Source organism: Ctenocephalides felis, unplaced genomic scaffold (assembly GCF_003426905.1).
Source record: "Ctenocephalides felis isolate EL2017-DRISC unplaced genomic scaffold, ASM342690v1 CF-g0.4_SCAFFOLD_00845, whole genome shotgun sequence".
NCBI lineage: Eukaryota > Metazoa > Arthropoda > Insecta > Siphonaptera > Pulicidae > Ctenocephalides > Ctenocephalides felis.
In genome coordinates, this window is record NW_020536999.1 from 34024082 (window position 1) to 34168260 (window position 144179).

The 144179-nt window shown below is 29.2% G+C and overlaps 1 protein-coding gene across 1 annotated transcript; it reads right to left on the minus strand.

Annotated features, from left to right (window-relative positions):
• Window positions 1–1968: 1968 nt before the first annotated feature.
• Window positions 1969–120676, minus strand: LOC113382689 (zwei Ig domain protein zig-8-like). Its single transcript, XM_026620922.1, has 6 exons — window positions 120623–120676; window positions 97483–97560; window positions 91661–91793; window positions 6792–6911; window positions 6501–6698; window positions 1969–2111 (listed from the first exon to the last, which is right to left on the minus strand). Exons 1-6 carry the CDS (start codon window positions 120674–120676, stop codon window positions 1969–1971), a joined length of 726 nt encoding a protein of 241 aa, XP_026476707.1.
• Window positions 120677–144179: the final 23503 nt, after the last annotated feature.

A 144179-nucleotide genomic window follows, 5' to 3' on the forward strand; every position in this document is an offset into this window, starting at 1 on the left:
TGACCCTTTGATCAATACCAGATTTAAGTTCTGAATTTAAATAACATAAATAAAAAATAATATAACCTAGAAAAGTTTTATAAATACAAATTATATAGTATATAATTATACAAATGAGATCTTTCAGAGCACCGTGTTTGAGAAAAATATGCCAAAAAGTGCATTTTCATATTAACATTTTGAAAAAGTTTATATTTTGAGTTTCTAGTAACACTTGCTATCCGTTTAATAACGTTTTTGTGTAATAACGTTTAATGACATCCTATTAAACGTAATTGAACATCATCTGTCAAAAACGTTTGACATTTGACGTATTAGCCATCGTCTATTGCTTTATTTAAATTACGCTTCTACAAAAGTTTTCAAATTAAAAATGTAAAGTTTCTACGCGATTTTGAAATAATATCTCACCTTTCCGACAACCTACTGATTAGCACGAATTTATCAAGACTAAGACTGGCCAAATCGGTTTAGACGTTTTCGAGTTTTAGCGGATCATTTTATCGAGAGCTTCATTTTTATATATAAGATATGTCTTAATAAAAAAAGTTTTTGAAAAAAATATGTGCAAAATCGAAAAGAATGTGTTTATTTGTTTCACATTTAATTAAATAATTGCAGCAGCTCAAAATATAATCTGAAATATTCATATTTATACAATTAAAGCAAATTAGAACATGAGCAAAAAATTAAATAAAAAGTCCAAAAAGTTTGTCATTTATCTATTTTATAGCCATGAAATTATCATAGACATTTTCTATACCCTTAGATTAATTTCTTATACATATTTATTTATAAAATAAACTAACTATATACAAGTGATTATATCTAAAGAATCTTTATATACTGTTATGCGACTAACAATATATGGTTGAAATAATATATGCTTACGATTTAAAAACACTTGTAAACATTCCATGTGGTCATGTCTTTCATTCTTGTCATTCTTTTATACGATTAATACAAATAGTACATTTTTTAAATATAATTTTTAGGTGGATCACATTTCACGTATGTAAACATTTTTTGAATATATAGTTTATTTACAATGATTTAAATTATTTTTTAAATATAATCATTATTTTGCTATTTTATTTTAATATTTACAATAATTGGTACACAGTTAATTCACTTTTTTACTATAAAACTGATTACAGAAGATTTGTATATATGAGCATGTCAAATATAAACAAGTATAAAATATGAAGAAATTGCCAAAAAGGTGTAATGATTAAACACAGTATATTAAGCAATAGAAATGAATATATGAAAAAATATAAAAGCCAAATGACTATTATTATAAACATATTAGAAATTGATGATTCAATTTATTTTCAACTCGCAATGTAAAATTTATATTAAGAATATTGTTTAAGCCGTTATTTTTGCTAATGATCAAATAAAATCCACTCTTCCGTTTAGTCAATCGACTTCAGCATTCAAAACTTTTTATTGGCTACTTATTGCATATGACTTTCTTATTCTATCAAATGTTTATATATAGTTCAGATAGTATTCTTTACATAATACTTAATTCCATCAAACTATTTTTCCAAATCCATCAAAATTTTACAATTAATAATACTCCTGTGCTTTTGTACACACAAATATATACTCATGAAAATAAATCATTGTGCTTCTAACATGAAAATTATGAGAGAAGACAATATTGTTCATTTCCCACTTGAAGTATTGTTGCTCCCAAATGATTTACGAGATACAGATTGTACAAAATTGCAACAAAACAATTATATTTGTGCAATGCAAGTGTGAAAATTTATTTTTCTCTCAGAACAGAAATGGTGTATTGCATTTGCTTCGATTTCATATAGAAATTATCTTCCACACATTGCATTCGAAACAAAAATACAATTCAATGATAAATAATCACTGTAATTCGTGTTTATTTTAACTGAAACTATTTCACTAGCACTTTTCTGAATTGTTTCGCACCTTTTTCGATTTTACTCATCTCCAATTGGTACTGGTGGAGCTGCCGAAATGCGAACAGAGCAACGCCAGTGCACAGTGCAGGGATAAAGACAGCGACAATGCGAGCGTCGGCGAAGCGGCACTCTTATTGCCATGCTGCATCGCTGCAGGATGTTCTCCTAAAACATAGTCATATATTAATTACGTTCATTCATCTGAAAGGAGCTTTATTTTACTCTAACCATAACTTTTTTTGTGCAAGACTGATATTTAACTACTCTATATAATGAATGTCAACATCTAACCAAAAGTGTGTTCGTTGCTAAATAAATTGAAGTTTATTTGTAAAAAATAATGATTTAATGAAAGATTAGATTGCTTGAGGACAGTTGGGGTACGCTCATGGCCTTAAATTGGGTAAGAGCGCTGGCCATACATGTCCTTGCGGTGTGAAATAATGTGGCCGGAAAGAATCTGATTTGGCATAATATGTGCGCCTTATTGAACCCATTTCTCACCATTGAGTTGCTGCAAATTAGATTGCACAAATGTCTGTGACATGTGAACATAACGAGCATTTGATACTTTAACAGCCGTTCCATTCTCTTCAAAGAAGTATGGTTTGAAAATGACATGACGTTAACATGCATTTACACCTCTTTCGAAACAATGGAAACTTAAATTTAATTAATTAGCCCTTCTATACGTCTTCTATACAAATCATAGAAGTAAAATCTGAATGGCATTAAAACAAATATTCCTTGCATACTGATATTATAATTTATTTTTCTAAATTATAAAGTAAAGTAACATCAATTACAAGAAGCATTCGCTTTAATTATTTTACGAAATTTGAGAATTTGTTACGTGATAAATTGAAAGATAAAATATTTAATTACTGAGCACAAAAATGAATTACTGAACAATAATACTAAATTATGATGATAATTATTACATAGAGTATAAGAAAATATTTGTCAGAATAAATTGATGAAAGTAATATTGTATAAATAATTTTTTCAAACAGACTAATTTCATTTTTCTCTAACAGCGTTGAAAATTGAATTTGTAGTCTTGAGTATGTATAGACATTGTTCCTGCGAATATTACAAGAAGTTATATATATATATATATATATATATATATATATATATATATATATATATACAGGGCCGGTCCTGCCTTGCATGCAATGCAAGCAAAAAATGCGGGCGCATGCCTTAGGGGGCGCCAAAACGAGTTTTGAAAATTAAATTTATAATATATTATTTATATTTTTATTATTTATATAAAATTTAGAATACTTTATAAATTATAATAAACAATCTAACTTAAGAAGGGACACACGGAGACACAATTAAAAAGCATATTTATTTTGCAATGTGATCAGTAGAAACAACTAATCAATTAATAACTCTGCAAAATAGTAAATAACAGCTCTGTTTATTGATTAATCCACTTATTCTATTTGTGCTTTATTCCAAGGTAACGTGGAATTAAAAAAGAAATTATCTAGTGTTCAATCCCATAAGCGCAAACCTGCAAAAGATTAAATTTTGACGCATTATTGACGAAAAATTGCAGGCTGATTTAAGCTCGAATCACACGGAGCTTGTTTTGCTGCTTTATGGCTCTGCTTGCCAGGTACCTGGCTGTAGAGGGTTCAAAATGACGTCATAGCGATCTCGGTTACTTGCCAGCATGCTGGATTTCAACATTAGAACGTGCGCTATTTTTCGTGCTGGATTTGCCCGCACGGACCAATCGGGAAGCAGTAGTTTGTCACATGGATCATCACGTGACGGCACTGCTGTCAAACTTGAAAAAAGAGTGCGACATATTTTGGAAATAGTTATGAAATCAATGTCGATTGATCGGTCTCGGGCAAAAACATATAGTTTTTTCAAATTTTATTTCATTTAGATAATTTAAAATAATATAAACGTAAATGATATTCAAAAACATTTTCTATTTCATTCAAGTATAAACATTTTTTTTTTTTTTTTTATATATAGAAACATTTTGATTTTAATTTATTTTAATTATTTCATTTATTGGAGAAATATTATTGAAAAATATATTTCTAAAATTAACAAAAAAAATTTTTAAATCATTTAATATTTAAAATTAAAATATATATTTATAAATTTTACTAAAACAATAATTAAATTTTTACAATATAATTTATTATTTGTATTCATAATAATAAAAATGATTTTATTTATTTTTAATAATAACATTTCAATAATTTTAATTCAGATTTATGAAAATTTAAATAAATTATATAACTTTCCAATTTTTTTAATTATTACATTAATTATCTCTTTACTATATTAATTTTATTGAATTGTTTTTATTAAAATTAATATTATTTCCTATGGTCTATATTAAACAGAAAAGGTAAAATAAAAGTATTGTTCTTAATCATTTGTGTAGAATTTCGAGGTTATATCGCACGGCATCGCTTAAAATCTAGTTTTTGTACAGATGCGTTGTTCATTTTTACCACTTTTAAGGTTATGTCGCACGCAACCGTTTCACTTACTAACCAACGCTCAAAAACAAGTCTCGTGTGATGCGTACGGCTTGAAAAATAGCATGATTTATAGCGCCGTCATCGGCGAAAAAATCGAGCGTGAAATCCAGCGTCAGAAAACAAGCCTCGTGTGATTCGGGCTTTAGTTGAAACAGAACTTGTTGAAAATATGAACAAATTGGGAGCCAGTGCTTAGAAAATAGAAAATAGCATGTTTATTCCGAGAAATCGAATTGTAACTCTTGTTTTTATTGCAAATGTTTTCATTCTGATGAACTAAATTGAATGTTGAAGATATGCGTGCTTAGGGTTATGGAAATGAAACAAAATTTACTGTGGAACGAAAATCTTGAAGCATTTTTAATATTGAGTGGTGTCTATACCCTAAATTTAATAATTTAACTATGCAGAAATAATACATACCAAATATAATTAGTTATTTTTTCAATATAGTTCAATTTGGACAATACTTTTAAAATACATTAAAAATTTAACTTTAAAACAACAAACTGATTCTCTGAATATGACGAGAAAGCAAGAATAAATACAATTCGGCTCTTACGATATCAATAAGGAGAAGTTTACGACGCAATTTTGGATATTGTAAATGATGAAAAATTAAATTAAATTAAATTTTAAAAAATCCAACATGAAATACGAGTGTTATGAGTTCTAGTTTTTTTTAGCTCTCTTAGCATGATTTGCTCAATAGAATAAATTGCACAATAAATAAGTGAAATGTTTTAAAACAAATATTAATATTGCACATACGTTGAAAATAATTGAAAATTTAAAAATATTTGATTGCAATCAACCCGCGAATCGCCTCGATTTTCTAAATAAATTTAAAATCAATGTATTTTATATGCTTTTGGATTATATCTAATTTTTCCGCACTAAATCCAGAATAATTAAAAATTAATTTTCAAAAAATATGTAAATATTTATATAATTTAAATGATAAACTGTTAACACAGGAAGCGCTAAGGACCCCAGGACCAGCCCTGTATATATATATATATATATATATATATATATATATATATGATTTAGTAATTAATTTTGATGTTGAAATATATGAGTGAGTTCTTGAGGGCGATACATCAAACAAAGAAATGCCAAAGATTTATAAAATAATCTTTATTTCCAAACGTTTCGACATTCAATTTAATGTCATCATCAGTGGATATTACGTTGGTTGGTTACATATAGAGAAGTGTACACAGCACTAGAGATTGGCACTAACATTTATAGGCAATAACATTTATAATAACAGATATATGCCTCGGGACTCGCAAAGTACAGAAGTCTTGACAGAAATTACATAATTCTACTTACATTTTTGTTCAATAAAACTATCATTTTTCTGTTTACATCATACAAAAAATGATAAAAAATGCATAGTGTTGACAAGTTAGTTGTATAAATGTTAATGCCAATCTCTAGTGCTGTGTACACTTCTCTATATGTAACCAACCAACGTAATATCCACTGATGATGACATTAAATTGAATGTCGAATCGTTTGGAAATAAAGATTATTTTATAAATCTTTGGCTTTTCTTTGTTTGATGTATCGCCCTCAAGAACTCACTCATATATATATATATATATATATATATATATATATATATATATATATAAAGCGAGAAGTTTTTCTTCAGATGGTGAAATAATATAATAAAATTGTTCTTGGGCATCCATCCAGTAATTAAAAACAGTTTTATTGAACGAAAATGTTTTTATTATGAAAACATACGTTTCAGATCTTGATTTGACCTGTCTTCAGTGCATACAAATAAATTGAAAAAAAACACACAAAAACACACGATTGCACAAAAAAATTATGAAACACAAATTGATAAACGCCGAGTTATAACAAATTTTAAATAATTGTAAAATTAAAATATGAATAAAAATAAATAATATATTTTGTTATAAAAAAACTTATTTCAAACGAAAAATGTTGTACGTTTGAAGTTTGTGTAACAAGTAAAAATATATATTTATGTGTGTATACAAATATAGCATACCGTTAATGACGTGTACATTAACGCTGGCTGGCGCAGCTATTGTCGGTATACAGCTATAGTTTCCTGAATCAGACGCTTGCGCCCTGGAAATAACGAGTCTCGATGTCAAGCCGTCCGTCCATTCAGTGGTAACGCTTACCCGAGCGGTAGTATCAAGATCGTTCGGATGTGGAACAGTTTCTTCTATTATATTAGGACCTAATCAAGCAGAAAATTCAATAAATCAAATAAATTATATGCTAACTTAAAATACAAGTTTCAATGAATACTATAAATAATCGATGACATTACCTCTGTACCAGTACATTGTTCCTAAATCATGAGGACCTTGGCTTATGACACATGTGAGTGTAACTGCACTGCCCGTTTTAACGTATAAATCCGTTGGACCGAGAATTCTAGCTTTTGCTTCTGAAAATATAATAATCATGTTTATCAATTTTGAACGAAATACTTGATTCGCACGGTTGCAATAAATATCAATTTTTTTTTTTAAACGAGTAAAATACCTTTTTGATATTATGAAAGCTAAAAACCTTAAAATTATTTAAAAAAAAATCAACTCAATATCTATTTTTTTGAAGAAGTTATAGATATATATATATCTCTATACGTATGATCCTCTGAAAGCGTTTTTTTATCGTTCCGCGAGCTATTGTATGCTAGCTGCCTCTTTTTCATTATAATACCTCATGCACATGACCTTTTTAATGAGTCAGCATCTTTGAACACCACGGTGTATTTTGTACATTAAATTAAATGGTGTATTTAGTACATTATATTAAAAACTTTAAATACGTTTTTTTTCAAATTGACTTTTTTCAATGCGGTGCCACAAATTAAAAAAAAAACTACAAGTCGGATCGACTTGCATTTTTTTTTAATTTGTTCACCACTGAAATACCTAGTCCCCCTGAAACCTTCTCGAAAACAACGGCCTTTTTGGACACTTTTTTTTAATAGCTGCCATTTTTTTTCTTCTTGCTTTTTTTTTCATTTTGGTAGGGGGAATGGATTCAAACTTCCTCTTCAACGTAGTTTCGTTTTTTTTTTTGTTTCAGGCGATGCGCAACGGATTTATCTATGGCACCGCAAACGAGATCGATTTTGCGATGCCCACTTTGGCTCCCCCTGGTTAAAATGTGACGGTGACAAAAAAAGAATAAAAAATTTCTTAATATTCTATGATTTTGTAATTTTTGTTTAAAAAAAACCGCATGTCTTTATGATAAATACATTTCGAGAAAAACAAAAACAAATACCTTGCATGTTTTGTAACAAAAAAAAGCACAACCCCCTTAAAACAACATTTTTAATATATTTTGGTACCAATAAACAACAACTATTATCTATGTCTGTATCACAGAGCACGACAGAAAACTTTTTATTTAAATGTCGACTTTTACCCAATTTTTAAAAGCCCATTTTTATCAAGGTACTTGAAATCTCAATGAGAGTGAAACCTAAAAACACGTTTAAAATACACATAAGATTATTTTTCTGCTCGCAGTAACCAATTTATATTTTCCATTTTAATAACTTCAAAGATTCATAGAAACTACGAAAAATGTAGATATAATTTCTAATCAATAAACTTGCATTTTTAACTTTTTTATTATTAATAAAAAATATCCACATTCAGTGGCGTCGGAACCGTGTGGGCTGTGTGGGCTTGAGCCCACCCATGAATTTTGATGAGGGGGCTCAGCCCACCCATCAATTTCAAAAAATTATATGGGCTAATATCTCTAAAAAAAAATGAGACCACTAGCTGTCTATCTAAAAAAAGAGTGCGCGTAAGGATCACACGCGATTGAAGTAAAACTTTTAATATTGTATGAGTAGGCAATTAAGATAAAAATAAAAAAACATCATATTTGAATTTTAAAAATCATCTTTTAATAATCATATAACATCAATAATAATAAGATCTCCTGAGCATCGGCACAGCTGTCCTACTGATATTAAAGTTTGAATATGATGTGAAGCTTTCTTCCTAATTTTGTTACCTATCTTACCGGGAAATTCAAACCATAAATGTAGAAGTTCATCATTATCGCCACGTTCTATGTACACTAATTTTCCCACACAACCATTAGCTAAGCCATCACTTACATCAATATTAGTTGTTATTATGTAAAATTATTCAGAACTAAAATTATTTCATACGGCAAAGCCCCGGTATCAATAACCGATTTTTTTGAAACTGCTGACGAATGTATGATTGTTGATCTGTCGCATGGCAACCTACATAAATATCCGTGGCAGTAGATATTATTTTGTCTTCAACGAGATTCAATATAAATTTATTATATTCCATGGCACATTTATTCTCTAAGAAAAGTCTTATTCCATGAGGACATAATACAGCAACCTCTTCTTTTGTAAAAAAAACGTGATTCAATTAATGCAAGTTCATATAGGGTTTAGCGCTCGACTTACGCATGACATGACGGGAGTGGATACTCGCGACATCAGCGCTTACGGCGTCGTAGTGTTCAACTACACGTTGGCATTTTCGTTGCATTTGTACGGATTTACACCCGTGTCGCGCCTAAAAATTTTTACACCCATATCGCGCCTAAAGAAGTTTTACTTCAAAAAAAAAAAAAAAAACGAGCCCACCCATCAAAAATTTGGTTCCGACGCCACTGTCCACATTCAATATTAAAATATGAAATTATAATGTCAAGTTTTTCTATAAAATACTTTAGATGTGGCTTTATTTATATATATAAAGCCACGTAAATGGCTACTCTTGTGAATAAAGGAAGGGAATTAATATTACTGCATTGACAATTTAAATTAATATATTATAACAAACAAAACATTATCTGATTAGATTAACTGAAGAAAACAAACACAAAATTTGTTTTACTATTTTCAAGGAACAGGGTAAAATATTCTTCTGATTCAGACATTTTTCATTAAATCAACATTTGTACTACGATGTAACTTTAAAATGTTTATGTACGCAAACAACGTTGAGTCAGTACGCATACAACGACAGATCTCTATTCACATATGCGACGACTAATCACAATCGACTCGTATAGGAATGATATCATCGAGAGCAAATGACGAATCATTGGCACTCGACTCTGCCGTAACGCACTTCCGTTGCATTTGTACGGATTTACACCATAGTCGCGCCTAAAAAAGTTTTACTTCAAAATTTGTTGCGCCCCCCCCCCCCCCTTTAATTTTTTCAACAGTTTAATTTAGTATTTACTAAACAGATATTATCAGACTATAAATTAATTTGCAATATTATGTGAAAATATGCATAAAATACAATTATTTTTTGTTTTTTTTTATATCAATTCAAATTTTTTGGTTTATTTTCAAAAATAGTATTCTGGAAAGTGCGTTCCGCACGCCTCTTGTAACGGTTCCGCGCCCCACAAGTTGGAAACCAATGCTATATATAAACAAAGACAAATTATATTATAACGCGCAAATTTAAAACCAGAACATGAATTGCAAATTCCTGGAAGGCTATTAGAAGTGCTGACATCTACAAGACTTGAAATCCGTTATCCCCATTCTTATCGAGGTTGATTTCCTCGTTATGAACAAACCCTCCAAAAGGTGCCTCTGTGAGTATCATCGAAGCTTTAGCATCGTACACGAATTCGAGGCATTCGAAATCGTTCATACATTCGCACTTTCGGCCTAAGCGAAGAGACAAGATAAATCGTAAAATGCTCCTAAATGATTAATTATAACGCATTGCGCCCAGGGTTCGGAAGGTTCTACATAGTTAATTAATGGCATTGTTCAGGCTTTTCAACACTCAACTGGCGGCAAAGCTTTATTGATTCCCGAATTAAAAATATACACCAAGTAATTTGTATAACTAGATATTTCAATGGAAGAGTACTCGTGTTCAATTTATATCTAACACCGATGCATATATATCGCTGAAGTTTTGCATACGCAAATTATATTTAAATGATTGTGTATTTTTGTAACGACTATTGTAAGCGTAAGTATAAAAAATGGTTAAGAGGTTAGGGGTACTTGGAGGTACAAAAAATGAGAACTTTCAGTAGTGTTTTTTGTTATTAAACGATTTTCTTTTACAAAAATTTTAATAAGGCATCATTATACAATGTTTTGACTTGACGTAACAAAAAATTCAGAAAAAATTTTTCCCAAAGTTAAAGTAAAAAACGGTCTTGGCGGTGACCGTCATAACTCCTTAGAGATTCATCTAAAATCAATCAAATAAAAAAATAGTTTTATAAATATATAAATGATCGAAGGTTTTTTTTTTTTCAAATATTAACAAAATGGTAGCATCAGAAATAAAATTTCTAGATTTTTGGGTAAAAAATCAACAGTTAATTGGTCTTAAAAAATTGAAATTTTTGAAATAATAAAACTCTTTCGATCAGGCCCGAGATTATTATGTATTCTAAAAGCTTATAAACTTCAATAAAATTTACTAAGCGGTTTTCGAGTTACAGTGGTCACCGGTTCAAAAAACATAGTTTTGAGAAAATCGCGTTTAAAGTTTTACATTGGATTTACGTACAGAAATTCGAATTATTGAATTACTTAAACCGAGTCATCTATTTCTGGGCCATATAATAGTTTATCAGTTATTGTGGAAGTTTCCAAAATTTCCATTTGCTGTTGCCTACGAAGCATTCTGGCCTCCTGAGTGTTCTCGTTGGCGCGCTGATCTGCCACTTTCAAACGTGCAGCATCCAATTTTTCGGCATACCAATGGGAATTATACCCACAATTAGGTCCTAGGATATCCATAATCAATAATAATGATTATATATACGTATTCAGCAATTTGTTTTAGGCATATTTTTTACACTAGTTGGTTGAAGCTTTTAATTTTTTCTGATTATGGATTCAATCTTGAACTACACATCTTGAAAGTAAATTATCATTTCCGAGATCGTCGTAAATCGGTTTAAAAGCTTTTAAAACATCAGGAGGTGAGGGAGAATAATCTTGAGTATAAGTATCCAGCTCTCCACTTGCGTCAGCGCGCTGGTAAAAGTCCAATAACTCAAAAAGTAATCATCGGATCAACTTGAAATTTTCACAAAACATTTTCAAGATATTACTCTTAATGAAAATGTAAAAAATATAAATCGATTTTTCAAAAATTCCAAGTACCCCTAACCCCTTAAGTAAATTGACATATTCAATTCGAATAAAAAAAAATATTGCAACATGCTATATAGCTTAATGTTTAATGCATTTATAATTTAAAATATAAGTATAAAGAATGTAATGAGCATTATATTGAATAAATTAAAAAAAATACACAATGCGATATTGAATATAGAACTTATTCATTTTACGTACAATTCATGTGCTTGTTCATGCTGTATTTAAGGTTTTCAATAGGGAAACATGACACGGTGGCCTTATTTAAAATTTGGATAGTTTTAGTAACGTATTTTCGATTGCATAACACGAAGAAAGCTATAATCACATTCCCTTCACCCCTATATTTTTCGCATAATCACCCCTTTATTTTTTTTGTTTTTTTTATTATATTTTTAACAGCAATCAGAACCTTACGTCCTATGAGCTGTTGGACTGAAACTTCTCCTAACTTCGTATTTTTAAATGGTAACCAAATGGTTAATCCATCCATATTTGATGATTTTTGTTATTAGAATTAATCTAATAGGGCTGACTTTTTATTGGTGCAGCAATGCCGCGCAAGGGCTATTTTCACTTGGAAACATATTGCTATCTATATTTCCAAGTGAAAATCGTTGTCACTTCTGCCTGACAACATGCTGCTCGATGTGGGTATCGAACCCGCGGCCTCTGAAACAAGTCCCGTCGCTCTTAACCTACGGGCGAGCCCTACTTATTCATGAATGGCCTTTTCAAAAATTTGTATCTTACAATCAGTATGTTCTTAACTTATATGTCATTCTGTCGGCACTATATGATCTTTTTTTTTTTTTTGATTTCAATAATTATTACAACTGCTAATTTATTAACATCAAGTAATATTGATAAATAATAATATAAATTTAAATAAATAAAAGAGCATAAATAAAATTTACATGAAAATAATATCCGTAATATGTTTTAATGTAAAATATAAGCAAATATAATAAAAATAAAATTAATAAATAATATAAATAAAATTTCTGAATAATAAAATAATACTAGAAAAATAATAAAATATAACAAAATAACAATAATAGAAATAGTAAGATAAATAATAATAATAATAATAATAATAATAATAATAATAATAATAATAATAACAATAATAATAATAATAATAATAATAATTTACAAATTTATAAGATCATTTGGAATTTTTCGTTTTAGCCTTGTTGGGCGCGCTTCTGAGTATACTTTGTGTGCCAAGTAATTTGGGTGCTCGTCTATTCTTTTTTTGTATTTGTTTGTGTTTTGTTGAATTTCTTCATTTACTGTCATTATGTTGCTGTCCTGGTGAATCAGCCAGTTTGGAACGTACCTAGGTGCGTTCAGGCACTATATGAATGTAATGGATTTTATAATGAGTCGCATTTTCTCTTAAAAGATATGTAATTATAGTTCTTATTCAATTAAAAGACTATTTCGTTGGCAGTCAACGATCCGAAGACGAGTAAAAACAATTGATACTGATTATAATATCATTAAATAAATATCATTAAAAAAACAAAATAGCATATAATTTTGTCCATATTTTCTCTATATGCTGTAGTATGTAATAAAAGAAATATTACTTCAGTCGTTTCTTTCAGTTTCATCCAAAATTACAATATACAATAGCTCTAATATATTGAAGCCAGTTACGAAAAAGTAACGATTTTGGTTTGATTATTTGAATACTTTTTGCTAAAATAAGACAAAATCACAATAAGCAAATGCATATGAAATCATAACAATTATCCTTAAAACGCTCGTTGGCACCGGGACAACAACTCGCCAAGAAATGCCGCAGGGCGCACAATGTGCAGAAGCAAGTGGTAGCGTCGCCCAGTAAGCACGTACGTGCCGAGCAGAATTAATCGGCATGCCATTGCAGAGCGCAACTATGCGGCAACTATCGCGGCGGTTTCCGCGGCGGTTTTGTGTATTGTTAGCTAGAACGTCGTCCGACGCGTTATGACGTTCTTGTGTACAAACAGTTGTGCGTTATGAACGAACCGACCGACCCCGAGAATACGATTTGAATTATTGCGCTAACTGTTAACAATAATTCCTCGAGTGCCCGTTGCCGTTCTGCATGCTAACATACAGTGCTATGCAGCGATGCCACGCGCACCCACCGTGGGAGTGACCGACCGTTCGCGACCAAAGATAGTGCGACGCGGAATTAGAATGCCAAGCGCCTGACTAGATTTATGAACGGGCTCGGATCATGTAAATTACTACAGGGGCAAATGTTATTGAATTTTTTGTTATACCTAAATTTAGAATCTGTTTGGCTACATATATTGACTATGCTTATGTGCATGGCATCATGCATTCAAGCAAATTGCTGGAACTCGTTATTTATAATTTTTGAAGGCTTTAATTTTTCTTTTGAAAATATTGACAACTAGCTGTAAGTGGAATTCTGTCTTAAGGGAATTAGGGCATCGTGCCTTAAGGCAAATTGCTGGAACTTCCCGTACCGCAATTCAAAATTTTAGTAATTAAAAATAATCAATAATAATAATCAATAAAAGTTGATCAGTGATTTGAAACTTTTAATAGAATTTCGAACCATATTAAACCATTCTATCTTAAATCATTTATTTTGAAATATTTTGGAAATTCTGAATTTTTTTCAAAGCAATCGTACTGCTTTAACTGCATAAAGACGAAATATAAAAGCGCGTAAGCGCCGCGTCGCCGTCTAACGCTTTAACATTGGTACGGAACCCATAGGCATGTAAACAAAATTTATACTAAAATCTCTATAAAATCTCTATAAAATATCTGGTAATTTAATGTGCTTATGTCTAATGCTCATTTTTGACCGACAAATGGCTCGTTTTTTTACTTTTTCTTCCATATCTCCAAAGTCGTTGGACCTGCCTTTGAACTTTGAACAGTTCTTCATTTAGTCAATACACATAAAATGTTTTTTGAATTATTCAAATCGGACGCTCCGTTCTCTTAAAAACTGAGTTACCGTTTTCGGCATTTTTTGCCTCGTATCTTCGGAACGGCTGGACCTGCCTTTGCCAAAAGCTAATCAGCACGTCTTCTTATCAATACGAGTCGATTGTTTTTTGAATTATTTGAATCGGTTGATTTGTGTTCCCGAAATCGTCGACAAAAATTTGTATCCGAACATACATACATACACGCACACACACACATACATCCAATTTTTCTAAGGTATGCCAAATGTTTAGAAGGTTTTGAAACGTAAAGATCTATAAAAATTTTCATTTTCGATTTTTTGCGATTACTATAACTTGCCCTACGGGAAGTTAAAAATAGATTTTTTTGTAAATTTTGAAATTTTTTTGACATGTTGAATTTTTTTCAAAGCTATCGCGCAGCGTACCTGTTTTAGAGACAAAATATCAAACATTTGTAAAAACAAAAACATTTTGAATCTAGGTAAAGAACCCATATAAAAGTAAACTAAATTTGTATTTATCATTAAAATTTCTATAAATGAATGATTATTTTCGATCGTCTAATGGCACTAATTTATACATTTTTGTTGGATCTACGAAACCTCTGGATCTGCTTTCCCAAAAATTTAATCAGTTTTTCATTCTGTCAAAGTTAAATGCTTTTCGAATCCTTCAAATCGGACGCTTTAACCTCTCAAAAACTGAATCACCATTTTTGCGCTTTTTGCCCCGAAACTTCAAAAGAACTGGACCTGTCTTTGTCAAAAAACTAATCAGCATGTTTCCCCATCAATAGAAATCGAATGTTTTTCGAATAATTCAAATCGATTGATTTGTGCTTCCGAAATCGACGAAAATTTGTATGCGTACATATATACATATATACATACTACACACCTACACATACACATAGATCAACTTCTTAAAAGGTGTACCAAAATGTTCAGAAGGCTTTAAAACGTAGTTATGCAAAAATTTTCATGTTCGATTTTTTGTGATTACTATAACTTATCCTATGGGATGATAAAATAGACTGGCTGATCACCCTTTCAATTATACTCGATTTGTTTCAATTCTTTGCAAAAAGTTGTTAGAATAAAAAACATATGATTGCACAATATTCGAATGATAATTTTCAAATATGTGACATACACAATATAACACAATATAGTGTTATATAATCGTCGTTATGATACGAAGACTATAAAAATATTTCCAGTTGAATCGGGACATTTTATGTCCCGTATATAGAATTGAGACAATGTATTATATAGGTAATATTTGTAGTTGGTATTGCAATACAATGTTACAAATGCGATTAGATTTGCAAGATTGTGTTTGAGCACGGCAGCAGACCAGAATTTCAAGAACAGAATTGTGTCAGACCAGACTGTTATTAGTGTCACCTAGTATTATCATTGTGAAAATATTACCTGAATTATATATATATATATATATATATATATATATATATATACGTGTGTGACTAACGACTAAACATCCAAATTAAGTTAAAAGCTATAGCATTGATTTTGCTAATATATTTCATAAAATATTATGAACAAACTTATTAATACTATTATTTAATATACAATATTTTCCTGTTATAAAACTATAATAAATGTAGATGCTCACAAAAAAACATATTTTTAAGACATGTAAATACACTCATTCTCCCATTTTGACCTTTATTACGAAATTGTAATTTTATTCATTATCAAATATACACACTCTCAAATATTCTATAGCATATATACTTGTATTAGTAAATTCGTTTACAGAAAGCCCTATTCGTGCGCGAAAAAATTATATTTCAATTATTTATACATTAAGATCTCGACGTCATGAAAAACACGTGATACTGTTTAAATGAAACACAATTGCTTTGAGAACTTTTCCGAGTAAGGAAATGGAAGCACGTTAACAAAATAATCGCAAAGAAATAATTTATTATTGCGTTTTATTAGCATGCGCCACGTTGGCTATTGTGCGATATAATGTAACGGGAAATTTATATAGAAAAGGAGATTTTATACGGTTGCGCTGATATTTGTATACATGCATTAGAAATCAGAATTTAAAATTATTACAATATTATGTATAAGAAAAATGTAACATATCTATTTGTTGAGACAAGCTCGATTTTGGGATTTATATACATTGACTGTTAAGAAATCTTTTGATATATCATAATAACTTTAATATTTACTATTTATTATTTTAAGTAGTCACCGAACGTATGCACATGTTATATTTGAAATTTAATGATCAGTATACATTGATTCCCGATAAAACTGGTGATTTCCTTGTTATACTGCTAGTGAATTGCATTTTATATGAATATCATAACTTTGTTAAATTCTATAATAGCATATATATATATATATATATATATATATATATATGTATATATATATATATATATATATATATGTATATGTATGTATATAACATAAAATTTATTTTAAGAACATTCAACAACTAACAACGCTTATCACCGCGCAACCACATTCTACCTTTTCACATATAAGTCAAAACAATTAATACCTATTTTTGTTATTAAAGATAGACTGCAATTTTAGCTAAAAAAATAAAAAAAGATAAATATCGACGATGCAATTATTCTTAAGAATATATATTTATATGCATTACCTTTTGAACATATGTTTCTGTTTGTTTACTATTTAGTGCAACTACAAGATTCATTCGTCAATATCACAAAAACACCGAAATTTTGTCCGTGCATTAAAACGGCGCAATTTCCCTAATGAGAAAGTAACAGCATTTTAATTTCGGTCAATGGGAGTGGGTGTAAGCTCTTTTTTTAGAAAAAACTGCCGCTATAAGTAGCACGTAGCGACGTAGCAGGCGTAGCAATGTGGTTGCGACAGACATTCGTGTTGTTCCAAAAATTCAAGGTTCAAAAGCATACCCACAAAGTGTACTGTAAGATATTTAACACGTAGGCGTGCTTTGTTATTCACAACAATATAAATACAAATGATTGAAATGAAAAAGTGTAATTATAGACGCAGAATATTCCACGGTTTACTACTTTATATCTATGGTGATTCAAAAGAGAACAAATATATTATTCCACAGATACCAAAAATAATGTGTTGAAGAAGTACAAGAAGAGTCTCCTAACATTTCATCATAATATGCGAAAAAAGCTTGTTCGCATAGCAACGTAGGGTGATATCAAACACCAAGTGTCGTTCTGAAAATTTGATTAGAATACACAGAGATAAAATGTGTTTATCAAAAATAATGGAGCAGGTAATGTTCTGCTATAGGAACCAGAAAAAGTAATAAGACTAAAATACGTTCTTCAATGATAACAAAGGTCAGAGTCAGTTATTTTAGAACATTCGGGGAGCTCCCGTGTGATTCCATTAAAATGAAACATTAACTGAGTTTCTAGTTAAGTTTATAAATCACACAGTGTAAAATAATTATGTACTTATAGTATAGTATAAATGAATATTGAATACATTTACTTTACTGCCATAATTTATATAAACATAATAATAGTTTTTGAAATATTTAAACTTGGTTATAAGTAAGGTGAGGAACAGTTAGGCTTACAGAAAAAAGATAAATATATACAAATGCATATAATAACAAAAATTGTTTTGTAATGTAACTGGCAGCACTTGTTTGCATCCCACAAAATTATTTGGTGATGATGAAAATTGGTATTCTGTTTAATGACAAGCTAATAATAAAAGTCAAATGTGAAAAATTTCCGTTTGCTATATTATACGATACATTTTAAATAAACTGCTTTTAATGAATGCTGCATGTTTTTTAACAATATTTTTATGTACAAATAAATTTGTGTAAATAATGAGCTACAAGTGTCAAAATGGCAATTTTTGAGAGAATAAAGCATCCGATTCGAATGATTCAAAAAACAATTAGCTTGTGAAGATACGATCATTTTTAGGAGAAAGCAAAAAAAAATTTTTTTCCATTTCAAAACTTAAACATTTTATTTTAATTTCCAAAAAATAATGTCGAAAATGATTCGGATTTTAATTTTAATTAACTTCCCGTAGGGCAAGTTATAGTAATCGCAAAAAAATCGAAAATGAAATTTTTTATATATCTTTCAAAAACTTCTGAAGATTTTGGCATACCTTATAAAAATGGATGTATGTGTGTGTGCTAATACAAATTTTTGTTGACGATTTTGGGAACACGGATGAAGCTATTTGAATAATTCAAAAAACATTCTATTCGTATTGATAAGGAGACGTGTTTTTTGGCGGAGGCAGGTCTAGCCATTCTGAAAATATGGGGCAAAAAGTGCCAAAAACGGTGACTCAGTTTTTAAGAGAACGGAGCGTTCGATTTGAATATTCGAAAAAACGTTTAACTTGTATTAACAAGATGAAGAACTGATCAAATTTTCATAAAGGCAGGTCTAGCGGTTTCGGAGATCTAGTAAAAAAAGTAAAAAAAAAATCCATTTGGCGGTCAAAAATGATCATTAGACATATGCACATCAAATTATCAGATATTTTATAGAGATTTTAATAATAAGTATAAATTTTGTTTACATTTCTATGGGTTCCGTACCAATGTTTATCCGTTAGACGGCGACGCAGACGATTTTTTTTTTGGGACAGGAAGTTCCAGCAATTTGTCTTAAGGCATGATGTCATGCGCCCCACTAGTTTCAGCTTAAATTCACAAGCTCTCATATGAACTTCAAATAAATAATTTTAACTTTGCAATTCAGTTTATATAATTCTTTGCAATACGAGCTAAGTTCGTTCATCTAACTCCGCTTGATCAAGTTTTGTTTATTACTTCTAATGTAAACATATATATGTCTTCCAATTTATAAAATCTTATATTTAGCCTATAAAATACGTATAATAAAAGTTACAGTTTTGATAATAATCTTCTTGAATATCACGGTACAAGAAGTTCCAGCAATTTGCCTCAAGGCCCGATGTCATACACCACTAGTTTATCCATATATTAGAACAAACACATCAAATCTCACTTTTTTCGCCGTGGGTGATAAACAACATCCGATTTATTTCCCATATGAGTTTGTGTACCTTTGCAATCTAGCTTATTTTTCCGCACTGGCGCGGCATCGATAAATGTTCCATCACGGAGCGGCACCGGGTCAGCTATTGGATTTCAGGGAACCAGGAGTTTCAATATTTAATCAGCAAGGCAGGCGATTCTGGCCGGAACGAATTGAAACCGCTCATTCGATTCGCAAAAGTAGTTAAAGAGAGAGGTAGAGGAGACGGGGAGTAGGTTAACAAGCATTCGGAAAGCAGTTGTTGAAGTCTTGAAGATTTTTATAAAAGTTTTAGTTGGATAATGTGTAAATAATTGAAAGTTTTAAATCAATGGAAATGCTTTTTCAGTGAACTGCATGAAAGTTTTTCAGAGCATATTTTTTCAACTAGAAAGATCTATGCAAATTGTTATTGAAAATTATTGCCATTTACTTACACAGTAAAAAGCGATGAAATGTGCTAATTTATATACATATATTTTTTTATCATAAACATGAATGATGTTTTCAATAATTCGCCTATAACTATACACATACAACTATATTTTTAGTAAACTGCAAAATTATCAACTGCATATTTTTTCAACAAAAAATATCAATTCAAATAGTCATTGGAAATATTGGCATTAACTCACTTTGTAAAAAGCGAGCAATAGCGTTACAGATATATTTTTTGTACTAGTACCTGAACAAATTGTGAACAAAAGTATTAATATTTTTTGCAATTTACGTACAACTATAAACATATTATGTTAAGAGTTTTTAACTATCCGAAGGAGAAATTTATGTTTTCATAAAAAAATCCGACGTTTTATGTTTTCTCGACGTTTCAAGCCATTCTGAATCGAATGAGCCCAGATTTGGAAAAAGTAACAAGTGTTTAATTTTGAAAATTTGTCAAAGTTTGCAAAAATTGGTATCGTTTTTTTGGCATTTACCAAAATTAGACGTTTCATCGTCGTTTGCTCAAAAACGCCTAAACCGATTTCAGAAATTTTAAAGCCATTCGATGTATCTCAATGAGCACTATAGTTTGTCAGTTTTGTGAGACGATCTGCCGAGCCGTTTCTTTGTAATTTGCTCATTCTACCGAATCGATTTTAAAAGATCAAAAACAGTTCAAAAGATATTAGTTGGGACTAATACTGATTAGTTTTAGGTGAAAATCTACCGAGCCGTTTTCTTGTAATTAACTGTTGAAAAAAAAATTAAGCCGATTTTTATGAAACTTTCTTTGGCAATGTGTATCATGGTCTTATATAACTTACTGAAATATTACGGCCTTACGACAAGTAGTTTAATTTTAAAAATTCATCAAAGTTTGAGAAAATGAGTAGTTTTGTTGACGTTTGTTAAAATTAAAATTAGATGATTTACTAGGTATAACGATTTGTATTAATGATAATAATAAATAAATGTATTTTAGTATCGTAATATATTATATTTTACATTTTATGGCAGTCTTCAATAAGAATTTACTATAAAAACCCACGAAAGTTTATTTGATTTTGTTTTTGACTGTAACACTTTTTTTTAGTTACTATATTTGTTACAACTGCTAAATAATTAACATCTAGTAACACTTTCAGATAAAATAAACATAAACATTTGTCCACTTTGAGATTTTTAGCAATACTTTTCTAGAATTTTTATTTTATCTAATACATTATATTTAAAGTTGCAGTCGATTGGTACATTCAAATAAAAAAAAAGTAGAGCACTAATTCTTAAAAATTTGCTGTTGTCTCAATCTTGCTCGAATCACAAATCTATATGATTACATAAATATTTTTATAAATATTATTATAAAATGATATTTGTAGCAAATTGTTTGCCATTATTAATATTTATTTCAATTTATGTTTTCAATTTCATTACCTTTAATTTTTAACAAATGTTGGGAGAACCAATTTTTAAAAATTAACTGACGAAGATTCTAATTAGTACTTGTATATATATTCATTACCTAATTTTCAGCTATTAGTATGTATGATACATGAAAGTTAAAAAGCTTTTACAGTAATGCTTATCTAAATTCAGTAAAGGATTCAAATTACTGTGCGCATGCAAGTTTCCCATTATTCAATTACAACGACAGATTTTCTTGCCAAAACGCAAATGATTAATATCAACTCAAAACAATAAATCTAGTGATTGCGATTCGTTCTACAGCGCTAATTTATAATCAACGTTTATTCGTACCTAGTTTAATACAACGATATGCGACATCAAACGCAAATTTTATGATAATGCTTTGCGATCCGCAGAATATAATAATGCGTGGTGGCGTAATGCATGCCATGTTATTCGACATAAAGCATCCTAGGTAATGCATATCATCAGAACACGTATATATAATTCAGGGGTGCTCAACATATCTACTTTGCACTATAGGATATTACAATTTATGAATAATATAATAATACAAGTACATTAATTGAATAACTACTCGCTAAATTCATGATGATTGCAACCACGAAAAGTTATTTAGAGACTTTTGTACATTTCAAGATCTTGAAAATATCAAACTATCATTATTCTTATTTTATAAAAAGTAAATAAACAAAACTTGATCAATCGGATTTAAAGTAAAGAACATTATTTAATATTTCTAAGTACCTATCATATAAACTGAATTGCAAAGTTAAAATTATACATTTTAAGTATATAAGTAATGTTTAGAACTAGAATATTAGAATTAGAATTAAAATCCAAAATATTTTCCAATATTCATCTATTTTTTCTGAGGTATGGAAACATCTGAAACGTGAAGATATGCAACAAATTTAATTTTCGACTATCGGTCCATTACTATAACTTACTCTAACGGAAGTTAATTGTTTTTTACCATATTTTTGTTTCTTTATAGCACATAGGTTTTGTACTGACTTCATAATGTCGTGATGGCAACCCAAAAGTTTGTTCTATTTTCATGTGATAAGTTTATTATTATAATTTCTGCAATATTTATATTTTTTATTAAAACAGCAATGTAGTATATAGGCAATTTTTCATCTATATTTTTAAGTAAAACCCTTTAACCCTACCACTTGACATCAGACTGTTCGAAGACGGGTTAGCCTTGTTTACAAAATAATATACAAATGCAAACAGTGAGAATTTATTAAATTATTTCGAAAGCAATTTAGAAATACGGTTTGTTATATTGTGCTAATAAATTTATTAGCAACTAACAGTTAAAAACATTGTAGCCAAAATCAGAAAGATATTCATTCTTCGATCAACCCAATTATTTTCAAGTAAGAAACTCATGCAACTTGCCTTATAGTAAAATGCTTCTAGCACTTTGTATATTGAATTTTATACTTTTGAGATCTACTGAAGTAAAAACCTACCAACACACAGATAGATTGCATCCCTGCTGCTATCGCCAATTTAATGTTAGTGGTTCAGTGATACTCCAGGAGTTTGATGGCCGTTATCGAAAAGCACTTTTACACGATGAGAGGTCATTACACCAAGCACGTGACCGGAATCCATACCACCAGCAAGGTACCAGGAGCTACATGTTGAACTATCATCGTTTGTAATATTTTTGAAATATCCAAAATTATTCCGACAAATGTAAGAAATGAATAGATATAGCTTTTCGAGGGGAATGGTCTTTAGCGTGTCTTTTATTTTATGTGGTGAATGCGAAATGTTGAACTTGGAGAATATTATTCCGCTATATAAAATTTCATGCACACTTCAACACGAAAAAGTTTAATATTTTAAATTTTTATAAAATAAAAGTGATTAAATTTAAATGATATTCTTAAAATTTTAATCAATAACAAATATTTTTGATCAGATAATAAATATGACAAAATTTTGAAACAAACTTGATTCCAACATGATTCCAACTGAATATAGCTTGATTCTAAATTGATTATGAATTTATTCCAAGTAGAAGTTGAGTAGAATCTGACTTGATTTCAACTTGATAACTAAAATCTTACTAAAAATCTTCAAATCCTAATCCGTAAAGCAATTTACATAATGGCAGTTGTTAGTGGCAAAATGTGAAATCTCCAAGATGACTGTATTTGGAATGAAAGTTCTATTGTATATTTACGTTGGAATTTACAAGGGGTTTACAAGAATGCTCTTTTTTATACGTAAAATTGTGGAATTTATAATTGTCAGCCGTAATAAAGATATAATATAGTGACTTATATAATATAGTGACATGTTGGAAAAACAACCCAATATTTGTTTTTTTTCATTTGTTATAAATAGTATTAACAACATTTTAATGATAATAATATAAACTTAACTACTTTATTATAAATAATTTTTTATAAACAATAACTAAGTTATTCCAATCTTCATCAGGAAAATTAATGACTTCAATCAAGTGGCGATTTTCTCTTCAATCTACCACGATAGTTTTCTGTTAGTTATATTTATAATTATGGATTTTACAATGTTTAGTAGTACCTGAAAATATGCCTATGCAATAAATAAATAAATTTACATCGGCGAGGGTCACGCCAGATGACGGATTGAAAACGGATTTTGATTTTTGGAAGATTACAATAACTTAATCAAACATTTAGCGAATAATTTTATGACTCATATTTATATCATTTAATTGTACGATAAATAAAAAAGTAAGCAACACCAAACAATAAAATAAACAACAATAAAAAATATTTGTCAACCGTAAAATTATGTAAAATGTGGAACTTAATTCCGGCTTGATTAAAAATTCATTCTAATTGAATTCCTCCTCGGTTAAATTTGCGAATAAGATCAAGAATTAGTCGAATAATTTTATGACTTATTTTTATATTATTAATAATAAAGTAAGTTCATAAAACATCAATCGAAATCATTTTGTAACCGTAAAATTATGTCTTTTACATCTCCTTTATATCCTATATACATACGTGATACATAATACGTGGTAATATAAGCGTCATCCCAAATTAGCACAAGTGATTGCAACGCGATTAGAGGAAACCAATGTCTCCGGCAATTAGACAGAGTGCTTGTCCGGTAGCAAGCACATAGCGTTTCCTCTCGGATACCACCCACTTGCATACTGCGGATATCGTCAAGGGCTGCCCGGAGCAATGGGAATGCAAGCTCGAATATCGAAATAAAAACATATTTATAATTTTCAAATATTTGTCAGTTTTTATAATTTAATGACTTCTTTAATCCCAAAAAAATGAAAAATAAGTAGTAAGAAAAAACTAGTGGGGCGCATGGCATCGTGCCTTAAGGCAAATTGCTGGAACTTCCCGTACCGTAACGAAATGTTCGAGGAATACTGAATGTTTTCAAATAGATTATTATAAATATTGTAACATTGTCTAATTTTATAAGAATTATATAAACTGAATTGCAAAGTTGAAATTATTTGTTTAAACTATATTAGAAGTATAGTCAGAATTAAAAATAAAATCTGAATTATTTTCGATATACAAAAAAAAATTTTTCTGAAAAAAAAATTTGAAAAAAAAAGTTGAAACAAATTTTTTTTTCCAAATTCAATTGTTTTGTTAAGCCAAGCAGTAAGTTCTTTGAATCATCTAAATCGGACGCTTAATTCTCTTAAAAACTGCCAATTTTTGCACATTTAGCCTTGTATTTTCAAAATGGCTAGGCTTGCCTTTGTTAAAAACTAATCACCTCTTCTCCCAATCATTACAAATTGAATGTTTTTTAGATCATTCAAATAGGATGCTCCGTTCTCTCAAAAACTCGATTTCTATTTTCTGCACTCTTTGCTCTTTATCTCCTTACTGCTGGACCTGCCTTTGTCAAAAACTAATCAGCACATCTCCCTATCAGAAGGAATCGAATGTTTTTTGAATTATTCCAATTGGTTGATCGATGTTCTCGCAATCGTTGACGAAAATTTGTATCCGCACACACACACATACACACATACATCCATCCATTTTTTGTGAGGTATGCCAAAATGTTCAGAAACCTTTAAAACGCCGAGAAATGTAAAAATTTTCAATTTCGATTTTCGGCCCATTACAATAACTTACCCTACGGGAAGTTAATAAAAATCAAATAGGCTGGCGAAATAAAAATTCTCGCTCAACTTCTAAGAAAGGAATGAGCCTGTTAATGCATTGTTATTTTTCAAAGCAATTTTCTTACTTGCCCACAATCTCTAATCATAGAATACAAAAGTAAGTAGTAAGATTATTAACATTACATTTTATTATACAGTACGGAGTAATAAAAGTTCATGACAAACTTTAAGAAAAGAAAAAAAGTGGAATAAGTAGTAAATAAAAATATTAACATTGAATAGTCGGGTGTAATAGAAGTTGCAATATTATAATGATCGAATTTTTAATAATAAATCAGCCTGTTATTAGATTTGTTCTAGAATTTATAAAATCATAGACGACAAAATTAAAATCGATTAATTATTAAAATACAATAGTATTTAAGCATGAATTATTTTATTTGGATTATTCAATGTGTTATATATTTGTTCTAAAACTTTTAACATAAGAGATATGTTGATTATTTTCTATACGCATGTTTCTCAGTGTAATAAAAAATAATTTTTCAATAAAAATAAATATACCGTATTAATTATGAAAATTAAACGAAACTGTTAATGAATAGGTACTCAAAGATAGTTAATTTTAAAATCGAAGTGTCTTTGAGCAGATTATATAATTTCAGAAATCTTATCACAGAGAAGAGTAAAAAGAGTAAGCATTAATTTTAGGTGAATAAGAATAATATAAAATAAAAATAAATTAAATCAATTTATTGCTGTAATCTACAAAACAACTTAATGGGTTATTTAAATAATTTTAACTACCATAATTCATTATTCAAAAAATCCTAATTAATATAATTACATCTTCAATACGATTTACTAAAACAGTTTAAGGTAAAAAAGGCCAGGAAACGAGAGAAATTATAAGATTTTATTTATCATGCTAAAGAATTACTATATAGATTTGTCTATTTTTTGCTATTTGACCCCCAATTTTGACCTTAGATTCGTGTTCAGTGGTAAAAACTACATTAAAAAACATATGCCGCATACCCTATATAGACAACATTTTTTTGTTGTGGATCTGTGTTATTTTTAATAGAAGAATAGTATTACTCATAACATAAATTGACATTGTACCGATCTTATGATTCGTTTCCATATTAATTAAATATATTTACATAATAACAATTTTATTATTGTATTTCAAGCTACTCACAATAAAAATAATTCTATTTATTTATATATAACAAAAGTGTGTTTGTATCGAAACTACATCCAAGTTTCATCTGTGGTTGAGCAAGGCATTACGCTGCAATCTAGAAGCACTTTAGATGATGTGACCCAGATTTTATCCAATGACACAATTGCAGATATCCACCGCAATTACTTAAATCCAATAAAACTTACATTGCATTATTATAGTGGTTACTTTCCATAAAATGCCCACAAATGAAATTTAAAAAGACACACAATGTGCTGCTTTAGATATAAAGTAAATATGCATTTATATATAATAAGAATAAAACATCGTTCTAAATCACTTTCTTTCTACGATTTTTATAATGCGAAGTTTTTCGATCACATATTTAAAATTAACATAACACAACATATTAAAACAGTATTAACAATTAAATTTAACAAATGAAATTAACAATCCCATATAAAATTTATATTATATATTGTATAATATTGAATATAAATTCATTCAGTTGTTTATTCAATTACACTTAAATTTTTACAAGAGGATAAAATGTACATATAATAAATAAATATGCATATGCATATTAATTTCAATTTTACTAAACCTTCGATATATTTTATTTAAATTAACGCAGCTCAATGATATAAAGTACTTTGAATGGATTGATTATAAAAAGATCACAACTATTCTAAATATCTTTTAGAAAAATCTCTTTAAAATAATAGTGAAATATAGGTATGTCTGTTTTATAACTTATTACTCATAGCGCTGTATGAACCCTCATTAATAGATTAAATATATATTTTTCCACACAGTGAACTTCAAAGACTGTTTGCTCGAGGTCATTTTCTTCTTGCTTCTACCATTAGGCCAAGTGGCAAAAAATCTGTGTGGCACGTTTTAATGGATATATTAATTTTTAATGCACAACTTTGAAGTTAGATTTTTTTACACAGAGCGAATGGTGTGAGGTACATGATAAATTCTGGTATTTCATTACGAAAACGTGTACTGAAACAAATTTAATATGAAATAATACGTGAAGAGAAATGAGTAATTGCGAACATAAATTGTGAGAAAAAATACGATTTACATTCGAATATGTAATACTTAGTAATTTTTTAGTCAATATTTTATGACGTTTGGATTGATTGAGTTATTAAAACAATTATGCCATCATTAATTATTCTTCAAAGTTACATTATTTCTAAAAAATATCGAATTTAATTTAGTTTGAATAAACTTATAAAGCGACTTAATTAATATAATATGTTAAGTGAAATAAGTGCACGATTACGTTGATAATTCAACATTTTTGATTATAAGCGAAACGATTTAAGGTCGTAAAATTTATTACAATTTAGTAGTTATCAATAGTTATATTATGTGGGTACAGCAATTGGTGATAACTATTCATTATTTGATTCGTAGTGCATTCAAAATATTGATCTTATAACAGAAATATATTTAAAACGCATTATGTTATGATATCAATTGAGCAAAAATCTAATGTGTGTTAACAAATTTTTGCCAACAATTTCGGGAACATATATCAACCGGTTTCAATAATTCAATTAACATTGGATTTGTATTAAGGGGAGACGTGCTGATTAGTTTTTAGCAAAGACAAGTCCAACCGTTTCGATGATACGAGGCAAAAACAGTGAAAGATGGTAATTCACTGAAAGAAAGGAGTGTACGTTTTGAATGATTTAGTAAACAATTCAATTTATATTGACGAATGAAAAACTGATAAATTATTTGGAAAGTCAGTTTCGGAGATAGAATAAAAAAGTTAAAAAAAAGTGATTTTACTGTAAAAAATGATCAATAGAAATATTCCAAATAAATTATCAGATTTTATCGGATTTATTATCAATTTTGTTCAAAAAATTTAAACTTTGGTACGAAATGTTCCAGCAATTGGCCTTATGGCACGATGCCATGCATCACTAGTTTTTTGATGCATCGCCCTGAAAATTTTAACTCTTTCTGCCTTTCTTTATATATATATATATATGGTGTTGATGTATATTTTGATGAGTTATTTAGAATCGGACAGTAACACCAAGAAAAAAAACTAAAGTAGTTTTGAAATACTTTATTTATCCCTACGTTTCGGTCTTCATCGAGACCGTCATTCAGTGGAAAACTTAAAGATTTTATATGATGCAGGAGGAAAATAATATAAAGTTATAGAACTTATATATAAATACTTACAGAAATTAATTATACAAAAATACACTACACTATTACACTGTGATAAACCAAGCTATTAACAACTGGAATATTTAAACTAATTATTTTCTAACAATTTTTGGTTACATTCTAGTGTGTACAGATTGACTAACGTCTAAATACTGTATGAATTGTGTTTACAAATTTCACAATCCATTCAGTATTTCTTTGCTAGTCAATATTCCAGTTGTTAATAGCTTGGTTTATCACAGTCTAATAGTGTAGTCTAATTAATTTCTGTAAGTATTTATATATAAGTTCTATAACTTTATATTATTTTCCTCCTACATCATATAAAATCTTTAAGTTTTCCACTGAATGACGGTCTCGATGAAGACCGAAACGTATGGATAAATAAAGTATTTCAAAACTACTTTAGTTTTTATTTTTACTTGGTGTAACTGCCCGATTCTAAATAACTCATCAATATATATATATATATATATATATATATATATATATATATATATATATATGTATATATATACATGTATATATATGTATGTATATATATATAGTATATATAATTTTCTGTACGACTTAATTTTAAACGTAGATGTTCCCACGTACAAAAACCGTCCGCAAAGAGTCTTCTCAAAAATGGTATAAAATTCCCTCAATGAAACAATTCAATCATGGTCAATGACGCGGCAGTTTTGTTCTTCAGCCAGCCACCGGGCTGCCACCGCCGGCCCATGTCCTTTGAGACTCCGCGCCCGTTGCCTCTCGCCCATTCCGTAGGGTCCCCGCGAATGGGCGAATAGAGAGCTACGGGAGCTACGGGAGCTACGGCAGCTACGCCGCTACACTCTACGTGGATTTATTGCATTCGCTTCGTTATCGGCGATGCTCACACGGGACCGTAAGGTGTGTATGTGACTTGCACAACGCAACGCAGACCGTCTTTTATCGTTCAATAAGCAGTTTCTCAAAATTATTTATGGCCATCGGAATTTAAGTTGATGAAAATGGAATATTAAATTGTAATATATCGCTGGAATGTATAAACAAATATTCGATAATAGTTATTTATTGATGTTCATAATGTTTATAATTAATTAATATTTGAACATATAACTTTCTTAAAGTTTTTGTCGTAATTCATGTGTTATATAATTGTAATATTTTAGAAACAACAATAAAGATAGCATAGTAAATGAAATAAACTTAACACAATAATGTTATCTAATAAATATATGACTACATTGAATATATTTTAAAACTAGTTGGTTTGGTATTTAGCCTTGAGGCAAGTTACATGAACTTCCCGATATGTGTAAATAATCGACTTAAACAATAAAAAATAAATTAATTTATGAGTGATTATAAGTATTCCGTGTGGATTTAAAATTTACTTTTTTTGAAATAAAGTATTTTTGAAGAAAAGTGTATTTTGAATTATTTTGGAAATTCTGAACTTTTTTTCAAAGCTGCTTTAACTGTGGATTTATTACACATCATTGCAAACGAACGAACAAACACGTTAACTCGGAGTATTTTCTAAAAACAAATTTTCAAAAATCAATAATTTTAATTAATCAATAATTATAATTGAACCAGTTTCCGTAGGACTTCAATGGTTTACTATGTTCAAGACCAAGTACACTATCATTATACTAACTAAATCATCTAATTTTATTTTTAACAAACGTCAAAAAACCTCATTTTCTCAAACGTTGATAAATTTTTAAAATTAAATTACTTGTACTTATAAGACCATGATATATATCTCCAAAAAAAGTTCCGTAAAAATCGGCCTAAATTTTTTTTTCAACAGTTAATTACAAGAAAACGGCTCGGTAGATTTTCACCTAAAACTAATCAGTATCATTCCCAACTAATATCTTTTGAACAGTTTTTGATTTTTTAAAATCAGTTCGGTAATGAGCTTAAATGTGGACGAAAGGTTTAACACTTTTTTCCAAATTACAAAGAAACGGCTCGGCCGATCGTCGCACAACGATTGTCGTCGAGATACGATAATCCTCATCGGGATACATCAAATGCTTTTTAAATATCTGAAATCGGTTCAGGAGTTTTTGAGCAAACGTCGATTCACGGCAAATAATCTGTTCACATACACGCAAACACACATACACACACACATACTTTTCCAAATTTGGTCTCATTCGATTCAGAATGGCTTAAAACGTCGAGAAAACATAAAATTAGCAATTCGGATTTTTTTATGAAAACAAACTTCTCCTTCGGGAAGTTAATAAATATATGTTTCAAATTAGATTTAACAATATAAATAACATATTAAATATGGAAGGATTCTCGGATCGATTCTTGGCAGTGAATTTAAACATAAAATTTGAATTAAAATTAAAAATGATTCTATGTCAGATTCTATTCGAATGAATAGAATTTGAATCATTGATTTGAAATTGCATACAAATAGCAGTGCAAAGTAAAATTTAGAAATAATTAATTCAGAATTAAATAGAAGATAAATTTGGAAGAAGAGAAAAATAAAGAAATTAGTTGCAAAAAATAAAAAAAGGAAAGTAAAGTAAATATACATCAGATAAAAATTACAAAAACCAATTATTGAGTTCTACTTCCATACACGGAAAATTAGCTATTAACACTACACAACTTAAATTTCGAATAATTTTTTATTCAATAATTTAATCGATATTTACAATTATTCTAATCTAAGAGAATTTAGATCAACAATTAAGATTTTCATTACCTATTTATTTTGTTGATTACAAAAGTGAATAATTCAGTACTTTATATATTTTTTTATAAATTTGAGTTGAATAGATGCGTAATGTTTAAATATAATACCTACAATTAAATGAACAAGCCATCAAAATTGCTTATAGAATATCGATCATTATTTTCACAATAAATAATTCCGAAACTAAACAATATATATAAATTAATAAATAAGTAATAATAAAAAATGACAAAATATAGTCTTATCAACACGCTTAAAAAATTATTCATCAAATCAGTCATGCGATATGAGTATTATATTAAAAATTAGAATGAATTCTATAAAGATTAACCCTTTCGACTCGGATGCCGCCGCTCCGGCGGCATAGTCATTTTACCGTTGCGCTCGGATGCCGCCGCTTCGGCGGCATGATATGTTTTACCGTTAAGCTCGGATGCCGCCGCACCGGCGGCAAATCGTGTCGGCGACGACTCGTCGCAAACTAAACTTACATTTAATTTTTTTTTATTTTTTTTAAATTAATTTACTATTACATTCATTTATTGATTGATTTATTAATTTTATAAATAAATATATAACAAAATTAATTTATTAGTTCATGATCCCCATAATTCTAACAAAGATCTGTGAAGAAATGATTTTTTAAACAATATAGCATGGTTTTGAGTGCAATTTTTTTTTAATTTTCAAAATTTTCTATTTTATTATCATAATAACTATATTTAAAAGCAATATAACCACATTTTGAAAAAATCCGATACAAAAAAAAATTCCGAGTTGAGAGATAAGTATAGCACTATAATATTCCGAGCGCAGCGTACCGACTGGCAGTCCGACTCCCGAGTCGAAAGTGTTAATTTATTATTTGGTTTGGTTTCCAGCGATCAAAGTCAGATAACAAAAAAAGAACAAGATAACTTTCAAAATTACACTCATGAATACGTTCGCATAAAGTTCTAGGTTACAAACAATGCTGCTTAATATATAAAGGAGATTTCGTACAGCTACTAGTAAAAATAAATGAGCAAAGTATAAAAGTTTTAGAAATCGTTCTGCCATAACAAACGCAATTTCCCTTCTCCATAATACTGAACGACAAGGAGAGGCAAAGGCTGTGGTCAAGCCACAAACCTGGCTGAAGACCAAACTTGTTAATGTATACGTATAGCCGATATAACATGTAGCGCACGGGCGGTCAACTAGTCCGCTAGTGCTTGTTAATGGGACAATCAAGCTTTCAAGCTTCCATGGAGAATGATTCATTTTAAATAGGATATGACGACATATTCACTTAATAATAATATCATTTAAGTTTTACAACATGGTATTTACTACAATATATTGATATTGAGTTTGTTTTAATGCAATATCAGTATCACCACCGATACTTTTAATTATATTAAATTAATTGTTTTTTATGTACCGTGTTACATATGTTTGTTTTCTGAACATTAAAACCAAAATACAAAACTAGGTGTGAGAAGCATTTTGCCTTAAAGCAAGTTTCATAAACTTCCCCAAATATGTAATAATAGACTCAATCAACCGAAACTGAGATTTTTCTATTTAGATAAAATTATTAATTGTATATTTTGCAATTTTCACTACCATTAAAAACTAGTTGGGTTCGCCCGTATGTAAGCCGTTAAGAGCGATGGGACTTGTTTCAGAGGTCCCGGGATCGATACCCACTTTGAGCAGCCTGTTGTCAGGCAGCAGTGACAACGATTTTCACTTGGAAATATAGATAGCAATATGTTTCCAAGTGAAAATAGCCCTTGCCCGGCATTGCTGCACCAATAAAATGTCAGCCCTATTATTTTAATTCTAATAACAAAAATCATCAAATATGGATGGATTAACCATTGGGTTACCATCTAAAAATACGAAGTAAGCAGAAGTTCCAGCCCAACAGCTCATAGGACGTAAGGTTTGGATTACGGTTAAAAATATAAAAAAATAAAATAAAAATAGATAAAAACTAGTCAATACGGTTTCCAATTATTATTTCTTACACATTTACGTCACATTAAAAAATTATATAATTATATTAATTATAGGACATTATAGGGCATAAACACGTACTTGGATATCCTAAAAACGCAGGCTATTATTCGAATTTTCAACGAAATTATATAAATCAACCAATTTCTGTAGGCCTATAGTGCATAAAATTAATTGCATTGCTAAATTTAGTTAAATACATAGAATCATTTTTTAAGGTGCTCAATAAATTATTTTGTGGAATATTAAGCATGTGCTATAAGAAAATACTGCCCCGATTAAGTAAATCATGTATTTAGTTTCTGATGTTATTTAATCCTTGAAATTAATGGTAATATATTTGTTACACAACTAGAGAAATTTCGTAGAATGTTCGTTAGAAAGCAGAAACACTGGTAAAAAAATCTATTTAGGCAATTATTAATTAATGTCTGTAGAAAGATACCCAGTATATATGAACTAAGATAGCAATTCTTAGTATTATTTCAGAGAGAATCTAGTTTAAATACACTTAAACTTAGTAGTTGTTAGTAATAAAAGTTATGATCAAGTCGGAATCAAGATAGAATCGAGTTTTTACAATAGGTTTTGAAAGTTTGTTAAATATTTAAAAACACTTAATTTCATTCATAATACTTTAATTTATTTTAGTAAATACATCATGATTTGCGCTTGATCATATCTTTTATTTAGCATGCACAGCAGACAGATTTTTTTGATTTCATATTTATGAGTCAGTGAAACAGCATACAAATCTTCTCTTAGTACTACATTAATGTTTGATAATTAAAAGGTAATATTTTGAATTTTGCTCATAAAACTTGTTCAAAAAAACTTTTCGGAAGTGATATAGTTTAATAACGGTTATCTCCTTCTGCCTTATACTCATAGTAGTGCTGGATGTATTAAGTTAACGGCCAACTAACGGTCCATCACTACTGTATAGTCGATTATATTCAGCGTATAATAATGTTAACGTGAATTGTAATTACACCATTAGAGGTCCGAACTGCCCGACAAGTCATTCATGTTGCACTGCTTAATATCGTTGAGGTACGCAACTTGGAATTAATTGGCGTTCTCCATGATATTTACATGAATACTAACATCATTCGATGGCGCAGAGTTAGTTTGCCTTTTGATTATTCAGACGTAGGAATAGCAATTTATGCTATAGGTCAAACAAGTTACTAAGTGGAAATGATAATTAATTTGAACTAATTGTCGTGGCGCCAAGATAAACAAAAGTGTAAATATATACATAGTTTGTTTTATCTACTCCGAACTAAATACAATAACAAAACAAGAGCTAAAATGCTTATAACAAATGTACCCCTCACTACCACCATATTCCATAAAACTAGACCTTAAATAAAACTTGCATACAACCACTTGTAATCCACTGTAGTACCAGCTTATAGAGCAATTAGAAGGAGCTTACTATAATAAAATAATATTCAAAATTCCCTATTCATTATTTCACTAAATATGCACAAAGCATTTAAAAAAGCGAAATATATGTAAAATGTTCTTAACCAAATTTGGTCGTGCCACGGAAAGAATGCAATTGGGGTTTTAATATAAATGCAAATGAAAATACTTTTCATTATCGCTACAACCATTTTCGCTTATTCACAGAGCTAACAAATATATACAATTGTACTGGCTGAAATATGCAGATGAGATTAGTACACCGGCAGCATAGATTTTGCGACGTTACGAGTATATCTCAGTTGCGAACATATTTAAACTCCATGATTTTAATTATTCGTGTCTACAGTCAACGAAACCGCAATTACACGCACATAGTACAATACACAGGATAATATATATCAAATTCGAAATGCCAAAAGTTGATTGAAATTTGGAAATCAAGTTTAAAAATTTGTATTTGTTTAGATCAAAGTTTATGATGCCACAATAAAAAGGTAATATTTAAAATATTTCAAATAAAAAGAGGAAATGAATTAATGTAACTTATTTTATTATTGTAACTTAAAATTAAAAGTATTTTGAAAACATCTGGCCGCCTGATATTTTAACCCTTTCCTCTCGCAAAATGCGAGATTTATATGTATTTTGCCGCCGGAACGCCGGCATCCGAGTCGAAAGAATTAATTATATTCATCAAATCCATCGAGAAATTATTTAATATTTAGACGTCTTAACCATATTTATTATTACTTTTGCTAAAAAAATATGACGATTTCTTGTTTATTGGTTTTTAGATTTTTGAATAGCCTTGCTAAAAATCAATATTTTTAGCTGCATATAAATTTTCATTCGGTTCAAGTACAATCCCTGAATGAAGTCCTACCACTATTGCAATTTCATACAACGATGTACTTAAATAACAAAATGCTTGAAAAAATTCTTTTTATTATTTTATGTAATTTAATCAATATAAAATATTATAATTAAACCGGATTATAACCTGACTTAACAATAATTTTGTTGAAAAAGTAAATTTAACTAATTTTCAGTCATTATTTTTTGGATTTTTCTTACATGAATAATAGATTTTAATATAGATTTAGGGAAAAAGAATAAATCAACAATCAACAATCTTAACTGCTAATAATTTAACTTCATTTAACTTAACATTATTTTTATTGAAATAGTAAATTTAACCAATTTTTAGTCATTATTAAACATAACTGAAGGCAAAAAAATGAAAACAACACAATAACCTTTTTTATTATTCTTTAGATTTTTTTTACATGTAAAATAATTTTTATTATAGATTTAGGAAAAAAAGATTACATTCAACAATCTTACCTACTGATAAATATTAATTTGATTGGAATACAGTTTTTGAATAAAGTATTGCACTTACTTTGTTTTTGATGAATTTTACTTCTGAATGTATAATTCTGATAAAAGTACATATATAGGTAACATTGACTTTTTTATATGTAAAATTCTACCTGCAGTTATTTTATTATATAAAATAACATATATAAAATACAGAATTGGAGAAGTATAATTAGTAAAATATACAGCCGTTTAATATTTTTCAACAAAAAATGGTAAACTTGTTAACAATTTTCGCAATAAAAGTACGCATTTCAACAAATAAGAATTAATTAAAAGTTATAATAATTTCGTCAAAAAAATTGCATAGACAATAATTATATTTATATCATTCTGCTCCATTAGCCGCTATGGGTCGATCAGGATATTTTTTAATAAACTATTGACCAAAAATATTGCATTATCAGATAGGTTGATCTCATAAGGATCAAATTGAATTTTTCAGATAATCTATTTAATTAATTTTCGAAACAATCAGTATGTCAACCTTCTACGATTTTCGCGTATTTCAATTTTGTTCGTGGCATTTAAAAGGACGTTAACTTTTATCTTTCAAACCGAATTAATTTCCTGCCTCGTCGCAATGCGAAAATAGTTGAAGCAATATAATGAAAATAACAAAAATGGAAATCGATTCGTTCACGCTCGTCGATGAATTTTTCGGCAAACGCCATCAATCAGAACAGCACATCTTTAATTTGCAATCAGAGAGATTGATACGGAACGACTTTTGGAAAAGAAAAATATAATTTTGTGAAAAACATGAAACTTTGGCGAAAGCGCACACAATCAAATATACACTACATTAATCCATATTAATTAAAATACAAATATAAATTAAATTAAAACTTAAACCATAGTTAAAAAATATTACTTGAACACAGCTTGTTAGAATTTTAGTAATCATGAAATAATCGTTATAAATAATTTTAAACTTCTTTTTCCTAGTAATTAAATTTCATAGTTCTGATAAAATAAACGTCGTAATATTTGAAACGCATAGACTGGCAAAACAAACATATAAAATTTGTTATGCATCGTCACCAAATCAAATGGCACATAAACACTCTTTTACGAGCCCTGTCGAACAATTTCATTTATTTTATTTCTCAGCAAAAGCGGTTTTTATATTTCTGTTCTAGATTTTATACAACGCTACAACGACAAAAACTTGAAAAGCTAATATTTGAGACAAAGCAAATAAATTTTAATGGAAATTTTCCAAATAAAAAATAAGACAGTTGATAAGAGTCTTCAAAAAGTCACCAAATTATTTGTTATCATAGTCTATTAGTGTATAGATGTAATTTGAATACAAAATATTGATTTATAAAAACAAATTTTATTTTAAACATCAGTTTCATGTCCATGAATAGGTAATAGACCTTAGTAACAAATATATATTTTTTTTTTTGTATTTATTTTTCATAGCAAGCTCTACAAAGTACATTCAGCTACATATGTTACAGTTATATATTAATTGTCTGCGTGAGAAGAATCGCTATCCTGCGATAGCGCCTTCATAGATATCATATTATATTTTGTAGTAGATCATTGCATATTCTTTTTAGTAACAAATATAATGTAAATTTTTATTAACCCAATAGTTACCATTATCTCAAAAAAATGAGTTGCTTTCTGAACCAATACGATTTTGATAATTTCAATGAATTCTATGTATACCTAGGCATACATATGAAAATGGTAAGCTAAAGAATTATTTTCTAGTGATCAAATTAAATAAAGCTGTCTGAATAAAGTGACTGAGAAATATACTCGTCATGGAAAAGTTGCAGAATTTTGTATATTGACGCGTGAACTCGTCATGCATATAATTCTTTGGACGTATTCTCATATTTCAAGATATCCAAAATATATTGAGGCTATGGGCGTTATCTTAAAATAACATTTCACCTCGATTTTGATGACACAAAATTTTGGGCCAGAAAAAATTAGAGTGTGCAAAGTTAACTGGATGATTATTTTAATTATTATTTGTTCATTTTCATAACTGTGAACAAAGTTAAAAAAATTATTAACTTACTGTTACTATTGTTAACTAACTGTAACTTTCTTTAGTATTCAAACATTTAACATCTCTTAGTTTATAAACGAATTAAGCTCTGATATATGAAAAAGATGAAACCATAAGATGATATAAAAATTCATGTATAAAATTCATGTATACATATTGTTCAATCATGAAGTGCATGTCATTTTAACAAAATAATCAGCTTTCTAATTAAAATACAAATTTCAATTTATCCACTTTTCCTCGGCAATTTTATTCCTTGAAGCGATTTGTTTGCTTCGCGTTTCGCCCGATGCATAGAGCTCTGTCACGTCTTTATGCAAATTGGGCGAGCGCATCCTCGATTAAACACAAAAGAGTTTAGCTTTGCTTCGTATTTGCATTCAAGATAAAAATTTTAATGTTATTATCAAGAATTTTTATAAAAAATCTAAAAAGGACTGTGCGCAAATTGCATCTACGTGCACATAAATAAATATTAAGTAAAAAATAGAACACTGTGAAATTTTATCTACAAAATAGGCAAAGTGAAAAGATTGTTACGAGTTAAATTAGATATTATTTTATATCATAATTTATAAAACTTTATAATTGAACTTACAACTTGAGTCAGTTTGTACTCAAGTGTAAAACACATGTAAAATTTAATAATAAAATATCGAAGCCGTTTCAAAACATGTTTCACTCGCACTATTTCTCGCGAATATAAAATATTATATAGCACTTATACTCATTTCGCATTCAATTGCAAAATTACTCTATATAAAGCTACGAACATATTTACATTCAGATAAGTAAAATTTTATGAACAGTATTAAATTGAGATTCTAAAGTGAGATGCTGTACATATCTTTAGAAGATGAGAAATAATATGTAAAATTTACACATATTTAGAAAACGATATATTATTTGATGCGATAGTTCATATTTTATATATCTTAGTAAATATATAGATATAATAATAATAAAAATATATTCAATTACAGTGCCAATTAAAAATATGATTATATCAAATGATTCCCTTGCAAGTTATTCGCAATTGGTGCATTATACCTCTGCCATTACGAAAACAATAGCTTTACTTGATCAAACCTCTGAATCGTTCAATTAGTAATTAATTCTATTGTGGAGCGATTAAAATAATTTACAGAAATCGATGAAGCAAATTGCTTTGCACTTAATCGCACACTCACCATAATTTACAGCACAAAGCATGCATTCATTGAAAAAAACAAGAATAGATTCAAATACATTTTTGTGATAATTAGTGAATTCTGACTATTTTATATATCATTAGTAAGTAGAATATTTCTGTAACCTCAAATTTATATATGATATAGTTAGTAGTATTTTACTTGGATTTAAATTCTCCATTACTACATTCTAACTTAATTGACGCCAAGAATAATTATAAATAAAACTAGATCTTTCCGGAAATGCCACTTACCCCTAGTTTTGTTCTGTACTGAACATATTTATTATTAAAAATGTCCTATATAAGATTGCATGATCTATGTGTTCCGAGTATTTGATACCAAAACATTCGGAATATTTGAGGAATTCCATATTAACATATACATTAAAATTAAAGTCAGTTGTCAGGACAAAAAGACAGATGAGAAATCAATATACAATTCCGTTTCGAATGCTGCGTAATGCGAAGTCGTTCGTGAGGTTCAGGGCTGATATATTTGAAATTGTTCGAATAAATTATTTCAAACTACAGTTATAATAATAATGGGACAAGTTTTGGTCATTTAGGAGTAATTTACCTTAAATAAATTTCATTAATTGGCGATAAACATAGATATTTCTACTATATTTTCATATTATACGTATTCTTTTACCTTATAATTAATAATTAGCTTAAAATAATACTTTAAACTAGTGGTGTGTATGGCATCGTGCTTTAAGGCAAATTGCTCGAACTTCCCGTACCGTTACGAAATGTTCGAGGAATATTAAATAGATAATTATAAATAAATACTGTAACATGATCTGATATTTATAAGAATTATATGAACAGAGTTGCAGAGTTGAAAATATTTGTTTAAAGTATATTAGAACTTAAGTCAAAATTACAATTAGGATCAGAATTATTTTCGATAATTTTTTTTTCAAAAGCAATTATTTTGTTAAAACAAGCAGAAAGTTCATTGAATCATTCAAATCAGACGCTTAGTCCTCTCGAAAACTGCCATTTTTTGCAAATTTAGCTCTGTATCTCCGAAACTGCTGAAATGTTTTTTGGATCATTCAAACCTTATGCTCCAATCTCTCAAAAACTCGATTTCTATTTTCTGCACTCTCTGCTCCATATCTCCAAAACGGCTGGACCTGCCTTTGTCAAAAACTAATCAGCACATCTCCCTATCAATAGGAATCAAATGTTTTTTAAACCATTCAAATCGGTTGATCCGTGCACCGGAAAACGTGGACGAAATATCGTATCCATTCATGCATACACACACACATCCATTTTTTCTGAGGTATGCCAAAATGTTCAGAAACCTTCAAAACGTAGAGAAATGTAAAAATTTTCAATTTCGATTTTTGGACAATTACAATAACTTAATAATAATGTTAATAATAATAATGATTTTAAATTTAATAATAATAATGATTTTAAATTTGATAATTAATTACCGAGAATTTATTTCCTGTGAATGCATATTACAAATAAAAATTTGCCTTATCATAATTTTTCATTTAATTTTATGTATGCTCTCATATACACAAAAATATAAACAATAATATAACTCAAAGTAGAATCAATCATAAAATTTTAGTGAACGTATATATTAATTATTAGTTAATTTTCAAATAATTTATTTTGATTTTCATTTTCTATAATTATTAAAGGTGTGACTTCATATGTTATTTGATAATTTTTTTAACAGTATTGAGACTATTAAGTTTTGAAAAATTCAATTATGTAACTAATATAGACAAATTTAAAATTATTTAGCAGTGAAATAATATTATAATTTGTGTAATTTCCTTTACACAACAAATTTCCTTACTCATAATTTAAATTTTAGTTTAAAGTTTTTTTTTCAAATATTTTATTTTCCTAATTTCCTAACCCTGCAGACAAATGATTTCCGTTCGGACAACTTCAACGTAATGACACTATAAGAAAAAATTCTTCATTTTCGATTTGATCAAATATCGACAATGATTGATGAGCTTTTAATATATTATACGCATTATCAAAAGTGTAACGAATAACCTTCAATAAAAACTAACTGTGCGAAGAATAAAAAGTTCAATGTACCTATAACTTGTTAACCTCATGTACTTAATTCCAAATATTTCAACATGAGTTTTAGTGAAATATTAATTGAAAACTAAGTCAGTCTCCTTATTACTTCTCGACAAATGAAATAGGTGCTGAACAAAGTTTGCAAACTACTTAGCCGCGGTATATTGAATGACCCGTCTTACATATTGGGACTACGACTATAAATTTACATTTCGCAGGAAACTTTGTCTAATTTAGGGATGAAAATTTATCGAAAATAATGGTAATTCAGATATTGAAACAAAAAATAATTTTTTTAAATGTTGAAAATAAATTTAAATCATATAATATGGAAATAAAACTATATACACAATATTATAATGTCATTATCATCGCTGCCAATATTTATCCAACTAAAAAAATTTAGTATAATTTTTTTTAACTTTCCGTAGGCAATTTGCTGGAACTTTCCGTACCGTAACAAAATGTTCAAGGAATATTAAATGGTTTCAAATAGATTATTATAAATAAATACTGTAACATTGTTTGATATTTATGGGAATTATATAAACGGAATTGCAAACTTGTAATTATTTGTTTAAACTATATTAAAACTTTAGTCAGAATTAAAAATAAAATCTGATCTATTTTTGATGTACAACATAATTTTTTTTTTGAAAAAAAAAATTGAAAAAAAAAATATTTTGAAACAAAACATTTTTTTTCAAAATCAATTATTTTCTTAAAACAAGCAGAAATTTCTTTGAATCATTTAAATTGGACGCTTAGTTCTCTCAAAAACTGCAATTTTCTAACATTTAGCTCTGTATCTTTGAAATGGCTGAGCCTACCTTTGCCAAAAACTAATAACCACTTCTCCCAATCATAACTAATTGGATGTTTTTTAGATCATTCAAATCAGATACTCCGTTCTCTCAAAAACTTGATTTTTATTTTCTGTACTCTTTGCTCCGTAACTGCTAGACTTGCCTTTGCCAAAAACTAATTAGCACATCTCCCTGTCAATAGGTATCGAATGTTTTTTAAACCATTCAAATCGGTTGATCCGTGCGCCCGAAAACGTTACCGAAAAGTTGTATCGATACATACATACACACACACACACACACATCCATTTTTTCTGAGGTTTGCCAAAATGTTCAGAAACCTTCAAAACGTTGAGAAATGTGAAAATTTTCAATTTCGATTTATGGACTTTTTTTGAGAAATATTTTTTTATCCTTTATTTTCAATCTACAATTCGAACAAATATACTTTATCTTTCTCCCTTTTGACTCTATCTAAAAATTAGTATACGCTGGCACAACCGTACCCAGCTTTTCCTCTACAAAGAATAGAATATTGTACGTTTATTTTTTTAATTATTATGTAAAAATAACATTTATACATAAATATCAATAATTTATAAAAATATTTTATTTACTATTCAAAAATTGTGAAGCCAATTAGATTATCTGATGCAATTCCATGAAAATGTTTAGTCCAATAAAAAAATTAACAGTATAAATTAAGAAAAATAATAATTATACAGAAAAATACAGATATAATTAGCAATTAGTATAATTTTACAATAATTTTTGTTCAACCCTAACCGAGTCGGTACTATCGTCTAGTTGTAAACAACGATAATATCTTAAAAAGCTTCTCCTCGCAACTTACGACCAAAAGCAAGGAACTTATTCGGAAATATGATGACGTGTTTAACTCCATTATGTATCCACGTCGAATCCATTATTCATGTCTGAGCGAACGATATAGAATAAAATCTATTATTACTGCAGAGCTTTTCTTTGTACAGAATAGTAGTTTGTTTGCGCTCTGATTTCGAGTTAAGACCATAACCGGTTGTAATAAAAGGGTGCTCAATATAGAAGATATTATGCACTTCAGACATAGTAATTCAGGGTTTTATTACTTAATTTTTAGTTGTTCAAACTAATAATTTATTCGCCTTTTTGTAAGATGTTTGCAAGCTGTTTCTAGTGTTAATCTATATATGCGTCAAAGCTTTTGTTCAAAATCCCTTTGTGGTTATTAATATTACACTAATAATTTATTCGCCTTTTTGTAAGATGTTTGCAAGTTGTTTCTAGTGTTAATCTATATATGCGTCAAAGCTTTTGTTCAAAATCCCTTTGTGGTTATTAATATTACACTAATAATTTATTCGCCTTTTTGTAAGATGTTTGCAAGTTGTTTCTAGTGTTAATCTATATATGTGTCAAAGCTTTTGTTCAAAATCCCTTTGTGGTTATTAATATTACATTACACAATAACATAATAATTACACATTCTCAAAAAACTTTAAACAATTTGTATCAAAATTATCAGAAGATATTGAAAATTGAAGAATTTACGGCTCCTAGTAATAATCATATTGCAACAAAAACTGTTTGACCTACAAAATTTTTTTGGTTACTTTGATTTGACAATTTGTGATAATCGCCATTTATTTTATACCAAAATAAATTTACCATATCACATACTAACAAAATGTTTTTGAACTATTTCTATTAAAAAAGAAGAGTGTTGATAAAATAAGAAAATATCTATAGAAAATATATTTATAAAATGTATTTATTAATATTTTGTAAATATATTTGATATATATATATATATATATATATATATATATATATATATATATGGATATATATAAATCATTTAGAGAATTGAAAATATGCTAATTGCGCCGACAAAACCGGCTAATGCGATTTCCAAATTAATAGAAATAAAGTGTAATTAAATCTTCGTAAGTTTATTATAAATATGTATGCGCCATACAAAGTTTCAGTCGAGTTAATTTATTCCTTTTAAGATGTAAAATACTCTTGGTTGAGTTGAGAAACAGGAGGTATAAAAAACCAGTTAGACAGAATATAGTTAAGACTTTAGAAACCAAACACATGCATCTGGTACTTTCCTTAACGACGTGATACATTTGAGTACTAAGTTTCATGCAATTATAAAAGAGCACAACTTTGTTTATCGCCGGCGTTGTGTAACAGAAAAGTTTTACTAAATACCTTTTATTAAGAAACTACACTGACGGATATTGAAGGAAGAACTAGACTTGTAAACAGAACTTGCAAGAAACAAAACTATAACATAATTTATTTAAAAACAAATTTAAAACTATGTATTTTATGTCGGTTGAGCTTTCTTGATGTACGACTTAATACATTTATCATTGAATGCACACAATACATATACACAGGAACACAGTTTATAAATATTCGCCACATAACGGTGGTGTACGGATGTCGTCCATAGATGACATGTTGTATTTGCCTTCACTTAAAGATTTATCACTATGAGTTAAACTACTGACAATCCTAGTCTTCGATGGTAATTGTTAGTTTATACGTACTGCATATGTTTTATACTCTTGCACAAAAAATCTTCATATATTTGTCAAAATTATGTTATTGTTACACCTTGTCTGTCACCTTCTAGTCTTTATTTTCAGATGTCCTGATGGAATTAAAATTTATTTCAATTTCGTTTACATCTCTACATTATGTTATGTAGGGCAGAACTAGTTTATAATGATAAAAAAAATTGATAATTACATAAACAAAAACTCTTAAAGCTTTATGAATTTTTCATACTAATGATTACAGTTATACATATATATAAGTTTGAAGCAATCATTGATTTTATTCAAAAGGGCAATGTAATAGGAATCAATTTTTTGTCAGGAAAAAAACGTTTGTACGGTGGTTACTAAGTCTGTTCGTCAATTTAATCAAAGACAGAATGACAAATCAAGCTTCTACGCGTTTCTGGGATTTGTAAGGTACTGAAAAGTTTGCAAAAAAATCCGTCAGAAAAATCAATCAGATGTAATATATAATGTGATTTATCAGTAACACTAGAATAATCACTAGATCGTTTGAAACCACAACTTGAAGTTTCTACAAAATTATGAATTGATCTAATAAACTAGAAAAAAGGTAAATATACTTAAGAAAAATATATTTTCTGGTGCTTGTACAATTTAAAAAATCATAATAAACATTTTATGAAAAGTTCAATATAAAACGTATATTATTTTACTTAATATATTCTCTTAGTTCAAACTCCATAATCATTATCCTAATATTTCAAAATTTATTTATTATACAAAACAATTTAATTATATACGTGGCTATTATTAAAAGTCGTTCATTCTCCCAATTAGCGCAGTTTAGATTTCGGATTATAATCTAATCGCAGGTCAAAACAACAAGCTAAACAATTACTTAACTGTGCAAAATTTCTCGTAATAAACTTCCTGAACTGATGTTTGAATTATGGTCTCTGAAGCTGCGACGTGCATTAATTATTTCGCAACTTTAGCCTCGTTTTAATTCCATCCATGACCTACTAACTTTCAGCCAAAAATTTAATTAAACAGAGTAAAACACCTTGCAAATCAATATGTCAGATGACTTTTGAAATGAAAAGAAGCTGACAGAAATATTAAAAATGTAAAAGGAAAGTTCTTAAAGTTTACTGTAATTTTTATCAAAATACACTTTATGGTCAAATAATATATTTTATCACTACTGTATTATTCATATATATGGTAAATAAATACTGATAAAATCATATCACGAAACTCGAGTAATTATGTTTTCAAAATTAAAAATTTCTAATATTAATTTCTAGCAAATGTATACTTGTATATTTCACATTTTATATTATGAATCATTCATTATTGTTAATTTCGAATTGATTATTTTTATATATTGTTCTGAAATAATCAACGAAACAAAAAGAAACTAGTTGGTTTGGTATTTAGCCTTGAGGCAAGTTACATGAACTTCCCGAAATGTGTAAATAATCGACTTAATCAAAAAAAAAAATGTGTAAATAATATACTTCAATAATCCTACTTTAAAAAAAAACGATAATAATTTTAGCAAACCTTGACGAATTTTTAAAATTAAACTACTTGTCGTTAGGCCGTAATATTACAGTAAGTTCTATAAGACCATGATGTATATCGCCAAAAAAAATTTCATGAAAATCGGCTTAAATATTTTTTTCAACAGTTAATTACAAGAAAACGGCTCGGTAGATTTTCACCTAAAATTAATCAGTATCATTCCCAACTAATATCTTTCGAACAGTTTTCGATATTTTAAAATCGGTTCGGTAGGATGAGCTTAAATGTCGACGAAAATTTAACACTTTTTTTCAACAGTTAATTACAAGAAAACGGCTCGGTAGATTTTCACCTAAAATTAATCAGTATCATTCCCAACTAATATCTTTCGAACAGTTTTTGATTTTTTAAAATCGGTTCGGTAGGATGAGCTTAAATGTCGACGAAAATTTAACACTTTTTTTCAACAGTTAATTACAAGAAAACGGCTCGGTAGATTTTCACCTAAAATTAATCAGTATCATTCCCAACTAATATCTTTCGAACAGTTTTTGTTTTTTTAAAATCGGTTCGGTAGGATGAGCTTAAATGTCGACGAAAATTTAACACTTTTTTTCAACAGTTAATTACAAGAAAACGGCTCGGTAGATTTTCACCTAAAATTAATCAGTATCATTCCCAACTAATATCTTTCGAACAGTTTTTAATTTTTTAAAATCGGTTCGGTAGGATGAGCTTAAATGTCGACGAAAATTTAACACTTTTTTTCAACAGTTAATTACAAGAAAACGGCTCGGTAGATTTTCACCTAAAATTAATCAGTATCATTCCCAACTAATATCTTTCGAACAGTTTTTGATTTTTTAAAATCGTTCGGTAGGATGAGCTTAAATGTGGACGAAAAGTTTTTTTCAAATTACAAAGAAACGGCTTGGCAGATCGTTGCACAAAACTGACAAACGATAGTCCTCACCGAAATACATCAAATGGCTTTTAAATTTCTAAAATCGGTTCAGGCGTTTTTGAGAAAACGTCGATCAAAAGTCTAATTTTGACAAATGCCAAAAAGACCATACTGATTTTTGCAAACTTCGACGAATTTGAACCAGTTGTCGTAGGGCCGTAATATTTTAGTATGATCTAGAAGACTATGGTATCTATCGTCAAAAAAATAATCATAAAAATCGTCGAAATTTTTTTTTTTAAAACTTTATTACAAGAAAACGGCCCGGCCGATCTCTACCAAAAACTAATCAGCACGATTCCCAACCAATATCTTTCGAACGGTTTTTGAATTTTCAAAATCGATTCAGAATTGCGGGCTAAAACGTAGACGAAAAATTTTTCACTTTTCTGCCATTTATGAAGAAACGGCTTGGCCGATCGTCGCACAAAACTGACAAACAATAGTCCTCGTCGAGATACATCAAATGGCTTTTAAATTTTTGAAATCGACCCAGCCGTTTTCGAGAAAACGTCGATTTACGGCAAAAAATCTGTTCACATACACACACACACACACACACACACACATACTTTTTCCAAATTTGGTCTCATTCGATTCAGAATGGCTTGAAACGTCGAGAAAACATAAAATTAGCGAATCGGGTTTTTTGATGAAAACATAAACTTCTCCTTCGGGAAGTTAAAAAGAATATTAATTCATGAAATAATTTTCATTCTACACCAATTTTGTGTTAATTGATGTTCTGTGCTTATAGTTAGTTAAGTATCTAGAATCATAAAAATTGTTCGAACATTATTTATATAATTTTGTTTGAAACAATTAAAACTACTTGTATAAAACATTACCCATATTTCGTAAAATTTATTTTCACTTTCGGCAGAGTTAATAAGATAATAGTTTATTCTGTTTACTGAGCTTTTAGACCCGAATACGAGTATAAACTTGAATCCAGTTTTGTCTTATCCTTTAGAATCTCCCTCCATTATCCTATGAATTACATGCGAATATACGACAAATATTACTAGACTTACATATATTAAACATAATTCAAATATATTACTCGAGTTTCGTTTCTATTCATGAAGATTTATTTCGATAGACGACAAAATTTCATGACTATGACAAAACTTTTAATTTAGCATTCGCTACAATGACAAAAATGGGAGTACACAAAAGCTTGTGCCCAATTAATTTACTAGAAATGCATGCCAGAAAACTTTGAATAATTTAATTAAAAAAAAAGATAATTTTTCTTTTATAACTATACAATGACAAAGGGTTAGATATTTCAATACTATGCCGTTTCAAATTTAGTATTTAGTGATTATATTATAAAAAAATGCTAGGTAAATAGAAATTTACTTGTATGTTATCAAATATTGCACAAATTTTTTATATAACAAAGAGGCTAAGATTCAATACTCATACTTCACAATTTAATAATATATATTGTTATATTCTTCATTTATGGTTTCTTGAATTTATAGTTTCTTACATCAAATCCTATGGGAACTGTGTCTCACCTTCGAACTTCAATGATAAAATGTCTCAATATAGAAACAGAAAAAATCTTTGCAAAACTTGAAATCACATTTTCTTTGAATGGCATTCTGAATAGCCGAAACAAAAGCAAAATAAAAATAAAAACACCACAGAGCATAAAAACGTCGTGAAATATCGCGGCGGGTGGTTTAGAAATTTCAATAACAATATTTTTATTATATTTTTCTCAAATGGCGACAGCTCATACAACTTGAAAGAGGATTTTGGAGATTTAGTGAAGTTAAATCTGTTGCTAGAATTATTTAATAATATCTATATTTGAAGACCATAAATATCACCCATATAATTAAAAAGTAGAATATAATACAATTTCTTAATGTGAAAATAATCGAAATGTAAATTCAGTTATACAGGCTGACAATATGTTTGTCAAAGCGACGTGTTTTTGCTAAATAATACATTTTGCTAATATTTATTCATCCGTCAAATATTGATAAATTGATTTTTTTCTATAAGTATCGACTCAAACGAGTTATTAATCATTTTAGTTCGATTTATTGTGTAAATCTTTTGCGAGCAATAATAAAAATTATTTTATTTTAAGGCTATAATACTAATATTAATACTAATTCTCAATTGTATATTGATACTAAATTAAAATTCAGTAATGAAGTTTAATAATATTTGACATTCAAACCAATCCTGTTAATATCTCTTGTTGATATTAATATTCAAATTATATTAACTATTAATGTGTTGACTTATATTTCTAGGATATTTATTTCGCGAGCATTAATAAATATTATATCTATTTATAAATGAAAAATGCCACCTGCACAATATATTTAATGTATAATGTAAACCTAGTATAATATAAATTATTACGTTGGTGGACAGTAAAAGTTTCAGCAAGGTACAGAAATTAACAGTTACTTTATTTTTAAATTGGTTATGATATCCGATTAACGTTTACAAACGTAGGCAAATTATCATATTTTAATTGTTATGTACGATAAATGCTATAGCATCCACATTAAGCATTACACTTTTATGTTATGCAATTTGTTGGCCCAAGCTGATTAGTGACTACGGAAAAAAATAAGATAATACGAAAATACCTAAAAAGTCAGTTAGTCATTATCTTATAATTATAAAAACGTAAGGTCTCATAAAATTCAATTCAAAAGAATTGACTATAAAATTTGCATGCTAAAGAATCCGCGAACGTGTTAAATAATAAGGACTTTTATTCATTAATAAGTTGACAAGTACCTTAACTAATTAATCATTAATAATTTGACTACAATACCTCATGTATATCATTGTACTAATTATCAAGTTGTAAATGAAAAATAATATATTTGAACAAATTTGACTCATCAATTTGACCTTGGACAGGGGTTTCAGACGACGACAATTCGTACGCACGGCATTAGTAAGAAAAAATTGTAACGGATAACACATAATGCTATTTTTGATTTCCATATTTTTGTATTTTAAATTATAATACACTAATAATGGGACAAACCTAGTCTCGAAACGTTTGTAAAATTTATAATATTTAATAAATCAGTGCAAAAAAGTGATGTTTGTTCATATTTCTAAATTAATATCTAACCACTCAGAATACATTTGTTAAATTTGACTTGGTTCAAAATACTTAGTCTTTGAGAATCAAAATAGTCGCTGATTTCCCTGGTTGATTTCAACAGTTTGAACTGAAAGTCGATAGATTCGGTCGTTTTTTAACCTTGTTAGGCGCGGTTTACTATCTCATCTCCCGAGAGGTATTTTCTGATCCACTTAAAGTTGCCGGCATCTCCGCTAGACGAGCGGTGGCTATGTATCGAAGAGGGCCAACGATTGCCGGACGGATATATAACCGATGTAAGCGCTTTCTATAGTGTTGTAAAATGGACCTAATAGAATAGTTAGTTATACATAAGAGATTATAACTGACTAATCATATTAACAAAACTAGTTGTGCATTGCATCGAGTCTTCAGGCAAAAGTCTGGAACTACCGATTTATAACTAACTTCTACATACAACGTGAAACCATAGTCGCAAATGATAAATTCGTAATTGACTATAAAAATGTAGAACATCTCGAAAATCTATAAAAATGTAAATATTTAAGAATATTAAAAATTTATTTCTATTTCTATATAAAATTTAGAAATCCATGGAAAAAAATCATTCAATTCAATCTTTTTATTTGCTATTTCCCTAAAGCATTGTATCTGATATATTGTATATATCCTGAAGTATTTGTTTACAATGTGAACGGCTCAATAGTTTTTTTTTATATTTTAACATATAGCATAAGCACGTCAATCTCCAAATTCATAAGCGTTATTAATAATATGAAAAATATATTTATAATTGTTATATTAATAATAATATGATAAATTATACATACATTTGTACATATTTAGGTAATAATTTCTAAACGCAAACTTCTTCAGGTATCAACAATAACTCTTCTATTATTAATAATTAGAGTATTATTAATAACTCTTCTAAATTTGAAAGTCAAGTTTTAAGAATGAACAGAATATGTTCAAAATTATGCTTAATTGTATAAAAAATTGCAACAAAAGTATAGTTATATATTTGAATGTTAATGTAAATAAAATATCTAAATAATCACACATTGGTGAGATTTTGGAAATAGGTTACTTGAATCCCACAATCTGAAACATGTTACTCTCATCTCACCCAAAACATGTAACTATTACAATATAAATTTATTAGTATGATATAATATATCGCAAATTGTAGTCGCATTTTTGTAATCAATTCATATGATTAAGGAAGAAGATTCTAAAAAATAACTGGATTCAAATCCATGTTATTATTATCATTGTATTTGGCTCTAAACACTTAGTATACCAGAATAGACTAATGTCTAATTAAATCTTGCTGAATAACAACAAATTTAACAAAAAATGGCTAATATTTTATTGAAGTTTTCTTTATCGTTCTAAATAAAATTTTATATCTAATGTTAATATTCTAAATGTAATATGATTTTTTTAATTTATTTAACACCAAAAAAAATTGGTAGAATTTCTTATAAACAGAGCAGATCGATTGAAGCAGGATTAAAGTAGAATTCAAACTAATATAATTCATACATTTTATTTGTCTTTTTTATAGTAGTATCTATTATTCGCAAAGTTTGGTAATATGTATGAAAGTGTGTATTCATAAAATCTCAGGTTCCAACCCGCACGCAGATATTTCATTGAAAATGTAAATGATAATATGGTGTACAAAAAATTAATAATAATATTATTAGTAATATCATAATTATTATATAGATTGAAAATTTAAAATATACGAAATAAAAATAAGTTTCCGCATAAAAATAAAACGTAGCTATCATCACAACAGTTCATACAACTTTTAAGCTTGAGTTGCTGACCCAAAAAAACTAAAATATTTTATTAAAAAATACAATCTCGTTATATTTTTAATATCATAATTACAATAATTTTTCTCAAGAAAATAGTTAAGTTTCTATTATTTTCATTATAATATTGTTAATAATATTTATAACGAATGGAAACACAACCATTTTTTTTTCAACATGTCACTATATTACTGCTGACAATATAAATACCACAAATTTACTAAGTGTTCTTAACTAGAAAGTTGTAAATATAGTAGTAAATACAAAAAAAAGAAAATATATCTAATGTCGAATTTAAATCCATTCAGCCCCACTATATCCTCAGCCTAATATCAAATTCTTCCAGATTCCTCACCCATACACCTTGTAAGCTAACAAACAACAATCTTGAAGTGTCTGCCCATCCTGTAGTTCGAGGGCGTTAGATTCTGAAGTACCCCGCGGTCTAGGGCTAGGGCTCCGTGCCAAATAAGTGGGGCACAAGTTAAGAAAGCAAACGTCCGGACAAGGCATCAGATTGGGTCATTCGAAACGCTTCGAGTAACTTCATCCGTTCGCGATGATAGACCAAACATTTTGTGCTGGTTCAGATTCAATTTGTACTTTTTCTTTTCCTTATTGAGAAAATGAAATAGTTGGGGTTGATTTTTTAATCAAATCAAGGGGGGAATCGATATCTGTAAAGAAGCGTAAATAAGCGGATACGTAAATGGGAAGGAGATTTGCATATTATGGAAATATTATGAGAATTTGCTTTTTTATTGTATATTTTATCAGTTTGTCAAATTAAATTATATTGTATTTTATACAAAAGTTAAGAAATTATATAGCTATATTCACAATAAAAATGCAAGCAATTCGTAAATAGTTGCGGAATGAAAATTAATTTCTATGAACACGTTTTATACAATTCTGCAAGAATTTGCAATTTAAGTTGCAGTAGATCTTTTGTTCTTTGCTATTATATAGTTATGTTTGTATTATTACAAATAGTGAGAGTATTTTTGTTCTATCGATTATCTTGATGCAACTTTATTGAAATATTAAACTAGTTGGTATTGGTATTTAGCCTTGAGGCAAGTTACATGAACTTCCCGATATGTGTAAATAATTGACTTAATCAATAAAAAATAAACTAATTTATGAGTGATTATAAGTATTCCGAGTGAATTTATTACACATCATTGCAAACGAACGAACGAACACGTTAACTCGGAGTATTTTCTAAAAGCAACTTTTCAAAAATCAATAATTTTAATTATACAATAATTATAATTGAACCAGTTTCCGTAGGATTTTAATGTTTTACCATGTTCAAGACCAAGTACACTATCGTTATACCAACTAAATCATCTAATTTTATTTTTAACAAACGTCAAAAAAACTACTCATTTTCTCAAACTTTTATGAATTTTTAAAATTAAACTAACTAATTAAAAAGGCCATAATAATTCAGTAAGTTCTATAAGACCATGATATATATCGCCAAAAAAAGTTTCACAAAAATCGGCCTAAATTTTTTTCTCAACAATTAATTACAACAAAATAGCTCGGTAGATTTTCACCTAAAACTAATCAGTATCACTCCTAAATGATATCTTTCGAACAGTTTTTGATTTTTTTAAATCGATTCGGTAGTATGAGCTTAAATGTGGACGAAAAGTTTAACACTTTTTTCCAAATTACAAAGAAACGGCACGGCCGATCGTCGCACAAAACTGAGAAACGATAATCCTCATCAAATGCTTTTAGAATATTTGAAATCGGTTCAGGCGTTTTCGAGTAAACGTCGATTTATGGCAAAAAATCTGTTTACATACACGCACACACACACATACTTTTTCCAAATTTGGTCTCATTCGATTCAGAATGGCTTGAAACGTCGAGAAAACATAAAATTAGCAATTCGGTTTTGTTGATGAAAACATAAACTTCTCCTTCGGGAAGTTAATAAAAAACTGACTAATTTTGATTACAATCATTTATGAAGAAAATTTGTAAAATTATTTTGCACTATTATTATAGAAATTTAATTTAAATTTTTAAAAATTTATTGGAGACTGGAGTTATAATAATGAATGGATCAATTTATTTATCGCCACTAGATTCAAATTTATTAATATTACACAATATTCAACAGGGTCTTATTTGTCTTACGCCTATGGGGTAAAAAGAAACAGCCCTTTCAAAGGGTTTTACAAAATAATAGCTACAATATTCAAACAATGCAAAAAATAAATTTCATAATATTGATCTGGTATTTTGTCAGAAATAATCATCAGTAGAGTGTAATACCTTATTCATAATTTAATTGTATTTATTTAACTTAATTTTAGTAAAATTGCATCTTTTGACAGAATGCATATTCTTAGTTACTTATTTTTAATATTTAGAGCTTTGCTAGAGCAAAGGTTCAGTTGATCTTTTGTACCCCACCTATGTCTAAGCTTTTATAAAGGTTACATAAAAACATATTAAAATTTTTAAACATATTAAATTATTAAAATTAGTTAAAATTATATTAAGGGCTTGTAAACTAACCATCACGGAACCAGAAAAACCAAATTCCTAGTACATCATTTTTTAATATACAATATCTTACAATACATTTGCGATTCATGAGTTTAATATATGAGCACCACGATTCTATCCCACATTATTATTTTAAACACGATCCATTACTCAAGACAAAATAATATAGTGTTAAAACCGCGGTAATTTTTCAAACTATCCCACTCTCGTATCAGTAGCAGTTCGAAGATCTAATATATTTAGGGCAGACCCGGCTTATATATTGATGTGGACTTGAGGCGTTACAAGGAAAGGTGTAAGGGTCAAACTAACTCGCCAGAGAAGTAGGTAATTCGAAGATTGATGTACCTACCATTAGAGGGGAAATATTTAGGTTACTCTCTGGCCACAAGACAAGCAAAAGGATACTCTCATGTGGAGGATAAAACACACTGTAATAGTGAAATCGATAATGAATGAGAATTATATGCCCATTGATTCAGAAAGATATATATTGGGCCTCTTGAATTTACATAAAATGTGTCAAGACAAGGCCCAAATCCAAATTTAGTGCTACTCAAAAAAATCTTCAATGTCAAGAATTGTAGAATATTTCTCTATTTATTTAAAACCTAAAAGCTTCAGCAGATCTTCTCTAGTTTAATTAGCATTAGTTATTATTATAGCAAAATAATATTTATCATTTTTTGTTTTTTTATGTTTTTTATATGGAAATTTCATTCTTTATTGGAATTTATATCCAAATTGAATGATACATCTTGCTGACTTTTATGTATTTGTTTGTATATATGTGGGGCACAAAGATCTAATTTAGCTTTATGAGCAATTATATTGTGACAAACCAATTATATGATAACAAATTATACACACAAAACAAACAACTAGCTGACAATGTTCAATAAAACTCTCAGCCGTAGAAATATGTTTTTTTGCTGTTTTTCAAAAATTTGTTACTTTGTATCCCATAGGCTAGTTAAAAAGAGACAGCCATTGGTCAATCACATACAATGTCTTACCTTTTAATTTTGAAAGCATTTTGCGAAATGTTAGCTTAGGGGGCGTCCATTAATCACGTGAGGTTTTTAGGGAGAGGGGGGTTTGACAAAATATCACGAAATATCACGTGAGAAAGGGGGGGTATGGTAAGATATCACGTGTATTAATTTTTTAACTGATTTTTTTAAAAAAATTCAAACATTTTCAAAAAAAGAATCAAAAATTTTTGTTTTTTCACGTAACTAAAAATACATGTAATGTTTGGTGGGGGAGGGGGAATAATTTTGAATATCACCACGTATCACCAAGGGGGAGGGGGAGTTAAAAAATCCTTAAAAACTCGCTTACGTGATTAATGGACGCCCCCTTACGAAACTTCATGGGTACAAATTTTACAGGGATAACACTGTACACAACCTTGACCTAGTATTTTGTCAAAATTAATCATCTGCACATTTGTCAATATTAACCATTTGTACAGAATAAGTATTTATTTTATTTATCTCTTGTAAAATTTCTTTTGTTAACTTAATTTTCTGTTTTGTTCACTAATTTATTTCTTAAAAATTAGTAAATTTTATTTGCAAAAATATCATACATTATCTAAAAATATGACATAATCGCCATAATGCAAATTTAAAATTGCGTATTAATACTCAATTATGTTAATTCTTGTTTTGATAGAAGCCAATCAAAATTTACACAAATAGTTTTTACGTCAGAGCTGATATTAATTCCCCACAAAAAACTTATATTCTAAAAAAAGTAATTAGGTATTCTTTTAATTTAATTAAAAGTAGAATATTTTATGCAATAATTTAAATTTATATAAATTACTCCAAAGAAATATTATTGCATTCTGTGTTTTGTTTTGCACAAAGTAGCACAGAAACGCTAAAATAAATAATTTCTTACATAATAGCACATCGTATCGAGTCAAAACAATTAAATCCGCTGGCATTGTCATTTAGTTTTATTTCATAATACAGAACTTCAGTTCATTAAAACTTTCTTTAAATCATACTTCGAAATATATTATATATTCAGATATTGGAAAAGTTAGTTAGTAATCAGATTCTATCATTTCGAAAACTTCTACATCGAATAAAACATCACAGAACATTCGATTTCGATTTCTCTTCCGCGTATGTAATTTAAAATCAAAAAGCATTGGCGTAAAAATAATGACTAAATTGGATTTACAATGATGAAGAATTATGTAAGATTAACATCTAGGAAATTAGATAGGAAGTCAAAATTACCTCGGGCACATTTAGTTGTGAAAAGTTGCGATCCAAGTTCGCTCGGGGAAAACTAATTTTAATAAAGTTATCATCATAATACAAGTCACAATGGACCGAAAATGCATGAGTTCAACTGCAGAAAATGTCTGAGGAAATAATTTGCCGTTTTATTTAAGTGGTTTCTAAGACAAGTGTCACATAAATGTTCTATTTGTATAAGTAAAGCTCGTAAGGAGAAGCGAATACTTGACAAAACCATTATAAATTATACAATATACCAAATAAACAAACACCGCACAGTTTCACACGAGTGTTTTCATTTATATTTTTCAGATCAGATATTGGTGTTATAGAGTTTATGCAGAATAATTAGAATATTAACTTATAATTAAAAAAAAGATTCTGATGATAATCCTGATCGCTAATTTAAATTCTGGGATTCTTCTGGGATTTTGATGAAACTTTGCATGATGATAGAGTTAATAGTAAGTTGACCATATTTTTATACTTAGCAAAAATTACTGACGTTTAGTAAAAACTTTATCATTCGATCCTTGTAAAAAATTCTGTTCACTTTTGTTCATAATTGACTTATAGGTAAAAATTAGCACTCGTGCCAAGCCATCAAAAAATCATTTTTATAAGTTTTCCTAATTTTTGTAAACTTGAAAATTATAGTTGAAATGCTATTTTAATCCGTCTTTGAAATGTTGCATTCAGAAATTTTCTTTTTCACAATGTATTGTTTCATGTAAGCAAACTCATTGTTTTTATCATTTTAAGATATATGATGGAAAGTTGTAATTTTATGATCAAGAAATTGCAATTACTATATTTCATGATTATACTTTTTAAAAACCCGGAATAATCTGGAAGATCTGAATCCGAGAAAAATATTGTTTTTAGACAAACCCGGGACTCGAGGCAAAAATCTCGGTAAAACCGAAACGTATGATTTTCTTAGTTAATAGTCAAAATTGTATGGACTCATATATCACAGGAATTTAAATTATATAGGCTTGTGAGACATGATTTAATTTTAAAACATAGGGCTACTTGTTAGACGTATATGTACTTACAAACACAAAAATATACAAAGTTGTATTATATCTCTTTTTTGGTAAGAGAAAACTACACAATAAACAATATTGAATGTTTATTTTTCAAGTAGTATACCTACTTTTCTTTAGAATATATCAATTTATCTTATCTACAACTACATAATGTTATTCTCCCCTGTCTTCATCTTTTTCTTGTGCTCGAAAGAAGAATGAACGTGGTCCTTTCATGTAAGATAACTGTTTAAATAGACCGCCAACATCGTACTATGTCAGGATATATCCATGGATTAAGTTATAATTTTATTGCGTCGTTATAACGGAGCAAGAATTTAACAATGGACTCGCATTCGCAATTCTCAGAAACGTCTCTTTATGAAAGTTAAATGCTGTAATTTTTGGATAATGAATATGACTATGGTAATAACATCTAGACAATTTGTTCAACGAGCTTTTATGGAGTTTCGAGATAATACATAAAAAGCGCAATAAAAATATAATATTTTGAAAACAATACACGAATGATTGTATGATTTCGCATATGCTGATGTTGCATAAATAATATCGATTTATAATTCTGATTTAAGTTAGACGAATTATAGATTTAAGTTAGACGATTTGAAAAAAATGTCAAAAATTTGTATAAACCGTAAGTGGGTATATCAATACCTTCTAATTTCTTCTAAACTTTTTTATTTAATTGAATTTGTATCTTATATATATATATATATATATATATATATATATATATATATACATATTGATATTGCACAACGATCAGAACGAATTATCAAATAAGGGGGCGTCCATTAATTACATGAGCAAGTTTTTAAAGATTTTTGCCACCCCCCCTCCCCCTTGGTAATATATGGTAATATTCAAAATTATCCCCCCTCCCCCACCAAACATCACGTGCACTTTTATTTGAGTGAAAAAACTAATTTTTTTTTATTTATTTTTTTGAAAATGTTTGAATTTAAAGAAAAAATCAGTTATAAAATAAATACGTGATATGTTACTATACCCCTCCCCCCCCACATGATATTTCATGATTTTTTGTCAAACCCCCCCCTCTCCCTAAAAATCTCACGTGATTAATGGACGACCCCTAAGATGTTTACTATACTTTTATAAAGATTACTTATTGTAAAATGCATGGCAATGGTTTAATGTATCTGATTGTGATGTTTTTTTTTATAATGCACATATTCTCAATTGGTCACGGCAATGCCTCATACTAATTTTAAATCATATCTAGATGGCGGAAGCTGTATATAAGGAACCTTGAGGATGCAAGAACAAAGCTCTTGTCACTGAGCTACGGGAAGTCCTATTGTAGTGCATATGTAATAAAGGAACAAAGTTTGTATTAAAATGGAATATCAACCAGAATTAAAGAGTGCTATAAGCTGTTGAGCTAGTTTAACATAAAATAGTTGTCAAATCTCTTAGTGATAAATTTTATTATTGCAATTTCTGTAATATGGCAATTTTTATATTCATGCAGTTGTGTCGCATGAAGGTTATTTTCACTGGGAAACATATTGCTATCTATATTTTCAAGTGAAAACCTATGTCATTACTGCTTGACATCAAGTTCCTCAAAGTGAGATCGATCCCGGAACCTCTGATTCATGTCTAGTCGCTCTAGCCCACGAGTGAGCCCGTAATGATAGAATACAGCTTGTAAATTTATCTAAATTTTTGTTTATTTTCTATAATATTAATGGTATTCTACATGTTTTCCATTCATGTATGCAAGATAAACCTAATTAGCAAAAAATTGGTTTAATAACCATATCAAAGAACAATTAAAAAATTACTGTATAATACTACTAGTATTAATAAATATAATTGCATGAATAAAAAATTATCTGTAATTAATAAACATATAAAAAAGAAAAGAAATAAAAATTGCACACACATTAACTTTAGTATCAAAGTTTTGTTACTTTGAAACTGGTGATCATTTTTATACATTATAGTCCATATTATTGATGCAGCTTATCAGATTTTATTCCACAATAGCTTGAGCAAACATTGAAGATTTCATGACACCAGATTTTCATGAATTAATTGCATATTAAATTACCATATTCACTGACTTGTAAAATAATGCAATCCAAACCTACACTTATTATTATACTACCCACATAATAAAATTATTTTTTTCTATTCGAATGCACAAAAGATCTACATGAATAATTCTTATTTGCGCAAATCTCGAGAAGCGAATCAGAACCCTTAGACCAAATCACCGTTTCGGTATACGGAGCGGATAGTTGAGAGCACCTTCGTAGTAGGAACTATCGAGGAGTTTGAATAACTCGCATCGGAAAATAGGGGAAGCACACATAATCATGTCGGGAATGGATTCGGTTCCCTTTTTTATGTATTCAAATAGTCCCACAGGTAAGCGTGGGGCTGTGGATCATCAATACAGGACATGTGCTTCTATGAGTCGTAGATTCACCTATTTTATTCGACATTGTAAGAGATGTACGCTCCATTCGTTTTCCCAGACTACGTAAGTATATCAGCAGTGGCGGAATATTGCAGAGATTTAAAGAAATTTTTGATTCAATTGATATTACACGATAAATGATAAATAAAAATATCTAAACCAGCCTCTAAACAAAACCAGTCTAGTTTAGGTGAATTTAACCATATTTGTATAAAGAATATGCGTTTAACACAATAAGAAAGCGTATGCTCCACAGCCAAAAAAAAATTAGAATAAAAATTAACTAGTGTACAATAAGCAATACTGCTTATTAATAATTCAGATCGTGTGATTCGTAAAATCTACATCAAATTGTTCATTTAGCCAAAAGCCTATAAACGATATTACATATGCAACAAAAACAATTCGAACTAGTGGGGTGTACGGCATCGTGCCTTAAGGCAAATTGCTGGAACTTCCCATACCGTAACGAAATGTTCGAGGAATTTTGAATGTTTTCAAATAGATTATTATTAATATTGTAACATTGTCTAATATTTATAAAAATTATATAAACTGAATTGCAAAGTTGGAATTATTTGTTTAAAGTATATTAGATCTATAGTCAGAATTAAAAATAAAATCTGAATTATTTTCGATATACAAAAATTTTTTTTTTTGAAAAAAAGGTTGAAAAAATTCTTTTATTTTCCAAATTCAATTATTTTGTTAAGACAAGCAGAAAGTTCTTTGAATCTTTTAAATCGGACGCTTAGTTTTCTCAAAAACTGCCATTTCTTATACATTTAGCGCTCCGTACCTTCGAAACGGCTGGGCCTGCCTTTGCCAAAAACTAATAAACACTTCTCCCAATCATTACTAATTGAATGTTTTTTCGATCATTCAAATCGGATGCACCGTTCTCTCAAAAACTCGATTTACATTTTCTGCACTCTTTGCTTTTTATCTCCGTAACTGCTGGACCTGCCTTTGCCAAAAACTAATCAGCTCATCTCCCTATCAATAGAAATTGAATGTTTTTTGAACCATTCAAATCGGTTGATCCGTGCGCCCAAAAACGTGACTGAAAATTTGTATCCATACATACATACACACACACATCCATTTTTTCTGAGGTATGCCAAAATGTTCAAAAACCTTCAAAACGTCGAGAAATGTAAAAATTTTCAATTTCGATTTTTGGCCCATTACAATAACTTACCCTACGGGATTTTAATAAATACATATTTAATGACAGTTAGTTATGTAATATAACTGTGCCTAAAAAAATCAATTTCTAACTTATTATCACTTACCATGGCAACAGAAAGATATTAAGATAGGCACCAAGTTCCAATTTGACTTTAACCAAGTATATTGTAAAACCAAACCAATTATATCACAACAAATATACATATCAAACAAACAACTATCTGACTACGTTCAGTAAAACTCTGAGCTAAACCATCATTGTCGAAATGTGTTTTTTTTTGCTGTTTTTTAAAAAATTGACACCTCGTTTATAATACCCCATAGGCGGGCTAAGATGAGATGGCCAGAGGAAACTAAGTCAAAAGTCCGATTTTTAATTTTAAAGGGATTTTACAAAATATGTATTATTCAAGCAATACAAAATATGTATTATTCAAGCAATACAAAATATGAATTTTATGTGTTCGTTTTTTACAGAGATAAAACTGTATATAACCTTGATCTGGTATTAAGTCAGAAATAATTATTAGCCGAGTTAAAATAACTATTTATTTACTTTATCTCTTATGAATTTCATTTAAACTGATTCACTATTTTTTATTATTTATACCTTTGCCACGGTAAAGATTTAGTTAGTCCTTTCTTTCTACTCCACCAACATGTAAGCTTACATAGATGTTATATAAAAGAAAACTGTTGTATCTATATTAAAATTAATAATACATATTATAAAAAAATCAAAAAACGTATACTTAAAATTATATTAAAGCTTCGTAAATTAACCAAGAGTGCTCACGATAAAAAAAAAATTAACAACGAAACAAAATGCTATCGTCATTTGCAAGAATCGAGGTAATAGCTGGTTATACATTTTTTTTCTTCTACTTTCAAATATTGTTGTTAAAAATTTTAAGCCAACAGCTTACTTTCACATTCTATCTCCATGATTGCGTATCATTGTTTTGTTGTTCATCTACAACCAACTGTCATAATCCGTAAAAACGCCTAACGACAATCCAATTTTTTATGCACCACTGATCCGATCCGGGCGACGTATTCCGGACTAGTTCGCAAAAGGCCTGGAATCGGCGTTTTGAATGCGTATATAGGAGGTTAGATGTTTTCATCTATCTCTACATCTTTTTTGTAGACTTTATTTAGATCATAAGGTTTCTAAATATTTTGTAAAAAAATTATCGCAACGCGTTTCGTGTTCGATATTATCGTTACTTGTAATTGACGCTACGAGCTACGAGCTATAATGAATGTAGAAGCTATATAAAGTGGTTTTGATACTTTAAGCAAAATATCTCTAGAATTATAAATTTTACAAAGATTTTTAAAATTATAAAGCAACTTATTTGAATATTTTAAATTAATTACTATATTTTAAAACCTAGTTTGATATTAGTAAGACATTAGAAATATAGAAAAAATTCTCCTTTTCCTCTCCTTTTAGTTGCATTTTAATTGTATACAATACATTTTTATTATTTATTATTTTTAATAACAGATATGAAGAACACAATACCTATGGGAAAGGAGTCTAAATAAAAGTTTACAAAACGTTATGTAGAATATTGAATGAAATATATGTTTTTAAAAAGTGAAAAAAAAAATATAAATTATAAATTTTGTTTCAGAATTCGCTCAAAATTAGAAGATAGTACTAATATCTTAATTAAAATGAATTGAGAATCAATTTGGAAACATGTTCAAACCTAGTTTGAATCAAATAAAAACCTAGTTGAAATAAAGTAAAAATCTAGTTTGAATCTATTAGTATCAGAAGATAGTTTAGTTATAATCATGTTATCATCAAGTTATAGTCAAATTATAACCTATTTACGATTGAATTAGAATTAAGTTGGTATATACAAAAATATAAACAAATTTGAAACACGACAGAATCTAATTAAAAACTAGTTACAATCTAGTTTGAATCCACTTAGAATTAGAAAATGTTAATAATGTTTTAGTAAGATTTTAGTTATAATCAATTTGAAATCGGTGAGAATTGAGTTAGATTCAAGTCAGATCAAATTATAATCATTATATAAATAAAGTGTAATCAACTTTTTAGAATCGAGTGATCAAAATGGGTTCAACAATATTAATGAAAACATATACAAAAATAGCCCTTCTTTGCTAACTTCAAGAACAGCTTGTCCGATCGTCCCGTAAATTTAATCGAGGCTCCTCTTCTTCAAGTTTAATTTAAATGCTTTTGAAATTGTGAAGTCAGTTCAGCCGTTTTTTGAGAAAACGTGGGCAAAAATCGAATTTTGACTCGGGACATCACAAAAGCGATTTTTGACATAAACTGACGTGTAAAATATTATTTCAATGCACATTATGCGAAACTATAGGACAATATGAATCTAGACATGATTATGATAAAAGAGAGTGCGCGTAAGGTTCACACGCGATTGAAGTAATACTTATTTGCTACTGTACAAGAAAAAATAAATACATCATATAAAAATTTTGAATAATGTTTATTAGTAATATGGTAACACTTGCGCACACATTTATTAGTGTCAACCATTATACTCTTATATGATAAATTATAAATTATACATTTATAATAGCATAAAAATATATATAATATTCAAAAACAATAATCTAATTAAAGTCATACTTAAAATATGACATGATCAATTTGTCATTGTAATAAGCATTTAGAAATGAATCTTTATTAGAGAAATGGAGTAATTGCTGATTAATAAATTCTATAATATTCGTTTACACAGTGGATTATGTTAAACAACGCCAATATTGTTTTTCTTCTGATTCAAGCATTTTTTATTAAATCAAGATTTGTACTACGATGTAACGTTGAAATGTTTATTTATCTACGCCGATTTCCTTGTTGATTTCGGTACGCATACAACATTGATGCCGGTACGCATACGACAGATCTCTATTCACATACACGACGACTAATCACAATCGACCCGTATAGAAATGATTTCATCGAGAGCGAATGACGAACTGTTCGGTCATAACTGACTTCCGTTGCATTTGTACGGATCTACTCCCTAGTCGCGCCTAAAAAAGTTTTACTTCAATTCAACAATGGGCAGTAGTACATTTGGCATATATTCTTTGAACACTGCCTAATTTTTCCCCGAATTGCTAAATTAGCAACCCTTGCTGGCCACACACAATATTAAATATCCAAGCAGCCGGCGGTTCGAACAGCGAACGCGTACGCGTTCTAACAAATCTCTCAGGCGTAGCCCGTAGCCGCACGCATATCGAATCACATCACGCGTTCTGGTTTTGCCGAATACCCCATAGTGCGGAAATGGATTGGGCATGTAACACGCGATAATGCGAAGGTATTTTATTTCGATCCGCTTGAATATGTTTACGCATTTGTCAGCGGTAAATTTGCCGCAACATGTTGCGGCTACTTAATAAATAAAACGTGTATCATTGATTCATGAAAATCGGTTAAGAGACATAGTGTTCAGCCAATTTTGCGGTTTGAACGATGATACTGTGAAATTGTAACGCGTCATAATGAAAACACTTGATGAATTAAATGAAAACCGAACCAGGTTAACGGATAATTCATTAATGGAATTTGTTAATAGTAATTAGTTGTCCGCTTTGAAATTACATGGAACAATATCGTTTCAAATTTCAGTTATTTTTTGATTACTATAATTGTAAATAAATAAATTTTATTCTCATATATTTGCAAGCAAGTGTTTTAATTAACGTTAAAATATATACAAATATTTACCACCACTAGAAATTATTATCAATTGATGGGCGCGAAATAAATTAATTAGTGCAGTTATAACAACAATCAGTATAACAGTATAAATAATTAAATTCCAATTGATGAGCATTTATTTCTTCATTTTACATTACACATATTCATGCTTGTTTTTAATATTTTTAGGGGCACAACTAGTGTGAAATTTTCAAAAAATCGAATTTTTAATTTTTCGATAGGTTATACCGTTAAAAATAACTTACCAAAATTTTAAATCGATATCTTAAATAGTTTTTGAGTCACAGCCATTTAAAGCGTATATATATATAGTATATAGTATAACGATCATTTAATCTTTAAACGCGTTTTTAAATTTGCGTTTAAATTTGCTGCAGCGATTACTCAAAAACAAATGATCCAAACACTATCACATTTTTTTACATGCTCTCCGTAAAAATTAACTAGCGATTTTTTGATTGGATCAAAAATCGAATTTTGGCAGTCTAAAAACGACCAAAACTTTGGGTAAAATACGACTTTTTTTTTAAAAAAAACGCCGTCATTTTGTCAATTTTTTATTTTTTTTCTTTATCGTAGTTTTTTTTACAGACAATATTATCTAGTTTAACGAATTTTTTTTTTTAATTTCATCCACGTAGATGGCCGGAATCACTGCAGCAGTGAAGGGCCTTTTTTTGTTGCGCCGTTAGAGATCGACGATAACTTGAAAAATATTTATTTTTTTTCGTCAAAAATTTTACTTATTCCTAAAATTTTGAAATGATTGATAGAGTAGTTTTTTTAATATAAACTCCCAATCACTTTTTTTAGGCGGTTACACTAGTTGTGCCCCTTATTATTATTTAGTAGGTAATATTCCCTACCTACCTACAGTTATTTATTATAGTTAATGACTTACCAATTTCGGCAATATATGCACGTGAAAGAACAAAATTTAGATCCCTATATATATATATATATATATATATATATATATATATATATATATTTATATATATATTATGCATAAAGTAGGCCATCTAACACATACGTTTTGACAAAGTCCCATACAATAATTTTTTTCTGCGGTTCAGTCCGAAGGATCTAAAACTTGATTTCAAAGTTTTTAAGTATGCTCTCAAAACAAATAGCGTTGTTATGTGATATGAGAAATATCTTATATATTAAGGACATTATGTGCTACGGGTATACTCAAGTGGCCTATGGAAACATATTTGTTTTGATAAAACTTAAGTTTTTTGCGGTAGTTTTACGCCGTTATTTTATCGTCTGTGAAATATTTTTTGTATACAGACCGAGAAGGTAGATTGCATAAGTTAGGAAGGTTCGGATAATAGGACAATACAGCAAAAAAAGAATTGGAGAAGAATAAGCAAACGATTATTATAAAAAACGTCATGTAACACTTCAAACTCTACGATCAAATGTAAATCATGTAAAAATCCAATTAAGTAAAAATTTAAGTTAACGTTAAAATGCAACCGTTATTATACGTAGCACATGCTTGGGTTAATAATTTGATGCTGACAATAGAAATTTAGACATATATACTCGTATTAGATGATAATTTATCATCTAATACTCATACTGCATCATCAAAATTTAGAACATGGGACTTCTTTACCGAGTTTAAAGATAATTTCAAGATATAGTTAGTCTCTAATATATTGTTTTATTGTATATTTTTCAAACATAGGAAAAGACTGACAATTGCATAGACAGGCATAAAGCATTCAACTCTTTTATAAAAAAATTGAACCTGTACGTAACACGAGACTGTTATTTTAGTTAGTTCTGATGTTCAAATGCGAAGAACTTAAAATATATGATATGTTATTCAAAAAATAGATATGAGGCAAACATATTGCACCTGATATCATATAAATCCTCACTCAATATTTCTATATCTTATGCTCAAAATATCAGAGCTGTATGTTTCACACAGAATTCTTTTGACATTTGCAACCCATATCGATTGCCTTTTTTACCAATAATTGCAAACTTCGTACCCGCCGTACCTATGACGAATGTTACACTCGGAATCATGTAATACATAAATTCTCTAATCCTGGGTAAAACCGTAGCCAATTTTAAATTTGTGAGGCACATCTGTGAAATCGTACTAGCACTCCCAGATTCAATTGAAACGACTACGACGGGCAGAGGCAAAATGTTGAATTGGCTTTAGCTGCGAAATGTGTTTTTTATTTCTATCAAAATGACTTCATACGGAAAAAGCGAGCCAGGAATAGAACGAAAAATCACATAGTAAAAGCGTGCAGGAAAGAGATACTGTTCGTAGGATACATATGTATTAGAGGAATTTCGTAGGGAATGGACGCACGCAAAACAGCAGACAAGACACGAGTACGGAGAGAATAGGTCGGCTACGGCAAAGCGCGTTATGGACCATTGTGGATAGTAGGGGATTTTGAAATTGTTGAGTGTTTCGCTGAACACATGTAAATATTTTTGCTAATATAGGGAGCGAGAAATTTCAAATATGTAAATATTCTACATGAACGTGCGCAAATTTAAAACTAAATTAAAGCGGCATAAACACGAGCAAAATATAAACCAAAGTAAATTTGTTGATAAAAATCCTTTTACATATTTATTTAACCACTTTATGCTCATATTTTTTAAAAATTTACTGGCAAAAAATTATCATATTTTTTCATTATTGCAATATGTTTGGAAAGTTAATACCATGAGATAAACAATAGAAAAAAATTCTAGTATGGTTCAGTTTATAATAACAAATAAAGGAATAAAAAAAAAGGCACATACCCAAAAAACGCGTTGAATTTACCGTAATGAATAACGCGTTGAATTATATTTGGAGTATTGTAGTTATTGAAATTTTTGACATTAATATATACAGTATAATACAATATAAAATTTTATAAAACTGTTTTGGTGATCCGATCGTCCAACAAGTTGCAATAAGTTTAAAAACGAATTGAATTCTAATTTTGCGCAAACAATCTTAGCTCGGCCGTAAGCATTAAGTGGTTGAACAATTATAGGTTATTATACGAAATTTGCAGATGTTTTCAGAATATTAGAAATGCATTTTCCACTGTTCAAAATTTCGAAAGATATCGTTTGAAAATCGCCTTGATTAGTTTTTGGCAAAGATAGACCAGGCAGTATCTTTAGCCCTACGACAAATATTCAATTTAAAAAAATCACAAAAATTTTTAATATACATAAAAAACTAAAAAAACACAAAAATCTAGATTTTCACAAAAATATGACCTATACTTTTTAATTGTGAGTAAAAATTTCTAGATTCTCACTAGATTCTAAATTGATTCAGATTGAATTATTATTTAAAATTTCAACTCAATTTTTACCAAAATTTAACTAATAATTTTCGAATTCTTATGTGATTATAACTAGATTTTTATTTAATCTTGTCTAACTTGATTCTTATTTGATACTTACTTGATTTTAAATAGATTTTTGTTAAACTCTTTTCCAATCAAATTAAAGCCTTATTGGATTCTAAACAGGTTAGGTACATTTCTAATACATTCTTGCTAAATTCGCTCTTCATTTAATCAATGTACATACTAAATTATTACTAGAAATCTATGAATTCTTTTTCTCCCATAACTAAATTCTTACTTCTTGCTTCTTACTTCTTAATTCTTACTTCGCCACTAAGTAAATTCTATCTAATTTCTAACTGTCTTGTTAGTTCATTCTAACTAAATGCAGACCTAATTATCAATTGTAGTACCGATAGACGACAAGATCATTTGAATCATTATTATATCCATCAATATGTTATTAAAAAGCAATCGAGTAATGAAAACTAAATGAAGCGAAAGTCATTTAATTTAAAAATTTATTAATTTTTTCTTAATTCAGTATTACGTGAACAAGATTTATGTTTGAATGGAAAAGGTTATATTAAAATAAAAAGATTCAGTAGAACGGTTTAAATTATTTTTAAATGTAAATGCGCTGATCTTTACTTTATACCTAATTACGGAATACTGCAAAGATTTTTAATTACGTTTGAAATAACGCTGAAAAATGGGTCGAAAGATATTAAAAGTAAAACTTTACATTGAAATTAATCCTAAGTTTTAACATAGATATTTGATCTTGTTCACTATTGTTTGTGTTCACGCCAAATTAGACGTGACAACGCTGCACTCATTTTTCTAAGAAATATTACATTTGCAACGACGCATAGGCAATTTGCATCTCAAGATTTAACTAAAAGGGTCCTGCTAGATACCTGAAGCCGGCACTAACAATATAGTCTTAACCCGGTCGCCAAGCTATCCACATTCAAATATTCCAATATTATATCAATATTAAAACTTTATCATACAAACAGTGTAAATTATATTCTACAAATAAATAAGTGTAAATCTATTTGTTATTAATCAATATTTACATTTTAAAACGGTTGATAGAGCCACTAATTCTATCTGGTCCTTCAGCTTATACTTCAACAAAAAACATTGGTCCAAAACGAACCGGATGCGTCACCAGTGCGAAGAAAATAATTAAAATCTTAAATCTAAATCAAAAATTAAATAAAGTGAAAGTTCTAAACAAGACAGGAAGTTCTAACTTTGGCGCTACACCTACGAGCGAGCACAGCAAGCAGCGAGTATATCAGGTTAGTCAAGCATTCCTTCCTATCAATCTTTCCTTATTTTAATATTTAGAGTTTTAATTCAATCTGTGTCAAAATGGAATCATTAAATAAACTCAAAATGAAACAGCGAGTTACTAAAACACGTTTAACAAAATACGAAAAAGTGTGCAGGCAAATGTCGGAACTACCTGCTTGCGACTTAAATATTGCAGACATAAAACGCCTTATCGATGATGTGAAGCCTTTGTTTGAAATCTTTGAAAATACCGTAATTAGTATAACAGCATTGCTAGAAGACGAAAGTCAAATTAATAATTTAATAGAAATAGAATTAGATGAATTTTTTGAAAAACATAATAATTGTTTATCAACTTTACTTAAACTTAGTCAGGCAGCATCAAGTAAGTCGGATACTAGTTCGAATAGTAATTCCAATGACACCACTATAACAAATAATTCGAACAACATAAAACTACCTCAAATCAATTTACCTCAGTTTGACGGCTCTTACTTAAATTGGCTACAATTTTATGATTCGTTTTCTTCTTTAATTCATAATGATTGTAACATCGGTAATTCTCAAAAATTTTATTATTTAAAATCATGCGTAAAAGGAGAGGCGGCAAGCCTTATAGAGTCTCTACCGGCAACTTCCGATAATTATATAATTGCGTGGGATTTACTAAAAACGCGTTTCGAAAATAAGAAAATAATCGTAAACAATCACATTAAAAAATTATTTGATCACCCGCCAATGCATAAGGAATCAGGTAAAGACCTTCGTCATCTAATAGACGCGTTTAATAAACATTTAAGATGCTTAAAAATGTTACAACAACCCGTCGATCAATGGGACGCGTTATTAAATTATCTTGTAATTTCTAAAATTGATAAGAAAACTCATCAAGAGTGGGAGATGTTAATGAATAAAGGATCTGAACTAGTTACATTTTCCGAACTTAGCAATTTTTTAAATCAACGCTGCACAATATTAGAAGCAATTAATCCGACTGAAACAAGAATCGGAAACTCTAGTAAATTTAAAGATATAAAACCTAATTACGCAAAACATACAAAGTCTTACGCTTCATCCACTAATCACAAAAATATTTGCTTAATTTGCAAAGAGTCATTTCATTCACCGTTCAAATGTCAAGGTTTTCGGACACTATCTCCAGAAGATAGAGTAAGCAAAGTAAATCAATTAAAACTATGCACGAATTGCTTACGTTACAATCACAACAGTGATCAATGTACTTCTTTAAATCGTTGTGCCTTTTGTAATTCAAATCATCACAGTCTTCTGCATATAGACTCAAGCCAATTACCAGCTGTTAATAATGCACCACAAAATGTTTCGTGCCATACCGAAAATGATTCAAGTCAAATCATCTTATCTACCGCAGTAATTAACGTATTAGATAGCAATAATAGATATAGAGCATGTAGAGTATTATTAGATTCGGGATCACAATCCAATTTCATCACGGAGAAATTTGCTAATGAGCTCGGTTTACATAAACAATCAATAAATATGTCAGTCCGGGGAATAAATCAAAATTCAACGGAAATTAAGTCAAAAACAACAATTACTTTAAAATCGTGCATTAATAACTTTTCATTAGATCTATCCTGCTTTATCTTAAATAATATAACAAATAATTTGCCGATGGTGTCATTCAATAAAAATATTTTAAATATCCCAAATTATATAAAGTTAGCGGATCCCACATTTAATAAAAGCAATAAAATCGATATTTTAATAGGTTCGGAAATATTTTGGAATATATTTTGTAAAGGATATATTCATCTAGGAAAAAATAGACCTATTTTGCAAAATACACAGTTCGGGTGGGTTATTGCTGGCAGCGTACCTCTCAACAATTCCAGTTCTTTTACGATATGTCATCATACGGCTAATTTAGAAACTCAAGTTCAAAAATTCTGGGAACTGGAAGCGTGTAGCGATATACAATATTTTACCGAATCAGAAAAACAATGCGAACAGCATTTTGTTGCCAATACAACGCGGGCAAACGACGGGAGATTTATAGTTAAAATTCCGTTTACAGACAATATAAAAAAAATAGGGAATAGTAAGCAAATCGCGTTTAAACGTTTTATTTCACTTGAAAACCGTTTACGAACAAACAAAAATCTATTTAACGAATACAAAAATTTCATGAATACTTATATAACACTAGGGCACATGAGCGAAGTCAACGAATCTTCCGAACCCGCGACGTGTTTCTATTTGCCTCACCACGGGGTGATAAAACCAGACAGTTTAACAACGAAATTGCGTGTAGTGTTCGATGCATCTTGCAAAACCGATGCAGGCCTGTCGTTGAATGAACTACAACTTGTTGGACCCACAATTCAAAACAATATTTTCTCTATTATACTAAGATTCAGAAGACATGCGTTTGTACTTACAGCTGATATAGAAAAAATGTACAGACAAGTTTTGGTTCACGAAAACGACAGAAAAATGCAAAGAATATTCTGGAGGGACAATCCTAGCAGCAAATTAAAAATTTATCAATTAAATACAGTAACATACGGGACAGCATCTGCGCCGTTTTTAGCCATACGCTGTTTGGAGCAGTTAGCCAGAGAAAACATAACTAACTATACAAAGGAATGCGAAATTCTCAGAAATGATTTCTACGTTGATGATTTATTAACTGGAACTGATAACATATCCGAATTATTCACTATTAAAAATAACCTTTGTAATATTTTACAACAAGCTAAATTCAATCTATATAAATTTAATTCTAATTATTCAAAACTTTTAAATGCAGATAATCCAACTTTAAACATCGGTGAACAAACTATTAAAACTTTAGGTATATCTTGGAATTCGGTAACAGACAGTTTTGAATTTGACTACAAAAATATAAAAATAAATCAAATAGTTAGTAAAAGATCCATTTTATCGGCAACAGCGCAAATGTATGATCCTATGGGCTTTTTATCTCCAATTATCGTCATACCAAAACTAATCATTCAAAGCCTATGGCGATTAAACTTATCATGGGACGAGCCCATTCCTTCGGAACTAGAAAATAAATGGAAACAGTTTTGTTTCGAAATAAAATCTATTAAAAATTTGAAAATTGAAAGACATATATTTTGTAATAATCGTATAAACACAGAATTACATGGCTTTGCTGACGCATCAGAGCAAGCTTACGGCGCGTGTATATATGTACGGTCTATTAACAAATATTCTGAAATCAAAATCAAACTAATAGCGGCAAGATCTCGAGTAGCACCATTAAAAAATATTACGCTCCCCCGTCTCGAGCTTTGTGCGGCACAACTGCTAGCAAATCTTGCGCAAATAACTAAACGTGCATTAAATATCGCGTTTGATAAAGAATTCTATTGGAGCGATTCCACAATCACTCTTTCGTGGATAAGATCTCCATCTTATAAATGGAAAACCTTCGTTGCCAATAGAGTTTCTGATATTCAAACAAAAACCGACGCAAATAACTGGTTACATGTCCGATCGGAAGACAATCCAGCGGACCTCATATCACGCGGGTGCTATACACATGATTTATTGAATTCATCCTTGTGGTGGGCAGGCCCATCTTGGCTACAAAATCCAACTGAAACACAGCGACGTGCAACTGACAATATTTCAATTCCTGAAACTGATGTCGAAAGTCGAATCACAAGTTTGACTTGTACAAAAATTAACAATAACGAACATTTTTTCTTATACTCTTCCCTTATTAAACTCGTGCGCGTAACTGCTTTTTGTTATCGATTTTTACAAAATTTAAAACTAAAGAAGAAAGAAAAAGAACTACTGTATGGCCCACTCACGGTCGATGAATTCAATAATTCACTAAACAAGTTAATAAAAATATCACAATATGAAATATTCAAACAAGACATAGATATAGTCGCGCGTGGGGAAGCATTACACAAATCGTCGAAATTAAAATCATTAACACCGTTTTTAGACAAAAATGGAATATTGCGCGTCGGCGGTAGGATAAAGAATTCAAATTTACCGTATGATAAATGCCATCCGATAATACTACCAAAAAATCATCAATTGACTATTCTAATAACTAGGCATGAGCATTTAAAACTGTATCATTGCGGAGCACAGATGTTATTAAATGCGTTGCGTAATACTTATTGGCCTATCGGAGGCAGAAACCTGACAAGATCGATCGTGAAAAAATGCGTAACATGTTTTAAGGTAAAACCCACATTTATCAATCCATTAATGGGCAATTTGCCTAAATATCGCGTTACACCGCAGTCACCTTTCTTTATATGCGGAGTAGATTACGGAGGTCCTATCTTATTAAGAGATCGTCAAACAAGAGGATACAAAAAAATTAAGGCTTACATATGTTTGTTCGTGTGCCTTGTTACAAAAGCAATACATATCGAATTAGTATCTGATTTAACTACTGATAGTTTTTTAGCCACTTTTAAACGATTTATGGCGCGACGCGGAAAACCTCGCGAAATCTATTCCGATAATGGAACAAATTTTATAGGCGCAGCATCAGGATTAAAGGAGCTTTATAAATTTTTGCAAACAAAATCAAATCAAAATAAGATTGTTAATGATATGACCAACGAAGGCGTGTCATGGAAGCACATTCCACCAAACTCTCCTCATTTTGGAGGAATTTGGGAGGCGGGCATAAAGTCGTGTAAGGCTCATTTAAAGCGAGTATTGGGTAATGCTATTTTAACTTTTGAAGATTTTTATACGGTTTTGACACAGATCGAAGCAATATTAAACTCGAGACCAATCTCTACCTTAAGCTCCGACCCCAATGACTATGATCCTTTAACTCCTGGTCACTTTCTTATTGGAAAATCCTTAACATCTTCTCCCGATCCATCAGTGCTTGAAACCCTTGATAACAGGCTTTCTCGGTATCAACGACTACAGAAACTTGTGCAACATTTTTGGAAGCGTTGGCACAAAGAATACGTATCGGAGCTGCAGGCAAGAACAAAATGGCAAGTTCAACCATCGCAACAGGCTGAGGTAGGCGATATGGTAGTGGTCAGAGAAGACAATTTACCTCCACTACACTGGCGATTGGGGCGTATTCTTGACACACATCCAGGAGATGATGGACTTGTGCGTGTTGTGACAATCAAGACACAAAATGGTGTACTCAAACGTGCAATTAATCGAATTTGTGTGTTACCAAAACAATAGACAATATAAATCAAACCAAAAGACTGTTATTAACTCAAAGTGTTAAACTATAATTCTAATTTTGAAATCATATACCCTATATTATTTCAAGGGGGGGAGAATGTTCACGCCAAATTAGACGTGACAACGCTGCACTCATTTTTCTAAGAAATATTACATTTGCAACGACGCATAGGCAATTTGCATCTCAAGATTTAACTAAAAGGGTCCTGCTAGATACCTGAAGCCGGCACTAACAATATAGTCTTAACCCGGTCGCCAAGCTATCCACATTCAAATATTCCAATATTATATCAATATTAAAACTTTATCATACAAACAGTGTAAATTATATTCTACAAATAAATAAGTGTAAATCTATTTGTTATTAATCAATATTTACATTTTAAAACGGTTGATAGAGCCACTAATTCTATCTGGTCCTTCAGCTTATACTTCAACAAAAAACAGTTTGATTATACAAACAATATTTGTAAATTGTACATCGTACTTTTTTATTAGATGTTAAACATTTGAAAAATTTGAATATTCAAAAAATATTTTGCGCAAATAAATTCTATATTTAAAAATCATGAAAAAGTTTAAATTAAAATAATTATTTAATTATTACTTTTAACTATGTTGCAACGTACATTATAGTAATTTCATTTAGTATTGACGTTTATCCGTTGTCAAATAAAATAAAATCTCAGTAAATTGCGCCTGCAGATACGTTGAAGGCAAAGTAATTGACTAAAAAGTAAAGTATGACGCAAAGTAGTGAAACTATTTTATTTAATGTACCAGGGTTTTAAAATCGTTACGAAATGCTGATATAAAACGTTAATTTTAACTATTTACCACAGCGTTTTTATACCCAGGCGAATACAGCGGTTAAATTTTACTAAAAGCATTGATGCATTTAAAATAATTATTCAACTATTTTTTGTTAGTGAAGGTATTTTTGATAAGGAATCAAAATATAAATAATACTTCGATGTCGTACCTAAACTTAAATAAAATACTTTTCAATTGGTTTGAACATGAATCGATTAATTATATAGAACCGAGTTACTATGCGCTAACAAAGTCAAGTTAGGTAATATAATAATTAATGCTGAAGTAAAAATCCGTTGAATTAGTCAAAAAGTCTCATCCAACACATACCCTGGTAGAACTTATAGAACTAATAGTAAAATATTTTTTTTTTATATTTATAAAAATATGGTTCAAGGTTACCCAATATTATGTACACTAACCCTGGTTTTCTATAAAACACCATCTTTCATTTACCAGATTGCAAGTCGTTTTTTCATCCTTGTTATTATTTCAGACTATCCCAGTTGCTATTAGAAGAAAAGTCTTGGATTACTCGGAGAAATAAAGTTCTCCACTTAGGTCTATTCTCACAAATGATTTTATGCTTCACTTGCAATTTAAAACTTTATAATACAATAGAAAATGTAAATGAAGTGACGCAAATTCGGATTATTCCTTTCAATACTAGTAATGAACTACAAATTTTTAGGTTATATAAAAGGCAAAATTGATGGAAGAGAATAGAATTAACTTTGTTGAGGTGGAACTTATATGTACGAATAATTTTGATAGCAATATGATCGTGTCGTGTTAATCATTAATAAATTAGGTAATTGAAACAATAAATTTAACTTAAAGTATATTTTTATAATCAATAACGATTGTTGGCCTGACTTCCCAACATGTATCTATTGCCTTCTTTGTATTTACGTTTATTTCTAATTTCTGCTTTTCATAGAGAAATAGATATTCTACGATGATTTCATCATTCTCACATAAAACCATTCGTCAATCGTGTGCCATTCCATATCATCCTATTACAATCTCGAGTGACGAATAGAAGTCTGAATAAGTTCTGTCGCTCGATGTTATTTATATTATTCGCCTTATTCCAATTTTCATTCACTCTATAGACCGTGTATAAAACGGAACAACATTTTCATTAAGGCGGACGTGAAATGAAAAGCGTTTTACGTACTAATATAGAATTTCATGCTTTTAATTAAGACTGCGCGAACAATTGCCGGCAGAAAAGATGGTCTCACCTCGGGCTCCCGATTATTCCCTTTGTGTTGTTATTGTCGAGGGTACCAGTTCAAATAATAATTGCATTGATTTGAATTATACATCTTTTTTGTAATGGATTTCCTCAAACAGAGAACTTTATGCGAATAATTCAGATGCGGAACTTGGATGTGGACGAATTGATTTTTTCTCATCCGGATTTTCAAATGGATAGATACTTCATAACTATATCGGAAGCTAGATTTGTATTATGTTAGTGACTTCCCGCAGGGTAAGTTATAGTAATTGCATAAAAATCGGAAATGAAAATGTGTATATATATTTACCCTTCAAAAGTTTTTGAATATTTTGGAATACCTTACAAAAATGGAAATATTTGTGTGTGTGTGTATGTACGCATACAATTTGTTGTGGACAATTTCAAGAACAAAATCAACCGATTTTAATGATTCAAAAAATATTCGATTCCTATTGATGAGTCGGCGTGCTGATTAATTTTTCGGAGAACGGAGCGTTCGATCTAAATGATTTAAAAAACATTTTATTTGCATTGACAAAATTGGAAAGGCAGGTCTAGCAGTTTCGGCGATTCAATAATTTTTTTTTAAAAAAAGCCATTTGGCGGACAAAAATGATTAGACATATGCACATCAAATTATCAGATATTTTATAGGTATTTTAATAAAAACAAAATTTTGTTTACATTTCTATGGGTTTATACGTTACATTGCGGCGCCGCGCTCACGCGCTTCGATTTTGTGTTTTTACGCAGCTAACGTATCGCGATTGCTTTGATAAAAGATTCAAAATTTACAAAATATTACATTAACATTTTCGAAAAGGTAAATTTATTCCCAATATTTTAAAATTCGCAAAATTCTATTTTTTTTCAAAGTCGTAAACAATTTTGAATCTTTTTTAAAAGTTTGAATTTTTGATACGAGAAGTTTCGTCAATTTACCACAATGCACGATGCCATACACTACTAGTTTAGATAGTCCTTGTGAACGTTTCTTAATCGAATTAATTCCAATCTTTCGAATAGAGTCATCTTGTGCAAATAAATAACTAATGCACTCTTCAGCATTTTTGCCTAACTCTTGACTTAGGCAATATTACGCACTATTTAATTTCATTCATGACTTGAATATATAATATGTATTAATGTATTATTTTTTTTAGCAAAATAACACTGCGATAGCATAATATTTTAATATTTAGTATATGTAATACTGATTTGTAATCTACTTACATGAAACAAGTGGAAAAGCTACGGCTAGCAAGAAAACTACTCAGTTTATAGAATGGTGAAGTACAATGAAGTTATTATTTTATGTTTTTATTATAGAGCATATCACTTTGGCATTTTATTTTAATTCGAATGCTGATGTGTACTTTATAATTACTATTTACCTATGGAATAATAAAAATAGTTTATATTACCTGAATAGCTTCTAACATTTGAATGTGAACTGTTATATTTTGCAAGTTGGAGTTTCACTTGTATTTACCATGCAGCAATTAGTAATTCTCTCTGAAAAACTTACTGAATAAAATAAGTAATAAAAAATATTACCAAAGAAAATAAAAGCTTCATAAAACTATGAACACCAGAAAAAACGTGTTAAATCTTATCGCGAAAGCTACATAAGAGCAACATAGGCGAGAACAAAAAAAAACTAAGCACAATTTTTCATGCAAAGAAACGCGATAATAGCGTGCGAGGTCGGTTGAGAGTTAAGAAGAATATATTATAAACTTATATAAAACTCTGTTCGGGTACTTAGATGATATCTGAACTTTTGGCAAAGATATCCGATGAATCATTTATAAGTTCTTTGGCCTATACATACACATACACGATGAGCTTTGAGCTTTTCAATGTTTGAGCTTTCGCGGAGGTTTGTTCTGACGAATGATGTTTGAGGTCTCTGTGGAAATCGCTCGTAAGATCTCATCCGTCATACACCTTCGAGATATGAAATACCACCAATGTGAGGAGAAAAAGTGGAAGTGTGAATATCATACACAATTTATGGTAATCTATAGAAGATATTAATAATTTTCGAAGCTTATGGATAATTAAACATGAACGACCAACGGCAATGATAGAATGTTTCATATAAATTTCTATATTTGTCATGCACTGATCTATTTTAAAATCGAGATAATGAAGAATTAACTCTTGTCTATGATAATAAAGTTATGAATAACTTTTACACTTTCGACTTAGATGCAGACCTAACAATTTCAGTTATTGATAAATCTACAAAGATGTACTTAATTATTATAACAATTTTAAGATTTTTGCTTGACATTGCTTGCCATTACCGCTAGAAATTCAATATTCTAAATTCTAATAAATATTAAAGCAAATCTTCCTGCAAAGTATCATGTTTCATCACTTAAGGTGACATTTCACCACATGTGGGAGAAATTTCCATGCTCTGAGATATATTGTGACTTCTGTAAGTGACAACGTAGAAATGCGGATACTCGGCGAATGCTCAAGTTCCAGTCACAAGATGTATTATATTTGTTTTATTACTTTGTCATAAACTTTGAATACATTAAGGGTGAGTAAGTTTTATTTATAATTTGCAAATTGATTCTTTGAAGGCGTAATATTTTCGACTCTTAGTATGAATTTAATTAATTATTATTTGCTGTTCTACGAATTTTGAACATTTTGAAACAAGTGGAAAAGCTTTTCTACGGTTAGCAAGAACACTACTCAGTTCATAAAATGGTGGAGGATAAATTGGAACTGGAAACAGGTCGTCCTGGAATATCAATCCGAAACGCGGTAATAATAATGATCATTATCACAAAAAATAACAAATATACTCATGTTCGAATATTGTGAGGTTTCAAGTAGAACCTAGAGCTTTAGTCAAATTGTGGACATTTTTTGATTATTCTATTTATGTTTATTATTATTGATCATTTAAACTCTAGAACTGTCACAAATAATGACAAGATTATCTCTTGTATTCAAGAATTAATCCTTTTTGTTAAAACATGTATTCAAAATGAAGTTACAAATGACACAAAAATAAATCATATGCTCAAAAATATAGATATATATTTGCTCATTGTATTTCCAACATAAAGCACATTATTGATGGCAACGTTAATTTAATTTTAATTCATAGAATTTTGTATAAAAAGTCAAAATGCTGAGATATTATTTCAACACAGTACTACATGAAAATTAAATTTTCTATACTAAATCTAGTTAACACTCCAACTTTAAGTTCCTACAAAAATAACTTTATTTATTTTTACTATTTCAAAATAACAATATTTATAAAAAAAAATATTTTAAATCCATGATTAACAAAATACAATTAAAAAACCTTCAAGATACTAGCAATTAAAATAAGTCTATTAAGCGTTATAAAAATTATATATAAACTTAATCTTATCATATAAAAAAAACTAGTGGTGTATGGCATCGTGTCTCTCAAAAACTGCTATTTTTTGCATATTTTGCTTTGAAACTTCCAAATGCCTGGACCTGCCATTGCCAAACACTAATCAGCACATCTCCCTATGAATAGGAATAAAACGTTTTTTGAACACATACGCACATACATCAATTTTTTCTAAGGTATGCCAAAATGATCAGAAACCTCTTAAATGTGAAGATATACAAAACTTTTCATCTTCGTTTTTTGGCCCATTACTAGAACATTTATGATAGTCTATATCAATTTATAAATATGTAGTAAAAATAATACTTTCAATAGACTATAGTTTTCCATGTGTCAACTATATCCATGCGGTACGTTACGTTTTGACGTAGATTTATGTATGCGCAGTGCAAATAACGTTCCGTCTATTGAAGCATTCCTACTAACTGAAATGTGCTACGAACGTTATGGTAGCCGAGGCGAAGTACGAAAGAGCACTTATGTATGTCACCGGAATGACCATGGTTATTTGAACGAAGAAAATTATAGATAAATGGAAAATTCGATCATTTAATATAATACTATATAGTATTATATTATAAAGCTTCACTTGTTATTGATTACTGAAGATAATTTAAATGTCTTTTTGAATTAATTTCTTAGTTAACAAATAAACTTCGGGATTAAATAAGTCTTATAATAATTTGCTATAAATATTGTTCTGCAATATAACCCTACGACTAATATGGAAAATAAAATAACCCATCAAGCTAAAAGCAAAAAAAAGTGGATAACAACACAACAATGTTGCTATCAAATATACTAACGTGACACCGATTGATTTTTTGCTAAATAGGACACGGTTCTGCTATTAAATATTAAAACTATAATTTAAATGTAAAATTTTAGAAGCGTTTCTCAAAAGTGTGTATGGTTAAAGCTTATCACAAGCGCGATATTAGATTTTCGACATAAATTTTGATACAATAATAGGTACTTATTAATAAATTTTGTTTCTCTTCGTTTATTAAAGCTATGTCCATCAAGTAAAATGAATGCTGACTCTGCAAAGCGTCTTTGTGCGATACTCGACTCATGACACAGAACTCATGCGTCTTGAAAATTGAATATGCGATTGTTATGTGTTCATCAAGTGTTTGATAATCATCGTTTGCCCGTGATTTTTGTTTTTAGAAATATCAACATTGTCAAGAAAGCGACATCTTGAAATAAAAATAAAAACATTTGTAAAACAATAAAATTATGTAATCAAACAATTTTTAAATTGTATTTTGTTTGTATTTTTTTATTTTGATACACACATATACACATACACACACACACATATATATATATATATATATAGATATATATATATATATATATATATATATATATATATTTAATGACTCGAACAAGTATAGATCACGCATGAATACCACACGAAATTCTTTCACCTACACGAAATTTATTCCAATTATTTCTTATTTTTAGAGATAAACCAAATTACATAAATCATCATCCGATGCTTATTAAATTCGCCACAATAAATTCCATTTGCAAAAGGTAATGACATATCTCGAGTAAGATTGATTCCTATCATTAATCTATTAAGAAGGGCCAGTTCAGCAGTAAAGGGCGTGGAAAGATTACGCATGAGGTGAGATGAAAAAACAAAAGCACGAGATATATTTTCTTACGACAGAAGCACAGAAGGCGTGGGCAACTGTGGGTATATTAATCTGACGCAGCCATTTCGAGCATACGCGAACGTTCGAGATGGAACAAGAAAAACTAATATGTTTCGTTTTTTTCGCGGGAATCCCGGATGCGAATGATAACTTAATATTCTCGCATGCGAGATATTTTAGAATAAAAAATTGTGTTCGAACATAGTAAAAATGCCACAAAGCAGAATATTGATAAGTAAAATTCGCGATTTATCTATATGAAATCGACTAGAATTTTGTGTGCTGAAAATAAATATTACTTCTTTAAAAAATGGAGATATACGTTCAAACGAAACCAGACATCAAACTAGTGGGATGTGTGGCATCGTGCCTTAAGGCAAATTGCTGGAACTTCCCGTACCGTAACGAAATGTTCGAGTAATACTGAATGTTTTCAAATAGTATATTATTAATATTGTAACATTGTCTCATATTTATAAGAATTATATAGACTGAATTGAAAAGTTGAAATTTTTTGTTTAAAGTATATTAGAACTACAGTCAGAATTAAAAATAAAATCTGAATGATTTTTGATATACAAAAAAAAAAAGGTGACACAAATTTTTTTTTCCAAAATCAATTATTTAGTTAAGACAAGCAGAAAATTCTTTGAATCATTTAAATCGGACGCTTAGTTTTTTCAAAAACTGCCATTTTTTGCATATTTAGCTCCGTATCTTCACAATGGCTCGGCCTGCCTTTGCCAAAAACTAATAAACACTTTTCCCAATCATTACTAATTGAATGTTTTTTAGATCATTCAAATCGGATGCCCCGTTCTCTCAAAAACTCGATTTCTATTTTCTACACTCTTTGCTCTTTATCTCCTTAACGGCTGGACCCGCCTTTGCCAAAAACTAATCAGCTCATCTCCCTATCAATAAAAATCGAATGATTTTTGAACCATTTAAATTGGTTGATCCGAGCGCCCGAAAACGTGACTGAAAAATTGTATTGTACACACACACACATCCCTTTTCTCTGAGGTATGTCAAAATGTTCAGAAACCTTCAAAACGTCGAGAAATGTAAAAATTTTCAATTTCGATTTTTGGCCCATTACAATAACTTACCCTACTGGAAGTTAACAAGATTTTTAATAACATTTATATTACATTATATTTGGCATGGTCCACTCTGATCCCAAAGTCGACATATAATATATAAAAGTCTATATGGGTCATTCTTTTACAAACCGGACACTTTTTAACCTTGACATTTTAGAATTGTCTGAAAATTTGTTTACAGATACTATTCATAAAATCATTTGACACGTATTTCAGGATTTTGCTGAAAAAAATTTTTTGACGTTAATATTTACGATTGAAATATGGATTTTTTGCTCAATTTCTATGAACATCATCTGCGGTAAATTAATTATCTCCGGATGTGCTGATCCGATCAGTATTATTTTTTTTTTATTACACTCATATTGAAGTGAACTTAGTAATGATTAAAAAAATTTTTTTTGTTTTTGCAATTTTCTTAACAATAACAACCCTTAAATATTTACAAAGGTTTTACTCGGCCTTTACCCGAATTGAATCGATCCAAAAAAAAACATATATTTTCTTTTTTTCTCTGCAATAATTTTTTTTTTACAATTTGTTGGAGGTTTTGTTACATCGAAAGATATTAAATATTTTCAAGCGCGAGCCGCGCTTTTCACGTCGTGGACCTCAAAGACTTGTACTCATTTGTCACTTTCGAATAACAATCTTATTGTTTTTGGTTGAAAAATATTTTATAATTTCGCTTCTGGCGAAAAATGAACATATAGTCGAAAAAAAAACATTAGGGGAGAGCGGAGCTTAAAAGTTCGTGGGTAAAAAGATCCACTGCCAATATCTCAAAAACAAGTAAAGTTAGAAATTTTTTGACAACAATATTTGAATGTAGAGGAATATTTAAGTTGGCTTCAACCCTTTCTGATATAATTTCTATTAAAGCTTACATGTGGGTGGGGTAAACAGAGTCAACCACACCTTCATACTGGCCTAGGTGTAAATAATAAGAAAATGGTAAATAAAAAATTAAATTAAGTTAGAAAGAAGCTATTTTACAATAGATATATTGATATATATATAATTATATATAAATTAATAGTTAATTAACTCTGCTGATAAATATTTCTGACGAAGCATCAGATCAAAGGTATATCTGGTATTTTCTTTTTAAAAATATACGAATGAAATTTTTATGTTACATTGGCTATATAATTTAGCTATTATTACGTAAAATTCTATTAAAATTAAAAATAAGTCGATCCCTTTTTATCCAGGCTACGGAGTGAAGGCGGAAAATGACGAATTTAAAAAAAGTGGCTGAAAAACATTTTTTTATTATTAGAAAAATCTAACTGAACAATCCGTCTACATTCAAATATTGTTGTTAAAAAAATTCTAACTTTACTTGTTTTTGAGATATTGGCAGTGGATCTTTTTACCCACGAACTTTTAAGCTCCGCTCTCCCCTAATGTTTTTTTCGACTATACGTTCATTTTTCGCCAGAAGCGAAATTATAAAATATTTTTCAACCGAAAAACAATAAGATTGTCATTCGAAAGTGACAAATGAGTACAAGTCTTTGAGGTCCACGGCGTGAAAAGCGCGGCTCGCGCTTGAAAATATTTAATATCTTTCGATGTAACAAAACCTCCAACAAATTGTAAAAAGAATTTTGTTGCAGAGAAAAAAAGAAAATATATGTTTTTTTTTTGGATCGATTCAATTCGGGTAAAGACCGAGTAAAACCTTTGTAAATATTTAAGGGTTGTTATTGTTAAGAAAATTGCAAAAACAAAAAAAATTTTTTTAATCATTACTAAGTTCACTTCAATATGAGTGTAATAAAAAAAAATAATACTGATCGGATCAGCACATCCGGAGAAAATTAATTTACCGCAGATGATGTTCATAGAAATTGAGCAAAAAATCCATATTTCAATCGTAAATATTAACGTCAAAAAATTTTTTTCAGCAAAATCCTGAAATACGTGTCAAATGATTTTATGAATAGTATCTGTAAACAAATTTTCAGACAATTCTAAAATGTCAAGGTTAAAAAGTGTCCGGTTTGTAAAAGAATGACCTATATGCAAATCAACATTCATTATAAGCAAATTTTGAAATATGTAATACAATATAGAATATTAAAAGAGTTCTTATACAAGTTTATTCCATATACTTAATTTTTCACGTAACTAAAGACCCTTCCTTCAAATGAAATAAATAACATCTCGCACCAGTGAGATATTTCTTAATGACAGGATTCCAGCATCAATCAAAACGTTTGGACATGTACATGAGAGATTTACGAGACGTAGTCTAGTGGTAATCTACGTTCGTATTAGCACAAGTGTCTCTGTACTGAGTTTTGTCTGTGTGCTCCTGAAAACTGGGCGGAGTCGTTGAGGAAACCGCGCGGGAAATTTGAAATGACGACAAAGCTTCAGCGCTTGTTTTCCGCTGATGTGAAGTAAACGAGCATCTGCCACTGGATGAATAAGTGGATGTGACTGCAGAGAGCAGGGTTGAAAAAAATTAAATGAGCTGGTAAAATGTGATAGATCATGCTAATATTCTTTGCATAATAATAATTAGTTTTGTAAACTTAAAGTCGAAAACCAAGTGTTTCGTAAAATTTCAGAAAAAAATTAGCATAAAAAGCCAACATTAACACATCGTCCTCGGAGGAAAACAAAATGATGAAGGTAGAGAAATAGAAATTAAAAATAATTTTAAGCCAAGACGCAGGTCATACAAGAATAGAAAGAGAAGTTAAAGAGTAAAAAGTGGTATTACAAGGAGGAAATGAAGGTAAATTGAACATACTGTTCTTATATTGCTGTTAAACAAAGCATCAATAACAATATATGCACAGGTTATCCTAGAACTCAACGTGAAGCCAAAACGGATTGCTGGAACTGTGACCATCTTTCAGTTATTGTGGTTAAATTTTATTGAAACTGTTAATTAAAATTTACTTTTACTAGATCAGAATCAAAAATAATATCACAATTGCGCATGTTTTCTAAAATTTTCAATTCGGACAACTTTAGTAGTAGTAAGTTATGATAGGTTAGAATAAAACAAAATCGAGTACAAAAATCAAAACATAAAATAACACGATAGCGATGATAGTCTAATATATTGAAATATTTAAATATTAACCGAGTTATACAAATTTATCCTAAAAAAAATTGCTTTGACTTAAACAAGCCTATTTAATATAGCCTAATGCCAATATATGACGATTAGAAGAAAACAGAAAACGTAAAAGCAAATTTGGTCTGGTAGGTCCAAATTATACTCCAAAATGTCTCGTTACCTAAAAATAGATATATAAAAAATAAAAACCTGAATAATCCGATACTAGTAAGTTTCCCATAGTTGAATAACGGATATTCGTAGAAATGATAGTCTAACAAAATGAAATCCCAAGTTATACAAATTTATCCCGAATAAAGATTTACATTGACTTTGAGACAAGAGTAATCTCTGGATAACGTATGATGATTAGAAAATAGGAAACGTGAAAGCAAATTCGGTAGTCTCGCAGGTCCAAATTACACTCCAAAATATCTCGTTTTATAGCTACGGTTATAATGATACAACCCCTACGACATGTGGAGAAGGTAGAACGCCACAAGAAGAGCGAATACCGGATGTGAGAACATGTCCTGAGACTCAGATGATGTCACTAATAACCTTAATGTCCTCGGCTCTACGCCGACACCGTAGCATGCCTCATAGCACGCCCAAGTCTTAAAATACCAAAACTCACATATGAAACTTCCATAGATGGCACAGGATGCTCTATAGAAGTTATTTGGTATTCAAGTTCTTCGCCTCAGATAAATATTCATTTTTTGACGGAAATAGGGAGTAATAAAATATTATAAGGGGAATGGATAAAAGAGTTGTGATAGTAGGATTCACTTAATATAATATTGGTGTTCGGAAAAAGTCAAGATGATCCCACCAAAAAATCGCGAAAACTATCTCTAGCTATTCATAATATGTGTTTATTCATGTATTTATAATAAGTAGTTTGAGTAAAATCATTTCCTGGCATAATCATCCTTGATGATTTTTATCAGAGGCTCTTTATTCAGAAACAGGGTGGATTTAAACATTACGAGAGATCGATTAATCGAATATATTAATATATATTTAATATAATATAGGTGAATATAGGTTTTCAGTCAAATTCAAAACAATCTTTCGAACAAAATATGAATTGATCTTTTTTTTTATATTGCATATCCACAATATTTTTCTTAAAGGTTTTATAAGATGTTGTGATGATATTCACAACTAGGGAATGCAATACTGGTATACCGGTATACCAAATTACCGGTAAACCGCCTGATTTTTCGACGGTATTTTTACCGATATTTATTCCAAAAATACCGATATTTTTTATAAGGTAAACAAATGTCAAATATTATCTCAACTCGTCATTAAACTGAATATTTATTGCTTTCCAAAGGGCTTCATATCGTGTTACAATAAATAGAATTGGACTGATAGATAATGATCATTATCTGAACATCGATGTTTGTTTCATCATTTGTGAAGATGTAACGGTTGTTGAAGTGATATTCGCGACAAAATATATTATATCATACAGATTACCCCTGTGCATTCTTAATTTTTTTCTAACTTTATACATAATAATTATGATAATCACTAAATATTTTTTATCCTTATTACAATCATAAAATATTATTTTTCAAAACGTTTCGAAGTTTGAAAATACTATAGAAGCATCACATTGTTTTGAATAACAATACTCAACAATTATAGTAACTTATTATTTATTTCGATAAAGATATCTTACAAAGATATCGATCTTAAATTAGTGTAGAACATTATTTTTTTTAAATATTGGAGATTATGCTAATTTAACAAATCGGATATAGACAATACAGTTTATTATAATAATGTAATATGATCTTTCATGAGTTTTTGGTCTTTCTTACTCATAAGTTTGTTTTTGTTGAAAAGTACTCAATATACTCGAAAGTGATAATGAATTAATTAAATTGCATATATTTATGTTAAATTATTATTTAAAAAAATAAACTTATTGTTTTATCTTATTGTTTAGTAGTTGTATATACATTTTTTTATATTTGTACCAGTAACTTTTAATTTTGTTTACGTTTGTTTAAAATAATAAAAATACCGGTAATTTACCGGTATTCCGGTTTTAAAATGAAAAATTACCGAAATACCGGTATTGAAATTTTCCATCGGTATTGCATTCCCTATTCACAACCATGCTGTAAGCTTAAGCATTTTCAGATACGAATACAAACGGTTGTCCAATCTGTATGTGATGAAATTATTCTTGAAATTTCTATAAAATTCATGAAGTTTATTAACAAATTCCTAACTATATTTCCAAGCAAAAACTGATGTCACTAGAAGCTTGACATCAGGTTCTCGGACGCGGATATCGAAACTGATTGAAATCCCATAGCTTGAATCACTAATGCGTTTTAGTGAGCTTTTTATATTTGTAGAATCTTTTATCTTACCATATTTTCATTATCTCAGGATAATGTTACAAATAATACACTTAAATATATAATATTTATATGCTCGTATCTAGAGTGATGTAAATGTTTACTATTAAAGTTAATAGGCGCCACGTTGATACTATGTAAACAGAAATCATGTCCGAGTACCAACAACAGTATCAGCTTCACAAGCAGAATTCTGTGCAAATAGACGAGCAAATTATTAACATCGCCACATCATTCTAATATTTGCATTTAGCACTTGTTTGGATAATGAATATAATAACTCGACTATAAATAGTACAAATGAGATAATTAGAAAACTTGTCAATATGAATAGACACACATACATACATACAAACTATATATTCATATACATACACATATATACATATATACACATATATATATATATATATATATATATATATATACTAACACACATATATACACATATATATTTAAATGTATATGTATATCAAGGTGGTCCCTAATATGAATGTTTTTCTATTTCCTTGCTCACGGGGACTTAAATGCTTCCAAAATAATTTAAAAAAACTGAAAGTATTAGCTCCTAATATTAATTTTAAGATAGTTCGCACTCCAACTAACGTTTCTATGGAAGTAATATGGTTAAAACTCCATTTTACCCATATTACTTAGCGACAAGTGAATCAAAATTTTAAAGATAACATTGTATTTACTTATTTTGATCACGAATAAAAAAATCACTATAAAAATTTGATATATTTCACAAAATATTGATAAGTATATATATATATATATATATATATATATATATATATATTATAAAGTATATTTACTTAGAAAGAATAATCAAGAAACATTGGTTTGGAGTTTGGAGCCAAAACTTTCAGAGAATTTTTTTTATCAATTCGGAAGTATTTAATACTCTGGGAGCCAGAAAATTTGAAAACATCCATAATAAGGACCACCCTAATTCATATGTAAAATTTTAACATTGATGTTGATATAATTTGAGTTGATATGATTTGAGTTTTAATGAGCGGCCATTACATATAAAGCTGAATAAATTTTCAAAAGTTTATTATCCGAGCATATTATTTGGTATTAATATCAAAATTTTGAATTAGTTATTTTATAGTATAAGTATATTAAACGTTAGCCTTATATGGTAGGAAATACATTTACGTATGCCAGACTAAGAGAATACACCTGGGTATGTTTAGATCAATAATAATAGGTCAATAATATTGAATTAAGTTTTTTGAAACTTTATTTAATATCGAAGTATATTATTTAGTACCAATATCTATATTTTGAAATAGTTATTTTATAGTATAAGTATATGAAACGTTAGTTTTATATCGAAGATAATATATTTACGTATGCCATACTAAGAGAACACACCTGGTATTCTCTTATGGTATTTTTAGATCATTCTGGTATGTTTAGATCAATAATAATAGCTCAATAATATTGAATTAAACCCCAAATTTTTACTTGCCTTTTACATGGTATTAACTTAGTTTTAAGTGTATGAAATTATTTTCCACTGTATGAATTCCAGAGCATTTGACTAAACAAATGGATATTAAATAAACTTAGCACAATTCATAGAACTTTTATTGATGTAACGCCCGAAAATGATCTACTAACCTTTTGAAGCCATTGTAATAAGATATATTACAATATCATATCAAAAATCCCACATGCAAATGATTGTAATAATATTCCGTTAGTTCGCATTTCATTAGTACAAGAAAGCAGACTATTTATCAAGAGCTACGTCTATTTAGCATATCATATTCTAATCTCGTTTGTCTTTCTCTCAAGTAGGGTATTGCAGTTTTAATCATTAATCTTAATATTTTTTGTAAGGCGGCTTGCGCTTCGTGTTCAGTACGATATTAATCAACTGCGTGCGATATTACGTTCAACATCATTCATCTGCTGAACTTCGGATTAATGGCGTTAATGCTTTTCTCAATGGCATTTCTTGAAACAGTCTTAATATTAAGACTCAGAACACGAAAGAAATAATAAAATATTTTTCTTGTAAATGACTACGTATTATTATTAATTTAAAAACATAGTATTCCACAACCAGTATAATTAGATTCTCAAAGAAAATGTCTATTTTATTTCTTTCAAAAAGGTTTTGTTGGATGCCAATGTCAAAAAGAATAATAAGTCAAATGTGCACAAAATATATATATATATATATATATATATATATATATATCCAATATCTGACTAACCTATCACGTTGAGTCTGAATGCGATGGACATTTTTGGCTCCGTGTTGACTTGACACTCGTAGATGCCAGCATCCCTCTGTTGAGGAAATTTTATTTGCAGAGTCCAATTCTCTGATTTTTCCGGTCGGATGACCTAGAAAAAAATATATACATAAATTTTAACTTTAAATCTGACTAAACCAATATGGCCAGATTACCAATAATAAAACCACTAGTGATTCAAATCGAGTTGGATTTAATAGTTGTCTATTACGTAAGTACATAAAAAAAAATTTGATATTGAGCATCAATATACAAAGAGGAAAAAGTGCCAATATTACGAGCCTTCACTTAACTTTATAATTATTTTTTTTTGGAAAAGTGCTTATGCATATTATATTTTTGAAGTAACTGGAAATACGAGTAAGTATATGCATTCTACAAGATAGAAATTTAATTAAATAGATGTAGAAATTTCAATACATCTAAATTCAATTAGAGCAATGAATTAAGGTACAATAAAAAGCCTTAAATTTAAAAGACTTAAAAGATACATCAGATTAAACATTGCATCAGTCATGAATGAAAGTCAATAAAATAAAAATTAAATATATAAATTTTACAGTATTCAACTAATAACATATTTTTTGTTTCAATTAGAAAATGAAACCATATTTGCTCAATGCTACCATAAAATGTACTCTTATTTCAGAACCCTCTTAAATGAATACCGCGATAAAATTATATATATTGGAGAAGAAACTAAATGCATGAAGATATAGTATTTCCCACAGTGAAATATTACCTGCAGTTCGTTATAACATCACATGAAACTAAATAAAGTCTTTGAACATGAAAGTGCACAAACAAGATTTATTTGCTCTCACATAAATTGTGCGATCGTATGGCACTACGGTATCGCTTCCATTTTCAGGATTCTTAACAAAATTAAATGAATTAAAAAAATACGAAAAATAACTGTTTATTAGAGGCATTTGAATGTTTAATAAAATATGTAAAAATACTATAAGTTCTGCGATTTGATTTTTTAATATTATTATTTCACAACGAGACTAAAATAATTTCCAAAATAAACCTCTCTAAATATCCAGCAAAGCTGCAAAAGCATAGTCGTTAACATACAAAACTGGAGCACTAAACGGTTCAAAAATAAATGAACTTCCTGAATAAAACAGTTGGACAAAACTACCAAAACTTTTCGCGTTTCCGCAACCGCACGAGACGATAATTCGAAGCTTAATTTATGGAACCGGAAAACATTGTAACTTACAATAGACATGCAATTCTACGTAGAGTTTTAATTGGCAAGGAAATTGTTTTATTTTAATTGAATGCAATAAAGCAAACTAACAAATTTTTAAGTGCGTAATCGATTAATAAATTAATTGTAGAGGTACAGTTATTGGATTATGAGAAATTTACATTGTAGATGAAACTGGGGCGACAAGTATAGGCAAAAGTATGTACAAGGACAAGTAAGTAGTAAAAGTAAAAGAAGGCACAAATGTCCATTTCGACTATGAAATACTATATTGTAAAAACTAAACCAATTATATCTCAAAAAATAACACATATCAAACAAACAACTACCTGACTATGCTCAGTAAAACTCAGCTAATCATTGAAGAACTGTATTTGCTGTTTTCAAAAAAAATGTAGCCTGGTCCTTTTTACACCATAGGCGAGGGGAAGAACAGATCTAATCTTATTTTAATTTTAAACGGATTTTACGAAATAATAGTTACATTATTCAACCAATGCATAAAGAAAATTTTGTGGGTGCATTTTTACAGAAATAACACTTTAAATAATCTGGATGTGGTATTTTTTCAGAAATATTTATCAGCAGAGTTGGAATTAATATTTATTTAATTTTTGTCTTGTAAAATTGCTCTTTTTCATCTTGATTTACTTTTTTATTAACTATTTTTTTTTAATTACATCTTTAGCAGAGTAATGGTTTAATTGGTGTTTTTTAGTCCTCCCAGGTTTTATAAAAGTTATATAAAAACTGTTGAATTTAACTTAAAAATAATAATACATTTTATAAAACAGTTGAATAACATATCCCTAAATGTTATAGTTAGGTCACGTAAACTAGGGAATAGTGCTCGCAACCCAAAAAACTAACAACGAAAGTAAATACTTTTGATATGATCTTTCAAACATTGCATTTTTCCCCTAATAACGACATGGTAAGAATCAAGGTGATGGCTGGTGAAAAAATATTCTCCCTATACTTGCAAATATATTGTTGTTAAAAATTTCTTAAATTTACCGTTTTTGAGATAATGGTGGTGAACATGTTTACCCGCAGACCTTCAATCCCCGCTCTACTCTATGTAATTTTTTATATTTTTTTATAATATTAGCTGAGATGTTAGTGATGTTTCACTGAATGATACAAAATCACACAGATCCTAACAAAATTCAAGGTTGAAAATGTTCTGAAAAATTGTCCTATTACAAGTGCAAAAAATCCCCGTTTTTGCTCTTGTACATCTGAACATAAATATCAGGACAAACATAAGTTTATTATGTAAATAGTCGTTAAACAATATAATGGCTCGGAATAAAAAGTGTAGTAAAACAACGACAAAGTTTAACGGTGCTGAGCAGCAAACCTGGCGCGCGATATGGACGATTTATAATTCAGTAAACTTGCGTCGAAGCGTAACGAGAGAATTTAAATATTAAATAATAAAACGTATTCAAATAACGCGGAACGAGGACGAAGGCCGTCTGGGAGACGCTCTCTAATGTGCTAAAGTTTGCCGACGTCTTACATCATCCTTTATAGTCCTAGAAACGGTTAACATATTTTTCCTGCATAAGATGAAATTTAGGTGAATAGGAAATCTACAAGTTATATTATTTGAATTACAGGTAAAACTTCAGTTGGCTCTAGTATAATTAAATTAGATCATAAATATATTCAGCAAATTGCTATTGGTAACCTACTATCTGAGCTAATTAGACTTAAATCACAGGTTCTGTGAAACAACCCAGAAATTACTCACGGGGAATTTTACGAAAGCAGGGTAAATGTTCATAAATTTTGTATTTGTTTTTTTTAATTTATTTCATTGATAAATCAATAATTTACTAAAATATTATTAAAATCATTTAACTCAAACCGAGTTTAAAATAGCTCCTTAATACATTTTAACTAGTAATTAAATGTGATGTTTATCTATATCCGTACTCGGTTCTAACTAAGTCGTAACTTATTTCTTACTACAAAGTATCAATGAAATCAAATAATTCTAATAGGAATTTCCTAACCATTTTTACTAGAAGTACTTGATTCTTACCAGATTCCAACTAGATTCCTACTTGATTGTAAGTAGCCTAAATGATTAAATGTATTTATATAGTGCATGAAAAAGTTATGATAATATTTGTACATAATTTTTAAAAGTCTTAAAATCGATTTGACTAGATAATATCGACTGCGCCGTTTGATTAATTTTAGAGTATGATTTTCTTTTTATAATAAGTCAAAAATAACAAAAAATACTATAATTCCTTTGTATAGATAATAAAGAAATATTTGTTCATCAACGACAACGATTCAGATTCAATTGATTCATATTGGTTCAAAAAATTGAATCGTTTCAAAAAATAAAGAGATTTTTTTAAGGTTTCATCAAGCAGTTAAATTACAACGGATTTTACTGTATTAAATATAAAAGCAATGTAAAATTTTCAGAGAACCGTCTCATTGCCATAAAGAAATAGATAGTTTGTTGCTGATAAATTAATTAAGATTTGAGATTGACTGATTTTAAAAGAAAATTAAATAAGTTCATAGACTTTATGTCAAAAGCTACACGAATTATATTAATTTTAAATAAAAATAGTTACTTTAAAGTCACAGGAAACTTTATCTACTCTTACTACATTAACTTGTATGTATTATAACACGGGGGCAAAAAGCACGCGGCAACAAGCTACAAGCTAGTCTTTATAAAAACTTTGCCCGTGGGTATGCAAATCACAACTTTGTCGACGGTGTAAAGTCATGTCAATTAATTAAGATACAAAACAGAACAGAAACATAGAATAAAATCAAAATAATAATAAAATCAGTTATGCGCTGGAAAATCAGACGGGTTGATAATCTTAAAACGACTAGCAGTTCATGTAGTGTAATATCTATGAAAATATTATATATAACGGTATATTACGCTTCTTTTTTGCACTAACAACTGTGAAAATGCTATGTATTTGTTGTGCAGTCAGGCGTGTAAGATAGAAAACCTAACCTGAAAAAACGTACAAACGTCAAAAAATGTTACCATAACTAAATATATGTGATGTAGCCATAACAACACTATGCAACGGTCTATTTTATCGTTTTGGCCCCTTATAGTTAAAAAGATTGTTCTTATATAAAAACTATATGGTTACCACATTCATTTACAAAATATTACGAAATCTATGCAATAGGGTCTTAATTTTTTTCTAATGTATATATCACTTAATTATTTTTTTACATTAAATACTATGCTCAACTGCCATATTACTCCGAAGAATCAATACAAAACACCAAGAAACCCATTTCCCCAATAGTGTGACGCAATGAAACAAGAGTATCCGTCGTAATAGACAGATCTATATACATCACCTATATAAAATGTAGACATAAAAATATATGTATTTAAGTAACACAGCGTACGCTCATTCATATAGAGAATTCAATTCTTGTGTGTGTCTATATTATTCCTTGTGCTCTCACATCGTTTCCTTTCGGAACATAATACTTTCATATTTACATGACCTAGATACTGTAGGGTAGATAGAGGTACCTCCATCAAAAATAAGATGGTAAATGACCGAAAGGCTACGTCTTGTATTTACTCTCGAGAATAAAAGCCATCAGCGCTGTGTATTGTTCGACACATTATACTGCGATGAATACGAATATATTGTTGGATGGTTTCGGATTTCGGAATGATACGAGAAAATGCTTATATGCTAATTTTTGTACATGAATGCCGCAGGAATGAATGTATAATGGATTAATGTAGTAGGAAAAAATATTATTTTGCCATATGAAAATATTAATAGAAGCTAGCAACGTTTGTTTCAAACTCTTAAGAAATCCTTGGATAACTTGTCTAATTATATTGATCAAAGAGCGCATTTTACTGAAATTCAAAAGCTCTGATAATAGATATTTAACTTATACATATACAAGCGCATAAATATGCCCAGGAAATTGTTTTGAAACTTCGGAATAAACTATTGAGAACAAATTGCTTGATAAGTTAAAAAATCATGCAAACATAGTGGCAATCAAGTAATTTTCTAAATAATTTGTTTTTACATTATGACCATAAATAAGAACAAATCATATGAAGTATTCAAGATGGTTTCTATTGATTAATAGAAAATGAAATTTGCAAATCAGATCAAACTATTATTACGTTTAAAATTAAGATATTTCAAAAACTTAATAATAAATAACTGTATTCATTGTTGGTTGGTAGTATTATATTATATCACGGCCAATAGACACCATTTAATTAACTTTATTCTAAACACTGCTTCAGGAAAAAGATAAATATAAATGAAAAACTAACAATATATTAGATAAAAACATATTGTTATAAAAGATATATTTAGCATATTAGAATATTGCGGTGTCAACAAAATATATTTCATTATAAACATATTTATAGCATCAGTAAATAATTTAGGCTCATTATGTTTGCCAATGTACATTGAATAATTAAGTGGTTAATTACTAAAATAGCCTCATAATTACAAAAGTTATTGAAAATTGAAATAAATGATTAATTGTATTAATTCTTTACCTGAAATCTCTGATCAGATGTATAAGTATATATTCCTGCTGTCAAAATGTGCAGATCTCTTTTTCGTATCCAAGATACCTGAAAAATAAGAAAATTTTTTTTAGACTTCATATATTTAGGTATGTATAAAGTTATAAATGCATATGATATGATATGCATAGGATTATATTCTATATCATATAAATATTATATGTCATATTATCCTATTACGTATATTCAATAATTGGGTAAACATACTTCAATTTTAATAAAGTATGACCATATCCCATACGATTAGATTTTGATAAAAATATTGCACCACACCATTTCAATTATAAGACTATTAGCTCCAAGTTTATATCGGATTATTTCGTTCACTATTCTCATAAGTATTTCTAATCTCTTTATTATAAAATTTTACTGCCAGCAAAATCTAAAGCGACGTAGAAACATCGTAAACGCAAAAGAATTTAAGGTAACTGATACAGCAATTTCGTAATCGCTTTCGGATACATATAATCTCTGTATTTCAACTTTGTTATAACAAAATAAATAAATAAAAGTCGAAATTGGTACGTGGACCCTTTTCGTATATGGATATAATATAGTATGAAAGTCGTTATCCAATCCGATTTATATTGGACTAGAATGAAATTCAAAGCATGCAACAAGCTAGACTATGATATTATTGGTTTTGCATAACATTGCATTCCTTCGAATGCAATAACTGAAGTCGAGCGTTATCTTCCATCAGGATATGAAGAAGGTTTGAAGATCCAGAACTATCGCTCATAATTTTATATTGAGGTTTCCTTTAACTGAAATTAAATTGTAAGCTAGATCTAGCTAGAGAAAGTAGTTTTTTCTAAAAAGAATTTTAATATAACTATTTTACAAACTGCTATATTGATTTATTATTAACGCTTATGCTACCGATTATTTTATCCTCTAAAACATTTATAATTAACAACAATCTTTATTAAAATAGATATTAAGATGCAAATGTATCATTCAACACTCATTCCCAGCCATTCCTTGAGTATTTTCTGATAAAAGCCGATCAACCCGAACCTTTTCCGTCTTTGCAAATTGTAACGTGACCACAAAAAAATTTAATTTTCGGTTTCCCGATCTTGTACAGTTAATGCTAGGCCATTGTCGTACATTTGAAAAAAAAAGTTAGGGGACAGAAGAAAGGCAGATCTCCTAATTGACATCGAGTTAACGAGCCTATTAGATGCAGGCTGGAGTATTGAACGGAAACAGACAGAATAATTTAAGAAAATAACGAATAAGTGTCGTTTGGTAACTAATTTGTGCTTAAAAATGGTAATGGTAAATTTATCTATGTTATATATCTATATAACTCAAATAATATTATTCAGGATGTTTTAGCAAAGTGCTCTATATATATATATATATATATATATATATATATATATATATATATATATGAATATATGTATACAGGGTGTCTCAGACCTTGACGTCAAGCCGAAACGAGATATTGACCCTTAAAAAATATTAGAAAAAAAATCTCACGTTGTTGCAAATCATGAGCTTTGGTTAAATTATGGCCATTTTTCGGTTATTGTGGTTAACTTTTTTTAATTTTGTGTATAAACTTTTAAACCGTAACCATGAATAACATTTCCGTAACATGAGTAACAAAATACTACTATGGTTCCAAGTTTTTAAGAATTAAGACTTTTTGTTGAACTATGAACTATAAACAAAAAATTCTAATGAAAACTTAGGGAAATTGCGGTATGTTTTATTGGGGTCCTAAAAATGGAAGTTGAATTTTCGCCTCTGCGTGTTAGAGTGCCGTGTTATATATATATATATATATATATATATATATATATATATATATGTATACACGAAGAAAATAATAAATATTTGGATAATGACCCATATATCAAAATTATTTTTGTACTCAAAATATACTCGAACTTCGTAAATTTTGGGTGGAATTTAGCAAGAAATGTTAGTGTATTTTCATGTCACACATACTCTACTTGTCCATACTTGCCAAGCCATACATATGCCATACATATTTAAATTTATAAATAATTGCACAATATTTGGTGCTTTTACAATTTATTTCAATACTGCAGATTCAATCAAAGATTCAGAACAAGTTATAATACCATAGTTTTTTTCTTAAATTAATATATTAATATTTAACATCTATCATTTTCATTAAGTATTTAATAAATCGTAAAATTTTTACTATCTTGACTATGGATCAATGTAAAACTTCCATAATAATTTGAAGTTATCAAAACAAAATTAATTAAATTCCTTTTATGTGCAGTTTATTATATATACACAAACGGATCACGGAAATTAAAACACCAGTACAGTGTAATCCGAGTTCAAAAGCTTTTTTTCCATGGGATGGCAATATGAATATTGATGATGTCATTATAATTCTTTTCATAACTTTGCCCAGAAGCACCTGTTATCTAAAGCAGAAGTTCGGCGCATGCACGATCGCCTTCATAATCTCGAAGCCATTGAAATTTATAGCCGTACTTCCTATAATTATGTTTGAATGACAGTCATCTATAGATAGGTATCGGATTGCTTTTTTCTTTTTATGAAAATTTCCCTAAAAACATTAACAAACACTAACAAAATATTTATAATTGAAAATAAATAGGCAATAAATAATAATAAATTTCAAAATTTCCATTGTAATTAATGTTATTAATATATGTGAACATATTTTTGGTTTTATTTGTAATTTTTATAAATATTGAGACAAGCTTACTTTAGCCTTATACTTATAGAGAGAAGCTTACTTTACCCTAGCTTTACATACATAAATTTACCCTTCTATGGTTTATAAAATCATTGGCTTGCGTTTCTAACTTACAAAAAGGTCGACAGTTTTCAGAAATAAAACATTTAATAATAAATCTATTTAAAATTACTACCAATTTTTACATAAAAGTTTCATAATTTTATTTAATACATTATATTTATTGCTTTGTAAATAATTAATATGTTTACAAATAAGTACACTTATGTTAGTCATGTCTTTTAATATAAAAATACATCAATTTCAAAATAATTGCTTTTTAACAAAAGAACATTATTATGAAACTTTAAATACTGTTATTGATAACACCAACATAATCCATTGAAGTAGAAATCGTAAATGATTGGTTTCGAGGTAGAACAATTTCTTTGAAAATTCATTTATATACTACTTTTTTCTAATTTTGTGAGTAATAATATTTATTTCTGTAGGTAAGCAGTTGAGAGCGACGGGACCTGAATCAGAGGTCCCGGGTTCGATACCCACTTTGAGCAGCCTGTTGTCAGGCAGCCGTGACAACGATTTTGACTTGGAAATATAGATAGCAATATATTTCCAAGTGAAACTAGCCCTTGCCCGGCATTGTTGCGCCAATAAAAAAGTCAGCCCTATTAGATTAGTTTATAGAACAAAATTTGTAAATAAGTTGGTTTATCCAAACTAGTTTAATAAAAAATTATTGCTATAGTGTGCAATCTTAGGCAATGTTCATTTTTTCATTCACTATTTTATTCACAACTGTCCAGTTAAGGATATTTCATAAATTTTTGTGGAATTTACAATCGCCGGCCGCAAAGAGACATTGTACATTAAAGAGGCATGTTGGAAAAACAACTCAATAGTCGTTTTCCAATTCGTTATAATATTAACAATATTTTATTGATAATTATATATTCTTAACTATTTATTTATAAAATAATTTCTTATTTATTTAATATAAATAATGAGTTATTTCAATTTTTTATCAGGAGAGTTGATGCTTAAATCCAGTGGCGCTTTTCTTCTCAACCTTCGTCGATAATTCTCTTTAAGAAGTTTACTAGTGAATTTGGGTAACTGATGAACTTGTTTCTATATTTATGTGCTGCTTTTGTTATTACATCTTTAATTATAGATTTATTTTTCTCACTCAATCACTCAATAGATTCTTGTAAGTAAGTATATTTATAATGTCCATTGAAGATATTAATAAAAAATCAAAATTACTATCTACTTATCCTTAGTTTCTTCACACTTGTGATGCTGATCACTTTTTCTTAAAAAATAAGGGATGATATATATTGATAAAGCAGTATCAATCGAGATTTAACTGCAAGGATAAATATAAGTTGGAAAGCACAATAAAAGTGTGCACAATTGTGAAAAATAAACGTTGAAACCGAAGAAACTTCGCCAATATTCCGACCGGTTGCTTTATATATGACTACATTCTTTTGCGCAGACACTTTTTACTCCAGATCCAGATACTGAAATATCGGGAACTAATGTACGAGGCTAAACGTTAAATGGACCAAACTTTTCAGCTTCCGCAAAGGAATAAAGGAAATAATGGCAGACGCTTAGGCTTTTTATTTTATATTTTTCCCGATGTCATTCGCATTGAGTAATATTGAGTATAAAAATTTATATTTGGGTTGTGTGCCAGCGGTATAAAGAGAGCGCGCCGCCTGAAATACAATTTACTTATAATTTAATGTAATCGATTCTATACTTGAAATGAAATTCAATTTGTGGTCTTCTGCATTAGAGTTTCAGATGATTTTTCTCTAAATTAGTTTTTTTTTGGGAATGCTGTAGATAGGTTTTTTCTGATAACTTATATTAATTTGCTGGTAAAACTTCAAGGAAGTTTCTAAGAAGATTTTTAATTTGGACTTGTTTGAATTTTCATAAATATAATAAAATTTTATCGATTTTGTAAAATACCAATTATAATATGTATCATGATGCAGTAGAAAAGATTTACACGAATTTTTAAAATATAGGCAATCGATTCATGTACTCCGTTGAACTTAGGGTTTTGATGGACGACTCGCCAAATTAATTACAAATCAAATTGAACATTTATGTTTTTCATTGATTTTAATTACAGTGCCGTCGCTTTATATTTAACGATATAAAATTATTCACGTCGAAATAAAATGATCCACATTTAATTGCTTTAGTAATTAATTTTGTAACGCTGCAATTTTAGTAATATACAAATATAAATAAAAAATATTCATAATTTTTTATTTAATTCATCCTTGCAAAATTATTTCTACAAAATATTTGGTTTCACTACTAGTGGAGATAGATTTCTATCTGTATTTTGGTTTAAAGATAAAACGGCAATGGTGAACACCCAGCCAGATAAAGAAAGAAACGCAATCAGAAAATTTTTCTTCTAAATCTTGAGATATATAAATCAAATACATTAATCTGCTAGATTTTTTTGGCCTTGCTTACTAGAGCATTTAGCCACCTACACTATTCTATACAATCATATATCTTATACAAATCTTCAGTTTCATACTATCTGTATCTTGTATCTACGAAACGGCTGAACCAACAATTACCAACTAATAAGCGTCATCTTATCGATAGGAATCGAATGCTTTTTGAATAATTTGAATCGGCTACGGGGTGCTTCCGAAAATGACAAAATTTTGTATACATACATATATACTTACTACACACACCCATACACACACATCAATTTTTCCTAATGCATGCCGAAATGTTCAAAAATCTCTGAAATGTGAACATATGGAAAAATTTTCATTCTCAATATTTGGACTATTACTATAACTTCTCTTACAAAAAGTTATTTAAGAGTCGTTCAGAATATCTATTCTATTGATCAATGAAACTGTACAAAACTTTCCCTTCAACTTACCTTAAAAAACCTATATTATATTTTATGTGAGTATGAACTAAATCAGTTTTTGTTTAACCAATATAGATACTCTCTTCTTCATATAATCCAACTCTTTCTATACTTCTAAACTAATCTTCATTCTTCTTTCATATTCTTTACTATCTTCTTATTTCTTCTTCTAAACAATTCTTACTTCTTCTTCTATATACTTTTAATTTCATCTTCTAAACTCTTTACTTCAATTCATTTAAATTCTCTAATTTTTATATATATTCTGATCATTTTACATACATATTTTTATTACAATTCATAATTCTATTATAATTTCAAATTAACTACATAATATTTTTCAATTTCTTGCCAGAGATTCGAACTCAGAACGCTCCTTTCTTAAACCTAACCTAAAACGCACACAAACACCGAAAAATGTTATCATAACTATATCTTTCTGATGTGTCATGATAACACACACATGAAATTAGGTTCTACATGTAAAACGATATGATCGCACAGCTAATACTAACATTTTGACAGTCTTTGCTTTGAATTGTATGAAGAAAGGAGCGTAACAAAGCGTTGCCATAACAACACTCTCTTACAGTCTATTCGATCTGAGAATTGGTCCCTAACTGTTATTTGAAATTGTAATCTTCAATTCTGCCATTCGAAATACAAACGAAAACCGTAATAATAAATGTGTTAACCATTATAACACATTTTTGAAGTTTTTTTCTTATTTACCGTCGTTTTTTCATAGAATGCTCTGGGATAATCTCAGAACAAAAGCGGTTAAATCTATTTTTGTTTCGTAGCATTTCTTTCAGCTCCAGAGTCGTTATTATTGTTGCGACCAGAACGTTCGCGCACCAAACTGTTGCGCCCTTTGTGGAGATAAATCACCTGTCAGCGGCACTAGGCAGGAATCTGGGTTAGTGGAAGTACGTCACATGCACGGAAAGACTAAAGCTTTAGATAATATTAATCTTAACTAATTGGATTCATCGTTAAATACAGATTTTAATTTGAATTATAGCAGCGGCTTAATTTTGAGATAAAACCAGATAAATATTTTAGAAATTGCACGTAAAATTATTCAGTTGCTAGGTGATGGTAAATGAATTGTATTTGGTGGCAGCGGTAAAATAACCCTATAAGTTTGTAGTGACAACAAGTGACTTCAAAGTCACACTGAAAAAGTAAAACATCCAGAAAATTTCTGGATAAAATATGAAATAGAATATAATAAAATAAAAGAAAATTTGGATTATAAAACGAATATTAGCTGTAAAGTCTATATACATGTAAGATAAAATGCCAATATTAAATTTAATCACATATATAAAAATCAACTAAAGGTTGTCCAAAATTTTAACTATGGTTTCATTATATTCGCACCTTCTTTCTTAGCTTTATTTTCAACACATCAACTTAGCCTATGTTAGATTTAAGGGGGTATTCTAGTGTAGAAATTAAAAAAAATCGATTTTGTTTATTTCATATTTTCAAAGTTTAACTATTTAAGAATATGGGTACGAGAAGGTTTTGGAAAATTTGAATTATTTTCGGAGATATAAGCATTTTACTGACTCGGTCTCCATATAGTAGAAGAGCCAGTGAACTATTTGACTAACCTGTTTTCACAAGGCCAGAAATTTTTTTAATTATATTTTATTATCGGCCCATTAAGAAAGTACCATTCTGGCAGTCATTCCGCGGTTGCGTCATCATCCCTTCAATTTGTGAAAATGTAAAAAAAAATTTTTTATAACTCGCTCTCACAAGGCTCAAATTTTGAGGGTGTCTTCTTTTAACTGTTCAGAAAGCATATGTAAAAAGCCAGCCCATTCTGACGGTTGCAAGGGTCTGCCAGACCAGTAAATAATAGTCACGACGCGCAAGGGTGTGGGCGCATTGCCATACATAATTGACTAATACCCTTGTATTTGAATAATTTATACGCCATTTTGAAGGTCATTTTGAAAACATCCGATATACCAATCTTCAACTTTGTATCTCACCTTATGGCCGAGATATCATTGAAAATATGCCAAAGTGGCCCCTTTTTCAAACTCAATTTTTGGAGTAACCATAAAAGATATCGAAAAAAAAATTACGTGATTCTACTCATATTGGCTTAAACCACATAATGTATAGTAATATATGCTAATCCTTTATTATTAGCTAAAAGGATAAAATAATTTTTTAATTAATGTTTTCGGATAGTGCGTTTTGTTTAATTACTTTATTATTAGCGTTATTTAAAAGATTGTTTCTCTTTTAGTACTGCAAATATTTTAAATCAAATTTGTGGAACACATTGAAAAATTGAAGAAACCAGAACCAGTACACCCGCGCGTAACGCTAATAGTAGCCCGCATATTCGTTCGGTCGGATGTGCGATGCGTTACGCGCGGGTGTACTGGTTCTGGTTTCTTCAATTTTTCAATGTGTTCCACAAATTTGATTTAAAACATATTTGCAGTACTAAAAGAAAAAACAATAAGCTTTTAAATAACGCTAATAATAAAGTAATTAAACAAAACGCACTATCCGAAAACATTAATTAAAAAATTATTTTATCCTTTTTAGCTAATAATAAAGGATTATTTAGCATATATTACTATACATTATGTGGTTTAAGCCAATATGAGTAGAATCACGTAATTTTTTTTTCGATATCTTTTATGGTTACGCCAAAAATTGAGTTTGAAAAAGGGGCCACTTTGGCATATTTTCAATGATATCTCGGTCATAAGGTGAGATACAAAGTTGAAGTTTGGTATATCGGATGTTTTCAAAATGACCTTCAAAATGGCGTATAAATTATTCAAATACAAGGGTATTAGTCAATTATGTATGGCAATGCGCCCACACCCTTGCGCGTCGTGACTATTATTTACTCGTCTGGCAGACCCTTGCAACCGTCAGAATGGGCTGGCTTTTTACATATGCTTTCTGAACAGTTAAAAGAAGACACCCTCAAAATTTGAGCCTTGTGAGAGCAAGTTATAAAAAAATTTTTTTTTACATTTTCACAAATTGAAGGGATGATGACGCAACCGCGGAATGACTGCCAGAATGGTACTTTCTTAATGGGCCGATAATAAAATATCATTAAAAAAAATTCTGGCCCTGTAAAAACAGGTTAGTCAAATAGTTCACTGGCTCTTAGACTAATACTGGTTTGGCTTCACGCAAAACTTTAAATGCGTTTTTCTCAGAACAGACTTTTTCAGTACTGTTGACACGATTTCTCGAGTTTTAATCGACCGATTTGAAATGTTTAGAGAGTCTTGTTTATAGACCTAACTATAGCCCGAACTAGGATTATCGAGAAACTCAAAAAAAAAAAAACAGTAAAAAAACACTTTTTTTTTTCAAACAGTCTCCAATTTGTAAAAAAAGTTTTTCTACTCATCGCTAGTTCAGGCGATTGCGACATCATTGTAGATTAATAATCTTTTTATTTTGTGCATTTCCAATGGCTAGGAGGGCTGAAATCATGTCAAGGCTGAGTGCTAATTTTTTGAGACCACCCACTTCATCAGCTGCCAACTTTTACAATTTTGAACTTTTTTATTTTTTATTTTTTGTTTTGTATTTTAATAATATTAATAAACAAGTGGTAAAAAATGATTAGTAAAAACTTTCATTGCTTTCTTTCACGACACTTTAGAAATGACCTAAAATTCATCGCTCTACACTAGAATACCCCCTTAAATGTGTGTATTGCCAGATATATAATATAAAAGATTATATATGTATATAATAATGAAGAACTTCAGGTTATAGTGCCAACTGCTGACATTACGATCTGACAAATGTTGGATCAGAGAATCAAAATTATTTAATATATTAGTCCATAAAGTAGTACAACATCAGAGCAAACTGAGAGCAGTGTTTTTAACGAGTCTCTTTGAATGCTTTCTAATCTTGTTAGAGAAAATATAAAATGACTAACATGTATAATGTAACTAATCTGTAATAAACTATTTATTTATTTTTAATAACAAATAAAGTAATCTAGTACAATTTGTACCGTGGCTAAAATATATTTATGTTTTAACGTTTATATAATTTATGATTCAAAACAGTTATCGTATGTTGAATAGTTTTTAATTGGGAATTGTGCTTTGAAAATAGACCAGTATGAAATAAATTTTAGTAATATAAATAAATTAAATATAGTTAATCTTTCACTATTGTTAAGGTAAAGCATCATTATTTATATGACGTGATTTCTCGTAAAAAATGAGAACAAAACATGTTCGAAATAAATATTGTCAAATACATTTAGATAAATATTTCCAGTTTTCATTTATCTTTAATTTTCAGACTTGATTGTTTGAATTCAACAACTTAATTCCCTTGAATTACGAGAGATATACGATAGAGATAAATACATAATAAAACATGTACATCATACCAAAAAACTTTATATACTGAAATTACAAAATATATTTATATAATAAATAACTTGATACCTAATAATTGATTATATAAATAAATGTATTTTTACCTTCAACGTAAAAACGAAGTGAAGCTATAATTAATTTAAAGAATAATATGACTTAAAATAAATTATTTCCTGGTACTGAATACAAAATCAATTTTTACAAGACTTCCCAGCCATTTTCGGAACATGAATTCCCCGAAACCATAGGTATATCTTATACAATCGAAGCAAATGTTAAACGGCTGCCATTCAACTGATATATTTTCCAGAGGGTAGATTTGATTCGAAACCACAAATCTCAGAAAAACACATACATTTCACCACTGAAAGTCGTATTTCTGTAATCGCCACGGGCCACAGACGAATTGTAATTTATTAAATGGTGATGAGGCAATGAAATGCTTTATTGGATGTCTGGAGATAACAAATATTACAGAATCATAAATTATGAGTTGAAACAAACGAACGGATTATGTAAAAAGAATATAAACATAATTGAAACATTAATTTAAATACTAAATAATTTAATTTTATATAGTTCATGAACATCTAATAAAACCAAATATTGAACTTGAGTCCATATGCAGTTAAATTCTTCATCTGGACTAATATTGTTTAATCGGATGGTGTCAAACGAAAACAAAAGCTGTCTAGAAACCGACGTCTGCTGGTCGGAAATTTTGATCAGACAATTTGTTTGTATAACTCGGTGAAGTAGCACATCTGAACAACTATTTACTTTAATTAATAGTTAGTATCAAAATATTATTCAACAGAATTCGTGGATGTCATTTGTGATTATATGAATACATAATAATAGAATCAAAAGTACGAAAGCTCTGTGATATTTTAATTTTTATATTAATAATATTCAGTGAAATAGTTTGATAAGGAAACCCAACTGTAGATCTATCTCTATTTGAAGTATTAAATTATTAAAAATTTTCTGATAATTGAATACATTAAAAAAAACATCATTTTTAACTTGAAAACATAGTGCGATCCTAAAATAGTTATAGGTAAAAAATCATGTCTAAAACTGATATAGTAAAAAATTACAATCTCTATAGAGTATTAACACTTTCCAATTGCGAATTCCGAGATTCATATGAATTTTGCCGCCGGAGCATCCGAATCGAAAGGGTTAATATCAGTAACCAAACCCCCAAAATTACATAAGTAAATGTAAATAAATTTGATAATCAAACGATATTTTTTATGTTATATCAATTTGACATAAAATATACGTTTTAAAAGAGTTTTAAAAATTGTGCTAACAAAAGACAAAAAGTTAAAGAAAAGCCAAAATGATACATTTTTGGAAACGAATAATATTTAATATTATTTAAAATAGAGCGTTGTTTATTTATATTTTTTCTGAATATTGTCTTCTATTTCTTTGGTATGTCTTCTATAATAATGAATTATATTAACTTACATCGAACCATTAATTAAATATTCCTCAATTTTGCGTCGAGCATTTTTTTACAAAAACTTGTATTTTCTCTTTGATTTATTTTTCTGCATAAAATATGAAAATTATTCAAATTTCCGAGCGTCGATTGAAAGTCAGGTACACCGCAAAACTTACCTGGACGTAAAATTAAAGTCACATATAAAACTTTTCTCATTTAGAGACCGCAACTCGGCTCAGTCGGCAACATCGTCATTCGGCAACAATTCCGTGGTGAATCAGTCCTATTCTGCATAAGTCTTTGTTTGTAAACAACGACGTGGATATAGAGAGAAACCGAGGGGTTTGTATCAAGCTTTTTGAAAATATTTCATTTCGCTGCGAAATTGTACGTTGGAACATATAGAGAGAAAATAATAAACATCAAAATGAACTAGTAGAATATAAACTTTACATCATATATGATTTTACTGATTTTTAGGGTTTGGTTATTGATATTAATATTACTTATTTTATATAAATTACAATTCTTCACTCGATCAGTTTTAGGCATAAATTTTTGATTGTATCTTTTTACCACATAGGCTGGGTAGTCATCAGGCAAACAGATACAATTTTTAATTTTAATGAAGTTTTACGAATTAATAGCTAAATTAATAATGCAAAATAAAAATTTCATATTCACATTTTTACAAAGATCACACCTCATATGACATTAATCTGGTATTTTGTCAAAAATATTCATCAACAGAATTGTAGTAACTATTTATTTATCTCTTGTGAAATTTACATCTTTGCCAGGGTAAAGGTTTAGGTGATCCTTTTTACCCCACCCACTTGTAAGCTATTGTAGATGTTTTATTAAAACATCTGTTGAATACAACTTAAAATTAACAACACATCTTATAAAACAATTAGATCACCTATATTTGAAAATTATACTAAAGTCTCGTAAACTAAACAGTGCTCTGGACTAGCTTATCATATGATTGCGAAGTTACTTGATTTGAGGCGAAAGCTGAATGCAAAGCTTTTCCCCTCTACTTTCAAATATTGTTTTTTTTTTATTTATTTTTCATAGCAAACTATACAAAGTACATTCAGCTATATATTGTTACAGGTATATATTATTTGACTGCGTGAGATGGATCGCTATCCTGCGATAGCACCTTCTTAGATGTTATGTGATATTTTGTTGTAAATCATTGCAGATTCTTTTTTTGAGACGCTTTGGTGTAAAGGCTTGAGCAGATCTAACGCTTATTCGTTTGGATGACGACTTAGACGAGCTTTGTATCTGGTGCAGTAAAGACTAACTTCTTCTTCTATAGTTCGAATTCTGAGATCTTGATGTATCAACCAATTGGGAACGTATTCTGGAGCGATCACGATTTCTTTCAAAATTTTATCTTGAAACCTGTGTAGAATAGTTATGTTCAATTTACTGGCCGCACCCCATAGTTGTAGGCCGTAGGACCATATTGGTTTAATAATTGTCTTGTATATTAGGAGTTTATTTTATATTGTGACTTGTGATTTCCAGCCCAGTAACCAATTAAGTTGCCTACGTGTTAATTCAAGCTGCTGGCGCTTCTTTAGAATATCTTCATGCCAGGTTAGTCTTCTAACAAAATGTGTTCCCAGATATTTAACTACATTGTTGTTAAAAAAATCCTAACTATACTGGTTTTTGAGATATTGGTGGTGGACCTGTTTGCCCGCGGACCGTTAAGCTCCGCTCTACCCTATTATTTCATGATAAATAGAAAAGTCTTATTTAAATTATGCAACAAGATAGAAATGCAATAATTTTCATTTCACGTTAAAACTGATGGTAATTCCTTTGCAATAAAACCACAATAAAATCATAACTGCGAGAGTAATATTTCCTTCTACGCCCAAGCATAATTTATCTGAATCACGTAATTTTATTCTTTATAATATCTCTCTAGTGAAAAATGAAAAAAAATCAAACGATGCTATTGCCTTTCGTATACCTTCCGCATTTAATTTTTTTTCTTATTTTCTTTTTTAAATTGTATTTTATTTATCATTTTACCGCGAGCCGTGATTCTGGGTCATAAGCACGTCCGCCGACTGCGCGTACTGTGGCCTGATTTTTTTTTTAAATTATATAAAATTTTAATGCGTTGTTTTGGACAGCTCAGATATTTTTCAAATACATTATTTTCTTTGTGAAAGCTTATTGAATTTTGTATAAAAAACTAGTAAATATCAAGAAAAATCTTATAGAAAAATATAAAATAATAAGAGTATCTGGAATATACAAAGTTTGAAGAATTTGAACTTTATATGATCGGTTTTATATGAAAAAAAAAATTATAAGCGCTTCTGAATGTCGGTAATATATAAAAGTGAATTATTTGAATATTAAAAAATATCATATGTAAAATAACTGTTCTTGAATTCTATGAATAAAATTTGGTTGGTCGACTGAAAAAGGAGAAAAAATTATTATATATTTTTAGATCAATTAATGCAATTTACAAATCGGCTAATATTTTATCATTATATATAGTTCATTACGATGTTGTTTATAAAAATTGATTTAATAAAGTAATCAAGCAGTATGTGGACGAAGTATTTGCCAATCTCTTATATAAAGATATTATAAAATTTAAAAAAATATTTATAAAATTTTTATTAAAACTAATAAACATTATGTTGAAATGGCAAGAAAAAATAAACTTTTATTTGGTTATCAAAAATTATTGCACTAGCTTAGTTACTTGTTAAAATCTATATTAATTTTAGTAATATTTTAGCAAGTTCTTAGGAAGATTTGAGCAGGATTTAAAAAAAATAGTGATATTTCAGATGGAACCAAGTCGTATTAGAATAAAGTAGGAATCGAATTAGAATCAATTTAGAATCGTGTTAGAATCGATATGGAATCAAGTTAAGATCAATTTTGATTTATAATTAATTTAGAATCGAGTAACAATTTTGTTGAAATCCTTTTGGAATTAGAAGATTTCAATAATATTTCAGTAGGGTTGCATTTATAATCTAGTTAAAACTTATTTAAAATATTTTTTAAGTACGAGGTATTCTATTTTGTGTGGATATTATCTAAAAATAAAAAGATATCATAGTTCACATAAAAAAAAGTTCACAAGTTATAAATTATGGTTCGACGTCAAATCTATTACAAAAATGAAACAGATATTAAATATTTCTCAAACCACATATGATAACAACAGTAAAGAAATATCATGGCATGACAAAGAATTTTTATATGCCTAACATATTTGCAAAAAAATAAAGTTTTTAAAATCTTATATTTAAAATTTACCCATTTACTTTTAATTCAAAATACTAAAAAATCAATTATACACTACATATAATACTTTGATTGTCATCTTCATATTTTCCCTTTAGGTAAAAGTGTTCCTATTGATCTCTAGAATCAATTTTTCTATCATAAATATGATAAATATGGACTTTGACATAGGTTTTCATACTTGCCGGAGGCGATACAAAGGAGACAATCGTAATACGTGATTTATACCGCGTTTGGTATTTGAAAGTGAGTTATTCACAGAAAGGTCACGCTTTTGAATATCTTGTAACATAGTATTGTGACAAAAGATTAGAATATGTAAATTTCCAGCATTTTACATGAATATAATACACATTTACATTCGTACTTTGATGTAGATTTTAATAAATGAAATGAAGGATGGAAAAGTAAGTAATTACTCATAGTGTTATAATTCATACCAGAATAATACTACGCGTAATAGAACTGAACAGAATCATGAAATTAAGATAATTATACGTACAAAGTTATTAACGTTATATTTGTACTGCAAAAAAGAAAAATTAGTAAGTTGGATAATTTGCAAATAATGAAGCGAGAGTTTTATTTGATGAATGAGTTTAATTATTTTGCAATTAACATCGTGCTATTATATATATGATACACGGAGCTAAAATAAAATCACATATAGTTTTGTAGTATCTCTTATGGTTATTAACTTATTTATATAAAGTTTAATGATTAGAATGAGAATTAGAAAAAGGGTAAATAACCAGTAATAATTCATATAATATTCGTCAAGCAATGAAGATGACAAAAAAGTTGCAATGAAATGTATATTTTATTGAAAGGATCCATGCAGATATAATTACATTTTATATAAATTAAATAGAGAGTTCTATGCAGCTACAATAATTTATATTTAATAACTTGGAGGTATTTTTGTCTTTCCAAAAAACAGTTACTACACAAGCAACTTTAATTCATTATCTTCAATAAAATAAACTATATTTATTACTAGATGACTCGACAGACGTTGTCCTGTACTTATGTTTACAATTCAAAAGTTCAATTTTTTTTAAATAACCTATACTGATATTTACCAATTAGTTATAAATTATGTTTTTTTACACTACAGTCTATCTATACCGAAATGTATATACATCCACCCATATAGATCCTAAATGTACAACTGCTTTAAATAAAATGATGAGTATTTGCTTTTTTAAACAACATTATAAATTTTTTTTCTTATAATTAGTTCTTTTATCGATATCGTTATTTTGAAAAAAAAAAAATGAAATTACACCACTGAGATGGATGTCATCCCACCGAGAAATGGCAAAGGAGTCTAAATTATTTCCACTTTTGAAATTGAGAGTAAGATAAACCTAATTTCAAAATTTCATACCAATTGGAGCACAGTAAAAAAAAATCAGGCCCAAAACGCTCCGTTGACTTGAGTAAATATTCCGTATCCGATGGCAAAAATATTAAAATTCTAACGTTTGTATGTGAAACAGAAAAGGGCTGTTTTTAGGGTTTACCCGACGATTATTCGAATTTTTCTCGCCGTAAGAACCATCCTTGGACATCAAAGAACATTTTAAAAAAAGAATTGGCCAAATTGGTTCTGGCGTTGTTGAGTTATGCGCTTACCAACACATTTTACGATTCATTTTTGTTATATAAGATTTCTTGATTTATTGCATTAAATATTAAAAATTGATTAAAATAATGATCAAATTAATTCCATGTTAGTTTTCTTCATGCAAATGTCTATTCTAGTTGATTTTTGGTTTCAGGTAAGCAATGAAGAGGCGAGGTTAATATACTATAGATTAATATTACATATGCATGCACAATTTTAAAAACAAAAAAAAAATCATCATCTATAGTGCTTGAACATTGAGAAATTTACCCACAAACCCAGATAACAAACTCTTAACAAAACAAAAAATATCAATTCTTTTTCTAAGGCCAGCACTGATCGTGCGTATTGTTTGACGATTTCTTTAGAATTTCACGCCTAGGATTTTCGTAGACAAAGGAACACGTCGTTATTTATGCCAGATCCGATCAGATAATTTCCAACATGAAAAGCGAATCAGGCGTCTAGACATTGTCCGTTCTGCGGTTAGAAATTGCTCCCGGCGGCGTTGACGTGCGTCTATGATCTTTACACTCATGATCCTGCCAATTTAGTCGTATATTTATCATAGAAGGGAATAACTAGAAAAAAGATTTTTGCTTCGATATTATTGGAGAATTCGCTTTTTACCGACGATATACGGAATGAAAGTGTGGCTTCATTCTAGACAGTGAGAAATGTATCATGGTAAAATAAATTTGCCCTCCTGTTCTTTTAGAGGGTCAAATTGTATTTTGAGTAAGCAAAATTATAGTTCTAATCAAGGCGGATTTGAGTTAGAAGCAAGTTAGAATCAAATTGAAATAAAGTGAGATCTTCCAAATTTTAACAACCAAGATGAAATCAGATTAAAATTTCGTTAGAGTCTAATCACAACCTAGTAAATTTCTAGAATCAAGTCAGAGCACAATCTTGTAAGAATGTAATAAAAATCAATAGAATAAGAAAAGATTCGCAGAAATTGAACAAGTTATATTTTAGTTTCAATCTAGTAAGAATCTGGTAAGATTTCATTTAGAGTTAGAAAATTTCAGTAATATTTTAGTAAGAATCAAAAACAAACTCATTAGAAACTTAAATAATGAAAATAATTATTTATATAAATTTATACTGATGAAGATACAAACTATCGTTTCCAAATATTGCTTCCATGAACAAACGTATTATCAATATTATTTAACAAATAGTGTTAAAAATAGTGAGAAGTGTTCATATTTTAAAGATAATATTTTTTTTAATTTCTATGTAATTACAATCTGTCTGGTAAGGCATTATGTAATTTTGATAACAAATGTTCAGATATATAATTTTAAAATGCAATCCAGTTGGCAGGGGCGTATTTTCATTTTATTAGATTGGTTATGAAGAAGCAATCTTCATGGCATTGAGAGTTTATACTTAAAAGTTGCTATCCTTGTAGAGGAGGTAGCGGAAAGTTTGATGGGACTAATTGTTCACTACTAAAACTAAAGTCCGGGGAACAACATATGTAATAAATAATCAATAAAATTATCTTCTTTAATTATAACTCTGTGACAATGTGTTAGTAATTGCAACAAATAAATAAATTATACCAACCAGTGGTAGTGATTTTCAGTTTGGATTTTTTCGGGCTCATAGTATGCTTTATATACTATTAATTTTGAATATGTTTGTGTATTTTCTACTTTTAATTTTTAAATATAGCCAAACACCAAAAAAATTATTTCAACTTACTTATAATGTTTTATAAAATTTGTTGATTGCGATTTATGATGAAATTCATTGCCAATTATTTTACATTCTGTGACACACATTGAAGCGGTCTTTCCATTAAATTTTTTCCTCTTTTTGGCTGTAAAAGGCATTCGGCGTTATATTTCAAGCGGAGTCAGCTTTCTGCTGTGCAGTACAAACCCTTGCAACAAAACGCGCATTACGCAAACGGGCGCACCGGAGATAAAAAACAGCTCACTGCAAACCGATCACGTACCGAGCTTGTGACATTTATGTATAAAAAGATAGAAAAACAAAAAAAATAGAACACGAATTTATTTATTAGCCTATAAAGTTTTATACAAAATGGACAAACAGTAACAAGTCGAATTTGCACGGATTTTTTGTTTGAAATAAAACAGAAGTATCAACATGTAATAAGGGACGGCCAGGAGTCAAACACGCCTAATATCTTATTTTTAATTTTGAAAGGATTTTACCCGATTTATTTTATTTTATAGGTACATTTTTACAGAGGTCAAAACCGCTTCTTAGAAAAATTGGTTGATAAAATAATTGTAAAATTGATTTTTTACTCAATTCTCACTTTTTTGCTAGGATAAAGGTTCAATTGATCCTAATCTTAATCTGTACCAAATCGAAGTCAAGCGCGAAATTCAACTGAACAAATACTTTTTAGGTTTTGATTTATATTTTTAAAAAGATTCTTGATTCTTCGAAAGCAGAGCATTTGCGAGAATTCTCTTAAAAAAATATTAGAAAGTTTTGTAGAAGATTAAATCATTTTGATATCTAGCATTCCTAGACCTATCTTGCCAAGACAATAGTATTCTTGTAAAAATTTATTATTTATTACTAATTAATACTCGTCAGGGTTGTAAAATAGCTCAAAATAAGCTCAATTTACTATTTTTTATTGTTCACATATTCGCCAAGGTAAAGGTTCAGTTGGTCTTGATATTGATTTGTGACAAATTGAATTCAAGCACCAAATTCAACTTTAGGAATACTTTTTGGTTTTATTTTTTTTTTATTTGAAAATTTGCTTTATTTGACTTAAATACATACATTGATTTTTACATAAAGATACAAATTGTATACACATATTCTGGGAATATAATTTACCTATCATAATATAATATTGTTTGCATATATATAATTGTTTTAATTAACTTATATAAGTAAGAAAAGAGCTTTTAAAAACATACTGCCATCAAGTATTGGGTTCAGATTTAAATTTAGTGTTAAAAATATAGTGATATTTAGATGCAATTTATGCAGAACTTTTGCAGAAATTTTTGTGGAAGAATCAATCATTTTGATATCTAGATTTTATTATTAATTAACTATAGATTAATTGTTTCATTGACTTAGTAATTCATTAGTTTGTAAGAATTTTTGTAAATAATAGCCATGTCTTATCAATTAATTAAAAGAAACAAAACCTTATTTTGAGAATTTTCATTTTCAAAGAACTCAAATAACATTAGCGCATGTTGTAAGTATTAGATTTTATACAATATATTTTTAATAGATTTATTCTACAAAATCATTATGTTTTCATCATATTCATATTCAAAGAGTAGACAAAAGGCAAAAATCAATTCGTTACGTTGACGACAAAATCATGAATAATATTAAGTTCTTTTCACCGCGGTTTTCATAAACAAAAGGTGTTGATCAATCTTTTATGTTTTCAATTCACTCCGAACAAACTGGATAAATTGAATAGGTCATGCATAACCATGAACTCCGTTTGTTATTTTAAACGGATATATTGAAAGAGCCATAAAGAGCATCATTTATCAATACTTATTGCGAGAGCTGATTTAGCTAAAAAGTTCGAAAATACTTTATCGAGTTTTGAAGATGGAGAAACGTTTTGTATTTAAGCTGCGAATGAAATACAAATGATGCAAATTACAGTATAATGTGATTGTTCTGATGAAAATATTTATTTTTGGTGTTCCCATTACATTCACTATCCAATCATATTTTTGACCTGTAATTTACGCGGCTCGAGTTTGAAGAATATATTTTCTTAGAATATATATATATATATATATATATATATATATATATATATACGAATTAATAATTGAAAGACAACATTACGATATAAGGAAATAAATTTATACTAGGAAATACAGCAATAAATGGTTTAGGTTTTAGGTTTTATTACTGCTATCCTGAATGGAGAGTATCATAATATATTTATATAATTTAGTTATATCCTAATTTAATTAGTATGATGACGCATGTTTATGATTAAAACGTACTAAAGGCATAATTGTGGATATTTTGTTTATCAACGTTTTCTTTATCATTCTACATCAAAAATGTAAAAAGAGCGAAGAGTGTGTGTGTGCATATTTTATTATAATTATACTTTTACAATATTATTATTTGCCTTGTATCTATTTTCAAGAGAACGTATTTTTTCAAGATAAAACCAATAAAATTGATTCATATTGATTATTTATGGCTTCTCTCTAACTTGAAGCTCTCTATTATTTAGAACTAAAACTAATTTTTCATAGAAAAAGTCTCATATTTTTAAAAATTTAACTTGTTTATAAATTTAAATTTATTTGTAGTAAAATTACTATGATAGCCCTAAATGCATCAATATTTATGATTCAAATATTTTCAGAATAATTTGATTAAAGCAGTTGAATTTTAATATTTACATATGAGCGGCCTATGTAATAACCTGTCTGGATCACATTAGCCTCTCGATTATTTTGACTGAATGCTCATGTTTAATATTTAAAAATTACTATGATGTGTATTATTTTTAAATTTCATTTCTGAAAACACATATCTTTAGGTACATATCGTTATTATACGAACTATTTGAATATGAAAGCTTAACCGATCGTAACACAGTAAACGTTGAAATAAATTACGCCCGATTTGACAAGACGCTTCTCGTGCACAACAACAATTCAATACGTTTTTCTGATATTTCCATTTGCTTTTGCAAAACCGATTTCCTTTCAGAGAGAACTTTGTTGCATTACACAACGCTATTTGTGGATATACCAAGACGGCGCGATTATTTACATATAAGTTTTCCACAAAACTAATTGGTAAAATATAGTTTTCAATAGAAGGAGAATATATTAAAATTTCATCTATTTTAGATATTCCAACTGCTTGATAGAAGGTTGTCCGAGACAAAAATTAAACCTAGAACGTTGTAAAAAAGACAAAGCTCTTACCACAAAACCGCGAATGAGCCCAATTATAAAATTAAAATTAAATATGTTAAAATAAGTTTCCACAAGTGCAGTACAATAACATAATTCAAAAATATTTCATCAATCACGCATAAATCTATCTACAAGTTCAATAAATCCAAATGGACACATTTGCAAACTCTAAAACTTCAATATAAAAATCTGATTACAATAATATGAATACGATGCATAAAATAATTTTACAACGTGACAGAAAATTTTCCCACATTCAGCAAGAAAAATATCGTACGTTTTATTAGAAATAGTATAAATACGTCAGTCAAATCAAATGCACAATTGATTTTATTATTTGAAAATATATATTTCATGGAATCGAAAAGTTTAATAAAATTAAATGCATTTTTCAAATTCGTAAAACGGTTATTTGTGTAAGCGATGGCTTTCATTCGAGCTTTAACAGATGGAAACAATATCAATTTATATGATTGAATTGCGTACAATAACACTTGAAACATGTATTATATATCATTCTTGGGAAACCGCAAAGAAAGCAAATAGAAGCAAGTATCTTCGGCAAAGGAAAATATGTCAATAGAATTCGCCAAATAGATAAAGTTTGTGATTGAATTAACTTTATGAGAGGTAAGAATAATTGCGAATTAATATGAATATCCCATAGCATAAAATATTGTATTATAGGCAAATACATGCATATAAGTGAAAATATAAAAATTAATTAGAAGTTTGAGATTTTTTTCACAATTATTCGTGAACCAAAATTATTTAATTATGTAATTGAGCTCTTATCATTAATCTCACAAAAATAGATACTAAAAAAATTATAATTTATCTTTGTATAGGTATTTGGAATTGTTAAATACACATAAGCTATTTAATGATTGTTGGTACAATCAATGAAATGTGGTCTTTTTTGGGGAATTGTTAACTTTTTCTATTTTTTGCCCAAATATATTTATGCTTAGCTAATATAAAATATATAACGGTAAAATTATATAACCATTGTTGGAGTGTAATACCCTCGGGTGAAAACCCCACATATTAAAAAAAACATTGTTGGTTGCAACCCTACACCTAAATTTTTATTTAAAAAATAAGTAGAGCATTTGTAATATCAATTACTTATCGATCAGGACATCCGAAGCAGGAAGCAGAAATTGTAAATTTGGTATATATCTAATATTTTGTAATACTGAAAAATGTCCAATGCCGATGGTTGGTCATGTTTACTTGGAAACATTTTGTTATCTAAATTTATAAACAAAAATCTATACCATTACTGATTGATATCAGGATATCCGAAGCAGGTAGCAGAAATTGTAAACTTGGTATCCCTAGTATTTTGTAATACAGAAATATTTCCAATGCCAAAAGAGATCTATGTTTACTGGGAAACATATTGATATCTAAATTTACAAATAAAAATCGATGTCATTACTGACATATCAGGACGTCTGAAGCAGTAAGCAGAAATTGTAAACATGGCATGCCTAATATTTTGTAACACTAAAGAATTTCCAATGCTGAAAGAAATCTATGTTTACTTGGAAACATATTGATACTCATTACTAACATGTCAGGACGTCCGAACAGTAAGCAGAAAGTGTAAAGTGAAACATGGTACGACTAATATTTTGTAATACTGAAAGATTTCCTATGCCGAAAGAGGCCTATGCTTACATGGAAACATATTGATATCTAAATTGACAAACAAAAATCTATGTCATTACTCTATCTATGTCCAAATCAGGAATAGAACTTACAACCTCTAAAAAGAAGTCCATAACTACAACCGCAATGCCGCGGGGTAGCTCGGAATATCTATATATAAATAAATTATTCATAAATGCATCAATCTGTTGACAAAATTGTATCTCTTATACATTTGGTACATATGACAGTTCTGGTATACGACGCACTATGCATTCCGAACGTCAAATACACAGTGTAACATGTGCACGCCTGAAGTATAAATATTTTATTTGCAAATTCAATGGCCAAGGCATGAACATTTAATACCGAAAAGAACGGGAAACGGATATATATATGTATATATATATATATATATATAAAGGAATTTTATATCCGTGTGTGTACTTTGGGGTATATACGTGTACTTTAATTTTACGACATGATTTCGGTATTCATGGCGACGTTTTTCTGCATTTTACTCAAAACCACAATCTATCACACGCGTTGTATATGCTGATGAGATATTTTAGTGGCTACGTATCCTTACACTTACACTTACGTTGGCACATAAATATTTATATAGAAAAGCAATAACCTTGCTATCCATTTCTTTGTTGAATTGATGCAAAAAGTAATTTATAACCAGTAAAATTAAAATCTGGTACTTTTGAATCGTCACGTCTAACAACACATATACATACACACACACATATATATATATATATATATATATACATAATAAAGGATTCTACATAATTTCAACCATCTATAAAACCCACCATACCTTTTTTTGAATTCATTGCTTGCATTTGCTTCGGCGTTTTCCAAGTACCTACTTCCATATGCAGCTATTACTGCACATAATCAAACTTTACTGGCAGCAGTAGAGCAAACTACATTTCGTCAAAATCATATTCGATATATGAATATGCATTTAGTAGCAGGCATATCAAAACGGAAAATTATTTGCTTTCATTGCATATCACACAGCTCTGAGCTATGAAGTATTTCGAACCGAGTTCGTTTGCTACTATGGTAGTTTCATTACTATATCATGAAGAAGGAAAAACACTTGACATTTTTCCGATAGGTGTTATTTGAGTAGGCAATTGCTTCCTTTTATTGATATTATGGTTACACTCTTGCGGCAGTTCTAGTCCTGGTTGCAAAAATGCTTAAAAAATAATTATTATATTTGCTCGTTCTATGGTGTAATAGTTAAGCTCACGAACTCGTGTGGGCGAAGTCATGAGTTCGAACACCGTTCTTCACAACATGATATTATGCAATAGCGATGTTCATTTTCACTTGGAAGTATAGATCAAAAATATGCTTCCTATTTAAAAAGTAAACTGGCAATAGGCAATGTGTGAGATCTCACACTATTTTTCCCTGAATTGAGTTGGAGTTTTTCTCAGCTTACGAACCTGCCCTAGAGCAGTACTATTCATTAGATGCTCGTTAAAAACCTGATGTTTCATGCATTTGGAATATTTGCAATTTCAACTTGTTTACAAAACTACGAAATTTTGACTTGTTTTTAGAACCACGATACAATGTATGTCAATTACTAGCAACTTTGCATACGCTGATTTAGTTGCTTTCACAGGTTTTCCTATACTTCGTCGTAGTTTATAAAAAAAACGACAAACTCGTGGAAATAATCGGAGCTGACCAATGTGTAATCATAGAACATTTTCAGGTAAACACCTATGAAAATAAATACTTTTGTAGACAGATGTAAATATAATATGAAGTATTTTTTACATGTATTTTTATTAAAGATCGATATCTCGGCAACATAGAGGTGTGTATTAAGAATTTTTGCATTGGTATAAAGATTTTATAATATACTATATTTTATCTATATACAGCAAAGTTCTGTGTCAAATAAACAATAGTCGAATAAACTTGAAAACAAAACAAAATTTATCAATTTTTGTTTAAAAATTTTATTTATTTGCATTTATGTTTCCTATGATCAAATTGAATGCCAATATTGTACCCAATTTCATCAAACACTATACAAAGTATTTTTTTAATATGTCTGATATACGATTACAGGCTGTACTTTCGCACACGAGTGTCATAAATCATGATATATAAAGCAAGTGATTTTGACTTCTATTTTCAGCCGTCTGCAAAACATGTAATATCAGTTCAGCATGCATTCAATTTCTTAGTTTATATATACACGAAACTCTATTATTTATGTCGATTATTTAATCCGAAGCTCCTTACAAAACGCGCCGCTTCACTGATCGCGATCACAAAAGACCGCAGCCGATCATCATAAACAAAGACTATTGTTTTCTGAGAGGGTTTAGAGGAGCCAGGCTAGGCATCCCATCCGGGCCAATATTCCCAAAACGGTATCGATCGATACGAGCAGTGTAAGCGGCTAACAATAAGTTTAACGTTGTCCCATATTTTCAAGTAGCTTCGACGTAGTTTCCATGCTTAGTATGAACTAAACACATACGGAAGCTGGGAGTAAATTTACACAAAATATCGATCTAATAACTTTATACAGAAGTTTTTGTTTTAAGGTTCCGAACCGTTTGATACAAAATTAAGATAAAGTAAGAATATGAGTATAGGATGTGCCACGAATCGAATTATTTGAATCGATCCCTTAACAACTTGATTCGAATCAACTAGTATCAAGCCGGGAAATATTGACTATGATACAATATATGAACATAAATTTTACTAAATACAAAATATTATAATTTTAAAGAATACAAATATAAATATAAAAGAATGAGTTAAATCAAACCAGCCACCCGAATTCAACCGACTGATTCGAGTTACTTGCATAATCCGAATGGAATCGAATCATTAGAGTTACTCGCATGATTCGAATTGCATCAAATCACCAGATCCTTACTAGATCATTATACCTATAGGTTTTCTGGAATGAGATATAGACTTGATACAAGTTGATTCAAATTATGATTCAAATCAGATTTTTTCTGATTCAAAGAATTTGAATTAGGATTTTTTGTGTCGGTATATCACTATACATTGTGTTCGCGCCAAAACGACAGCAGATGGTATGAGCAAAATACATTTGTAAGAATCGGACAAAACTAAATCTCTGGCCATTCCGAATTTAGAAGATTTGCATATAACGCTAATCATGAGCGTTTAGGCTCACGCTTGTTTGTGCATGTACGTTGTTCACTTGTTTTTTCGTATGAGTTTGTTGACTTTTCCGAGTGTTCGATATTATTTGTGTAAATAAATACTTTATTAATCGCAGCCAGTGTTCCTTAATTGTGCTTCTGAAGTCAATTTCTTCCTCAGCATCCAATTCCTACAGCGATCTTAGAATTCCGGACTTCAAGCCACCATCCGTCTGAGCCGCCGTACAGGCAGATAACATCAAGTATATCCTTAATATACTCAATTGTACAAAATCTTCGAAAGAGCTATTAAATTAAATTCAATAAGCTATTCCGAAAGGGTCTAACCAACCCCCATTCTTAACACATTGAATAAATATTGAGTAAATTTAAAGCAAATTTTACTAGTTCGATAGAAATATGTATTATAAAAAGAAGTAAATTAACAAAAACTTTTTTGCAAAGTGCTATTAGTGATGCGTTTAATTATTATGATTATAATAATTTAAAACTTAATAATAACACTTTAAATACAATCGATAAATGCTTATCAAACGATACAGAAAAAACCATATGAACCATTATATTAAGTTATCATATTATATATCGAACAAAAGCAAATTTTTGAATTAAAGCAAAATTTTGTAAACACTTTTATATCGATTACCTAAACTTTGTGTTTTTACTGTTCTCCTTGTAACCTTTCAATTTTTCGTCGGATTTAAATTAGGTGAACAAATTCCAACAAGCGATGTTATTTCATTTTGTTAATTATACAACCAAGCTTTGTTACACATTGTCGAAAATAGGTTTACTATGAATTAAAATTTCAAAAAATATATATCGGTGCTCCGTCTATGAAGTTTATGCATCGCAACTCCAACAAAGAGGTTTGCTCGTGAAAGAGTACGGAGACGGGTCCTGTGGAATATGCTTCCTGGTGCATAGGATGCATGCGAAAGATGTCCATATTTCTCTACGTGCATAATGAACTCGAATATGCACAATAATAGGCTTTATCTGAGCTTCAGAGTTATGTGAATACTTTACGCCGTGGCTTTTGTGCAATTTTGAGCGAGTTATGGATGCGCTTTTTAAAACAAAGTAGAGATACATAGTTGATTCAACAAAATGAAATATATGCGGTATTAGTTTTGTTAAAGTCACATATGAATGAAGTTCTAAAAGAATATATTATTTTTAGATCTTTATTAATACAAAACATAAAATTACATGTTTTTAAATTATAGTTACATACTGTTGACAAAGCGGAAAACAGGTAAACATAATTATATATGTTTTGTCGAGATATAAATCAAACTCGAGTTTCCCGCGTTCTGTTTTGATCCGTTATCACATGCGATACAATTTCGTCATCCAAAACTAACCGGACATTCACATTGCTTCGCCACCAGGCCCACCAAGGACCTAGTTGGCCCTTCATAAAACACAAATACAAATGAAATTAAATGAAATAATAAAATACATGAGAAGTTCATACATGACAGACAACTTGATTACAACATCCTGTCAAATGAATAAAGAAAAAAATAAATTAAAAATGGCTTTTCCATTAATTTTAGTAACATTTATATAAAAAACCGTACAATCTACACAATTATGGCGTACTTAGAAGAAAAATCTATTATTCGATTAAAATATGTAATAGAATAATGATTTATATTGATAAAATATAATTAAAAGTGTAAGCAATTGTGATCAAATATCAAGGGTTTATAGTGGAATCATGATGCAATTTTATTACAGCATATTATATATCAGTGTTTCCATAAAATAGCAGATACTATGAGTTTAGAATTTATTGATTAAGCAACAATTCTATTAGATAGACAGTTATTGATTAAGAGTTATATGAAGCTTATCGAATTTATAACTATATCAGTAAAAAGTTATCATCTTAGTCGTTCTTCAAAAATGAATCAAGCTTAAGTTTAAAAATACTGTATCTAGAAGTGGTTTTTTATCAGAGACTTATTCATATTTATTCAAATAAAGGACAAATTACAGTAAATATTATTGCAAAAGCAGTGTTTGAAGCTAATTTCACCAGCAAACTTTGGCACTATCATTAAGGGGGTATTCTAGTGTAGAAATTAAAAAAATCGATTTTTTTTATTTCATATTTTCAAAGTTTAACTATCTAAGAATATGGGTACGAGAAGGTTTTTGAAAATTTGAATTATTTTCGGGATTATAGGCATTTTACTGACTCGGTCTCCATACTGGTTTGGCTTCACGCAAAATTTTAAATGCGTTTTTCTCAGAACAGACTTTTTCAGTACTGTTGACACGATCTCTCGAGTTTTATAACTTGAAACGTTCAGAGAGTCTTGTTTATAGACCTATCTATAGCCCGAACTAGGATTATCCCCAAATTCTAATTTTTACTATTTTTAAAAAATTCGAGAAACTCAAAAAACAGTAAAAAGGACACTTTTTTTTCAAACTGTCGCCAATTTGTAAAAAAAAAATTTTTTTAAATCTTTTAATTTTTTTCATTTTGATGGCTAGGAGGGCTGGAATCTTGTTAAGACTGAGGTGCCAATTTTTTGAGACTATCCACTTCATCAGCTGCCAGTTTTTACAATTTTCAACTTTTTTATTTTTTAATTTTTGTTTCGTATTTTAATATTATTAATAAACAAGTGGTAAAAAAAGGGATAGTAAAAAGATTCATTGCTTTCTTTTACGACACTTTAAAAATGATCTAAAATTCATCGCTCTGCATTAGAATACCCCCTTAAAGTGTACGCAAATTTTAGTTATTAAAGAATTATGGTAAAATGCCACTTACAACTATTTATTCCATTCTCTAATAGTCACAAAATATTCTAAATATCTTGAAATTTAAAAGTTGGATTTTTTAAAAATTTTGCCAATTAGTTAGCCAATGATCAAAGATTTATACGCATGACGTGTCAATACGCAAAATTCTATTTTCTTCTGAGTAATATGACAGTTCAATTAGATAAATTCTAATAATAAAATAGACAATTGTGGATAGTATGACTATTGGGATACCATATGAAAAAAAAACATAAGTTTGCTTACATAAAAAAAACTTCTCAATGGCGATTATATTTGCCAATCACAGTTATCTGGCTATAAAAATCATTAATTGTGCTATGAACTCTTTTGAGAACAATATCACCAACCCTTGTCCCTGAGATACGTATCATTGTGCATGAATTTCTACCAGAAATGAATTGTTTCGTTGCAAATTTTCTTATCCTTTTTACCTTGGCGATCAAGTACAGATTGATGACGTAGGCGACTATCAATATGGATAGCGAGAAGGAAATCGCTCCGTGCGTCCAGACTCTAGATATCCCGAGTTTCAGTCCGCCTAGTACGAAGAGACGTGCCCCGACCAGGAAGACAGTAATAAGACCCAGAGTCACGACAGTGAACAGCGTGCAGATAAGGAGATCCGACTACATCAAAGAGTATGGTGAGTGTGAACGATACTGTTAAGGAGATTCGCTTATTTGAAGAAATATATAGTCGATATCGTTCGAGGTTCAGAAAGATCTTTTAACGAAATATAAATGGTACGGTTGACCTGAATAGTATGTAAAAATGCAGGTTTCTACATTGAAATAATCAAAATATTAATTATAATGACCACATATAAAATAAAGTGTCATATTTTTGATATAGAGTTGTTTTCAAGCATATAACTTTGTTAAAACTGTAAACGTTTCGAGTAGGGTTTATACAAAAGCCGACATTTTAGAAACCCGGTTTTCGAATTTTAACTTTACCAGAAAACCGGTTTTAACCGGTATTCGAATTTTATATAGAAAATACATTTTTCCTCGAATATTCTGTAATAACAAAAAAATATCCGTGAATTTAGTGCGATTTGAAGCAGTATTTGACTGAATTTATTTATTGTTGAATTTTATGGACAGTAAATAAAATTATTTTAATTTTAATTAGTAGAACAAAAAAATAATAGTTAATCTGGATTAAATAACTTTGAAAATAATTATTCGTTATTCATGCATTATTTTCACATATAAGAATAAAAATATTTTTATAATAGTGAAAGGAAAGTTTTTGAATAAATGAAAATAATACATTTTTAAATGAAAAACATATATTGAATTAAAAAAAATAAAGAAATATTAGATACATGTTGATACATGCTTGTCAATATCAATTTTAGTTTTATAACCAATTAAGCTAAACCCCGTGTATTTTCTGGTCCGAGCAATTTTCATTAAGTAATTTTAAAATTCTAATTACACTCTGAACGTCTACCGATTTGTTACTTAGACGTGTCCGTTGTTTACTCACAAAATTTTCCGAAAAAGAAAGTACTCTCTTACTTGCGACCGAACTAGGCTTAATTGTTTCTATAGCCTAACATAATAATGTTTTTGTTTTTTTATTTCTGGCTTCTAGGGCCAAAAAGTCTTTTTTTTTAAATTGGATTAGAGTAAGTTACTTTTTTAACAAGAAGTGACACAGATTTAAATTAATATATACACTGGTATGAAAATCTAAATTAATATATATATATATATATATATATATATATATATATATATATATTAGACATCATTTATTATATCATTTTCGTCAAAAAACCGGTTTTGAAAACTAGTTTTTGAAAACCGACAAACCCCAGTTTTGAGCCTCGGCTTGAAATATTTCAATTTTTCTAGTTAATCAATATTCAAAACATTCTGCAGGTTTCAAGATTTGAAAAAATCTTCGAAGTTATTTTCCGAATTGCACAAGATTAGTGTATTGAATCACTGAAAATTGGACTTTTTTGATTTTGATCATTTGCAAGATTTATTTGAAACGTCATTTTACTAGTTGTACATGACTCAAGTTTTCATAATAACTATAATTTTTAGTTAATAAATGTGTACATGTTTCTTTCCATACAAATAAGCACTGAAGATAAGTCAAAGACTTGATAATTTTAATGTTATGTACTTTTAGTATCAATGATATGTTCCATTTTTAGGTTCTCCGAAATTCTGACAAAAAGTCACATATTTCTGTCCATTGTAAATTATTATTTTACTCACTTTTATTATAGACCTTTATATATTATTTCTAAAATATTTACTTCTGTATCTCGACAAAAAAACAAGAACTATGAAAAACAAATTTGTGAAAATTATACAAGATTTATGTGTATTATAAACCAAAATATGATCACGCAAAAATATATAAAAAATGAGTGTAATTATTATTTTACACACTTCTTGTTATAGAACTTTATATATTATTGGTAAAACATTAACTTCTGTATCTCGATTAAGAAACTACAACTATGAAAACAAAATCTGTAGAAATTATACAAGATTTATGTGTTTATAAAAACCGAAATATGATTGTAATATGAGTGTAATAGTACGTGTTTCTAACTACAAGTTTAGTAAATAAACGTGTGGCTTATTAATATATTAATATATTTTTATATAAAACTTGTAAAATTGTCATTTTATTCAAACTATTTTTAGAATTCCTAAAGTCTTGATAATCTCGGTTATATTTTAATGATAGAAGTTTCTATCAAGGGGAAAAAGCTTTCAATAGTATTCATGAAACGCAATCACCATTTCGCATCATCCGATGAACAAAGGCAATGATAAATTTCAACTGTTTGTTGGTACAAACGGCAAAGCTTTTTGGAATCGGGTGTCGTAACGCCAGGTTTGCATTTATGCAACTGCAGTATCAAATATTTCAACAGGTTTATGTAAATAAAGCAACGGACGCGAGTTGAAACGAAACGAACTTTACAAACAGTTGTTTAAAATGCATTTCGGTAGAACTATCTGGCTTGAATGCGCGTGCACGATTATTGTTCCACTAAAATGCGCGCTAACCCAGAAACCTTATCGGTCGAACGACTCATTAAAACTATACCGTCGAGAGTGTTTTTGTTAGGTTGCAACTCATTTGCAAATCATTTTATGAGAAATAATTACGATTTTACATTCTCCCATGTGCATTCAGGAAAATTGCTGCATATTAGCTTGAAAGTACCGATACAATTATTAAAATCAGTTATATGGTTGCCATTCACATGTTACTTAAATGGCATACAAAATCACTAGTTAATTACAGCTTTAGAAAACATAAATTGATTTTAATATTATATTTGATTTTTATTATCCCGTTTTGAATTAATTATTCATAATTCCATTTAACAACTATTCTTATCTTTGGTCATTTGCAGATTACCAATATCTTCTGATTATGAACTCATTATCAAATTATTTTTAGTTAAAACAAAAATTATAGATATATTTATAAACATCGTAGGGTAGAGCGGGGCTAGTTGAGCATAGGGGCAAGTTGAGCAATCGAAATATCTCGAAAACTATTTACCGTCCGTTTAGGCATTATATGGCGGAAAGATAGAGGTTTGGGAGAAATAAACATCCCGCGATCGCTAGTGGCCGCTAGACAAATGAGTGAGGCTCACGGCCGTTTTGCTTATTTTGAGACCAAAAAGTAAAAAAGTAATTCATCACGAGTTTTCGTCTGGTTTAGTCAAATGTTATTTATTTTTAATCAGATATTTTAACCATATAATTATAGTACTTTTAATATGCACAGAGATTCTGGGTATAATTCTCATGTTTTTTTTATAAACTCACTTTTATCTTGAAATTCCTAGTTGGGGTTAGTTGAGCATAGTTCCTAAACTTGTTCTGTCACTAAGACAATTATCAATAACTTCCAGAAGTTAATTATTATTTTTATGATTCAAGCTAAGTCTATGTAATAATATAAAGAAATAATAAAATAAACAAAAATACTGAATATAATGGTAAAATAATTTCTAAGATACGAAATTGTTTTTTTGATTCTACTTTTGGTTAATTATTCAAAGAAAATTACTATAAGTTTTGTTTTCTCTGTCAATGAAGACTATAAATATAGAACAGGTTATTAAAAACTTATTTTGTTTTATAACTAATTGACATTGAACCTAAGATTTCGTTATACTTTCTTAATGCTCAACTTGCTCTACCTATGGGGTGCATTGAGCATACTTGACTTTTTGTATTTAAATAGCTGTAGCTTTTAAATTTTGCTAATTACCAAAAATAGTATTAACACTTTTGTTAAGCGATAAACAACAAATCCATTAAGCCGTATAGCAATTCATTAAGACTTTTCATTGAGAAGCTACATCCGTTTAAGTAAAAATTTGCTCAACTAGCCCCGCCCTACCCTAATGATGATAATAATTGGATATATATTTTATAAATATATTTATAAATTTATATAAATTATATAACGCATTATATTCTTTTCAACCTATATAATATTAATATTTTGCAAAAAAAACTGGAAAATAAAAAGATGATAATTATTTTAATCCCAAAAATTATCTAGCAGTACACATTTTTCATCATATTATTTGATTTTGAATTAAACGAAAATAAAAACACAGAGAATTTAAGAAAACAATCATTACAAATGCAGATATGTAATACTATAATACGTCCTCGTACTTAAGTTAGACATTGACTAACAAGGTGGGTTCCGACTAACAGGTTCCGACGTTGGTAATCGAAATTTCTATTAATAGGCTATTGATCGATAAGGTTAATTTACACGTGCTTCAACTAATTAATAACGTATGCGTAACTTAGGAAAGTCTCTCACTATTAATATTTATGATTAGATTAAGTTTGTATCTTACGCACTATTTAGCGTTTATCAAAAGGACCTGTAACAAACCGCGATTTCTAGGTAGCCGAACCCACAATCTCAGAGCTTGTAGAAATCCGTATCTTCTGGTCATTTCGACATTGTACTGATACAGGCACACTTCGCAATGTCCCAAACCAGCTTGTGTCAGCCAGCGTTCGAGGCACGCACGGTGCACATACGCCAGACTGCCTTTGCAATGACAAGGCGAAACGAGACTATTCAGGAGAAACATTATTTTAAAAATATTTGTTAACCTATTGATTAAATTTTGTCTACCTTTCCCTTCCCGAACTCGTATGGCAAATTCTGCACACACACGACCCGACACTGACCAGGGACAATGACGCTCTCGCCGCTTTGCCTGACACCGTAACTGCAGGTTGCTGCTGATCGAGCAATCTGCGTGCCGCATTTATTTCGACAGGTTGTGTTCGCATTACTGAATCAGTTATTTGCTCACATCGTTGTTCTTCATTTGCTAACACCGTGGGTGTATCACTAGGCCTATCAGTTATAACAGCAGCATCTGCTGAATTTTTTATGTCATCTGATGCTTTTTCCGAAACAGCTGAACGTTGGCTAGGCCTTTGGCTCACTACTTTTTCATTGGATTGAACGATTGATGCAGTCAAGGATGGTCTTTTCGAAGGTGTGTCAAAAGATCGCAGCGTCGATGAAATAGCAGCTGAAGATTTAATCGAAGCGTTGTGGGAAGTGGCGTCTCTGGCTGATTGATATTAAGTAATGAGTCAAACATATAGTTATACCTAATTTATATTTAATCTAAATTAGTTATATACCTTTTTCTCATTCTTCGTGATGCAAAAATTCAAATATATATTCTACAATGCGTTACAAATCAATATCAAGACCATGAATTACAAAAATTGAACAAAATGTTGGAATGAATAAATAATTGAAGGATTAAATAATTTAAGCGTATAATCCTCATTGAATACTAAACATATTAAACTCAAATGACAGGATATAAATGAAACAAAACCCTATTCCATTGAAATGATGATTCATTGACTGATGGGAAATATCAGTCAATTTGATTTATATACTTTTACATTTTATTTATGATATGATATGTCAAAAATTTGACTCGGATTCAAACATTTTTCATTTTAGAGAGGTGCTATATAGTTTTATATTTATTTCCCTTATTACCTTGATAAAAGTAAGGTGGAGCGCTACCGCATCGACCAATAGTTGACGCTTTGCTGACAACGGTAGTAATTGCAGTTTGTGGTTCATTTTCGTTCTCATTTGAAGTCGGCGGTATGTAACCCGGCAAATTAACTTCTTGTTTAGAATTATTCACCGAAATGCTAACATCTTCATCGGTTCTCAATCTTACTCTCGAGAATATATCGGGAAATATCCTTGTTCCAGAAGGAACTGCAAGTCTGGACACAGATACTCGACTATTACTAGCATTGGGCGTGTGCTCTTCATTGGTTACTTCAGGTGGAGAAACGTTATTGCCAGATGTTTGTGAAGGAGTTTTTGACATTTTGGTTTCAAATTAATTTAATTTCAAATGGGATCGGTACGCATTTATTATTCACATGCAACTCACACATCTCTAGGAACAGAAATTCGTTTGTTATCAAAGCCACGATTGAGTTAGTGGATGATAGAATTTTGTATAATAATCAAACGTTGGCATAACTTTAAATAATTTAAAATTATAATACGCATTTGTCACTTCAATTCATAAAATCATACGTCAATTAGATAAAGAAACAAAACAAATGTATAAATGTAAATTATAATAATATATATTATATCTGAGCATATAGAAAAAAATAATACTAATTTTTAACATTTAAAAATACATATTTTTAAAGTTTTCAATTAAAATTCCACTTCAATACATTTTAAATGTCAGTCTTTAATCGTTCTTACAGAAAGTTATATACAATAACATTTTCTCACACTCATATATCTCAAATTTTATTTATGACCTATATTTTTCTTCGAAAACATCGCAACAGAAACGAAGATAAATAATATAATTAATATCAAATTATCTTCGATGATCAGAAATGATTTATATACTTCTATTCATTGCTTACCGTACGTGCAAAACTTTAATTCCTAAGGGGAGTTTTAAATTGCAGTACGCTCGGCACTCTTGGAAGTTCGCACACATCTCCTTCTTATTTTTGCGCGATTTTCCATTGTATCTGATATAATTCATGACCCATTTCAGAAGAGTTTTGCACTTGTTACGTGATTAAATTTTCCTCTTTGGTGCTAAAGTCTTATACTCTGCTAATTGCAAAAGCTGCGGAACATTTTTCTCACTTTCGGCATTAATCAGTAGTGAAGTCTCAAAGACATCTCAAACAATATTTTTGTTGTATATAAAATCGATAATTTGCGCAACTGACTACAGTTCTGTTCGGCAACTTTTATAGTAGTGTCAATCATAATATTCATAATTGATAATCAGTATAAATTTATGAAAAATAGTACAGAACTTGAAAAATAGTTTATGAAGCCAAAACGATTTGTTTGAATAATATCTATCAGACCATTTATGCAAATACAAGCGCTATAATTATCTCTTCACCGCATATATTCATATGAATTCGTACGAACAAGATCAGTATTTCTGCGTAACTTATACGGATTTCTTCGAGCATACATAATATTGTTCGCGGAAATATAACAACATGCAATTCACTACTCAGATAAAAGCAGAAACAGTTTGACATACTATGCAGAAACCCAGCATCACTCTTCGTTGCATCTTTGTGTATACAAGATATATTGGTATAAAAATACTTGCGACTGCTTTGTATCAAATCGTATGGATATAAAAATGAAACTCGGAGTCGAAAATATGGTCGGGTACTCACAACTGTCGTATGCAAAAAAATAGGTCATATCATGTATATAACTCTTTATTTTTAAAATTCACACTTATTAACGATAATTATAGTTAAACACTACTGAAGCATGACATCGTATCTTGAAGAAAATTGCTGGAACTTCCTGCTTCGTTATAAAATATTCAATTTTTTTTTGATGTTTTCAAGTTGATTATCATAAAAACTGTAACTTGCATTATTGTTATTCTATAGACAAAACTAGCTGACCCGGCAAACGTTGTTTTGCTAAGTAAGTTATTTTATAAACAATTTCTAGAGTATCTAAAAAATTAATACTTTTTGTGTAAGGATGTGTTGTTTGAATTGCTATATACAATGAGATATTATAGAAACAATAAACCCCATTAGTTTGTATATATTTTATTAATACAACCAAACTGAAAGTTTTATACACTTTCTGTAGAAAACATGGCATAATTCAATCCAAGTCTTTGTTGGTCTTCCGACTTATATAGTCATTACAAATTCCATTTAATCGATTAATGAATGCGTTTCAAATTTTTTGAAATTTTTTTTGGATTCTGGATTTTGTGTATAATTATAAATAATACTATTGAGCTTGTACAAATTTTTCAAATTTCTGCGAGGAGAGATACAAAATGATTTAGGTATCTCTTTTTTGACCTGCTTTTTGAAAAGTTTCTAGTAATATTCGATGAATAAAAGTAAATTTAATAAAAAGTATATATGTAGAACAGGGCAAGGCACAAAGGTCCAATTTGACTTTAGGCAAATATAAATTTTATTATGAAAATCAAACCAATTACATCACAACAAATGACACATTTCAAATGAACAATTATCTGACTACGTTCAGTAAAACTACCAGCTACTTCATCATTGTAAAAACGTGCTTTTTTGCTGTCTTTAAAAAAAATTTATCTAGACCTTTTTACCCTATAACGGGGTAACTTGGAACGGCCAGATGGCAAGCAGGTCTAATGTCATATTTTAATTTCAAAGGTATTTTACAAAATAATTACATTTTCAACTAATTGCTAGAAAACTACCAATGGAAGAAAATACTTTTACTATGGATTTTCAAAGATTACCATTTATCTCCCAATACCAAAGTCATAAGAATCAGGTTATAGCTGATTATACATATTTTTCCCTTTACATTCAAATACTGCTGTTAAACAATGCTTAGCTTTACTGGTTTTTGACACTTCGGTCGTGGATCTTCATATATTACTATCCATTCTTGAACAAATTCAGAAAATTATAACTGGAAATAAGCTATTCGACAAAATGTTCCTTTGATCAATTCCAAATTTAGGTTCTAAATCTGAATAATCTAGAAAAGGTTTTATAAATACCAATGAGTACATAATTATACAAATAAGTTCTTTCAGAGCATTGTGTTTGAGAAAAATATGATTTGTCAACCATACTGAGTTATACATAGTTCGTTTCACTGTTTATACGAATGGGCAATGGCACTATCATTATATTATAATTGTTAATTATTTATTTAAAATAAATAATTTTATTATTAATTCCTTACAAATATCGAATTGTCATCCATGCGTGATTGCATAGCTGTCATTTGCTTATTGTTATTCCAAGTCGAACAGGATAAAAGGTATCCTATGTCCTTCTCCTGGCTCTGAACCAACTTTTACCAACTTTACCAAAGCCAATTTTCAGTTAAATCGGTTCAGCCTTCTTGAGTTATAAGTTCTGACGATATATCTCCATAATGCACAAACCGAATTCGACAATTTTGCATTTGCTGAAAAGGTCTGGGGCTCCGTGAGGTTTATAGCTGGGTTATAATATATAAAAACCAAAAACTAATATTCTATCACGATAGTTAACATAAGGTAGTCGATTACTTCAATTAGACCTTTTTATTGTCGAATCAAAGCACCAACTTTTACCAACTTTACCAAAGCCAATTTTCAGTTAAATCGGTTCAGCCTTCTTGAGTTATAAGTTTTGACAATATAACTCCAGAATGCACAAACCGAATTCGACAATTTTGCATTCGCTGGAAAGGTCTGGGGCTCCGTGAGGTTTATAGCTGGGTTATAATATATGAGAACCAAAAACTAATATTCTATCACTATAGTTAACTTAAGGTAGTCGATTACTTCAATTAGACCTTTTTATTGTCGAATCAAAGCACATTTGCTGATAATATATATATGCCAATTAGTTGTAAACACCTGAAACATTTTATAAGATATGTATAAAGAAATTACAAATTAACGACAATTAATGTATAACTATTTACATTTTTATTACAAATTTTGAGGTTATGTCAAGAAACTATATTTCAGAATATTTTTTTTATTAATTTGTTGATGATTATACTTATTGCTGATATATAAAATAAACACCTCAAATACTCTATTTAAATACGTATAAACAAATATACATAAATACCTAATTATATAAATAATTACATTTCCATTTTCAAGAAATAAATTTCCCCATCGTCCATCTAGCATCGCTTGGTATTATTAAGAATTAATTTATTTGCCACTTTGTATTAATTTTCCGTGGCGATTAAAATATTCATATTATTCACGTAATAATTTTCAAACTAGTTGGTTTGGTATTTAGCCTTGAGGCAAGTTACATGAACTTCCCGATATGTGTAAATAATTGACTTAATCAAAAAAAATGTGTAAATAATATACTTCATCAATCCTACTTTAAAAAACGATAATAATTTTAGTAAAGTTGGACGAATTTTTAAAATTAAACTACTTGTCGTAATGCCGTAATATTACAATAAGTTCTATAAGACCATGATGTATATCGCCAAAAAAAAGTTCCATGAAAATCGGCTTAAATTTTTTTTTCAACAGTTCATTACAAGAAAACGGCTCGGTAGATTTTCACCTAAAATTAATCAGTACCATTCGCAACTAATATCTTTCGAACAGTTTTTGATTTTTTAAAATCGGTTCGGTAGGATGAGCTTAAATATGGACGAAAAGTTTAACACTTTTTTTTAAATTGCAAAGAAACGGCTTGGCAGATCGTCGCACAAAACTGACAAACGATAGTCCTCACCGAAATACATCAAATGACTTTTAAATTTCTGAAATCGGTTCAGGCGCTTTTGAGAAAACGTCGATCAAAAGTCTAATTTTGACAAATGTCAAAAAAACTATACCAATTTTTGCAAATTTTGACGAATTTTTAAAGCTAAACGAGTTGTCGTAGGGCCGTAATATTTTAGTATGACCTAGAAAACTATGGTATCTACCGTCAAAAAAAAAATCCTAAAAATCGTCGAAATTTTTTTTTTTAAAACGTTATTACAAGAAAACGGCTCGGCCGATCTTTACCAAAAACTAATCAGCACGATTCCCAACCAATATCTATCGAATGGTTTTTGAATTTTCAGAATCGATTTAGAATTGCGGGCTAAAACGTGGGCGAAAAATTTTTCACTTTTCTGCAATTTACAACGAAACGGCCCGGCCGATCGCCGTACAAAACTCAGAGACGATAGTGCTCATCGAGATACATCGAATGGCTTTTAAATTTTTAAAATCGGTCCAGTCATTTTTGAGAAAACGTCGATTTACGGCAAAAAATCTGTTCACATACACACACACACACACACACATACACACACACACACATACTTTTTCCAAATTTGGTCTCATTCGATTCAGAATGGCTTGAAACGTCGAGAAAACATAAAATTAGCGAATCGGATTTTTTGATGAAAACATAAACTTCTCCTTCGGGAAGTTAATAATGGTCATTAAGAAATGCATATCAATATATTTGTATCAAAACAGAAACACCGAATGACAGTTGACAATCGAATGTAAATGTCATGGATGAAATCATTGATAGTATCATAGATTGAATAAACTACATGGATTGTTTATAAATAATTAATTTTGAATTAGAATGAAATAAAGGGATAAAAAGTATCCTAAGTCCTTCTCCTGGCTCTAAACTACCTCCCTGCCAATTTTCATCTAAATCGGTTCAGCCGTTCGTGAGTTATAAGTGGTAGCACATAAGGCGATCCTCTTTTATATATATAGATATACATGCTCATAAATTTGACGGCAACGTTCATATATGACCCCATGAAAAGTAAATAAACAAAATTTAATCTAAATTTAATCAAGCGAAGATATTTTATTTGAATCATTCTCATCATCAGATGCTCCGTTTTCTTAAAAACTGCCATTTTCAGCACTTATTGCTCTGACTCTCCCAAACCGATGGACCTGTCTTTGCCAGAAAACTAAACAACACGTCACTCCATCAGTAGTAATATAATGCCTTTTTAATCTATTTAATCTGATGACCCGTTTTCGTAAAAATGTCTTCCCATCAATAGGAATCGATTTTTTTTTATCACTAGGTCTATCTGTTATAACAGCAGCAGCATTATTCAAATTGTGTAATCGGTGCAGGCGAAATCGTGGACGACAAATTGAATCAAAATATACATATATAAACATACACACGCGAACACACATCCATTTTTCTAAGGCATGTTCAGAAACTTCTTAAAAGTAAAATTATGCAAAAATAATATTTTCGATTTTTTTATAAATATTTGAATTATGTGTTAGGTCCACAAAAATGTTCCAAAATTACATAAATAATGCCTCTCTTGAGGAATAATGAAATACTTGCCGATTAAACTCGACGTTCCTACAAAATAATATTCCTCATATATCCTCCCTCAAGCGTATATTCAAAATGCAAAATATTTCGTTTCCGAATAAGGGTGTCCATTCCTCTACATTTATTAGTAAATATGTCCCCAATATGTATGTTTGGGACACAGGTGGAGCTTTTGACAAGCCTAACATCAACAATGCCATTATCGCCAAAACTTCACCCACCTAACCCTTTTTTCCTTGTCAAAAAATACTTTTCGGGCTACTTTTCACTAAAATATTTATACTCGTAAATAACCTTACACATATACCTAGCTGACGTCAATACATCTCGAGTTTGAATAGAAGCTGCCGCGTTTGTAAAAAAAATCTATTGCTAAGAGAAATATTCGCTGAGTAGTTGAGTTGAAATCGTTCAATCACTTATGTTGTCGTGTTCGAAAAGATTAAGACTTTACTTTTATGTAATATAATCTATATCCGACATTTCACATAAACATGATTTCTGGTTATCTGATTTCAATAATTTAATTAATTGATAAAAATACTATTTAAACTACGGATATAATTCAGTAACAATTTCATATTTATATCTCTAATATTTTGACGTTTGCAAGTTTTTACTATGCAGTTTATTAAGTTTATTACTTTGATATACCTATCTCATTATTATAAAAGTTTTAAATGGATTTAACTTTTCCAAAGTTATTATCTGATTAAAATAAATTTGTTTTGTTTATAGCGGAAAACATATTATATAAAGAACTTTTAGAGGAAGGAAAATTATAGCACAGACTTCTGCAGGTAATCAATATTTTTTTTATAATAACGTCAAAAGTAAACAATAATTTGGAATATAGTTTATAATAAATAAAAATATTTTTAGAAAGATATTGAGTTATTTGGCGCTTTAAAATATGGTTAATATATTGGCAGAAATTTTTAGTAAAAAATGACACCTAAAATGTTTACAACAATTATTGCATGCACATTATTTAAAATCTAAGACAGTAGAGTACTAATAAAATCGAGATCTTTTGTTTTAAATCCTATACATCTATTAAAATATATTAAATGCGTAGATAAAATTATACAATAAACTAAAATTACGATAAAACATCTTTGAGCTCGTGAAAACTTCGTTAAAATCTATTTTATATTTTGATGATTTTAAAATAGTAATATATATTTATATATAGTAATATATACATACAAAATACAGAGTTAATACAATTAGATCATACACCGAAAAATTAGAGAATTAAATTGACCCATAGCGGTAAATGAAACTTGGTTCGACGCAAATATTCTCCCATAAAGTGAATAAATCTTTTATTTTGTTTTTCTCCTTTTTGAGTTATTATTTGTTATTATAAATAGTGCTAAGTGATTTTTTTTGGGGAATAAATTTTCTTTCCTCTTTTTTGTCACAGAATTATGTCACAACTTGTATATCTGAAATACTTATTATTGTATTGATAGAACAAATATGAAGGATGATATACCTACGGGTAAAAATCCGAAATGAGAAATATTATGTACACATATATATTCAATGAAATATATTTATTTATTATTATTATTATTATTAGAGAATTACTTCGACACTAATACGTCTACTAAATCGCTACGAATATGTTGTTTCAATTATTTGTAAATAAAATGTTTGGCTAAAAAAATTATAAAATATTTTTAGGGTGCGGTCATTTACTCATTCCTTTGAAATTCTCCTGAGAAAATAGAGATAAAAAATATCAAATTCACATTTCAAAATTTTATTAGAATGTGTATTATAGTTATTACATATATGAAAATATGTGATGTGTATTGTAGTTATATCATATTAGTGGTACATATATAAGGTATCGAAGATAACTAAAACATAATTAACATACTTATAAAAATGTAGTTGTCAAAGATAAAACAATTATTGTCATAAGTGTTGCAACCTTGCAACATGTTGGTGGTTCAAGTAAATTACAAATTTCTTACAATATTTGTTAGAGAATATCAGAAATAATTTGGAATCTGGTATCTTATATGATTCATTTCGATGAAAATATTATTTATCATTTATAAATAATCAGAAAAAATCGAAACTGACCTCGCAAACCACGGTATTTTATGAATAAAATAAGTAGTTAAAGCAGCTGATCCTTACTTAATGAGTATAACAAATCATGTATAAATTTTTAAACAATTTTGTGTCACAAGACAGTGATGTCGAAAAAAAACCAACAAAGAAAACTTATAGAAAGTATAAGCTTTTCAACTATTTTAAATCTATACCCATTAATTCATAGATCATAATCCCGAACAGGCGCGAAAGTTATGGAGATCTAGGCAGCCCTCGAAAGCCACGATATTTTAAATCTACATCTCGAAAACAATGCAAGTCACTTAGCATGCAATTTAGCATCGTAGTAAATCCAGTTAGTTGTGTGCATACATAACTCTCCATTAAACTTCTGCTCGGTATTAATTCATCCCCGAAGCGAGCACACGTGACGGGTGAACTCGACGTCGCGGCGGACGCTTTGAATTTCATGTATTTCCGTTTAGCAAACTGCGAATTGTTGCTTTTCAGGTACACCTAACCGAAGAGCTGAAAGACTTTATATGAAAAAAGATTAAAAAAACTAATAATTAAAAATTAAAAAAAAAAACTGGTACATAGTAAAGTAAATTTGGCGGAAATCCTACGCCTTCGTTTTGCTTTTTAATGTTTTTCAATTCGAGTTACAAAAATGTAGCATATTTAGTTCATTTCTAGCAGAAAAGAAGAATGGTTATCTTACCTCTCAAAAAATATAAAGATGAGATTCCAATGGGAATTGGCTTACACATCATGACCACATTGAACTATGTGATTTTTAACACTTGTAACCCTTTTAAATAATTAAGAACAATCATCTTAGTGATTAAAAAGCTCCTGGGTGATATTAAGGGGTTCTGCTGATTCAGAATTTTGAAAGATGCATTTATTCACATAAAAATATTAACTGTAACTAACTGGACCAAAAGGAACTGTTTGACCACAAGAATCGGTATCACATTGATTAAGGGTGTCTTGAGATTAGATGTCTTTCAGGCAATAATATCAATTATAGTCACAATAGTTGATATTGAATAGCAAAATAGTATATTATAAAATTTACCTCTAACTGAAACCGTTCCTCCTTGGACCCAACAATTCGGTATTACATGGACCTCAAGGGTGGAGTTGTGTGCCCTGAGATTGATGACGTTCAGGCAATAATATTAATTATTGTCACACCATCCAATAATTTAATATTAATAAATCATAAAATTAACCTCTTACTAACTGGATTTCAAAAGTTCTTTTTTGAACCCCAAGAATCAGTATTGTGGGTGGTGGTTGTGTTCTTTGAGGTTCATGTCCCTCAGGCCTCAGGCGATAATATTAATTACCGTCACAATATTTATTACTGAATAACATATCAGTGTATTATACATTTAAACTCTAACTAACTGAACCCTAAAAGCCCCAAGAATTGGTATTATTAACACATTAAAGGTGGTGGCTTGATGTCTTTCAGGCAATAATATTAATTATCGCCACAATACTTAGTTTTGAATGGCATAATAGTATATTATAAAATTATCATCTTACTAAGTACACTATTCTTCTTTTAACCCCAAGAATTGGTTTTACATGGACCTTAAGGATGGTGGTTGTGTGCCTTGGATGTCTTTCAGGCAATAATTCAATTATTGCTTTATTTAATAATAATATAATATTCAATTATTGAAAATATTATATTTAATATTGAATAGCATAATAGTGTATTTTAATATAGACCTCTAACTTACTGACCACAAGATACCGTTCCTCTTTGAATTAAGAAAAATCGGTGTCACAGGAACCTTAAGGGTGGCAGTTGTATGCTCTGGGATTAATGTCTTTCAGGTAATGATATCAGTTATCATTACAATAATTATCATTGAATAGCATGATAGTGTATTCTAAAAGAAATAGAATAGGTAATACCAAGAATTGGTATTACCTGAACCTTAGGGGTAGTGTGCCCTGTAGTTGATGCCTTTCAGGCAATAACAATTACCGTCACAATATTTAATATCAAATTGCATAATAATCTATTATATACGTACTACTGCTAATGATTTTACATTATATTAAAATTACTAAAATCCATAGTTTTTCTCAACTATTAGACTATCCTTTGAACTGTTTGCTGCAGAATGCCTAAACCTCCGTGTATGAGTGCCACCTATATTAACTCATGTAACGAGTGGAAATGGGTCCCAAATCAATAGTTTCATGTTCTGTAATAACTCTGTATATTCGTTTCCGAAACATTCAATATCAAGAACGACATCCGTATGTACATACGTTTTATTAAAACTCAAGCTCCAAATTTGCATACCAAAAATATGACTAGTATAATATAGTAAATATTATGGTGGTACAAATTTGTAACAAGGTAGGAAATACGTAGTTTTATGAACAAAGTATAATCGTGAGTATTACAATGAAAATTTAGTGTTGCAAACTCTAAAGATATTTATGCATTTTTTCTAAACTTGCGTTGCATTAAATAATTAATATTTTAAAAATTAAATTATGACAATTGACAATATTATTAAAATTTTATACAAGTACAAATGTAGATAGTTGTATAAAATAACTGCTGCATACATTATATAATTACTGTAGATGACCATTACTAATAAATAAATTATTCTTTAAATAAATTTTATAATTTTTTATTTATCAAAAGTTTTATCCATTAATATAATAAATTATGAATATCTAAATGCAACCAAAACTAATGCCAAAACTATTTCATAATAAACATAAGTCACATAACTTTGCATTATTCATGATTATGGACGCACTCATAAACCACTCCGAGAGATTTGTGAGGCGTAGCTCTCGTAAATCAAAGAAAGTATAAAACCGAAGTCAAATATAAAAGTTACAATTTTAAATATACTGCCCAGTAGCAGATTTAGTATCTCTTAAATTTTCAGATGTCATTTAAGTGAATTTATAACAACCGAATTCGATAAACTTCATACACCGGTAGTTGCACTGCGGCCGGAAACTGAGACAGGGCGGAGTCGGGGGTAGTTTGGTGCCGCGGGCAAAGATTTACACGTTTTCATTTCGGAATGTTATATTTTCCGCGGTCTGGTTTGATTTATTTAGGCGTTTTGTACGAACTCTGCGAATTCAGAGTTGTT

Coding starts and splice junctions, on each gene's coding strand:
- LOC113382689 (XM_026620922.1), bottom strand. CDS start 120,676: ATGGACTTCTTTTTAGAGGTTGTAAGTTCTATTCCTGATTTGGACATA. Junction 6,912..91,660: donor ATTCAGACTCAACGTGATAG/GTTAGTCAGATA, acceptor TTATATTTTCAG/AAGCAAAAGCTAGAATTCTC. Junction 6,699..6,791: donor AACAATGTACTGGTACAGAG/GTAATGTCATCG, acceptor CTGCTTGATTAG/GTCCTAATATAATAGAAGAA.